Raw genomic sequence first — 144179 nt, 5'->3', positions numbered from 1 at the left:
GGTTGCTTGTGTTGCGATCGAAACGTCGTGATCTATAATTTTTTCTACCTACGTGACTTTACCTCGAGAACCAAAGAGTATGGATTCCTGCAGTCACGAAAGCTTCAAATCAAGATTCGTCGTTTCTACTTCACCAAAACGATGAGCCTTTATTTGTCATGCACTACGTACGCACGAAACCTATCCGAAATGCGACATCTCAATGTTTCGCTCGGGTCCTCCTATGGCGCAGGGTCACGTGCAATTACCGCCGGCTCGTGTTCGCCTTGCGTTTAGCCGTAAGTGAGTAAACCGGGCCACGGCAAAAACAGCACGTGTTAGACGTATCACGCAAACCAGGTGTCCGCCCCCCCCCCCCCGCCGTTTCCTCCCCCCCCTCCCCTCCTTGATGTGACGGATAATGTAATGCGGCACCCGGCCATCGTGCCCTTAGAACCGACTCTTCGGCGTGAACCCGCGCGTCGGGAGGTTGACCTTTACGGCCAATTGATCGCACCTCACACACCAGCATGGATCCTCGCAGCGTTCGTCCGTCCGGCCGTGCGGCTGGCCCTTGGCTGACCTCCGTGCTATGATTAGCCGAGTTGCAAACAAACAACGAGCATCAAAGGTGACCCCCAAAATCCTCGGGCGTGCGTCACTCCTTATGAGGCTGGGGTTAATGCACCACCGCTGGTCTCTCGTCCGTATCGATTTCGTTGTTGAACTGGTTGTGATGCGGGGCGACAGCAAGGGTGTCGGTGGTAGAATAACACCTGCGACTCGTGGCAAGAAGGGTCTTGGGTTCGATTCCCGACTCGGGTGCCTTTTTGCGTGGAGTTTGTAAGTTATCCCCCCCAGTGTACTGCAAGGATTTCCTCTGGGTCCTAAAGTCTAAAAATAACTATGGAAATGGTATTGGTCAATGATCCCGGGGGTTAAAAAATGACCTGCAACAACACTCAATTTGGATTACACACATCAGCAGCAACATCATCCCTCTACTGCGAAAACTTGTCAAGACCCTCCTAAAAAGAGACTTCAGACTCTATATTTTACCATGGCCCCACTGAGCTACATAGCTCATTTTCAGAAGCGACATTGGCCACACATTATAGCTCAACGAAGTGGCTTATCACATGGACATTTCTAGCAGCCAAAAACTCCAAAACGCGTGTTGATTTTAAATGTGGAGGGATAACCCGGAGTGCCCAGAGAGCGAATCCACTTGACCACGGGGAGAACATGCGTCGTCGAGGAGGAATGTCAAAGCCAGGAGTTTCCGATGTTTTTTTGTCTCGAACGAGGCGTTCATTATGGGCGTCCGCGTTGTTCCGCTCTGGACAAAAGACGATGACCATCTCGCGGTGGCCCACCTGTTACGCATTTCTTCGTGGGTCACCTGAAAAACAACTAATACCGTCACCTTGGTGAAATGGACGTTGTTACCTCGAATCCAGATGTGATCAGTAAGGTCAACAGTTTTTTCTTGCAGTGGTTGTCCCACCTGATGACGATTGCTTGTGTTGCGATCGAAACGTCGTGATCTATTATGTTTCTACCTACGTGACTTTACCGAAAGAACCAAAGAGTAAGGTCAGTAGTAATAAAGATCATGTGAAGATTTGATTGCACGAGAATAATGGATTGTGGTGAAGATGATGACGCGGCGCTGTTGTTTTTTGGCAGTGGTGCGCGAGGACACATAACAAGAACGAACTCAACACATTCGTCAACAACGCGGCGGCGTGATAACACGCGGGCTTTCGCGACCACTACTATCCACAACGAAGGTTGTTGGGTTAGATCACCCGACGAAGCTGTCTGTAATCATCAGCGAAACGTCGTACAAATGTTTGCGGGTTTACTCTCCAGCACACCGGTGCGCTGACTGGCACGGCTTGTTCACGTGACAAACCTTACCAGTTGGCCGTGTCGAGTGGAGGTGGGTTAACGACACCTTTGTTATGAACATATCTCAAAGCACGTGGTGTGAGGAAGGGTCATTGCCATAAACATTGCCTGTTGTATATAGTTTTTCCCTTTTAAGGCCACACAGTGTGATTGACGGATGAGTTCTTAGGATTGTCACGGATTGGTGGATATTGTGCTGTGAGCAGTACGTCAGCGATTCCTGCTCCAGGCAAAACCTCGCGGAATTCCAGAAAAACGCCGAGTGAGAAATCAAGCCCTGACGGGAAGGTTTACGATTTGGAAGCCCTATACCTTTCTGCTGTTAGGTTTCTCTTAAGGGTGGTTTCCCAATCAACGTGGCCGTTTCAAAACCTGGTCACCGTTGTGTCATGTGTCACACGTGATCTAAGACAACAGAGCGATCAATGCGCGCGCTTCGTTTTTTTCTAAATAAGCTGCCTCGTTAGCGGGTGTCTTAATTTGAGAGGTTCACGTTTCCCCCAGGAAATTAAAGAGTCGTTTTATTTTTTTACCCCCCCCCCCACTCTCGTTCTTCCAACGTGTGGGAAACGTCGGCAGGAACATGGATCTATCATTACGGCGTGGATTATACCGTGCTAACGAAGTCCCCCCCCCCGGATCACCCATGACGCGGCCACAAAACTAAATTGTCATCCTCTTAAACGACCCTTTTAATCAAAGCGTTTCATCGCCGACTCGATAGAGCAGATTGATTCCTTGCTAAAGTTATTTTCTCAATATGCGTGGCGCTTGAAGTCACAGAATACGGAAAAAGTCACGCTTCAAATCGGTATCTTGTGTTGTTTCCCGATGAATCGCAAAACGTCGTGTTTAGAGTTTTAAGTTGTAATCCAAACTATTCGCAATGTCCGCAAGCGTATTCTGAATAATACGTGCATGTGTTTAAAATCTGTAAATAGTGAAATGTAAGCTTCAGGGATTTCACACAAAAAACACTCTCCAAAACAGGGATCTGGCACTTCTCAGAGAACGAATGATTTAGTTTAAATAAAAGGTCGTGACGCCGTGTTCCGTGTCAAGTAGTCAACCGGCACTCACATCGGGTCAGGCTCGGCAAAGTGCGCAAACCCTTTAAGGTTTTTCTTTCTGTGCTTACCGGCCAGCCGGTGCTTTTAGCGCTGCCCTTAATGCGGCTGTGTGATTTTTAATGCCCCCAAAGGCAGGTTCTGTCCCATCTAACCAACCTCATCTAACTAACCCATCTAACCAACCTCATCTAACTAACCCATCTAGCCAACCTCATCTAACCAACCTCAGTTTTTGCTACTGATGTGGAGGTTAAAGAAGCGTAAACAACTTCTTGGTTCTTTCGGTAAAGTCACGTAGAAGGGAAATAATAAAATAATAAAAATAAAACATTATAAAATAATTCTCACGACGTTTCGGCCACAACGCAAGCAGCCGTCCTCAGGTGAAGAACAGGTCTGTCGGAAAGACAGCGTCTGAATGGGCATCACCAGGCTTGGCAGCGTATATTTAAGCTGGGTTGGAGGGGGGGAAGGGGCGCCTTGACAAAGGAATTTGCATATCAAGAGGAATTTAGCGTAAACAAAATAACAGGAGCAGAACGATCGTCTCAGAAACCGAATACAATTTGGCATCGCAGCTCTCGGTTTCGTGGTGCTGCCGGGGTTTTTCAATATTAATTCTTATTATTTATCTCCACTGAAAAAAATATGTTTTATTAACATTATGGGAAAATTGTGCCTCAATCTCGTGGCGTCGACAAAAGCAGCTGGTCTTTATTTCGTCCTGCGTCCCCTTTTGTTTGTGCGCGACTCTCTTCTGTTTTCTGTCCCACGTCTTTGTCCATGTTGCGGCGCGCACCCGCGTGCCAAATTCTGTTTTTTTCTTTCTTTCTACCGTTCTTCAAATGGCGCACCGCGTGCCCCCCACGTTTAGCCGTGGGGGGGGGGCACGGGGCCGAGACGTGAGGGACCCTTCCAGCTTGCAGACATCGTCATCGACGACCCCACATCAACATCCGTTAACCCCCCGTCACTAATTGTAAAAAAAAAATCTACAATTGGAAAAGCACGGATTTAAATATATTACGACGGCGTGGCTTTTGACCTTACTTTTCTCAAGGCGCAGGAATATTGAGGTTGTTGCTTTCGTTGAAGGTTGTTTGCGGCAATGGATTGATATGTCGATGGGTGTTACACAAATTAGGTGGTTTGTTATGTAAATAATAAACTAACTATAAAGTATTTTTATTTTGCCAGGTAGGGCCCACTGAGCCATATAACTCTTTTTCAGAAGCGACCTGGCCACAACTGCTAGCTCAGTGAAGTGGCTTTTCACGTGGAAATTTATAGCAGCCAAATACTTTAAACGCATGTTGATCCTAAAAGAGGAGGGACAAACCGCAGGACCCGGGGAAAAATCCATGGGGAGAACTTGCAAACAGCAAATATGCAGGCTTTAGGGTTGGGATCGAACCCAAGACCTACCCCCAGCAAGGGAGTTAATATTCTCGCCACCGCAGCCCTCCAGAATTATATTATTTCGCTTAGCCATAATTGGCAAACTCTTCTAAGCTCTGAAATGACAATTCATAATATTTACCCGTGAATGAGTACTTGCTTTTCATACTTGCTTTGTCCCATATGTGTAGTAAGGGGTTTACATGGGATTGCACGACAGCTGTGGTCGTGTGTAACACCACTTACATAGTCAGGGGCCACAGTGCCTTAAAATACAACTTTGATTTGGATCTCCTAGTATATACGATGAGACTAAACTCATATCATCGCTATGAATTGAGACTCAACGGGTGCGTAGCAAGGTGAATTTGATCAACCTGATTTCCAATAATAAGCCCTTGCTGCAAGACTGGAATCGCAAGAATTATTGCAAGTACAGTGGCCCCTCGATTAACGATCCGCCTCCCATATGGTCCCATTGTTTCTATTAACGATACATGTTCGATTAACGATGTTTTACGATATCACGTGGCTACCAATTTCGGCCAATCGGAGCGCTCCTACAAAGTGGACTCACCACACGCCCTTTCATGGGCTTTTTGACAGCAACTGGCTGCTCCTTTTTAACGTTTGATGGTGCGTTGCTTAAGGAAACAGCTCTCTTCAATTATTCGTGATTTTTACTTAAAAGTTAAACAAGATTAATAACAATGGCCCCTAAAATGAATGTGAAGAAAAATAATAAAGATAGGAAAACAATTAGTGTGCAAGTTAAGCGGGACATTTTAAGGAATAAATTAATCCTTTAACATGTACTTCCTATATTCGATTAACGATCATTTCAATCAACGATGGTTTTCGTGGAACCAATTAATATCGTTTACCGAGGTACCCACTGTAATAATTATTATGATCACCGTTATAATATGACCGGAATGCCCAGCTTAAGCGAAGAAACACGTGACCTTTGTCACGAATGTACACCGATGGTAACGGTCGGTCAACGATGCTAACGGCATAAACATCGCAATGTGCACTGCAGTCAAAGCAGACGTCCACCAACGATGCACACACACGTGGCATTCATCTGCAGGGGAGGGGGGGGCAGGGGGCTGGTGCTAGCATCTTCAAGGACTGTTGTAGTGAGAAATTGAAATGCTTAGATGGCGGAGAACGTCTGGCACTTCGATGATCCTTGCGGGACAATCCCTTCTACTCGTTCCACCTGCTGTTGCTATTCCAGTTTGGTTATGACCTGAACCAATCGGGGGTCTTGAATTGGATACCAGCAGTAACTTGCCTGCGAAGAAACGGTGTTGACTAACGGTAGCCGATGCTGCTGACGCGTTAAATTAAACTGCAACGCGAGGGTGACCTGCATCAGCATCGAAAAGCTCCCGGAAGGGCGTTACTGAATTATCCTTCACATCGCGGTCACACCTGACATCATGATTCCAAAGTGAACTCGAAAAATATTGGTGAATAACTATCGCCGAAGTTTAAAGAAAAGAGTAGGTGTTGCGTTTAAATGCAGGATAGAACAAAAACAGAACCAATGATATCACGACCGAAATATCCGCTCATCGTCATTATCGGCCACGTTCTATCCACTGCTGGATGAAGGCCTCCCCAAGCCATCGCTCATGGTCGCGTGATGCAACAATCCATCTAGCTCATGTACACGACCAGGCCTCATCGCTCCATCTCCTCGGTTGATGTCTCCTGTCTTCACGTTATGTGGCTGCCAATCCGTCGTTAATCTCGACCAGCGGACGCCATCCCTTCTTACTGGACATCTACTGGACATCTGTGAGAAAGAGGTTCAAAGGTCATCGGATTCCTCCAGCCTAAATAAATATTCTGATTATAGCGACGTATCCTGCCGGACCCATTCCCACTTCTTTCTTTGTCCGAACAGTCAATCAGATATCCAATAACTTGAATGAAAACAAATCGAATGAGGTCAGCGGAATCCTCCAAATGTGTCGTTGCTTGTCTCTCCGCGAGCCCGTACTGACCACCTATGATGCGGTAACGTGAGCTCACCAGTGGCTGCGAGCGCGTGGCACCGGACAGAGTTTATTGCCCGCGCTGAGTGTGCACAGCGATTGGCAGATATTGAGTGTCAGACAAATGGCACATTTTCATTCAATGAGAACCACCTCCAGAGCGAGCCCCACCTTGCGTATTAGAACGAATCTGCTGCTTTACCAAACAAAGACACCTTTTTTCTTCACAATTGCTGAGCAAAGGGGGAGGGAATTTGCAAAGTGGAGCATTTTGAGGGAAGAAGCAGAGAGAGGAGTGAGGTTATCTAACGTGTGGTGAGTGTTTGGGTGAGTGGTGTTGTTGTTATCTGCAGTGTGGTGAGTGTGTGGGTGAGTGGTGTTGTGACCTGAAGTGTGGTGGTTGAACACAGTACGCATGAGTCAAAAGAGTAAATCTGCTAAGCATTGAAGGCAGTCACTGCATCGTGTGCTTTCAGATGCGATTCTGTAGCCGTCTGGAATGCTCTTCCTTCCGATATTAGGAAGCCACTGGAGCTATGCACTTCTAAATCTAGATTGAAAACACCAATAAGATACCATTTGCAAGACATCAAGTCTGCATTAACCACACATACGTGTGGCAACTCGTTGCAAACAAAGATGCTCTGATAATTATATATGCATTGTCTTTCAAAGACAGCCTTCTTCATGGCATTGTCTCACCAGTGTTGGCAAAAGACGAACAGTACAAATACAATGCAAGTATGAGAGCATTTATAGCTCGGGTCGAGCCGCTATATCTATGGGACCTTTTTTTCCAGCAAGTTTGGCTACATGCGGTGTGAAAGAAGTTCAACATACATATCAGGCCAACTCCTCAACATGGGTGGCGGAAACAACGAGTGAAGTTTATGGGAAAATAATAACCATGGTAGTAGCAATAGAAGAATGATCAGGAGTCAACTGACCGCTGGTGACCAAGTGACTTTAGTGAAAATTGGTGAGTGCTTGACCATCGATCAACCGGAACGCATTACTCTGTGTTCTTAGGTAACAGGACATCCATGATGAATTGCGTTAAAAAACGCAACGCATTTGCCAGTGACAACTACCCTAAAGATTAGGAATCGTGTGACGGGGGCGACGTTTCGGGCAAAGGTCTTTCTTCATTGCAGAGTGGATTATCTTCATGCTGTGAATGACATTGCCGACATGCCGCGATCTCTCTGCTTTGCGAGAGGCTCGCTGCCCAAAACGTTGCCGATTGTCTAGCTAATCCTCTTGACGGGGAGTGTTGTTGAGTTTTTTGTTGTCCTTTGAGGTTTGTTTTTGTTAATCGTTCTCTGCGCACCGCTGCCCACGCATTATCCCAATGTTTTTTTTTCAAATAGTCCTGGGTTTTGTCCGAATTGAAAAACAAAGTGTGACGTTTCTCTGTGGGCTGTTACATAAGTGGCTATATTAAAATTCCCCAATGTTGCCAGTCATATGTTTTATCCAAATGTCTGAAATGATTGTAAGCATGTACTCAAAGCTCACTGTATAATTTTAAGACAGACTTTATGAGAAGTGACATATTCAGGCCATAAACCCCAGAAGGAATATCAGCAGGGCCTTTAGCAAATGGTTTCTGCAGCTGCGTCTTCAATCGCTGAACATTTTCAGATGGTATGAAATATTTGAGAACTTACGGCTAAGGATATGTTTAAAAAATACGATTTAGTTGTAAACATGTGATGAATTACAACATTTTTCTAAGGTTACCCTGGTTTCTACATGCCCTGCGTGACCAAGATGATGACCACCTCGGAGATAGAGCAATAAGATCGGTTCCCGTGCAGGAGCGAGACGGATCGTGGCATCGTACCACTGTCAGGGATCGTGACGGCAGACGGAGACCTACATCCAGCAGTGGACAGACAATGGCTGCTGACGACGACGACGACGATAATGATGATGTGATTGCCACAAAGACAAAGCAGTTGCTGGATTGACAGCTGTCAGCCGAAGCTCCGTGAGACCGTCCGCCGGGGTCGGGGTGCGTAGCGAGCAGGTTGCGCCACACTCTGCGCCCGGACTGCTCGGGGGTCGTTCTGGGATGCCGCCGGTGTTCGCGTGGAGCACGCAGGGCCACCCGACTCCGCGTCTAATTTCCCATGAGGGCAAAATCCAGGGGAAGGAATGTTCTGCGAGGAAACCAGAGCAGGGCGCGAGGGATCCGCTCGCTGCTCCCCACTGGCCGGGCCTCCCACACACAACCCCTCCTCCCACCGCCACCCTCCACCCACTCGTCGTCAGCTGTCAGACTTTATCTTCGATGTTTTGTGGTCTGGTTTATCGTTGCTTTTCACGCCTCCTCCAGTGGCCGTTTTTGTTTGGCGTCCCAATTCAGGACCCTGCACTCCCACTTAATGGTGTTTGGAGATGGTGTAAAGATTCCTTCTTATCTTGAAGACCCGGAGGAATTGCTTTGAGGTTTTAACTGGTGGTGCGTTTAAAGAAAAAGTGGGAAAAAACGCATTTATAGGCGAAATAATGAAGCAGTTCGATTGGTTCACCTCCATCCCGCCGTTCGCACCGATAGACACACCCAAATGCGATTATCGAATTCGATAATTTTGGCCGCTAGATTGTTTTTGGTTCCCGTCACAGGAGATAGACTCTCGTTGGCCAATCCGAGGCGCAAAGATAAGCTTCATCAAACATCACCATAATTTAAGGTTTGTGTAAATAAGAGATTACCACCAGCTGAAAAATACTTCGGCTAAAAGAAACTACATTTTGGTTTCACCGCAGTGACATGAGCTTCCCTGACGATGCAGTATTTAAATTAATTACGACTATATACTATTACATTTACAAACCATTTTCCTAGCATGCTTCGATTATTGGGCTCTTATTAGCGAAATACCAGCAAGTAACAAAGTCGATGCATTTTTCGTAATAACATATAATAGGTGGTATTTTTTTCTCTCTCCAAAATTACCTCCAAAAATTCGTATTTCCTCCCCTTGGCCAACAACATATGTATGAATTTATACATTTTTGGTGATGTGCGGCACTTTGAGTACCGTGTAGAATGGCGCTTTTTGAATGCGATTTATTGTAATTATTTCAGTCAGTGCTCGTTCTTCTGCTATCCCCCTCCTCTCTTCAGTACGTGCAGCGTTATTTGACGAGGGTGTCCCCAGCGTTTGTTATTTGTGTTCGCGCTCCGCTGCCAACGTAGCGGCGTCGGCGGCGTCACACTCAAAAAATATTTTGTTTCGCGTTCAAGCGCAGGAAATGCGACGCACGTTTTTAGGAAGCCGAAATTTGGCCGCCGCTTCAACGCCGCTCATCGTCAGCGTGTGTAAAATATCGAGAACCCTCGCTCCGCAGTAACAAAAAAAAACCCAGCGAAAAAGAGAAAAACGCGGCGTTTAAAGAACCAGACTTGGGCAAGCAGCCTCTTAGGAGGCAAAGCGCGCGTCTGCTCAGCGTCTGTCTGCCGAGGACGTCCACGTGCGCGTCGATGCGGACACGCGCATTTCGTCACCTCTCCATTAGGAAAAAAGATTGATCGCGTTCCTACAGCCGGTGGATTCCGTTTTTTTGCGCGCTTTTGTACCCCCCCTCCCCCCCCCGGTTCACCTGGATAGAATTACGTTCCGCGGTGCAGACGCCGCCGGTGAACGTGGAAAACTCGCTGGTGAAGTCGACCGATTTATATCGTGTTTTCACGGCCGGGTTGGGTCCTTTTCCTGCGCTGGTTTATCTCCGCGGCGCGCTGGCGAGCCGAGCTATTTTTCTAACCTGCGCAGGAAGCCGTCAAATTGCACCGGACCGCGGGAAGAGGGACCTGCTTCTCCAGTGTGCTCCAGCGGTTCTGCCACACCGTTTCTTCAATAATAGAGAGGGTTTTTTGGGTTAGATCGCGTAAAAATATAAATGTGTCGTTAAACCCGCCACCACCCGACACAGCCAACTAATTGTCTAAATTGACTTATGGTTGTTATTGTTCGACTTGCATCCCATGGGGATGTTTGCACACTGCGTTGATGCACGGTGCTTTTTTCTGGAAGATTTTTACTGGTTTTTCCTGGATGTTTCTGTTGCGAAACGTCACTTTAAGATGTTCTTTGTTCGTGATTTGTTTGTTGCGGTTGCACCCGAGTCAACAGCCTCATGACTCACAGGGCTACACCTAATACATGCAACTGAAACTAGTAAGGGTTGTCACGGAAACAGAACCCAAAAACCCCTCTATTATGGATGATATTGGTCGTGAAAGCCTGCTACGCATTAAACTGACCGATTCTTAGAGCCGCTCGAATGGACTGTCGACCGATTGAGTCGTCTGTAGACGTTTCGTCGTGGATGACCTTTGTCGTATTCACAGAGTGGAAACGGTGCATAGGTTGCGATAGTTCTTACAAACCTAAACCTTTATAAGTACGAGAGCGTTTGTTTGAAAAATAATCAAAGAAATTCCAGCCATTCTCAAACCACTGCTGGATGAAGGCCTCCCCATGCTCTGCCAGTTTTGAGAGGTTTTTGTTGTTTTCACTTCGGTTTGCCTTGCTCAGGGGTCGGAAAACCAACATAATAAGAAGAGACATTTTTTCGAATTCGGTCAAAAAAACTAAATAATTCCATAACCTCCGATGAGCGCCGTTGCCTACTTACGGTGCGCAATAAGTTCGAAATTAAAGTTCAACGCACATGGGGAATACGAGAAGGTCCTTAATAATAATAAAAATCTATAAGCCACGAAGCGGTCTTTAAAGAGCCGTACGGGGCTCCGGAGGTGCACGTTGCGACCCTGCCCATGCCGATGCGCGTGGCTTCATGAAATAGTTGCGAGCATGGGACGGGGAGGGGGGGAAGCCCAGGACTGGGTTCAAACATCAGTTAGCAGTGAGTAATATTAGCCGTGGTCAGGAATCAAACTCGGGATTTATAGTACAGAGCGTTAATTATTGCACTTCCCCATGTTAACTTTATTGTTGTGCAAAACGGCAAAAATTTAGACCCATTGTACTTTGCAATAACACCTTCAGGCCAAATCCACCCATACGCACCCTCAGCATGTACACTATAGGCAACGGGAATAGCCCACGATGGCATCATTATTCTAATGCAACATGAATACACCTTACACTATCCGGTACCCTTCAGTTACAAAGGTGGCCAAACAATGTTGATGATGTAAAGTTACGAGGATGCATGCGCCTACTCCTTTCAACCGAAATTCAAGGCCCTCGTTTCTATTATTTTAATTTGTGACTTTAGATGTGCGGTCCAGAGTGGTCCTCCCTGCTGTTGTCTGGGCAGAGAGAAACCAGGCCGTTCCTGCGTCACGTCTTCAGTCAGACATTGTGGATTGTTTAATGACAGTAACGCAAGTGTCCTTACCTTTAGTTTGCACATAGGTCCGGTTAAACATTAACTCAGCCCCCCCCCCCCCACTAATGATTTGCTTAAATCGTTAGGGGTGGTGGAGGGGTGAACATCTTGGCATCGCCACAATGGTGAGATGTTAACTCCCTCGCATGGTATACAGAAAGTCGTGGGTTCGATCCTGATCCCGACCCTGACGCCTGTTGTATATTTGGAGTTCGCGCGTCTCTCTCCGTGGTCGTGTAGATTTGTCTCCGGGCCCTCCAGTGTTTCGCTCCACATTTAGAAACACGCTTTCATAGTATTTGCCTGTTATGAATTTCTGCACGATAAGCCACTTCGTTGAGCTATATAGCTCAGTGGCCCATACATAGAAACAAAATATTGTTTGGTTTTTAGTTTAAGGAATGTTGTTTTTTTTACAAACTAAATATGCCAAATATTGACCTTCGTATTCATTCCTACAAGCTTCTTAACTGCTCAATAACTGCACGCAGAGCCTGGAGGATAATTGTGCGATGGAAACATCAACAATACAGTTGGGTAACATATATATATAATACAAATACAGTACACATGGTTCTTTCGGTAAAGTTACGTAGGTAGAAAAAATATAAATCACGACGTTTCGATCGCAACGCAAGCAATCTTCCACCTGATGACGATTGCTTGCGTTGTGATCAAAACATCGTGATCTATTATTAACAACATAATCCAGCTGGGTTAGGGGTTGGTTGACTCAGCCCATCATCGCTCCAGGGTTTATAAAATAGGTCCTGCTTTATGGTAAAGTCACAATGGTCTTGGCTATGGATAGACTCACCCCCGGCATAGTAATGGGCCATTTCCGCTCCTGCCTCAAGGCTGTACGCAGAAGATGAGTACCATCTTAGTGTGCATTTGAGCAGGAACTCACTTTGCCTCTGATTTTACAACACGATAAGTGACATTACCGTTTTGCTCGTTACTAACATACGTGTTTAGAATGAATGCGCTAATAAGTGTAATTGTAAATAACGAGTTAAATGAGAATAAAAACTGTATTTTTTTCTCTCTGTCACGGAGAGGAAAAGAAAACCACGACAGTTCCCCTGAGAGGTCTTCTTGAGGGACCAATTACAACATCGATGCACGGGAATTACCGAGTCAGGCTGAGGAGACCTTACAGGGCCACGTGCCAAAACGCTGTGGAATCAAATAAACCCTTTGGGGGGGGAGGGGGCTTGTGTCTTTTGTGCACGGTGTAAATTTCGAATCGCGAATGCAATGACGGAAGGAGCAGGAGCCATGCAATGACTCGCTCACGCTGCTGCTGCTGCTGCTGCTGGCAGAACGTCCTCCTCCACTAAGGATCTTGAGTCAATATGAATGATCACTAGTCCACTCACACCGTATGTTGACTGTAAAGTCATTACACTAGTACAGCACACCGGTGTGTTGGAGAGCAACGCTACGACATTTACAATGTGAGTACGACGTTTCGCCAGTAGCTAGAACTAGCTTCATCAGGCTTCAAGAGTCTCCATCGATCTTCTCCGACCTATCTCGCCGATCAGTGGCGTACCAGCTTCAGCGGACACCCAAATCGACCTCGACGACGATCCGCGGCTCGCGGCGGCCTGCTGCTGTGCACCTCACGCGTGCTACGACGAGCGCAGTGTGGGGGGACTCCGGCCCAAAGACCTGGAACACGCTACCAAGCTCATGTTCGGGATCCATCCCCGAGTCTAAGCCGGTCCTACAACAGACTTTCAACGGTGTTGTTGGTTCAGAGAACCTGACTTCAACGTGCGATCAATGCGCATTCGCGATGGACTGGACTCATCAGAGTGCGCAATAACAAATGTTCTTACTTGCTAGCTAGCTCCCAATCGAGGGTATTTGGCCAAATCTTCCACGCCGGCCAGACATCTTACTCACGCTTTGCGCCTGCCGGTCGACTAACTGCGGTGTCCACTGCTTGGTGAACGGAGGAGAGACGCGCAAGGAACTTGCACGCCGCGAGATGCATCCGGCGATTTCTCTGTACAGACAATAGCGCCGTGACTGCCGTAGAAATGCAGTGCGGTCATGCGGCTCGTGGAATGAAATGGGCCAGGTGCTCAACGCTACGGGGATGCCAATGTTGATTGCATTCTGGGACTCTGGTATCTGTTTGCTTTATCGACAACCTCTTCCCGAGTGTTTGTTTTTCCTTCCTGGGAGTGTGAAGGGGGTAAAGAAAGCGGGGGGGGGGGCGGGAGGGGGTGATGTTTTGTGACCTTGTTGCCACGGCAACCTGCTCAGGTCAGAATTTTTTTGTGTCTTTGGTTTAGCAACGCTGCGGTTTGTATTCTAGAGCCGGTGCAGCCATCATCTATCCTCTCCTGGATGAAGTAAGCTAATATTATGAACGTAACTATTTTTCATTATACCAAGGTAAGGCCCACTGAGGTAAACAGCTCTTTTTCCGGAGCAACCGGGCCACAAATGATTGCTGAGCGAGAACACGCAAACTCCAAATATACAGCAGCAGGCGTCAGGATCGGGATCGAATGCACGACCACCTGCATACCAGGCGAGGTTGTTAACATCTCCCGACTCTGCCGCTACCCCTCACCGTCGTGCCGCTGCCACTCATCTCACCCCCGCACATGATTCGCTCCATTTCGTCGCTCCATCTCCGTGGTGGATGTCCTCTTGGATGCGTTCTTTCCTCTGGCTGCTGCCCCATTACCAGTCACATCCATCGGCCATCAGCCTCTTCGCGCGACGCATCCTGCCCAAGCCCATTTTCTTTTCTTCAATGTCAATATGGAGTCTCTCCTTTGTGTTCCCTGATCCATGTGTTTCTCCTTTTGGTCTCTCTGTATTTTAAAGCGTGCATCTCTCTCGTGAGCAGTGGTGGATATGAGCCAGAACGCACCTGAATACCGTGGCGGGAGTGAACATTTGAACCAGACTGGAGGTTCCAGTGTGGTGAGATGTTCACTCCCTCTCCTGGTGTGCAGGAGGTCGTGGGTTCGATCCCGACCCTGACGTCTGCTTGTATATTTGGAGTCTGCGTGTTCTCCCCGTGTTCGCGTGGATTTTTCTCCGGGTCCTCCGTCAGAATTTTATTTCATGAGGTAATGCTGCCATCCGTCCACAGCCTCACTGTGCTCAGGCTCGCGTTGGATTACCCAGCTCGAGTAGGGGAAGGGGGTGTCAGGATCAAGGGGGGATGGGGGTTGGTACAGATCAAGGTGGAGGGGGGTTTGACCCGGATCGGGGGAGGGGGGGGGATGAGTCCCCCCTGTAATGTGTTCCCATTTCCAGCCCTTTCTCTGCACATTGTGCATAGAGAGGGCTGGAAATCAACTTCGTTTTTTACCGAAAAAGCACAACGCCATAAGGACAAATCATGAAGTTTCTTTTTTGTTTTCTTTAACGAAGCATTTAAATTTGAAACATTCTTCGAAGCACGTTTCATGAAGGCAATCATGTTCCATTAATAGCAGCAACATCAATAATATGTTCATACATCGGCTGCTTTTTTTAGGTATGTGACCAATGCTTAAATCATGTTTTTTTTTTACTTATGACGTCAAATCATATGTAGAGAAAATAGGTAATATAACAATAATGAGTGGCTGAGTGAGACAGAAGAAACAATGCAGCCATGCTGTGCGTACCCTGTTCTTAACCAAGGGTGGCAATTCCACATTCATGTGACAAGGCCTGGTATGTCTATTCCAACCACCATTCAAACCAAGCTCCAGTAGCTCCCAACATAACTACACATCTGTTGTCTTGTGCATAATATTTTGATACGTTCGATATTTTTCAACATATGAGCAGTGATTAGTCATGTGAGTGTTTTATACTTAAGTTTAAACGAATTTGAGGATGATTAACTATATAGTGTGGAGCATGATTAATTACTACTGGTTAGACATAAGGAATAAGAATGGCATGGTGTGTGTGTGCCTATCGTGTGCTGGAGTTGGCCTATCCTGCCAACCCACCAATTATGCCCTGTAATTGCCAAACTAAAATAAACTCCAGTGATTTCCCAACAATTTCAGACCCTATCTTGTCGAAACCGACACAGACGTTTATTTTAAGGAACGGCATTACGAACTGTAAAGATTTATTTAAAGTTCCAAAATTATGAACGTTTGCACGCAAAATAATAACGAAGGCCACGAATAAACACGGCACTTATTCTTCAAGGAGAGAAAAAAAACACGTTTTCAAACGATGATTGCTCACCGCTATTTCAATGTCACGGAAGAGTACCCGGGGTTTTAGCGCACATTTCACGATGGAATTTTCCTCCTTTTTAAAACTTTTCCTCCCCTTGGCTTTCATCATGCTTCGGCGACTGTGCTTCACTTGAAAATTCACTTTGAAGTGAACTGATGCTTTTCGAAGGCATGGCATTACGGGATTTGCTTGAAAGCATCTGAGAGGTAGTTCCGTGATATCCGCTTCTGCGGGCCGCTCACCAACACGGCAGCGTCGCACTGATTCTGCGGGACACGAAGGCCTCGTTATGCGACTCCCAGGCAGTGTTCTGGATACGATTTTCGAGTAAAGAATCGATAAAATGACGTCTTCAAAAAGGGATTTGGGTGAAAGATATCTACCATCAGTGTGTTTTCATAACGCACTCCGGGTCGATGCGCTACTCTTTATGCTTCTTTCATTGCACTGCTCAACATTTGAATTCCGTCCCTGTTGTTTTTGTTGTCGCACACGTTCATGTGACCTGGGCACAATTAAAGCTGCTATCTATCACGGGAGATAGTGCCGTTTGTTGCTGACCGCTTGGCATTCTGGGCCTTTGGTTAAGCGGCTATGGTAGATCACTATTTCCAATAATAATAATAATAACAACAACACTAATAAACTGGAGTTGTGTTGCATTTTGGGTTCATTTTTCACGTCTTTTTAGTCTCCCGCTTGTTTCAGTTAAATAACCAAGATGAGGATAATGTGTGACAAGTTCAAAGCTCAAAGGTCAAGAGGTTAAAGATTTGGTTTCCTGGGTTGGCGGCCCACGTGGGCATCATTATACCATCCGTCAAGACGTTTCAGTGGACCTTTCGGACGGAGCACTCAAGCGGCGTAGAGCAAGCATCTGGACAACAGGGTGGATAGCGTCCTCGCACGGAATTTAGGTCGAGAGCGTTCGACAATTTCGTCGAATCCTTTTTTTTTCCCCCGAGAAAGGAAAGTTACGGGGCAAAGCAGCGGTGGCAATAAACGAACGTGTGATTTTTTTTTCTGACACGCCAGCACAATTATTAATAATAATAATGATAAAAAAAACACAACAAATGTGTCGATAACACTGCCACAAAGAAAAATGTGTGTCTATGAGATGACATTTCAGGTAATGGGCACTGCTTCATCGTGGAGACATCAAGACAGCCTTGTTAGGGCTTATGAAGACATTGCAAGTGCAGGCCATTCCTCAGCAGTGCCATGCGAGTTCAACAGCATTTTAAAACTTATCGCAGTTATGAAACGATCTGAAAAATAAAAAAATAAGCATATGCTTGTTAACTGGCCAGGGAAATGGATGCTTCACAAGTATTCCCCAAACATCTAATGTATTAAATTGGCATACAGATAATGCAGGGTATGTACCGTACAATGTTAATGTACACACATGCTTTGCAGCAGTATCAATTGTGCAATAACTTACCAATACGATAATTAAGTCAACATTTCTCACAAAGATACAATAGGGAAAATAATCGATCTGGAAGTTGATAGTTTCAATTGATAACATAATTCCTATCACACAATGATGCAGCGGCTGGGATTATAGACCATTGGTGAGCAAGACGATTTGTGACTGATAACTTTTATTAATTATTAGACAACTGCACATACTGTTTCATCTCAGAGTGTCAAATGAAGTTACCATGATGGGAGGGTTTTGGGTTCATATTAATATTGTCTATTTACTCTTTAAATGTAATTGACGGGATTATTTTCCGTCGTTATTTTACTTAGTGGTATAGACTTTTATATGTTGAAAATAAGAAATTAATGACAATAACTATATTACTGCAGTGTTACACGTGGTTTCTTCTCCTCTGTGGAAATTAAAGCTGGCCAATTATGAAGACCCAACAGAGCAAACTAGAAGCATCTTATTTTAAGAAGGATTCTACAAATGTCATGGATAGAAAAAATGAGTAACACAGATGTATTACAGTAAGCAGATACAAAAATAAATTGAATAAGAGTAATTAGTGGAAGGCAATTCAGACTTCTTGGACATTTAATGAGAAAACAAGAGACTCAATATTAATGTTTTGACTGGGAAAATTATAGGTACGACAAGAAGCCGGGGATGACAGCAAATTAAGTGCATAGGAAATGTGAACAATTGGATGCAACTGGGAGGAGCATCTAATACAGAGTTCTTGAGTATCATGGACAGAGCAAAATGGAAGGAGGCCGTAATTGCTGACGCATTTGAGAAAGGACATACATGGCTCACAGAGAGATAGACTTTAATAGGACACATATTCCCATCTGTGACCATGACCATGACCAATCATTGCCGAGGGGGAGTAAAATAAGAACAATTCGTATTTTTAAACTCGAACAGAAGGTGGGAGTCGTCAAACGGCAGAAGACAGCGAATATTTCCCCCCCCCCCTGCACACTACGCAATTAGACACACGAAGACGGTCCGTGACATCGCAAACCGCAAGCTCAATGTGCGGGAAGATGTCCTCTCGAGTCCGATGCCAAAATCAGCCACGCCAAGGAGGAAAGCCACGTGCCCTGGAACTCCCTCCCAGCTGGGCCGAGTCTCTGGGCGCGCGATCTCCAAAGGAGGCAAAATCCTGTGGTCCCGTCCATCAGTGGCCCTGCGCCGTATCAGAAGGCCCCTGGCCTTCCACACGGCCGCTGACAGTGGTGACGAACGCCTGATTTGCCGCACGAGACAAAAGATGTGGCTCCGTGCCTTCGAAGATCGGTATGGAATTCGACAGCTGCTCGTCTTAGGCGAGCGACGTGCAGAGGCACTGGGGGATGCCGCAGCTGCCCGTACCGGACAGATTAAAGCGGCGGTAGACACGGGGCAACGACCGCTAGGCCGAGGGAGGCCTTCATCCAGCAGCGGGTTGATTTTGGCTGCTGCTGACGATGACGGTGAGAAAAGGGAACAGCCCTGTCTACGCTGTCGGCGAGCCGTCCCACCAATTAGCGCGGTTGGCTTCGTACGGTACGAAAGAAACGCAACACACGTCCACTGACATACATTGCCATGCAGATGAAGACCCTGCCAAGCCAAAACATTGTCCATCCAAAAGTATTTGCGGGCCTGAATGTTGATGGAAGCTCTTGGCTGCGAACTGCGTCAGGTTTTCGCAGTTGTTCCCTACAGCTCCGTGACGTGGCTTTCGGATCATACCGTGCGTTGGACAGCGCGATGCGCCACGCACGTATCGCAAGCACGTGTCGTTGGGAGCGTGGAACAAAACGTCGGACATCGTTCTCAACAAAACCATGGTACAAACCCGAAAAAAACGTCTAGCAAGATTTGTATCATGGTAACAACGTGCATAGGTGGCGGGTGACAATATGGTTTCGGAAGGGCTGACTTCATACAAAAACATTCAATTAAATGTTTTAATAACATTATACTTTTAATTCCATTCGAAAAACTAATTCCTAAAAACGAGAGAACGCAACTTTGTGAATAACAAGAACATGTATGCCAGTCGCCCACGTGCTCTGCGAGTGGGTAACCTACCACGCAACACGTCCAACTTTAAGAGGTTGTTTATCGAGTGGCCTTGTTTTGTGGCCTGCCACTGATGTTACCTGGGGCCAGAACTCGAACTCAGGTTGCCAGATTGATTAGTGCAGTTTGCTAACCGTTGAGGTACTGCTTCACAGATGTGGGTTTTCACCTGCACTTACATGAACGCTTAATCGCAATCTCTGCAAATGTTTTTGCACATTTAAAAGTAAGCCACGAAAACAGACTTAATTTAGTACGTGATATTTATTATAAACCAAACACAGCTTCGTACACAAAAGACAAACGGACACACGCGCGCACAAAAAAGTAACACTGTAAAGCAAAGGAGAGAATGATGGTGTGCATTTCATTCTGAAATGTTTTTTTTAAGTTCACTTTACAAAGTAACAAGACCGACCCATTGGTCTTGTCACCAAATCAAGCATGTGTGCGCCTCCGGCTATACGGGCTAAGGTTGAGGCTTTCAGTTTGATTGCGTGAGTAATCACAGATTCATCCTTTTTGGCAAATTAATTTATTTTTATTTCATTAATACCTGCTTCGTACCGCTCGCGGCAGTGATTTTGGCTAATTGGCCTAAATCAGGCTCTGCTTGGCACGCTATAGGCACCAGGGCTGATTCAGCCTGCCTCGCTGCAGCCGTTACTATCCCATTCACTTGTTCCTACAGCCCCTTCGTTATTTCTAGCTCCAAAATTATTATTTTTGCACGAGTTCTCTCTTACATTGTAAAAACCAAAACGGATTTATTTTGTTCCTTTCGACTTTAACAACATCATCACCTTTTCAGCTTATACAAATCCTAAAAAAGAGTCCGTGTTTTTTCGTCCAAAAACCCCGACTGTGGTGAGGCCGCTTAAGAAGGCGAAGTATGTCCATCATGCACTCACAAATCCTCAACACATTCGTCAACAACACTGCCCTAAACGGAAAATATAAAAACAAATATAACACAGGCGACGTTTAAAACATGTACAATTTCAATAACCCTGCATCACAGCAGAGAGGGGGCGTCAAATTCCAACGATGCACCAATTCACTACTCCTGGCACAATACTCTGGAGCACAACCACATCCGTGTAAAACGAGAGTCGTTGCTCTACGTTCACATGCGCCACACGAGAAAGACGCGCGCACGAGAGAGTTTGAGTTCAATAACCATCTCTCTGCTGTGCAGGAGGGCAATTGGCCAACACGGTGCTTATTTGTTTTTTGTTTCCCCTCTTCAGGGCCACAGTGTTATTGACAAATGTGTCGTTTGTGCATGTGCACCGCTGCCAATGCAGTAACATGCATTTGTTTTTAATTATCTAAGCGCATACTTCTTGCTTAGAACGATGCTCATAGAGCCTTCCCCCCACCACCACCCTCCCTTATTCAAGGAAGTTTCGTCGTCTTTGCTGGCCAGACAGGTCGGGAGATTTAAGGTTATCGAGTATCCACGCGTGCTGAAGTGCTTCCAATTTTCGCTACCGGGTGGATGGAGACTGCATCGCCCACCTTGACTGTGAATCTAACGTGGTTCCTCAGAGTGGTGAGTCCAGCCATGCTAACTCTTGCAACCGTCAACACGTCAATATAGATTCCCATTCAACGCAGCAACACAGCGGTGCTCATCTCCATTGGTGAGCCTGAGTAAGAGGTGGAAATTCCACATTCCCATGGCAGGGTCAGTTTATTTTAAAGATGATGGTTGATTTCTCATTCAGTGGGACTGATTTTACCACACCTGGAGGGATGATCAGCTGAGTTAGCCCCTGACTGAGATTGATTAGAAGCCATGCTCTCTGACCACAAGTGCCACGAGGCAAGAATGTTTAAATATTTACATCATCATCAACACCAGCCATTGTCGGTCATTTGCTGGATGAAGGCCTCCCCAATCCATCGCGATCCTTCGCAACAGACAATCTCCCTCTAGAAAATGAGCTGGTATTTTTTTTCTCCATCTCCAAGGTGACCGTCTTCTCGAGTATCTTCGATTCTTTAGCTGCAGTTCCAGTCCAAGTCTCGTCTATTGGCCAACATCCCTGCTTCGCGATGCATGCCACCCAAGCCCACTGACTTTCCTCAACGGTCAATACGAAGCCTCCAATTTCTGTTCCATTCCAAAATCTCTGTGTGTGTCCATCTTTCCGTCTCTCGGTGTAATTCCGAGTGCGCATCCTCTCCACGCTCCACGTATCTTTGCGCACTCAACTCTCGTTACATTTTCTCTGTCTGTATCTACCTTTCTGATCTAATACATCTCGCCCGGCAAATATGCACCATACTAAAAACTGTCCAAATTTTGACAAATTCGAAAAGTGCCCACAGATTACCTAATTGTGGGCATTCATTTATCTCAAATGGCAGATGAATGCCCCCATGCCACTCTTGCAAATGAGACTCATCCTGGTCCCTTGAGTTCTCAAATTGTGACAACCAAAATAAACATAACACCTTTCCCCATCTTCAGACACATTGGAATGCTTGTGTTTTATTGTAAAGTTCATCTCCCCAAAAAGCCCTCCATCCTGGTGGTTTCTAAATTCCGTCCAACAACACAGCAGGTGGAACAGGGGGGGGAGGGGAGGGGTAGCAGGTGTTCAAGTAAATTTAATTCATGGTCTCAACTCAAGTCATCAGCGCAAAAAATATATAACTTACGGAGCTCTATCAGTCCCCTCCTGGATGAGGGCCTCCCCCACATCATGCCAGTCATGGAGGTTGTATGACTATACTTCACCACGCTGGTCAGTGCACGTTCGTGAAAGTGAGTGCCAACATCGATTCTGACATCACTCGCCATTGATGTTAGGCTTGGCCTGGAATCGAACTCAGGTCGCTGGGTTCATCGCACAGTGCGCCAATACCTGCACCACCGTGCAAAATAGTACACTTGTTTTCTTTTCTTTTTCTGAAAAATAATGGCAATGGCGAAACTAGAAATATAATTGCATGTAAATTTAGTGACACTGCACGTGGACCACATGTGGGCACGCGTACCGCCATCCCTCATGCCAAGTGCAACAGAGACACAAAGACGCGTACGGGCAGTGGCATAGCTATCGGTTGACCATGCGGTGCAACTGGGGTTTGCCGGCTGTCCTGGTTTTCTGAGGAGGTAGCTTGTCCTGGGGAAACTCTAAGCCTTCCCGGGACTTTAAAAATCCTGGTTTTGGTCATTCGCATCATAAAATACCGCTCAAGACAATGCATTCACGTGGCGTTCTCCCTTCCGTTGCTGTTGTTTCTTCCCATGACATGTCATCTCAGAGGCGCCAATGCTTGGTGCAACCGCACCAGGGCCCACGGGGCAGGAGGTGCCCAGGTGTTGGGCCATGAAGAGGGAGGGAAGGCAGCGGGCAAGGGGTCCCATTTTATTCCTTGCACCAGGACACTCGAATGCCAGCTTGTTTGTGTTTCCATAGCACTACTCCACTTTGGAATTCCCTCCCATCTTCTCTTCTCTCGGTTTCTCAAAACCTTGCTCTCAGTTCAATAAACGCAATCACTCGTTGTCCATCAACACCTCCGACAGCGACGTTCATTTCGCGGCTGGCCGCTCGGCGATTTTTGGACCTTCGGCAATGTGCTCGGCAACCTCAACCCAACAACAAAACCCCCAAAAAACCAACGACGCCACCGAGTGCGGGGGCCACCACCGCCTCCCCGCGTTCAGTTTGACCCGGCGGACGTGCCGCAGTCCGCGTGTGCGGTCTCGCCCAATCAGCGCCGAGAGTGTGGGGGGAAGGGGGCGAGGGGGGGCGAGGGGTGGGCGACGATTGCGCACGGGGGCCCCCCCCCCCCCACCCCGCGGTCACTCCGTCTCCCCGTGCACGTTCTCCATGTGCACCTTCAGGTAGTCGTTGCGCGTGAACTTCTTGTGGCACAGGCGGCACTCGGCCATGGGCCGGTTGGGGTTGTGCGTGAGCTTGTGGCGGATGAGCATCTTCTTGAGGCTGAAGGACAGGTCGCACACCTGCACGCAGACACGGCAATGCACAAACGCGATCGCGATGTGAACGTGGGTTTACGGGACCGCGATGTCAATTCTGCCGCGTCGATGTTCGCAGTTTGTTTTAGGGCTGTGCCACATCTTGACTTGTTTTCTGTTCTCCCCGTGCCGGCTCACAGCTTCGTTGGCAACCGAAATGAAGAAGCTGCCAGCGCGTGGAGCGAAACGATGAATGTTCGATTCAGGCGCCTCTTGCCAGTATGTACTGCTGTGATCGGGATTCCGAATTGGGTCGCTGGGTTCATGGTTCAGTGTCTCTATCTCCCACTCTCTCCTCCTCGCCGACCAAGGACACGGGGAGGGGGGGGCAACTTAAAAGTGGATACACCGATCCATCCCGATTGGTATGTGGTGTCTAAATGCACCTACATCTTAAGGTGCTGAATATAGAAGAGCAGGGATATGTATTTTATAGAGGGAAAGTGGTGGTTAGAGAAAGAGAACCATAGGCAGAGGGGGAAAAAATGTTTGCGTGAGAAGAGGGCCAGGGAGTTTCAGCAGAGGAGAAGAAGCCACCTCCCCACTGGCGAAAATGAGTAGCGTGGGAAGAGGGGAGATGTAGGCACGGGCCAGTCAACGTAGAACTGTGAAGAGGGTGAGTGTGATCTTGAAATTGACCTGCGATTGCATTGCGAGCCAGTGGAGTAATTAAGAGTATTGGGGTATGTTTCATTGATGGAAACACGACCATGAATGATAAGAGAAACATTATTTTATCCTAGCGGGTGGATGGACGTGAAGCCAGTGGATAGCCAGATGTTGCCCCTGCAAACACTTTCAACGAGACGGAGCTGGGCCGCGTGAGGCCGCGGACGAGGGATTTACACGTGGACCAGGGGAGCTGTGGGAATCAGCCCAGCCTAGTTCAATCCCCTCGCCCCATTTGAATCCACGACCCCCGCAGAACAATGCACATTGCTCAAGAGCTCCCTCGCAGCGATCACAGCAACTGCCGTGGCGATGCATGGTCACGAACAGCAGGGTCCACCCTAGCAAAGCTCTAACTTGCAGGAACAACAGCTGCAGTTCGTGTTTGCTAACAAATGAACTTGCAAAGCGATGTTTACAGCTGAGGCGTATTTTAAAAACGACCAACGTTAAACTTGCGTAGTGCGTTTTCGTTGACCTTGCCCGTCCGCGGCCGACAGAAAGTTAGCCAAGTTGGTTTTTAATTCGTATAACCAGGTGAGAATTTTAAGAGAAACCAAGAAAGTACTTACTAAATTGGCCAGGGTGACCAAAATTGCAGAGAATAAAACTAAATGCTGCAAGGACAATAAACTAAAAACTTAAACTATTTTTTTTTATTTTACCATTTAAGGCTCACTGAGCTATATAGCTATTTTTCAGAAGTGCCCTGGCCACAAATGATAGCTCAACGAAGTGGCGTTTCACGTGGCAAATTTCTTGCAGCCAAACACTCTAAATGCACGTTTCTAAATGTGGAAGGAAAAATCGGAGGACCCAGAAAAAAATTATCCACGTGACCACGAGGAGAGAGAGACACGCAAACTCCAAATATACAGGCGCCAGGGTCGCGATTGAACCCACAACCTCCTCCATTCCTGGCGAGAGAGTTAACATCTCGCCACCGCAGCACCCCTCATCATAAAATAAAAGCAGAGCCAAGGATACAAGCACGATAAAGACGATGACAGCAGGGCTGTACACATGGTTGCGATGTTATCGTTCATAACGACACCTGCACAGTGCACTGCCTAGACGCAGGCTACGACCGTTGGTAGCCACGGAGGTCAAATTAATGAACAAAATTAACCAAAAAAAGGAAATCGAGCACAACTAAAGGATCTCGCGTTTCTTCGCCCGGAATTAAAATCAGGTGGCACTAAATCGCGGGTTTCTTCGATATAATGGATTAGCCCACTAACCAACCTAATAATACACATATTTTTTAATTGCTCAATTAAAACAATTATTGCGTTGTTGTTTTTTGGCGAGGGGGGGGGGTTACACGTGGTGGTTTTGATTAAAACCCGCGCCTTAATTGATTTCGTTTGCATTTGCGCAGCATTAGAAACGTCGCCGTAAGACGATCAGCTCCTGTCTCGAGAGCCACGCGGTTTTTTTTCGTTTTTACCAGATGGCTAACATTTTTTTGTTGCTGTTGTTATTAAGCCACAAATGTAACACGACAGCTAAAATAAATAGAAAAAGGCGCTTGCATATTTTTAATAACTCGGAGAGGAGCTGCGATCGATGCGCCGGCGGTGGCAAGTTCTGGGCAGCCGGTGGGCGACGGGGCGGACGGAGGAGGACGGAGGACGCCTGATCATTTGCAGTTGGGTTTTGATAATCAGCAGGCGTTGTAGGGGGTGTTGGGGGGCGCAGTCATCCAGGGCCAGATCCAACGCACGCCACGAGCTCGATAACAGCAGCCCAAGTGGCCCCCCAACCTCCTCCCGCCCGCAAACAATAAATATTATTTTTCCTTTACTTGCATGGCACCGGAACAATCGGAGGTATTAGCAACACATGTGGCTCGGCTTTTAAGTTGCCCCCCCCACCCCCCCGTGTCCTTGGTCGGAGAGGAGGAGGAGAGTGGGAGATAGTGCAAGGACTGCCTCCTCCCCTCCTGCCGCTTCGCTTCGGAACTCCCATTCCCATCGTCTCTTTCTCCCCGAGTTTCTCGCCGACGACCTCGCTCAAGCCAAGCAATGCGTGTCAGCGCCTGCCTGCCAACACCCTCCGCAGTGGTGCCGGTTGTTTGCTGACCGCTTGGCGCCTTTGATTCCTTAAAAATTGCACTCCTATCTCTTCCCCACGTTATAAATAGCCTTGCTCGATTGAATAAACCTATTGGCTCTTGTCTATTAATACTTTCAATGGTGCTGATTGTGGCAGGCAGCCTGACAGTTTGGAATTCCCTCCCATCATCTCTTCACCCATCTTCTTATAATAACATTTTTTTTTTCAATTTAAGAAACACTTTAGCGCGTATCTATTTAGAACTTTGATTGTTGCTCGCTGTTTGGCATTTTGGGCCTTTCAGCCTTTGGCTCAGCAACTGTGATTTAGAAATGTAAAAAATATCCTGTAAATGCGCACACTAACACATCATTTATGAGGGGGGGGGGGGGGAATGAAATTGTGATAAATATGGAGACGAATCAATCGCTGTTCTCAAACACAGGCCTTGCGTTTCCTCCATCAGAGTTCCTTTATGGCTACAGAGAGAAAAAACCACAGTGATATGTATTATCTGTATGCATTCCCCCAATTTCGCAGTGTACACCTGATCTTTGCCCCGCGACCAAAAACTCAATAACACCACCAATAGCATCACGCGGCCTGTGAAAGCCCCCTCACCCATACGCCCTTGTTTGCAATAGGTCACGGGTTGCAGGGAGCCCGCGGGAAATGCATACGAGGGTGTAATCCAATTAATGCTACAATCGATGATCGACCCGCAAACAAAGCGTTGCATGCACAGGTTGATGCCAATGTTGCCATCGAGCTGCACTCGCGAGCACACACACACACCCACACACCCACACACACACACACCCACACACCCACACACCCACACACACACACACCCACACACCCACACACCCACACACACACACACCCACACACCCACACACACACACACACCCACACACCCACACACCCACACACACACACACCCACACACCCACACACACACACACCCACACACCCACACACCCACACACACACACACCCACACACCCACACACACACACACCCACACACCCACACACCCACACACCCACACACACCCACACACACACACCCACACACCCACACACCCACACACCCACACACACACACACCCACACACCCACACACACACACACCCACACACCCACACACACGCACACCCACACACCCACACACACACACCCACACACACCCACACACCCAACAACAACAACCGCCATTCGCCACTAAGTGGCGGTGACGTCACCACGACGCTTGTGCCAGGCCAAGTGCACCTTGAGGCCATGTGAAGTGTCGAACGCCCGCTGGCAGGAGGTCACCCACACACACACACCCACACACACACAAAGACAAATCTCCTTTTGTAGCCATGACACTGTTGGGGCAAGTGCTGTTAGCGAGCACCTGTGAAGGGCTACACAGCAAATGTGCAGGTGGGTGGCCAACACCACGCCCGGTTTGCCTTTGATCAACCCAATGCTGGCATCCAAATGCTCATGCATTACACACCGCACCAGGTACTCATTTAAGGCTGAGTTGACCTAGGGGGTGCCCAGGGACTGTTCCCGATATTCGTCACCGATGTTGGTGGCCGCAGGGCGGCAATGGATCTGGGGTTGCCGGGTGCGTAAGCAGAGTGTGCTCCTGCTACACCGCGCAGACTCGCACACGCACACAGCCCTGCTACGCGACAGATCATCGATGTAAAACACTGGCAGTCTCCCTCACTCTCGCTTGCATCGCTATATACGCATTACTCCACGTGCAGGCAATACCAACCAACAGCTGTATAACCAAGCAAGCGATTAGTATTTATTTATTTTATGTGAGTATATGCGATATATGAATGAGCCATGCGACGAAAATTGATAACAATTAAAGAGGCGAATTGCTCTGGGATGTGCTTTCAGTTTGTAACCGGTGCGTCGTTCAAATGCAGCGCCTGCTATTACGCTCCCAGAGGTGCGTGGGGCGAAACGACGGACATCACGCCAGAGCAAGTTGCGGTTGTGCGGCGAGACCGTGAAAAACCCTGCGCAGTCGTAATTAAAGTGAACGATACCCCATACGGTTTGTTGTTGTTGTTACAATTTGGATGCAGTAACGCCATGAGAAAGACTAAATATACGCAACTTTGGAGCTGACTTTGATGAGGCAGTGAATATGGGAACGTTACATTTTTTGAGTGGGCAATGGCCAAATGTTTCAGGCACGTTACCAATGGGCCTGGAGTCAAGCGAACGTCTACTCAGGGTGGTTTTGCGGTCACTCTGCAGAGGAAAGAAAAAAGTGTGACTTTTGAAACGTGACCTCATCTTCGGGGGTCACGTACGTCGTGATGGAAATTGTCAAATTATAAATCCGAACGTATGAAAATTAATCCTCGTTATCGGGCGTCCTCCAGCGATTGCCACGAATCAAATAAAATTGACATTTTTGAAACGTGACCTCCTCTTGTTAAGGGGGTCAAACACTGGGTGATGCCATGATTGTTTCCGAAATTTCAACATTTCAACGGGGTTTCAGATGGGGATAGAATTACCGTGTTTTCTACTCCAGGGGTGTTTTTGGAGGGGGGGTGGGTGGGGGTTACCAAAAAAAATGATCGGTCAACCAAAGGACATTGCAATGTTGACAACATATTTAACCACAAATTGTCGGGTCTGTCTTCAATACGTTCCCATGTATTGTATGGGTCTCTCTTCAATAAGTCACCACACATTGTATGGGTCTCTCTTCAATAAGACACAAAACTGCAACACAGTTATCCAGGACTCGAGTGTCAGCAACTCTCTAAGAATGTAATTGTTCATACGAATCAGTCTAATCAGCATGCATTTGTGCATTTCTGCAGTTTTGTCTGTTACAGAATACCTACTGATGGCGCCAACTGTTCATATGCCAATGTATGACTGTTAATCGGTGTATAATACCATCTCCAACTTCTATCCACTTAATCTCTTTGGCCTCTATATCTCTCTGCTGTGTGTAAGGGCCATTACCCAAAATGTTGTGTATAATACGTGTTTATCCTTTTAAGAGAGAAGCGTTTTTGACGAATTTGTTGCGTTTTCCCACGTCAGTATACACGTCCGTTCATGACACAAAACAATATTATCCTCTGTTCGCTAAGCCTTGGACCGCATGGCGAACGTTGTAAGTCCGTGCATAACGTCGAGTTTCTTGGAAATCCCTTTTGGTGGCCTGAACGCAGCGGATGACGTCGTCCGTGGGAGCGTCGTCGTAAATGAGCCGTGCGCCGCGTAAATATACGTGGGATGGATGTTGTTGCACAAACACGTCTGCCCAATGTCAACACTTCTCTCTGACCAAACTGGGACATTTGCACTTGTGTACAGCGAGTGCCCCTCGTAGACACATAATGTAATTTAGGAAGTGTATTACGAGAGAAAGTGACAGCCTCACTTGTAAACTTTGCTGATTTACTGCTCGATGGTTGTTCAATTTCAGAAACCGTTCCACTACAAAATGTGCAGCCATGCAAAGCTACTTGCTCCCGCCGGTGGACAAGGCCTTCGTTAGACGGAGCTCTGGAGAGCTCCTCTCGGGCATATTTTGGCTTCCTCATCCGCGCTGGCCACACTGTCTTGGGAAGAGGTGGGAATGCGGCAAACAGAGGCAGCGAGCACTCACGTCGCACTGGAAGGGCTTCTCCCCCGTGTGGGTTCTCATGTGCTCGTCCAGCCCTCGCTTCTGGCTGAAGGCCTTGTTGCACTCGGAGCACTGATACGGCTTCTCCTGGGGAGACGGAGAGAGAGATTCGCACACAAGCATCAGCATCATCGGCATCATCAGCAGCAAATGAACCACAATACTTCTAGATTTGAAGCTTTCGTGACTGCAAGGATTCATATTCTTAGGTTTTTTCGGTAAAGTCACGTGACTTTACCGAAAAAACCTAAGAATATGAACCACAATACCTTGCGGATTTCATCAAAGAGCATAAACCATCACGCGAACTCCAGTCATCCTCGCAGCAGCGACTTTGGCCAACCATCGAACAACGCCGGTCACTGCATTGTGTGCTTTCAGATGTGCTTCTGCGGCCTTCTGGAACGCTCTTCCTTCTGATATGAGGAAGCCACTGGATCTATGCACTTATAAATCTACTAGATTGAAAACTAATTTATCGAGAACAGGTTTTTGTGTTTAGTCTGTTGTCCTTCATCCACACCTCCGATTAGCGCGGTTAGCTGCGTACAATATGAAAGTAGTTTGACATTCATACAGCAGTAACAACATCATCAGCACAAGCGTGACCGCACCGCAGGACAGCTGCGAGATTTTATCTCCCTCGCTCGGTATTCAGGAGGCTGTGGGTTGAATTCGGACCCTGATTTCTGTGTAATCGGAGTTTGCATGTTCTCTCTGTGGTCGCGTGGATTTTTCTCCGGGTCCTCCAGTATTTCCCTTTAACAGAATCAGTCAGAATATTTTATTTATACTGGAGGAATCCGATGAGCTATAAAGCTCGTTTTTCACAGCCACCTCATCGCCAAGGCGATGGCTTAGCCTCCAGGCTTCGCCCTCGGCCACAGTGCATGAACCGCATCGGCACCGTGGCGCAGTCTAACGCCTGTGCCTCACTGCGTTAGCCACTGAGGCAGTATGCTCACATTCTAAGTCCCCACGTGCAAATCTTACAAATGCGCACACTCCCAACATCGTAACTCATTCACACGCATTCACGCAGTATGTACACGACATCACAGCACATGACCACTCACGAGTGCCCCGCATTCACGTTCATCACAGACGCACAAACAAACCCAAAAAACGTTTGTGCGCATATTTGCGCTATATCCATACACGCGGACGATAAACACTCTAAACAACAAAACGCGCCAAACACGCATCACGTACAGACACAACCAACGCAAACACGCACACATCACGTTGTCAGCTATATCCATACACTAATCACACTGCAAGCCATTATGCACATACAGCCGTATGGATTATGCATATGCGTTATAAATACAAATACCCACGTGAGAGAAGCCATATTGCTCAAACCAATGTATAGAAATTGAAAAAAAATCACGATGCAGGGAGTTCCATACATTACGAAATTAGAATAATAAGTTCAGGCAGACAAATAAAATTGTCCAGTTTAGTCCTATAATGTAATGTTGCATAAGACAGGAGAACAATGGACGTAAAGTAACTTACAGCATTTTAGCCAATCAGCCACAGAAGCCATACGGGATCTAGAATACTCTCCCATCATTCAGCAATTCCATCTTATCAAAACCAATTCCAAGCCACACGTTGAATGCCAATAAAACGAAGTTGGCTCGGGCAGAACACGGCCGCTAGAAGGGATGATGGCCGGTGGTGGAGACCAACAAATTAGAGGCCATCCATCTGGAAGATGGAGCGGTGTGCTTTCTGCTCAGGGTTTCACGCATGCTGCCCCATGTGCCCGGCAGGCAGCCCCACGGCAAGGCCTATCACACCTCAGCTCATTCCCAGCTGCCCTGGCTGCAAAGATATCCAGCACGGTTCAGCGCAAAGCTCACCGCTATAGATGGTGCATGAACTCTGAACTCCGCATGGTGCAGCGCAGAGCTCACCGCTTATACACGGTGCACACATGTGGTTATTGGGCTCGCCTGTAGGAGTAGGGAGTGCTATGTCAGTGGTTGGCAATGCTAAGCTATCATCCCAGCGATTCGCATTTGAGTCCCACATCCCGTACAATGCAAACTTGTGGCTGAATTTAGCTTGGGCCCCCCGAAGGCCTCGCAAATATTAAACGGGTGCGCTGGGTACTCGCGCAGTGAACACATGAAGGCAGCCTCGTGTGATTCCGATTACTACAGCGGCCAGAGTTGACCCAACCTCGTCAGATTTCAGAAGCTGTACAAACACGTGACGTAGGCTGCTGCAAGGCCCTACGTTGTCAGAAGGGGGTTGTGCACGAAACATCCATTGTTGTACTGCACTACTCCAATGTCAATGATCCCTGCCTTCACCGACCAGCACTGGCCAAAGTCAAATAACCTCCATGACCCCCCCCCCCCCACACAGCATAGGGAGGCCCTCATCCAGCAGCAGATTGTAACATGTGTCACTCCAGCCCCACCATCCCCTCGTGGTACCCCACTGACCTTAATAGGTGCTCGCTGACAGCCCTTTTTCAAAGCAGCCTGTCCAGATTAGTCAGGGCGATCTCTGCCATTGCGCACAAAGAATTAGTAGTTGCTAATTGTTTCACTAATAAAGGACCTGCAACCTGAGCTGACATCTTTTTCTTCCTTTGATTAAAACTAGAATTATGTGAAGTTACTGCTGAAGAATGCAACTGCAATTAAATCTCTAAAACCCTTGACTAAGAATACACTGAAAAATGTAGTCCTGATTAAAATTACTTTTTAATGAGAGAGAAACGAACCACCATATTTTGGTTGTTGCTTGGGCCTACTGTTGATGTGAAAGCCTACCCAGCATTCAGTGGTGTGCGCCATTAAAGGACCCATTGCTAAACTCTTTATTCAGACTTAAAAGGCTTTACTCATCTGGCAACCCAGTAAATATGCAACGTTTAGCCAACGTTAGTACGTGGTGGGAATAAACGTTGGTTAAATGTTGGCCCAATATAAGGATGACCAGCCCAAAACACACTGGCCGGACCCATGATAGAATTGCCAATCCGGCTCACCAAGGAAATACAAATACATTATACAAAACATCATAAACTTGGGGATACTGCCATGGTACAATGTTTAGCACTCTGGAGTTTTAATTCAGAGGTGTCTCAGAAGAAAAATATTTATTCATAGCCAACAACAGAATAAAATGTAATCTTTGCTCAGATAGACCAAAATATATTTGCTGTACCACTTACCACCTGCAGACTGGCCTGTATATATATACACAGACAAAGATCCCCTGTAGAGCCTTAATGGTCTTTTGGGGCAAGTGCTGTTAGTGAGCACCTATGAAGGCTGGAAAGGCACACGAGGGGGTGGGTAGCCAGCACCACCCCCGGCCGCCTTTGTCTCCCCAGTGGCGATGTTTACAGACCACACCAGGTACTAATTTGAGGCTGAGTCGACCTAGGGGAGGCCTAGGACTGGTTCAGATATTCATCATGTTGGTCGTGAGCGGGAAAAAAACTCCACTACCACTCATCCTCCTGTATATATATGTAGACGATGGTTCTATATCTGTGTGATTCACCAACCCCTTGCACTAAATTATCAGTAAAGCGAGCGGCTCGCAATGAGAAGGCTGCAAATTTAAATCCTGGTTGGGGGGCAGGGGTGGTTGACTCAGCCCATCATCATCATCCCTCCAAGGGTCGACAAAACAAGCACCACTCTATGGGGGAAGTTAACAGCGGTTGTCCTACAGATGGACTCACTACTTGCCAAAGCACCTTGTTATTTCCCACCACTTGGTTCACGGCTGTGAACAGGAGAATAATCCCCAATACCTCCTTCAATGATCTCCTGAGCTGAAAATCACTTCTTCTTCTTTTCGTCGAGACAAACGCTTGGGCAAACAAGGGGGAGCAATCTTCATTCGTCTTCAAAGCAAAGTGAACTTGGGAAGGACATGACACTACAAAGGACAAAAGCCTCGGACGATGTGATGAATTGTCAGCTTAGCGAGGGTTCTTGCTGCTAATGTCAGGCAGGAGGGGGGGTAGCCAACAGGAGGAACCGGTCGAACGGGGACGATTCCCCCATCGGATCCAAAGCCTCTAACTATAAATGACACGTCATAACAATAACGAGTATCACACATCGCCGTGGAGAGCACACGTCACGTGTGTATTCTTTAATGTCGTTACTCCACGGTTGCGCGATAGCTCTGCATCGATCGAGGGCCCGCGTCTGATGGTGAAAGGTTTTCCCTGCCTTTAAACGTCCGGCGGTTTAGCGGCAGTTGGCTTAAGCAAAGCTCACTGCCGATGAGAGTCTGAATGTCGAAACCTGTCCGGAGCTTGGTTGCGTGAAAACCAATGCTGCTTAAAATATGTATATATTATTTATCTATATTTATTTTATCAGTTAAGGCCGACTGAGCTATGTAGCTCCTATTTCAGAAGCGACCTGGCGATCACGAATGATAGATATCTCGACCAAGTGGCTTACCACGTGGAAATTTAAAGCGGCCAAATACTCCAAACGCATATGTCTAAAGCGCTCCTAAGAGAGGAGGCCATGCTGTGGCTGGCTGATGGGATGCGTGCAAACAAAAATATATATTATTATTTTTACGCGGACAGACAAATATGGGACGGAGACACAGTGTCTGTTTATTTGTGCTGCAACTCGACATAATGTCATGAGAACGAGGCATTAGCGTGCTGAAAGACGGCTGCGGTCCGCCAGCGGAATCGGGGCGACACAAGCACAGATTGTGGTTTCGGGGCCCGGTCCAGCGCTGCTCTTCGTCGCTATGGGTGGCAGCTCGACCGCCGACGTCAGCGTGCCATGCGCGCGTTTGAACCGGGAGCCAAGAGCACAGACAGAAGGGCCCATCCCATTATTTTTAAGCGCCGCGTCGGCTTTGCGAAAAGATTAACCTTTAAACTGGGAGCGATTTTGCGCGAAACGCTCTCGACGGCGATGGAACTTTAAAGCAAAAGCGGATGAAATTGCAGCCGTCTGACATTGCCAATTCCAGAGTGGCAAAGTCGGGCTTGAAGATAAAAATGCGCGCGTGCCCTCAAAGGCAGGACATGCACAAGTGTTTATATATCTACGTTGTGTACGCGTTGCATGACCGTGAGAGAATAGCCGTCGCATGGCGAACACTTCAGCCAGCGGTAGATAGACAATAGCCGATGATGTTGAATAAATAGTCCAAGTGATTTCCTGCTGAATTGGGCATTGAGGCATTGCTCATGTTTCGTTTACAGCACTCACTGAGCCAATGGTGGAGATTCCACATTCCTATGGCGGGCCTGAGTCTGTCCTTAAGTCATCTACTGTTGACTTCCCTACAAAGAAAGTGGTGCTCACTCATTCTAAATGAACGCGTGCAATGTAAGTGATATTTTCTGTTACGTCCAAAAGTAAATGTTTACATTCAAAAGCGAGTTTACAAAATCATTCCTAAAAGCAGACATGTCTGCGGTCAGATTCATTGCGCGGCTCTGTGATATGTGTTTGTTTGGGTTGTACCGCGCGAACACTCATTCAGAGAAGCTACACAACACAAAAACCTATGCAACCATGTTCCCCGGATTGTGACGCACTTTGTTTGTTTCGCTGCGTCGTAGAGTAACAGTTGGAGGCGCGTTGTGATCCGGTAGCTGCGTGTGCGTTCGTGTGCTGGGACCAGATGAGTAGGAACTCGATTGACACCTTTGCTTTGTGAGAAAATGCTTTGTTTCCTCTTACCCGGGTGTGTGTTCGGATGTGCATCTTGAGCCCGTCGTTTTTGCTGAACGCCTTGTCGCAGTATTGGCACTGGTACGGACGCTCACCTGGGAAGAGGGCAGATGGGAGCGTCCGTCGGTACAACGACAATATCATCGCACAGATTACAACGGCGCCCCTAGGTCCCTGTGAGGTGCAACGTAAACAGTCATAAAGGACAAAACCGTGGCGGGCGGCAGTTCGAAAATGAGACTGATGGTAAAAAAAAAAGCAATTTCCTCTTTTCCCCCCCACAACAAAGCCACTTTGAGACCGGGAAGCAAAAGGCGACGTCTGAGTGTGTGTCTGTGTGTCTGTGTGTGTTTTATGTTTTATATCTACGATATATTTCTTTGTAGATGAGAACTAAACACTCAAAAAACTTCTTCTTTTTTTACTTTTGACGAGCATGAAAGAGAGAGTTTACCACGGCTGGCCTCCCTCAAGAAAAAATTACTTTCTAAAATGTAATCAAGGACTTTTGTAACTAAGTAAAGAAAATAAACTCACCTCACTGACTGTTATTGTATAAGTGCTGTTAGCAAGCACCGCTTGCATCTAGGTTGGTGCAACACACAAAGGGGTTGTAGGACAACACCATGCCTGAGATGCATTTGTATCCCCCGACTGCAAAGCACCGACCCATCCGTGCTCATTTTTGGCCGAGTTAACGTAAGGGAGGAGGGCGGTGCCAGGTCAGGTTCAATTGTCAAGTGCCATTTGGAGTGCGGCCCAGAATCAAACTCTGGTGGCTGGGATCAGCACATGCGATGAGCACGCCACATACGTAGGGGAAAAACGTTCAACATACATACCAGATTACAATCTATATAATTACAATACCCCCCTCCCCCTCTTTGCCTCGAATCACTGCACCAGATTGAATTAAATGATGACGTCACCCTGCTTCCGCTGCTGCTCTATTTAAGACTGGAAGCAACAGGAGAGCTTCACCATTCTTGCCCGATGAAGCTGATTGTATTTATCAGTGAAACGTCGTACTCAAATTTTTAAATGCTGTTGATTCTCTCTTCAGCACACCGGTGGACTAAAGAAGTTAATTATTTTGTCCTTTGAAAAACGTGACGCATTTTTTACTGTTTGGCAGTGTCGGGTGGTGGAGGGTTACGACACATTTATAAATAACGCGATCTGACCCAAAAGCCTATATTATGAATAATATTGGTCGCGAAAGCCTACGTGTTAAAATATACCAGACTAAGTCTTCAGCATGGATGGAGGAATCAATGAGTGAAGTTCACGGGGAAATAGTAACCACGGTAACAGCAATTGAAGAGTGATAAGGAGTCAACTGGCCACTGATGACCACGTGACTCGAGTGAATTGTGCCCCTAATTACTTGACCACCTCTCCCCACTCATGAATGCACATATTCACATTCACATGCAAAAAGCATATATCGCTGCGAAAGTTATCGTTACATTTTCACGTCTGCTTTGTCCATCCACTGTTGCACGAAGGCATGCCCCCACAGGCAGTCACGGGGGGTTGTTTGACCAAACTTCACAATGCTGTAGAAGGGCAGGACCGGGGCCCGGTAACAGATCTCTTTCGCCGCTGACGAAACTCAACGGCCGGGAATCGAACCCCGCTCGCCCGGGTTTCACGGCGCAAGTGCGCTCTAACCACCGCCGGTCACAGCTACGCATCAAATCCGTGTCGACCAAAAATCTGCGTGCTGCACAGTATCTATCACTTCATTATTTATTATTATTATTTTAAGAAGTAATACTGTAATTGCTTTCTAAACATAGATCCCCACGTCAATGGCGGGGTACAATTTTTTTTCTGTCCCCGGAGGTAATCGGAAGCAGACATTAGTTTGCTGGTGGTTGGGGGGAGGTGAGCAGGCGAGGGGTGCAGATGAGGAGCGGTGGTGCAGCGGTTAGCGCGCCGCGCTACGAACCCCGCAATCCGGGTTCGATTCCCGCTCACGGCACAACACCGGTGACGATTATCTGAATCGGTACTGGGCCTCCCCTCGGTCGACTCAGCCTCAAATGAGTACCTGGTAGTGCGGTGCGCAAAACATCGCCACGTGGTGCTGGCCGCCCACCCTTCACTAATGAATGCACGTACTTACATTCACACGCAACAGAAATATATCGCGAGCAGAACTTGTCTCAACAGTGTATTAAGGCTACACGGGGGAACTTTGTCTTTAAGGGGGGAGGAGAAGGAGGCGGCTAGCAGACGGAGGGGTGCACATGGGGTGGGTGCGGTGTGGCTGGAAGTGACTCAAAGTTCCCGTTTGATCCCACGCGCGCCTTGCGCCGTGAGGGCTCGTGCGCTCACAAAGCCTCTGTGACTGTCCGGGCTGATTTTTTTGTCGCGCCACGGAGCCCAACGTGGACGTCTCTGTGCCTGTGCGTCACCGCTGCCTCGTGCCTCGTCGTCGTCGTCATCATCACGGGCTGTAAACTCCGCGCCAGCGATTACCTAAACGGGCGCACGTCGTCGGCGTGCCCCTGCCGCCAGTCCTTATACGACGTTGTTGTTATTGTTGCTGCCTTTTCAGCAGCAGCAACAACAACAACAAATGAGTGCAGGGAAAAACGGAACCAGAGCACGCGACATCGAACGGCCGAGTAAATGCACGTCGCAATCGCTGCCCCGAGGTGCGATTCAGGACACGTGCTCACCAAGCATACAAGACGTCTCCTTTCCATTGCTGTCTCTCCGCATAGAAAACTAAAAGATGACACATCCCACCGGCCATGCAGCCTTCCGGGAGTGCATTTTCTTCAGCAGCATTCCCTCAATGCAAGCGAACTCTGGACCGGTCTCAGCATTCAGTTCTTTTTTTTATATTTGTCATTTTTAAAGTGACCCGGGCTACTCCTGTATATGAGAAGTACCCTGGGTCTCTTCACCTGGTTCAATGACAATTAAACTTAAACTCATCAGCAGGATTTAGGCCTGTCTAAAGCAATGCTGGTGAATTGCCAGGTGTTCAGAGGCAAGGAACCTCCCTCTCTGCCAGACATTGGTCCTAGGTTCGATGCAAAATTATTTTATACACAATACGTATATTCTCTACAACGACACAAACGATGAAGTCGTGAAACAGAGGGAAGAGAAATGCAAGATAATGGATATTGGGAAAGTGCCCTTGGTAAGTATGAATGCGTGCAGTGTTGTGTGGAAGCATAAAGACAAAGATTCCCTGCAGAGCCTCAATAGACTTTTGGGGCAAGTGCAGTTAGCGAGCACGTATGAAGGCCGGCACATGAGAGGGTGGGTGGCGAGTGGCGATGTTTACGCACTGCACCAGGCACTCATTTGTAGCTGAGTCGACCTAGGGGAGGCCCAGGACCGGTTCAAATAATGGTGTTGTTGGCCATGAGTCGAAATCAAACTCTGGTCGCCAGGTTCGTAACCCAGCACGCTAACCGTTACACCACCACTTCGTAGAAAAACACACGCACACACCACCACGGCGCCACAACGGTGACGAATGATTACCTCAACCTTCAACGTGCGTTTGTTTTTCCGAGAAACCGCAATGTTCACTAAAAATGATGTAATATCTCGGGCTGTGAAATTAAAGGGCATATTGCAAGTTAAGCAAACACTCAGGACGACCCTACGAATAGAGTTAGGCAACACACACGCCCGAAGGGCAACGCACGAGCTTATGCGAAAGGATAGAATTTTGTTTAATCAAGTTACCTGTTCGTCAGAAAAGTTGACATCGACAAAGGAAGCGGTTAAAATCGAAAAGCGTTGGACTAGAAGCGTGGAGACGCAAGCACACTTGGGATTAAGCTGAGAGACAGAGAGGGGCACGCGAGAACCAGCGAACACGCGCAAGAAGAATCAAGGAGGATGGTGGGGCATCGGGCAGGACACGTCCATTTCAGGGACGATGGGGGGGGGGGGGGCGGTTGAGATGCATGGTGGAGTGGAGGCCAAAGGAGAGGAACTCGCACCAAGGATTACGTCAACCGATGGTGACGGCTTGGGGAGTCCTTCATCCAGCAGTGGATTAATCATGGCTCATGATGATACCATGATGCAGGCAGACAGGCCAACAGGCCAGGCATTAGATACATTCTGGCATATAGGTGCGTACATTAGGATGGTATTTGAACGACGAGACGTTCAATTTTTACTACAAAAGGTAAAGGTGTAGCCCTGAAACCGCTTGCTCATGCCACCGCTGGTGGAAGTGCCTCCACGAGAAAGCTCTACGAGAGGTCCCTCGAGAGAGAGCGTTTTTGGCCTACTCTTCCACACTGCTCAGAAGTCTTGTAAGAGGTAGGAGAACCCACACTTTACCTTGCCGCACGCGACCTACCGAGCGACATTGGTGCATCCGTTTACGCCGCTGGCTGGACAAGCATTTGAGCAAACCTGACCCAAAATTTCAACTGCCGCGCCGGGCGATCAAATCGACCCGGCGACTTCTGCTTTATTACAAGCCGAGTGTGGTCAGCCCTTGACACCACGGCAGCTCCCCGTGTAAGCTGCTGCTATCAGGCTCGACGCATTCCCGCTGGCCTTGTTGGATATTTGCTGGGTCCTCAATTTGTGGGCCCTCAGTTGTGGAAATGGTTTCAGTGTTCGTGTCGCACCCCTCATCAGTACCCCCCCCCACCACCCCACCCAGGCAGCAAACTCTACGAGCTCCGACTTCACGAAACAATTTCAGGTCTCAGATTCACACAGAAAATAGGTAAATAGATGACGGTGGATTTAGAAAATTAAAACGCTCTTTCTCCAATGCGTGACTGGTGCTTCAAACACCGAACTTCGCACTGGCCCAAATATTAATTTGAAAGGAGTGGGCGGGTGAGTGAGTGAGTGTGTTAGTGGGTGACTGGCTGAGTAGGTGAGCGGGTGAGTGGATGAGTTGGTGATTGGATCGGTGGGTGGGTGGGTGGGTGAGTGACTGGGTGGGCAAGTATGCAAGTATGTATGGTGAACTTCTTTCGCACCGTATGTAGAGAGGTAACCGAGTGGGTGGGTAAATGGGTGAGTGCGTGGGTGTATCTGTACATTCACCAACTGAGTTTCTCAATTACTTAGAACTGCATCTCTCTCATGTTAGCGACAACTGCACTGGTGGGAGGGAATGAGTGGGAGGAAGACGTAGAGAATCATCTACAGCCGCACATGCGGGCATCAAAGATGTAAACATCTGGGCAGGGCAGGGAAATGCTGCACGATATATCAAGGGGGCAATTTTTCCATTGCATTTATATTCATTTCCACCCCAGTGTCCGGAGCAGGGGATGTGTATTCTCGGTGGGTGGGTGAGTGAGTGATTGGCTGAGTGGTTAGGTGAGTGAGTGGGTGATTGGCTGAGTGGGTGGGTGGGTGAGTGGGTGGGTGAGTATGGTGAACTTCTTTCACACCGTACATAGACAACCATGCAAATCAAAGGTTATCGTGGTTGCTAGGTGGTGGTGCAGTGGTTAGCGCACTGCACGATGAACCTGCACCATTGCCATTGTTTTGCATGTCAAAATAAATATATGAAAATAATGGGGGTTGGGGGGAGGCGTTTGCACGGTGCCGCAATGGTTAGGCGCACTATGAACCCTGTGACCCAAGTTTGATTCCCGACCGCGTCTAACATCGGTGGCGAGCGATAACTGGACTGGTCAGTGGGCATCCTTTCCTCCTTCACCAACCTGCACTGACAAGTGTGATCAAAGTATGTGCAAACCACCCCTGGTATCCTGTCATGGCATTCTCCTCAATCAGAAAGCTACCATGGCAACGTTGCTATCACAGATACTTGTGATCGTGAGATAAAATGATTGTAGAAAATCAACGTTCGTGTTTGACACCCTGTGTGGTCCCGAAGAGACATTTTTGGGCCCATGGCTCGTAAACGGCTCCTATACGGCAATGCCTGCGTTGAGCTCCCTTTACAACATTTGGATTCGAACTTTGAAAACCTTGCGTTCTAGCTCAACGGCAACCCCACTCTCCGCTAGTTTAATTAGCCACTTAGCAAGGATACGTAGCCACAGGAACAATTAATACGGGTATCAAGCTACGCTCAGAACACAAGCGTGGCACTGCTAAGCTGGGGTGAATGCGAGCCTCTGTGCGTGCACGTGTGTGTGTAGGGTGTTTGTTGAAGAGGTTGTCACAGTAAGGAAATTACGTTTGCTGCTACGGCATTTCATTTTGCTCACGCCGCACCAAGCGAGAGGTCCTGCCCGGGTCAAACTGATTTCCTGGTTCGATGCTTCCTGCTCCGCGAATAGGAAACGGCCATCAGGTAAAGTGGAAGGCCACCCACCTGTTGTGTGAGCGCGAGGCCATGGAACAGGTGTCCATTAGCGCCACTCGCTCCCGCGGGTCGCCGAGTGAGCGTGTGTGCATGCGCGCGTGTCAGCGCACGTGTCCGCTCGCGCTCAACGCCGGTGACGATTTATCTTAACCGGTCATTGGCCTCCCCTAGATCGACTCCGCCTCAAATGAGTACCTGGGGTGTGGTGTGTAAACAACACCACTGGGGAGACAAAGGCGGCCGGGAGTAGTGTTGGCCACCCACTGCCTCGTGTGCCATGCCGGCCTTCATAGGTGCTCGCTAACAGCACTTGCCGCAACAGTTTGCTCAGGCTACATGGGGGAACTTTGTCTTTGTTTGCGTCTGCAATCCCTGTCTTGGGGGAGCGGTAGTGTAGTGGTTAGCGTAACCGAGATATGAACCCGGCGTCCCAAGTTCGAATCCCGCTCATGGATCTGAATCGGTCCTGGGCCTCCCCTGGGTCGACTCAGCCTTTAAATGAGTACCTGGCACGGGGTGTAAACATCGGTGCTGGGGAGACAAAGGTGGGCGTGGTGCCACCTTCACTGTCCTTCCGGCTCGTTCACAGCACTTGCCTGTAAACAGTTACGTGGGGCTCTTTCTCGATGCTTGCCCCGTCGCGAGTTCCTTCTCACGGCTAGATATGTTCACTTTAAGCTCTTTGTTAATCCACTGCCGACTGAGGTTGTCCCTGTGCCGTGTAGTGCCGTGAGTTGCCTACCCGCACTTCACCAGTTCCATACCCAGAAGGTTGAAACTGGTCCAGAGTTTGCTTTCTCAACAACAACGAAATGATTTGGGATCATATTGGTCTGGGAAGTCAATAGGCTGACGGAAAAAAACACAATTGTTTTTATATGTGGATACACAAAACGAAATTCTGCTTGTGTAAAGGTTCCCCTTTGCTTTATGCGGGTTCGGATTTGTGCGATTTCGCACATACGTGGCCAGCCTATTTCTACCCAAAACTCGCTTCATGCGGTTTGAATTCACCCCATATGCGGTCGGGACATGTCACAACATTGTTTGTGCGTCCTGTGTGCGCCCTACTCGGTAGGCAGCAATCTCGTGCCGTTTAATTTTCTGCCCCATTTTTTTTCTCTTGGAAAGCATCTACCGCATAAAGCGAGGGAAACCCCGCAGTCGCTTTCGCCGGTGTTGGGCGGGTGAATCGGGGGAGGCCCAGGAGCGGGACAGATATCGCTCGCCACTGACGCTAGACGTGGCCGAGAAATCGAAGTTAGGTCAAAGGGTTCGTAGCGCAAGCACGGGAAACCACTGCGCCATGCACGGCACCATCGCCGCGCCTCTTCTGCTGGCGAGACTGAAACATGCGGGAGATTTGCGTCGACGGCGGTGCGCAAGCAGACGTAACAGAAGCTCGACACGCTCGTCAATAACATCGCCCCTAAAGGAAGAGTATAAAATGGGCTGCGCACCGTACAATGGCGCTTCTTCATGCATCACTCTGCTATGAGGAGGAGCCATTGCCCCATGGAGGAAGGGGCATTGCCTAAAAAGGTCGCCTTTTTTTTAGGGCCACAGAGTTATTGACGAATGTCTCGAGGTCTTGTTGAACGTGCGGCGTTTTCTGAAATACAACAAGAACCCCTCACAATAATGACAAGTTCCTCTGCGCTTGATCGATGGGATCGCTTGTTTACGATAACCTCTGTCATGGATTCTGGGAGAATCCCAACTTAGAGAATTTGAAACGATGCAATCCCAAAAATGTTGACTCTCGGCCGGAGACAGAAAGCACTTTTCACGATTGTCCTCTGTGTACGATTGTGCAGAGAAAAGGCCGTTGAGCTCGAGTTATGGGGAGACACGGGTGAGCTAGGATTGGACGGGGGTTACGAGGGTAAATGCTGTGAGCAGAGGATCAGTGTTGAGGCATTGAGAGGGGAAGACGTGGCTCGTGGTTAGGAAAGAGGTGAGGAGAGAAAGAATTCAGAAGTTCAGACGGGGGAGTGGGGGGGCAATGGCTGTGAGTGACGTTGAGAGGGAGTGATCGAGTGGTGAATGCTGCGTGAGAAGAGGCAATGCATTTGGGTAGTCGAGTAGCCATAGGTCGGCATGTAAGCATAATAGTAATAATAAACATGACAACTCACGGTCCCTTTATCAATCCATTACATTCATGCATAGACTGTGTTTATTACCACCAGGCATGTTCAATCCACTGTTGGTCGATGGCCTTCCCAAAATGCCCTTTGCCATCGCACCATGGTACCGTGACGCCACGCTCAATCTACCTCCCGCACACGAGATGATCACATCGCTGCATCTCATCGCTCCATCTCCGCTACGACCGTCATCCCGGGCGTGTTCCATGCATTTGCTGCTATATATATAGACAAAGATCCCCCGTATAGCTTCAACAGACTTTTGGGGCAAGTGGTTTAAACGAGCACCATCGCGTGGTCCTTATCTTAACGCTCAGAGGGAGCTCCGGAGAGCCACTCTAGGAGGGCATTAGGCCCGAAGACGCATGCCTGGGGCACTGAGAGGCAGAAAGAGAAACACGGGCGTTCGAGAATACGCGCTGGTTCGTGACGTCATTGAAACTGGTGCTAGAAGGGAGTGAAGCCTGGGCAGGGTGTGCCGCTTGAGGGACGGCAGGCGGGGACGAGAATGACGAAGGAGCCGCTAGCCAAGGAATGGAGGCACGTCTGTGAGCACGCTCGTCATGAAGCGGGAGCGCTGAAATCAGATAACGTGCAGGTGCCCGGCTGGATTGGCACGTCGGAGGATTGTGAGGGATGGCGGCGGTGGCAGTGGCTTGGGGAGGGCCTTCAATCCAGCAGTGTATAGTCCAGGCCAACGATGGCACGGACGACGTCCCCTAAGGCGACGGACGCCATCGTTGGAGCCGCGCTTTGAAAACAAGTCCACGTTATCGTCTGCCACAAGGGGCGGTGGTGCTGTTGCTGCTGTAGTTGCGTCTTCGTAGAGTGGCATGGGTGGGTGGGTGGGCGGGCGGGTGTTGGAGTGACCGCCGTGGGTGAGGATAAACGCGAGTGCTGTGTTCTAACCTTTACAAGCGAAAAGCTGCCAGAAAGCAGCTGCGTGTGTTGGCCATTTCTTTTCTTCCGCCCGTCTTAATTCCTTTATTTCTCTCTTTTCTTTTTACCCCCCCGCCCCCGCTTTTAAACATTTTAACGAGCGCTCACCAGAAACACGACGCACGAAAAACGACCGGCGCGGTTTCTTGAATAATCAAAGAAGGGGGGGGGGGGGTGAACGGCAATAAAAAAAAGAGAGAATAAGAAATGAACGCCCGCGTTGGACTCTTTCCAGATTGCACCACTGCGCCGAGGCCCTGGCCGGGACGCAGGGACACAGAAACACGAGACAAAAGAGCGAGTTCAACAATGGCACTGATACACAATGGCCGCGAGCTTTTATTTTTCTCGCCAGAGTTGCTCGCGCACGAATGGCATTAACTTGGCCGCGTCGAATAGTTCTGGGATTTTTTTCCTCCCCTTTCTGTGTTTGTCGCAAATTACCATCCGACAAGCTTCCGGTTTGCGATTATTTCGGGAGGTCCTGACATAATCGTTGGCGAGCAATCTCGACCCGTTTCAAATGCCAAATGTATTTCGCTTGAGTTCTGAAAAGTGTATTTTTTTTACATAACGGAGTTTGCCCTCTTGTTCTTTGTTTCACTTTCACAATGGAAGATGAATTATGAAGCATTATCAAAAAAAACGCACTGCAAAAAACATGTGTGTGCCGGCAATTTTGTGCTGAAGCTGACAGAATACATAGCCTGTGAAATTCCATCGGCTATGATTTCCAGTACTCTACTTACTCCCCTTTAAAACGCGGTGGAGTTAATCAAATCAAACCGTGACCTTTAAAGTCACCGTTACCTCTGCGCTGATTGTGAACGAGAGTGGGGAAAGAAAAAAAAGACTAATTTTGACACTAAATCCGTGCCGCGGTCACGCCAACATTCGCCAACATCCCCCAGCAACCCGCTCCCCCCCCCCCCCCCCCACTTCACCACACCTGTCGACTTTATGGTCAATTTCACGTTATGGGAGAGAGTACAACAACAACGGCAAAACATACTCCGTGGATGACGTTACACGCATGAAATGCGGAGCTCTAATGAGCGTGTCAAACCGTCACGGCATTTACATTCTGAGGTCTGCACACACAATGCAGTGGGTTGTTTGAGTTGTCAACTTTTCCTTCAAATGCGTACTTTAAAAAAAAAGTGTGCTCACACACGGTTGACATGCTTCTATTAGCGGCGTTGAGTGAACGTTGGGGTGAACGTATCAATCGGTGTGGAGTTTCCAATTTTTTGTTGTTTAATCGTTCCGACTCGCGCACGTACCAGAAACGTGGACATTCTTCGACGAAGAAAATGGGACACAAGCTGAAAAGTGCTCAAAGAAGCAAGCGGAAGATGAGCGCTTGAAATTACGCTGAGATAAGATGAGAGAACGTATGCGAGTGAGTGACATCACATTTGGCCGTCAAGAAGAGTAAGTGGGCAGGACACGTTGCTAGATCCATGAGTGGATGTTGAACTTTTTCGCACCGTACGTAGCCAACCGTGCTCATTGGAGGTGCGGGGGAAGGACAACAAACTAAACACACAAATAGCAGTTCTAAGGAAATTCGTTTTCAATCTAGATGATTGAAAAGTGTATAGCTCCAATGGCTTGCTAATATCGGAGGAAGAGCGTTCCAGACGGCCGCAGAAGCGCATCTGAAAGCGCACAATGTGGTGACCACCGTCTTTGTTAGATACTGCAAGGATGATCGGAGTTCGCGTGACGGTTTATGCTTCTTGACGAGATCCGCAAAGTGTTGTGGTTCATTTGTGGCAAGCACTTTGTGTGTAATGAGTGCGACCTTATAACGTTTTCATTCGGAAACCGGAAGCCAATGCAGCTCGGCGAAGGGATGATGGCCACTGCATGAAACTAACGGCGGAATAGCGGAATGGCGTTCTAAGAGGAGGGAGCGCACCGGAGAAAACGTCCACAGCGGAGACGGAGCAGTGAAAGCAGCTCGTGCGTAGGAGCGAGTTGAAATGTTTAGTTCTGCGGGCAAGCACTGAGCAGGTTATTATTACACGGCAGGGTTGCGACAGTAGCTGGCGACTTGGTGAGTCTTTCACCCAGCATTGGATAGATCATTGCTGATTACGATGGCGGCGGCGATGATAGTGATAGGCTACACGATGGCTCGCGTTTGAAAAATGGCAATTACACTTATCCTAATATTTGGTTCTTTCGGTAAAGTCACGTAGATAGAAAAATTATAATAATAAAGTGAATAAAAATAATAATAAAAATAATAAAAAATAATTTTTTTTTAAATAAAAACAAAACCCACGACGTTTCGATCACAACACAAGCGGTCGTCATCAGAAAAAAAATCCACTCATCCTTTAGCATCCACCACTTTCTGCGGGAATTCACCGTAGAAATTACCAGGCGAATTTTGGGGGGGCGGGGGGAGGGGGGCGGGCAAAAACGAAGCACCAAATCCAATCTCGCCGACCCCATTGGCAAGCGCACGCTCTCCCCTGTTTGGCTGGCCACGCACGTGTCCACTCACTCAAAAGGGTTAAAAATGTACTCGAAGCAGATATTTCTTCTACAATGCAGAGGAGAATTAAAAACACACATCGTGTTGGCTTGCTACCTCCCACCGATGTGCATGTGTTTTTTTTTCATTTCTTGTGAAAGGTCGGCTTTGTGAAAACCAAGAGGGGTTCTCTCCCCCCCCCCGCCCCTTCTTGTTAAAGAGAAAGAAAACATCGGGTTTAAAAATATATAAATATTGAAATCAATGTGTGATTGCAGGAGCATAAAAAAATGCAATGTTTACATACGTACCAACTCCACGTACTTAAATACCCAGCACATTTACGCAGCGCACATGGGCATCACTGTCTGTGCACCATCGTACACGCGTGTGTGTATATAAAAACAAAAACTGAACACATTTGCCAATAACACTCTGGTCTAAAAATAAAAATATATAATAGCTGACGTTTTGGGCAATGGTCCTTCTTCATGGCACGTAAATGGTCGAGAGGCTGAAGGGTGGTGGCGCAGTTGTCGCGTACTGCGCTAGCAACATCGACAACCTCGGTTCAATTCCCGGCCACGGCTAACATCATTGGCGGGTGATCTCTGAACTGGGCCTGGACTTTCTACCCATTACAAAGCTGCATTGACCTGCGTGGTGAAGTATGGTCAAACTACCGCCGTGACCAGCATGGCGCCAGCAGCCCTTCATCCAGCAGTGGATTGATTGTTAGTTAAGATAATAATTTTGACATCACAAATTTGCACTCTAAGCAAAAATTCCATTCTCACCTCACTTTAATTACACTGATGATAATTACGACCATTTCTATTGACCAGTAACACGGCAAACCAACGCAAAGGCAGTCGGATAAGTTGATTTATGGACGAAAAAAATCTCAAAACATTGGTCAAAAACGCTTGCTTTGAATTTAACAAGAATACAAATCGAGGCCCGGTTCAGCAATCACTTGCCACCGGTGTGAGCCCATGTGCCTGGAAATGAAACCAAGGTCACTGTTGCGAGCGCAGGGCGCCAACAACTGCACCACATCTCTCTGGCAACTCTCTGTGCGCGCGCCACGACAGAAGCGTCGTTTGGCCGAAACGTCACCTTTTAAAATATATTTCCCCACGAAGTCTGCAGCGCTGTGGATGAATGTGCCGGGTTTCTTTGGTGTCGTTCGTGTGCTTGCGCGCCGCAGCCAATGCAGCAGCGGCATCGCCAAATATTTCGCTTAATTGGCGGGCAAGAGCAGTTTTCATCTTGTTATTGTTATATATATATATAAAGTTACTTTTATTACGAATAGCATTTTGAATTTAGCAACAAAAAGAAATGCCCTTCTCCTGTAGTGGGTTTATGGTGAGTTTTGGCACCATGAGGAAGGCTCCCTTTGCTTCAGTATTATTACATGGTTCAATATTCTACTTTGTAATGAGCCAAAACAAAGGAGGCAAACAAAGGCCGCACACTTCCCCCGCGCGTTTTCATCAACGCAAAGCAGCGCACGGAGCAATGCCTACAATAAATATAAAAGCACAACGTTAAAACCCTGACCCTGACTCTGACACCGACACCGTAAAAACAACAGCTTGATGCACGCGCAGAGTGCAACTGCGTACAACAGCGGCGCTGCACGTGGTGCGTGCGTTTGTGTGCGACCTTCCAGCGTGCTCGCGCACGGACAAAGACAAAGATCCACCCGTACAGCCTCAACAGACTGTTGGGGCAAGTGCAGTTGGCCAGCAGCACCTATGGAGGCCTGTAAGACACACGAGGGGATGGGTGGCCAACACCACGCCCGGCCGCCTTTGTCTCCCTAGTGGCGATGTTTAACACGCCGCACCAGTTACTCATTTGAGGCCGAGTCGACCTAGCGGCGGCCCGGAACCGGTTCAGATAATCGTCACCGGCGTTGGCCGTGAGCGGCATTCGAACTCTGGTGACCGGGTTCGTGGTGTAGTGCGCTAACCGCTACACCACCGCTCGCGTGCGAACGCTCTCTCACACGCACGCAGACACACGTGCGCATACCAACGCAGGAGTTGTTTTAACATTTAAATCCAAGCACGCTATGCTCTCACCAGGGTGCCTGTCTCTATCCCTCTCTGCTTTCTCCTCTTCGTCGGGAATTTGTCGTTAACGAAGTGAATTTGGGATGAAACTTAAAAAAAAATTCTCCGACAAATACGAGCAGAGAACCCCGTTGATCTGCAATGGAAAATAAAACATGAGCTATAATTTTCATGCTCTTCTCAAAATCCTGTACTCAGAGCGCTAAGATGAATCTGTTTTTTATGTAATAATAGAATGCCAAGATAATACGCATCGTGAAGTTTTTTTTATATTCTGTAGGATTTGAAGAATGTCCTGGCGAAGGAATTACATTCACAGGAGAACAAAATGAAAAGTTAAAGTGATGTTAAACAAACCGTGTCAGTTTTCTGAATTCGTTTTTTCCACCTCTTCCGTGTCGCTATCCATCAAACGTCTTAAAAACTCCTTCCGCCGACTCAATTCAACTCAACGTTCATCTGTCCCGTGTTGGGGTGAAGAGGAGCCCAGCCAGCAGCCAGCCAGGAAACTCGAGGCGTAGATAATTTTGAATAAGCAGTGCGATATGACAGAATGTCAGACTGCTGCTCTGCTCTGTCATGAGGTTGTATCTGTGAAGGATGCCAGCCACCCACCGTGTGCGTCATCCACAAACGGGGTAGAGGAGCAGCCCCGCAATGTCTTGCTCACGCTGTCGACGGTGGAAGGGCCTCCACTAGAGGGCCCCTCGAGAGGAGATTATTGGCCTACTCTTCCACATTGGCCAAAGGTCTTGGAAGAGGTGGGAGTAGCCACATTGTATCCCACGGCACGCGACTAACTGTGGTGCAGTGGGCGGAGGTGGTGGGGGGGGTGTGAAGACACTTCCTCATTGTTTCAACATCGCGACCAGGCCAAAACACAGGTTTCAGGTAGATTTGGAAACAATTCCTCTTCTTGTCCATTAGGACATTGCCGGCAGGGGAGGTCTTCCCGTTGACCTATTCTACTCCAAGTATCCATGAATTATTCAGCTAACAGGTAGGAGCTAAAGTTCATGCATGATGGCCCATGTTGACTTAAACAAATTACCTGGTGATGCTGTTAATTAACAACAAACTCGACACTTTCATCAATGCCACTGCCTTAAAAAAAACATATATGTATAATAGGGTAATTGCCTGAAACGTCGCCCATTTTATATGTTTCTTTTAAAGCTCCACAACGTGGTTGGTGGTGTTGAGTTTTTTCATCTTCATTTATCAGGACCCCACACAACATGGGTCAAGGGAAGGAGTGTCATGGCTAAAGGGGATTCTACCATAAAAACTCATATCACATCCACTCTGATTCAGACCATGAAGATTATTCTAACCAGACGTAGTTCTGGAATAAGTTTCAGCTTTCAATTAAATTTAGTTTAACCAGGTGAAAATGTACGTGTGTGTTGAACTTCTTTTTCGCAACCGTACGTAGCCAACCGTGCTAATCGGAGGTGCGGGGAAATTAAAAAGTCTCATTAGCAAGAATGAGCTGGGTCAAACCAACCACAGGCACAGACAAAGAATCAAGGCTACCAAGGCAGGGTCAAGTACAGGAAAATGCAATATCAGGGACACGTGGCCAGGGTGGACGATGACGGGGTGGTGACCGTGTAGAGGTCACTGGAATATGCGAGGGCAAGATGAAGATCGGCAATCTGAGAGGTCGTCGAACGTCAAACGCTGGGCGGAGTGGAAGCTGTCTGAAGCTGGAAGACGCGGCGATGGACAGGGGGAGAAGTGTAGATTCAATGCAATGAGATATCAGTTCTGTTTTTGTCGTTGCCTATGGCAATATGTTCAGGAGCTAGGTCTGCCAACCACGAGATGTCTTCAGGAGAGAGGTCATGGCGTTATTCAATTCTTCCTTTGAAGGAGGAAACGTCAATCGCTAGACGAGATGTAAGCTACCTCAGTTGGAAGCTGCAGCCAGAGTAGTAGTAGTGGAGAGATGAAAAACAATATTTATTTTACCAGAAGCGACCTGGCCACAAATGATAGCTCAACGAAGCGGCTTATCACGTGGACATTAATTTCAGCCAATTACTCCAGAGGACCGGGAGAAAAATTCACGCGACCACGGGAAGAACATGCAAACTCCGAATATACAGCAGCAGGCGCAATTGTCAGGATTGAACCCACGACCTCCTGCATACCAAGCGAGGTATTTAACATCTCGCCACCAATGGCAATGAGATACCGGTGCAGGAAACGATCACGATTCATCATCGCAAAAAAAGCTAGAGGACTGAGAAAATAGGAAAACGGATTCAGGGGATTCTCATCTATCAAAACGTTCATTATTCCACAAAATCTATTAAAAAAAAAAACACGAGTTATTAACCGACCTTTACAATGAACAGTCACGTACGCATGTAAAAAATGCAGTCCAATTGCAGGAGCCACATGGGAGCAATCACCCGCTATCGGGAAACGAGCCTCAACTCCGCACGTGGCAGGGACACATGCGACTTGGGAGCAAACGCAACATATTTGCAGTCAGAAAAGGACGAAAATGTACGTTGGACAAAGGGAAGTTGGACGAAGAACCATGCTTGAAATACTCCAACTATGTGGTGGCCAAACATGCCGGTGTAGGATCACAGAGCTTGGGCAATTGTTGGCGCCGGTTCTGGCTGCCTTCCCACAAGAACTGTATCTTTCACTCTGAAAAAAAATAAACTGTGCACGTTACAAATATTCAAATTATTACCAGGCAAAAATTGGAAAGCTACACTGAACAGAGCAAGTTGAATATGAATCGTTGTTTTTTTTTCAAACCTGTAGACATCGTTGCCTCTGGGGTGCGTTCACACTCCCTGGCAGAAAAATTGGGATACCGCTGATTTGATTGGGGTCAATTATTCCTGTCTAATCTCATTAGATTCCATTACGAAAAGGCAGAAAGGAACGCGTGCCTTAGCGGGGAATTCTTTTGCGAGTAATTGACTTAATTGCCCTTCCAAATTCGGCGGTGCTGGTGATTAAGATTAAATTGTAATTGTGAAGGTCCCGTGACGCCTTTGGTCCACAGCATCCGATACGCTTAAATCTCATTTGGCCGCATTCTTTCAGAAATTAACTGCAATTGTGACATTGAAAATATTGTGCCTTTTTTACCATTTGGTTCTGACAGAGGCTATGTAGAGTACAGTCTTCTGGGACTGTGTACGACATTCCTGAAGGTCATTGCCTCCTCAATGGATACATTTTCCCCGATCTAAGTCAGTTTTTAGCGAGAATTTTTTTTTTCAAAATGCCCCCTGTCAGCATATTCATGTGGTCATGCAAATTGCAGTGAAATGACATTCAGCGCTGGAAAGTAAAAAAGTCAGCGTTTCAATTGAAACATTTTGGGAATAAAGATTAGTTATGAATCTTTACATCTATACACGTACTCAATGTAGCAAACCTACAACAACATCGACAGCTGCAGCAACCAAGGTCAATCGACTGCCGAATGAAAGCCTACCAGGCCGTTTGCAACCTCCGATGATCCCGCGATGCAACAATTCAGCCAACTGTTGATAGCTCAACGAAGTGGCTTATCACGTGGAAATTTAAAGCAGCCAAATATTCCAAACGCATCTTTCTAAAGTGCTCCTAGAGGCCGTGCTGTGGCTGGATAATGGGATGCTCGTGTTTATAAATGCCGAGGGAAACTCTGGAGGACACGGAGGAAAATCCAAGCAACAACGGGGAGAACAAGCAAATTGCAAATACACAGGCATCAGGGTCGAGATTGAACCCACGACCTCCTGCATACCAGGCAAGGTAGTAAACATATCGCCATTAACTTATTTCATCGCTCCATCTCCATGGCGGCGAACGTCTCGGACGCGTTGCGTTCCGTGGCTCCCACTCCATCGTTGTTCTTGACCGTCGGACCCAAGCCCCGCTCACTCCTCCTCAGTCCATGCAATGTCTGATCGCCGTTTCTTTCCAGATCTGCGTGTTTCCCTTTCAGTCTCTCCATGTAATTCCAAGCAATGTAACCCTCCCCAAAAAACATCCCTTCCAAAACCATTGCTCTTACTACACAGGGGAAAAAATAACGAGCGCAGTCAGCTCCGTTTATCCGCACGGCTTGGCATGCGATTGACGGCGCGCACTTGAGCAAAATATTCTGTCATCCATCCCTCGCGCTGGCAAACATTATGCGATGCCTGTGCTTAATGAGCACAGGCCCAAAGGGCCAACACGCCAAGTTACCAGACACAAACAGCACTCCTGTTGGAGGTATTGGTGGTGTACGGGATAGGCGACTAATAAGACGTTCCTGGAATTGAGCAACGTTACGTCAGGACTTGGGGAAATAGGCGATCGGAGGGAATTCCAAGATAGAGCAGTGCGAGGAAAGGAGTAGAAAGAGAAGCGTTGTGACCTGCAGTGTGGTGCAGTGAGTGGGTGAGTGAGTGGGTGGGTGAGTGAGTTGGTGGGTGAGTGAGAGTGAGTGTGTTGTGACCTGCAGTGTGGTGAAGTGAGTGGGTGAGTGAGTGGGTGGGTGAGTGAGTTTGTAGGTGAGTGAGAGTGAGTGCGTTGTTGTGACCTGCAGTGTGGTGAGTGAGTGAGTGGGTGAATGAGTTAGTTGGTGGGTGGGTGAGTGAGTGAGTGAGTGGGTGAGTGAGTTAGTGGGTGGGTGAGTGACTGAGAGTGTGTTGTTGTGACCTTGCAGTACGGTGGTTGAACACAGTGTGGATGCGGCGAAACATTCAGTCCGGTAGGCTGAGCCCACAACATCGGTGGGCGGAATCAGCGAGCGATGTGCAAGGGAACAGTAATAACCGTCATGGTAGTTGTGATCGCAGAGTGACAAGGAGGGTGACTGACTGGCGGTGAGCGAGCGAGCGCAGGACCGCTGATCAAAAAAGGATCGTTGGCACGCTTCGCTTTTGAGACAGAGCACGGACGACGACGTCGACGAACGTGCGTCATCGCACAAGTACGAACCGCGCAGAGAAGCCACGCCGCCCTCCCGACCTCCCCCCCCATCCTCCACTGCGCCGCAAACCTCGAGAGAGAGAGAGAGGAGGGGAGAGGGGGGGACGGCCGCCGTGGTGGAGCGCAAAAACGACCTTTGCGGCGCAGGCCGGAGAAGCGCCGCGTGGGCAGAGGCGGCGACGCGCAGCTGCAGGGAGTGAGCTCATCGCCATTGATCCGGAGACACGGAATCATTGCTGCTGAACCGAGCAAAATACGGGTAAACATGTTTACATAGAAGAGCCATTCCCCACCCACCCACTCCGCCCCCCTCTGGAAGCTGTGTTCGAGTAGCGGAGCGGTTAGCGTGGTGGTTAGCTCACTACGCTGACTTTGAAGCTGTGCACGCGAGTTCTGATACACGTTCGGAGTGCGGTATTCGTCAGTACCCACGTGGCCATTGTCAATGATAAGTGTCGCAGTGCGTCGTGCGGTTCTTGGTCGGAGTGGCGGTGGCGTCGTGGTCAGTGCGCTGCGCTTTGAACTGAACGGCTTCGTTCTGCTCACAAGCCCCCGTTGTACGTACGTGTGTATGTTAAACTCCTCTCGCGCCATATGTAGCCATCCGTGCTAATCGGAGGTTGACATCAGCGGCGAGTGATATCCGTAGCGAGAAAACGCGTCTGATCTCTTACCTATCACAACACAGTAAGTGCCGTTTGTTGCTGGCCGTTTGGCGTTTTGGGGCGTTAGCAACCGTGAGCAAGATAAAAAAAAACGAAAACGTCACGGAGTAAACAATGACGGTTAATTAAATTTAAAAAGACGTACATATATATATACAGTATATAGAACTTGCAACGATGCTCGAGGTGCTATCGTTGCAACGCCGAGAAGAGGTCAAGGGGTCGAACGGTCAGACGTGCGACCTTCCCCCCGCCCCCCTCCACCCTTCCCCGCGTGCTGCTGCCCGCGTCGCCATGCGAGCGTGCTTCAGATTCCTGCCGTGGTCACAGGTGCAGGACTCGGATGGTGCAGCTGTCACCAATCAGCGCTAACGAAGCTCGCCGCATGCAACGCAGGGGAAGGAGGGGGGGGCATTTCCTTTTCCCTCCTCCCCACAACGTTTTCTTCCCCCACCTCCTACCCCCCCCCCCCGACACCCACTTTGTTGGGGTTTTGGAGTGAAGCGAACCCACAACCGTCCCCCGAGGGAGCGAGGGGGGACCCCCAAACCAAACACGCGCGCCCCCAGGGCTCCCCCAGCAAGTGCCTCTGGGCTTTGTTAGCACCGCGACTGTTGCCAGACAAAATAAATGCGGCACCCGGATAGAAATAAAAACAACGGTAAATCTTGACTTAAAGCTTTCGTGACTGCAGGAATTCATACCCTCTCTTTGGGTCGTTCGGTAAAGTCACGTAGATGGAAAAATAATACGAAAAAAATCACGACGTTTCGATCGCAACACGAGCAATCGTCTTCAGGTGAAAAAGTACAGCAGGCGGACTGCTGAGGCAGGAAGAAATATAGCGATAGCTACTGCAGCCAGAAGTTATATAGGTTTGAGATGGGTACAACGGTAATTCATTTAAAATAAAAAGTCGAAAAATGCTACAAGGTGTCAAGAAAGCATGAATAATAATAGTTTAAAAGTCTAAATTGTTTCCTGGTGAAAAGAGCATTTTTACCACCCTGAGCCAGGGGTAAACATTTCACACTGCTATGAGGGTGGATGAGTCTCTCTCCGTGACACACAATGCGGACTCCCCCACGAAGTGGTAGTCATTTTAGGGACCCTCGGAGGGATGATTTGCAGAGTAGTCAACTGCCCCAGCAGGATTTGAACTCTGAACCTTGCAATTTGCGAGCCGCCCTCGCTCAACGGCTCAGCCACCTGACTAGTTGCAAGCTGGTGACCATGGCAACGATAGTAGGCCGTGTAAGCAGAGGGCGTTAGCGAGGGCCCTTCCTTACCAGTGTGGCTGCGGATGTGCACACGCAAAGTCCCGTTGCTCGCAAACTTCTGCCCGCAGTACGGACAAATCTTCTCCTTCTCTCCCGTGTGCGTCTGGGGGAAGGAAAAAAAACCCATCAGGAATGGTGTAACGTTCTGAGCGTAATAAAATTAAACATTGTTCTCGTTTAGGGCCCTAAGACAGCCGTGCTCACGCAAACTTCGGTCATCATCATCATCGCAGCGGCGGCTTTTGGCTTACCATCGAACAAAGATGGTCACCGCGTGAATTCATATGCGCTTCTGTGGCCGTCTGGAACACTCTTCCTTCTAATATTAGGAAGCGAATGGAGTTGTACGCTTTAAAATCTAGATTGACAACGAATTTATTTTGAACTGTTTTTGTGATAAGTTTATTTCTTTGACTACGTACGGTGCGAAAGAAGTTCAACATACATAATTAAAACAATCGGCTTCCTTTTAAGAACTCAACTATTTTTATTTTACCTTATAAAGCTAGATAGCTCTTTTTCAGAAACGACCTGGCCACAAATGATGGCAAAAAAAGTGGCTCATCACGTGGACATTTATAGCAGCCAAATGCTCTACAAACGATCAAGGCCAGTCTCTCCCTCCACAGGACACCCACTGCTGGGCTAAGTTGAGTTGACCCAGTAGTCACGTGCAGACGTTGAGGGTCTTTTGAATTTTTGCTGAAATTAAATGAACATTTGGTATTTCGTGCTGTATTTGTGGAGCGGACTAGTGGAACAGAGTGGATTTATTTTCCATGACAAAAAAGCCTCACATTGCTTAAGCACCAATGCTGAGCAGTCGCAGGGGATTGTTAAACTAGGGATTAAAGCTTTAGTTCAATCACCCATAGATTATTAACGAAAATGACTGATAATTAGTTCAATTCCTACAAGATTAGCATTACATGCACTATCAGGCTAATAACTCGTGATTCGTTCAATTTCCTTGTGTTTCACGATTAAGTAGCAGCTTGCTATGAAACAAAAAAAATAATTGTCTCTATTGCCACACCGCAGGTGTAGTCCAACACTTTGGCCATTGGAGAATAGTTCCAGCCATGCAAAGTTAATAGGAAAATGGCCGAGCTACAAAGGGATCTAACCGCCATTGACTTGGCGTCGATCCATTCGTGAATCTAAATCCTTTACACTTCACCAACTGTTCTCCAGCTCGCTCTTTAGCTCACTTTACCATCAATAATTTCTCTCGACTCGTATGTCACCGTTCATTGAATTAATGTGCAGTACATTCATCGTCATGCCATGCTCAACCCGCTGCTGGATGAAGGCCGCCGCCATCTCTCACAATCCTGCGATGGAACAATCCAACTAGCACCTGCACGCAAGCATATTTCATTGCTCCATCTCCTTCGGATTACATTCCACTCCCTGGCCGCCAATTGAATTATTTTCGACCAATCCGTAAAAGTCTTAAAAGTGTTGTTTTTGTCACTTTTGATCCACCGGCTGACTTTAAGCTCATTAACATTTTACAATGAGCTCACCAATTGTCCATCAACGCACACCGTTACCAAGCGTAGAAAATCGGTTCCACACTGACCCCGGCGCTGCAGACAGACCCCCGCGCAGTTTCTCACTTTGACAACTTTTTGCGAGTGAATCAAAGGCAAGGTTCATTGAGCGAGTTTCAATGACGAGAATGAACGACGCGCCATTTACATTCAAGTGATGCCAGCTGGCCAAAGCGGTGGAGCCGCGAGGATATTGGGCATGCATGAAAGGAACTTAGGGGCGGTGATTGATATATGTATAGTAATCAAAACCCAGTCTCCACCAATCCACAGCTCATTCTCTTCTCTCTCTTATCTATGCATCTTGCTCGTCCCTTCATTGCTGCACTGTGTATCCTACACCCATTCCAATTGCTGAGTGCGAGCGTCTGTGCCAATCGGTATATTGTTTCTTCCGCCAACTTTATTTCTGCGCGTCCATATCAGTCAACTGCCGAAGATGTCTGTCCAATTTAGGAATGCGGTGCAGCACAGTTTGACTCTGTGCAAGCGATTGCCCAGATAATGTTTTGTCTGTCTCTGGATTGAGTGTGTTTGTGTGTCAGCACAAGAACGCTGGCTGGATTCCAGGTGGACACCAACACACTTGATGATGTGCGTTTCCATGGGACAGTCATCATCATCAGCAGCAGCATTTATTATTTATCCCGCATCTCCCAAGCGGTGAAACTCAAGGGGCCAACTCGGCTTGGCTCGTGTTGGGCTGAGTTCGTCCGACTTGGCCAGAGTTCTCCCAGGATTCGAGTTGAAGGGCAAATGAAGTTGGATAAAAATAAAAGTGGCGTTTCCATGATTTGTCGAGCTATTCGCGTTTCCATGTTAGTTGGTCCCAATGTTGAAAAATTACACACAAATTGCAAAAAAAATGTTTTACTCCATTGGGAATTAGACGCACGGCCATCGCCCCCCTACTGTGTAAGCTTGGCAGGACCCTCCTGAAAGAGAGTCTTGAGACTCAGTGAGGCTTTTCTGGACAAACAAGTGTAGTAATAATAATAATAAAGGTCTCTCCGAGTTAGACCTTCCCAGAAATACTTGCGAGTAAACGGTCGAGAGCGCGCATTAGTGACAAAATTAAACATTAATTGTTGAATTAAATGTGATGATGAATGTTCCCGCTGCCTACGACATGTTTATTGTGACGGCCATTTGTTGTTGTTGCCCTGGCGACCAGGAGATCGATGATTGATCGGTGTTCGGTGTTCGGTCGCCATGTTGACAGCATTCATCGTGATTTTTCACTTAACAGAGTGGGCCACCTGAAGGCTGCCATCCATTAAAATGTAATATGTAAAACAACGCAACGCCCTAGCCGCAAATATGAAGGAGATATTGCAGCTATAGACACTCAGCTGCTCCCAGCGCAGTCATCTGGCTTGACCACCTGAATGCGAAGTTTTAGTTGTTGATCTGCATCTACATCAGCCATACGAAAGAAGAATATTGTGACGGGTATGCTGATGTATTCCTCTCAGTCTAAACATTAACACGGGGAACTCGAGGTGACAAAAAATATGGAAACTCACTCCAGGGACGGAATATCAACAGGCTGATGGGCACATCTCCGTCATGAATGGAAAATTAAAGACAAGCCAGAGCAGTGCGATTGTGGCCATGAAACCTAAACTATGGACTGTATAGTAATCATTGCGGTCTGCGCTCTTTCAACGGAGGAATAGTAAAACTCATCGGACTCTGTCCTGAAGCCCTCTCGTCCGGTCGTGCCTAGCAGCTGACCTCGACATTGGCTTTTAGCTCCAGGATTTATTGGCATCATACGCGAGAAAATAATGGGGCTCATTGATAATGATAACAATGAGTATTACAGCGGCGCTTGGTTAAGTACCTCACTTCACATATCCTCTCAACCAATGCATTGCCCTGCGGCAGTCTAGTCAAGGGGACCCCCGAAGGCAGCCGTCTCTGTTCAACACAAAGTGAAAACACAGCACTGTGACCATGGGGTGAAACGGTGGCGAGATGTTAACTACCTCTACTGATATACAGGAGGTCATGGGTTCGATCCCGACCCTGACGATGTCGGCATATTAGGCGTTTGCATGTTATGCCCGCAGATTTTTCTCACTGTTCCTCCGGTATTCTCTCCACATTTAGAAACGTGCGTTTAGAGTGTTTGGCTGCTATAAATTTCCACACGATAAGCCACTTTTTCAGTTATCCTTTGTGGCCAGGTCGCTTCTGAAAAAGCTATACAGCTCAATGGGTCTCACCTGGTATAATATTTTTTTATTTCATTTTAGTTCATTAGCCTGCTAGTAGTGGGCGCAATTGCTACGTGGCAATTTGAAAGACTTGCTTAACTGAGATTGCTAGATTGAAAACTAATTTCTATAGAACTGCTTTTTGTGTTTAGTTTGTTGTCCTTCCCCCGTACCTCCGATTAGCACGGTTGGCTACGTACGGTGCGAAAGAAGTTCAACATACATACAGACAGACATACATACAATCTGCGAGTTCAGAAACCCCTCAAATAGGGCGAATGTGGACCATGACTGCCGACACACGCAGTGGCCTACTCCTCTTTTCCGAATAACGCCCGCGGCATCTTTAACGTCCGTTACGAAGAGGAGGAGAGCCGCGGGCGGGGGAGGGGTGGGAGGAGGTGGGGGTTGTCCGTCGCCGCTGCGAGCGTGGGAACGGCACCTTCTTGTGGCTCTTGAGCACGGAGGGCGTGACGAAGGCCTTGTCGCACAAGTCGCACTTGTACTTCTTGTGGCCGTCGTGCACCACCTGGATGTGCACGTTGAGCGTGTCCTTGCGCTTGAACGTGGCGTCGCACTGCTCGCACTTGAACGTCCGTTCGTCTGCGGCGGGAGGACAAAGACAAAGGAAAAGATCCCCCGATCGCACGCGGCTGGTGTTGGGAGAACGAACCCGCAGCCCGAAACGATTGGATTGTCCTCAAAACTTACACGATCCGACCGAAAAATCAAATAACGAATCGCAATATTGGTCGCGAAAGTCGACGCGCTCAGTTTATTCGCCTAGGTGCAGAATGGTCAAAATGCATACGACGGCCTAATATGCTTCATGTGTTTTGTAAGAAAAAAAATATCACAGCGGAAAAACAATGACAAAGATCGCCCCCATCTTGCCATGCAGGTGACTTTAATAACATATCATTGACAGCAGTTTGTCTCAAGGAAAGCGCAGAGTTGGGAGTTCACTGCGGAGAAGCTGTGTTCTTGGTGGCCGGAGCAACGAAACGTGGAAATTCACAGGCGACGTTTCTGTGTTTAATTTCACTGCAGCCTTCGCACTCAGCCAAAACGCTTTAGCGAGCACATTTGTAACAGAAGCTTCGACATCGCGAGCCTCGCCATGCCCCGCAGGCATGCCTCCGATTAGCACGGTTGGCTCTGTACGGTGCGAAAGGAGTTCAACGTACGTGCGCGTCGAGACAACGCGAGCCCTGTGAGCGATCGACGTTGCGCCACGCGGCCGTCTGGCTCGCCATGCCCAAGCGGCGGCGAGCGACGTACGACCGCGCTTTCCCCATGACCCGATGGAGGGGGGCGGCGATGCTGCTAAGTTCGCAAATCATGCCGCGACATCATGGTGTCGCCCCTTTCAAGTCGGCCGAGACCGCGCGACCGCAGAAACAGCGGTTGCTTGGGACCGTCGCCCACAATTCTCCCCTTGGCGGCGGTGGGAATGAATCTCGGGACAATGCTGTAATGTGTCCCGCGTCGTATGTTTTGCCCGTGCGGTTATGTGCTTCATCTCTGAGTCATGCACTGAAGACCGGCACAGTCATAAAATGAAGACTTGCTTTTTAGATGAATTCCATTTTACATGTTTTATGTGAGGATCGTACGCAGCTCAATAAATACAATGTGGTTTTATGCATTGTGTCTCACGCGACGCCATCTCAAGATGCTGTCTAGAACCAGCGGGGATGTTCATTTCATACAGAGAGGAAAGCAGTCGGCCAGAGGCAGAGGAGAGAAGGAAGGCCTTGACGCGAAGAATATGGGCAGGGAGTCAACGGCACGGATGGTTTGGGGGAAGGGAATTCCAGACTACAGGGCCAGCATTGGAGAAGCAGTCATCTGTCATAATTTGTAGCTGCAAGGTTAGCATCAGGCAACCGGTGTTCTATAAATGTGTATGGGCACACAGGAAAGGCCGTGTGTCTGGTGGCACAAATCACGTCAAGTGATTTTTATTTCCCCCATTTACTTTTATGACTTTAGATGACAGACTCGGGGAAAACACCTCTCAGCGTGCGTGTTTGTGTGGAATCACCCAATGCGGCCTCATTCCAGCACGACAGGCACAAGCGCGCGAGTGTTCCACTTGGGACGCTTGGTTCAGAGCAGAGGGTGCCGAGTCACGGCTGTCGATGGGGAGGGGGACGCTGCCACCGCGGTGCGACGGTTGGCCGCCCGCCGGACTCGCAATCCGGGGGTCGCCGCTTCGGTTCGGTTCGATCTCCCGGCGCGGCAGTTGAAACGATCGGCAAGTTTCTCAAATCCCCCCGTCGCCACCTCCGTCCGCGCGGCAGCATAAATTGGCGTGACCGCAGTTAGTCCATCGGCAGGTTGCGTGTGGCGGGGTAAAGTGTGGGTACTTCCACCTCTTCGCAGGTGTCTGGCCAGAGTTGAAGAGTAGACCAAATACCCTCTAGAGAGGCTCACTAGAACGTGCTCCAGTGCTATCAGCACCTGGCAAGCCCTGGTGGTTTACCCACCGTGAAAAATGAAAGACGTGTTGTGCAATGTTTATGCCATAAAGTCGCGAGCAATATTGTCGACATCCTCCTTGCTCCGTTTCACAAAATGGAGTAACATTGACCGTGAGCAGCACACACTGTGATTGGCTGGAGAAGTCACATGTTCATCATTGTTTTTTAATCGATGCATGCAGCCGAGGTACCTGCATATAAAACATTCTACCGTGGTACTTCCACTTTAGAAATGGCTGCATGATGTTGTTTCTTTTTACAATTCAGCTTCGTGGCACTATGCGTCACGGCGTGCCCACCACTTGGCACCTTTTGGGCACATTTGTAGCGCATTGGTTCTCATCTGTGGCATTACTAAATAAATACATCGCTCGCTCACTTTGGGTTTAACAAGTAGCAGGCTTTCGCGACCAATATCATCCATAATAGAGGTTTTTGGGGTAGATCTCGTAAATATATAAATGTGTCGTTAAAACCCAGCACCAACCGACACAGCCAACTAGTAAGGGTTGTCACGTAAACAGAACAAGGTCAAAGAGCTCGCATAATGCACATGCATAATGTACGTTGACTCAGTAATCCCCCCCCCCACTTTGCGCAAGAGCGCAGAAGTGTGGTCACCACATCTATATAAGGAACGAAACAGATGGACTTCTCCACAAGTCTGGCTGTCGCCTGATGAAGCTGGTTGTAATTACTGGCGAAACGTCGTACTCAGATTGTAAATGTTTTGTGGCTTGGCTCTCCAACACACCGGTGTGCTGTACTAGTGACGAATTGGCCACGTTCTGTTTACATGACAACCCTTACTAGTTGGCTGTGTCAGGTGGTGGCGGGTTTTAACAACACATTTATATATTTACACGATCTAACCCAAAAAAAACTCTATTACGGATAACTTTGGGTGTTCCCAGTGTTCGCTGAACATTTTTTCAATAAAAAGCATTCACGTGGATGTGTTTTTGAAGAAAAAAATAGTTTTTGAACACTTTTAATTACTTCGTTATTTTATACATATAAACAAAGTTATTTTCACGCTTGTTTGCAGGTTTTTTTTCCCCCAATCTAAAATAAGGCACAATCAACGTTGGGTTATTTACCCGGGTGTTTGGACCCAGAAGCTATTATTGCAACAGTGGCTACAAGGGTTCCCTTCTATTAACTCTCTAAGAGGCCAGTTAATTTCACCGTAAACATCTCATTTGCCACCACGCACAAGAAACACCATTTATAATGCACTCGGCTGCGGCGATTCATTTGGCGACGCGATAATACCTTGGGAAGAAACGCGAGTTGTCGTGCGACTGTGGCATTGTACAATCTGTAACGCTTGGCAGGCACGCCCGCTAGGCCGTGGGCTGTAGCGCGTTCGCCGCTCGTTGCAGAAGTAAATTGATAACAAATAATTCAACTTCATAGAGCGCCCTTAAACAATCGTTCTCAGGGCGCTAAACTAAAAAAAAGTTCACGGTTCACAAATCCAGCAACCGCCCTGGTTATTACCGCAGCGTGCACTAACCACGGTAATACTACGCGCAGTCTGCTTCGCAACGGACACTAAAGATCCCCTTGATGGAATTCGCAAGAGTGGGCCATTTTGTGTGCAGGAGTCAGGATTCACATTTGCCCAAATTCGAAAATTACTCAATTGAGACTATACACACAGCAGCAATCATCAACTGCCCGCCCCCGAATGGAAGACTTGCAAATGAGGCTCGTCCTGGTCTCTTGAGTTCTCACCTGGTTAAACAAAATAAACTTTAAATACAGAAACTCCTTCATTGTTGTACCTCCCTACTCCCAAAGCAAGAGAGCAAATAAACACATCAATTTGTCAGTCTGGCAGCAAGAGGCAGCCGGCACACTGCTAAATGTTCCTTAGGTGACAAAGTAGGGCGTCACCTGCTATCCTGCAACCTCCAGGCTGCATCTGCAGCTGCCAGAGCTTGACGTAAAAAAAGACCCCAGAGGAGGTTAAAAGATAAATACATTTTTTTTTAAAGCAGAATGTTATAAATGATCTTCACTGGCGCGATGAAAACATCTCGTGCGTCGGCCGTCGATGGATCGCCGCATTGCAGGACCGTGAGAAGTGGCGACGGCTTCAGGGAGCGAGGCTTTCATCCAGCAGTGGATTGACCAAGGTTGATGACGACGACGATGATGATGAAAACCTCACGACCGTGGCGGCGGTGGTGGCGGTGGTGGCGGCGGATCACTTGCGGCGCGACGCGCACAAATTAGTCACCCGAGCCGAGCGACCGCCTCGTAAACATCCCCCTTCACTCAGGGAGCACTCGGCAGGGCTGGTGAGAAAGAGACCGGTCTGTTTCCCCGAATACTGAGGAACTCCATTGATGGGCGAATGTAAAAACGACGGTTGGCAAACGCACTTCGAGTGAAAAAATATCTGCTCTTGAGGCTAATTGCAACAAAAAAAGCGTTGAAATAATAAATCAATTTAAAGGATTATTGTGCATAAAATTGCCATGTTGACTCCTTGTTTGCTTGTTTGTCCTCTTCCAACAGTTTTCCGGTCAACATGTTCTCTAGAAATGAGGGCTTCACTTCAGCTGCTGTCTGTGGCTTGGACAAATATTTCCGCACCCAGCACACCACATCCAGTATCCCTCTCAGCACACCTCTCAGTATACCAATATATGGCGCTCATCATCTCCCGTTTCCAACCATGAGGCGGTGGTGGAAACTCTGCATCCCTTGTGACCGGGGTCGAGCCTCATCCATAGGGCAGTGATTCCTAACCTGGGGTGCACCCACCCCCTGTGGATGTGAGATGCCCTTTCTGGGGGTGCTAGACATGCCAGATTTTTCTAGAAGGAAAATCATCGAAACACAAGCTAGGCAGGAGCGCGTAAGTACAACTACATTGTTACATCGAGCCTCTATGTTTGATCAAATGATATATTGTTTAAACGATTCAGTGGTCAAGGTCAATAACCACTTCCCCACTGTGGTATGCGCACCTCAAATTATCACAGATGGCCGACATACGGTGTGAGAAAAGTTCAAACATACATACGTGCATATGCACCGAATTGACTTCCGAAGGGATGATGGGACTGAGGCGACACCCAACCAGGAGTTGAACTCGCAACCTTCCGACTACGAGCCGTTTCGCTCTGCCGCAGGAGCCACATGGCTGGTTAAAGCCTCGGTCGTAACAGACGTATACGCATGATAAGCTAACGTAACATTTTTATTTATGTTTACTTGTGGAGCTTTGTTTTTTTATCCAGCATCAAGGAGCCCTTAGACACGGGGAGGGAGAGAGAGAAAGTGATGGTGGCTGATGCCAGGGAGACGCTGAGTTAAGCGTCAGTCGTGGAGCATTTGTAACACAATATTGCAGCTGTACATGATTTCACCCGGGGGACGGAGGGGAAGAGACACATCGGGAAGAAACGGCTGCCAAGAATATCTGATTTGGCTGCAGAGTTATAGGTTAATTGCGTTTATAAAGGCAAGACCCAGAGAAGGGCACGGGGATGGGTGTCGGTAAATCCCTGCAGATGCTACTCCACAACCACATGGACCTACCGTGATTAACGAGAGAACGGCGAACATCATTAGAATTCCGTTGCTGCGGGCAATTTACAGTCACTCGTACTGAGCTTATTACCCAGCGTTGCAGGATATTATTCGATCCAGAATAACTTTGTCAGGAAGCGACTGATTAAGCCGAACTTTTACACTGACGCTGCAGGTTAATTTTGAAAAAAAGTGTTGGGGGGGGGGTGGCGATGGTTGCCCTTAAGGTAAGATAAATTATGTCAGTCAGATGAAAGGCATCACCTTGATGTTATTACGTCCTCCAAGAAAGCTAAGCCTCAAACACTGCGCAGGAATGTGGAGAAAGTGTACGCAAGGATACGAGGAGCAGCGGCTATTTTTGACTCAGGATTTTATTGAAGTCTTGGGAGGATATGGAATCGGAGTAACCGGAGGAATCGCATGCACAGGAGGAGGTGACACCCAACACTGCAATTTCCTGATCACCTACGACACCCGGCAAGCCCTCGTGATTCACCCGCCCAAGTGCTATCCAGGCTAAAACCTGCTTAGCGTCTCAGATCCCACGCGATTGGGTACGTTGAGCGTGATTTGCTATAAGATACGCATGGGACCACGAGCATAGCTTTGGTCATCAATCATATGTATGGGTGGCGAGGAATGACAAAAATGCGATTGTGTGCCAGAGATGTCATTTAAATTTAAGTGGATGGTATTGCGTTCGCAACAGTGGGACAGAGTTCCAGGCAATCAGTGCAGCTGCAGATAAACGCCACTCAGCCAGGACGTGATTTTGTGCGATGTCCTTTTACATACAGGCCACATCGAATAAATTCTCGAACATCCATCCCTCTTTCGGATGCTCGAAATAGTTGGGCATATGCGAGACACCACCATAAACTATGTTTATATGAACACAAACATGCCCCTACACAAGCAACTACACTAATAAGGCATGCAACTATTAAAAAAAGTGCTTTGAAGTCAAATTTTTCTTTGAAGTGAAGGTCGCTTTGAAGTCAATGTATCAAGAGTTTTCAGTGCATTCACTCAACGTTATTAAGTGAATGTATCAAAGCATTTTGAGTTAATCCGTGTGGACACAATGCCTTACAGTGCTGTGTATAATGGTCATTGCTCACGAGAATGGGCACTCATACATTCCACTATCACAGAGGCAATGAAAACGCACGGGCTCTGCAATATTGACACTCCATCATTGCTAAGGCATTCTTTATGTGTGCACAAACTGACTATAACATGTTTTTTTATTTTACCAGGTAAGGCCCACTGGAGCCATATGTAGCTTTTTTTCAGAAGCGACCTGGCCACAAATGATAGCTAAACGAGGTTGGTCATCATGTGGAAATGTATAGCAGCCAAATATTCTAAACACATGTTAATTGTAAATGTGGAGGGAAAAAACGGAGGACTTGGAGAAAAATCCACTCAACCATAACCATGGGGAAAAAGAGCCATGCAAACTCCAAATATACAGGTGTCAGGGTCGGGATCGAACCCACAACCTCCTGTATACCAGGCGAGCGAGTTAATGACAGCTCTGGCCACATGACTGCACCTTCACTTTGTAAAGCCGGTCACTGCTGTAACCATGGTCCACATCAGAACATCAACAGGCCGATAAGCGCATCTCCTTCATAAATGGAAAAAATAAAGACACAAGCCACAGTTCGATTGTAGCCATTCAACCCAAACTATGAACCATATAGAAAACACACTGTAGCCTGCGCTCCTTCAACGGAGAAGGAGGAATAGCAAAACAACACGGACTCTTTCCTGAAGCCCTCTCGTCGTGACTAACAGACCTCGACATTGGGCATTTAGCTGCTCATCAGTTTGACATACAGAAGAATAGAATAGCCGGGCATAAGCTCCGAATGCCCTGCTGCTGGGCAGCGATGCATGTGTGTCTGTTGGGAGTGCGGCAGCGATCTCACTGTTGTGGATGAGAAGATGCCGCTGCAGAGAGAAGGGCGTGCGGAAGAGGGCCTTGCATTCCTCGCACTGGAAGGGCCGCTCCTCCGAATGCGTCTTGCCGGGAACGTGGAGAGGTAAATAAAAAAAAACATCGGACAAAAAAAACATTTTGTAAAATAACAGTCGGAACAAATGGCGTGGTCACGTCCGTATGTATATTGAAATAATTTCGCACCGTACGTAGCCTACCGTGCTAATTGGAGGTACAGCGGTCGAAACGACGTTCAGCCGTGCACGCGTGCAAGGAATGCAATAGTGGTTGTCAGTTGCGGTCGCCATCAAATATGAGCCTTGCTGACTGAGTGTATTGGCAATTATAGATGCCACCGGTATTTACTGGGAAAGCTGTTCAACATATATACGTGCTCAATAGAATTTTCGGTAAAAGCAACACGATATTTAATTCATGAAAAACACTGAAATATATACTTTGTAAAATGAAATGTTACTACCGAAAAACCGCGAAGAGCTTTGCATAATTGTTCTTGGTTTTTATCATTGCGGTGCCATGGTGGCGAGACGTTAACTACCTCGCCTGGTATATAGGTAATGGGTTTGATCCCGATCCCGACCCTGATGACTGTATATTTGGAGTTTGCAAGTTCTCTGTGGTTTTATGGGTTTTTCTCCGTTTTTTCCCTCCACATTTAGAAACACGCGTTTAGAGTACTTGGCTGCTATAAATGTCGACATGATAAGCCACTTCGCTGAGCGATCAGTTGTGGCCATGTCGCTTCTGAAAAAGAGCCATATAGCTCAGTGGGCCTTACCTGGTAAGATAAAAAATAGTTTAACGTTTTTTTTCTTTTCAACATAGTTGCACTCAAGTAAAAAAAACTGGTCCAGTGTTCGCCCCGCATAATTAAATCATCATCAATCCACTGCTGGATGAAGGCCCTCCCCAGGCACTTAGGGCCACGCATCGTAACAATCCACGCAGCACCTGCGCACAAACTGATTTCATCGCTCCACATTCCAATCCTTCTAGCCATGACATGTCCTGCTTCTCTTAACATATTGAATGATGTCATGAAACCTGCACATGTTCTCTCACCCACGTCATCACACGTGGTCTGGCAGAGCTCTGCAGTTAACTGACCAATTGTTCGTTTGTTTTGTCGATGAAACGGAGCCCTTAGTTGTATTTGTTGATGCTACATTAGCCAGATAGAACGTTTCCTGCACTCACCAATGTTCTGGGTTAGACTTTAGTTTCACTTTTGTGAAGCAAGAGAGGGGGGGGGGGTGAGCACTGATGGAGTGGTTAGTGCACTTCGCTTTTCAACCCAGCGTCATGAGTTGGATTCCCGGCCATGGCTCAAATCAGTAGCGAGTAATATCTGAACAGATTCTGAGCACCCTCATCACGAACGCACATACTGACCAGCGTGGTGAAGTATGGTGGAACAAGACTCATGATCGACAAGGTGTGGGAGGAAATTCATCTAGCAGTGGACTGATAAACGACTGAGTATTATTAGTGTAATTATTCAAACCAATAATAAAAATGATTTACATTTATACTGGCGATTGCTTAACCGATTCCCATTCCAATGACATATGTGTACGTCAATATTGTTCATACGATTCCGTTCCTCCAAAGAAAAACTCTGACGTACACGCACGTCATCAGAACGGATTCGGAAGAAAAAATAAAAGAAAATAACTTTAATGATACCGAGGCTCCCAAAAAGGACATGCGGGAGGGTGTGTGGCACAGTTTGGCACCAGCTATCATAGGGAGCGGTCGTGTCGCTACAGCTCTCTGCGGTTGAGTGAAATGTATTTAAAAGCAACGGCGCTACTATGCCTCCCTAAATAAAATTAGCGGTGAACGGGAAATCCACCCTGCAACTTGCAGACGTCTCGGAACGACGGGAAAGGGTTAATTGCGGTTCCTGCAACAGCGAGGGGCTGCATCCTCTCCACGGCGGAGAGATAATGATGAGACGCGGCTCGCCCCTCGCGACGGGACCCCTTGAGAAGATCCCTCCCTCCAACGCAACGACGTCGTACTCCAGACGGGAGCGCCGCGTTGGTTTCCCCGCGCGGATTTGGTCTCAACTTCCACGTTGAGTGAAGTTAACCAGACATGCCCCTTCCTCCTCCTTTCCTCGTCTCTTTCCTCTCCTGCTATCATCACGTGGTATCTTTCTCCCTCCCCACGACCCCATTCATCGCGCCAGCTCTTCTCTAATTTTCTCATCGCAAAATAATCGCACTGCGTACCGTGTTGGGTTTTTTGTCGTCGAACTCACCAGGAGCCATGTCTAACAGAGAGGGCCGTTGCCGATGAGCGTCCGGCAGTTCATCGCCAATGGCTCTGCTGATGAAGACGCTGAATGTCGAATCCGGTGCTTGTGTTTTAAGCCTGATGCTCGCCGAAATGATGCACTCTCAATAGGTCCTGTGGCTGATGGGACGAGTAAAATATATACACCCTTTTTTTTTCCTGGATACAAATATTGGAAGGAGGTGTAATTGTGCGCTGATTGATCCTCATCATTTTTATACCATAGATGTTGAATGCAGTGGGTTGTGTTGATATAATCGCTGTCTCCCCACTTGCTGTATACTATGGTCGCTGTGCTGTTGCTGAAAAGGATGAACAAAATGGGACGTGGCATCTGCAGCCCCAGAGAAACCCCTCCTCCCTGCACTGGTAAACAACGGCCTCTCGAACACATAACACTCGCAGATTTTAAATCCCAAGCAATGTTGTCCGCACAATTCAAGGTTTTAGGGGCAAGTCAGCTGCTCTGACGGTTGTCTTAAATCCCTGCAGAGTCTGGTTTACATTGCTGTAAAGATAATGTGGCTGCTTGAATGCCCTTTGTGTGACTACTTTAGTTTGTGGCTTTAAATTAACCACATAGCCAGGGTAACCATATGGTTTTGCTGTTCCAACTAAGACACATACAAAAAAAAACGGCGGTTTGCATTCAAGCTGTGTTTGCTTTGCACAAATTGTATCGAGGCATTTGTGAAATTCCTGCCACTTGACCAAAGGCACGTGGCACAACAGGAGGGCTTCACGTGGCTGACCAGGACATCGAGACAGCAGAGTTCCCTGGCTAAGCCATGCTCTACAGACACACTAAATGGCCTTCACACCAGAAACTCTCCCTCTTTAATAACATGGCAAAGCAGAGACTGACCAAACGAGTCGACAAAACTGCTCACCAATACGTAGAACCTGCGACTTTTTACGTAAATTACACATCGCTAAACTACATAAAGTATTCCAACAACAACAAATTTGAACAACGTGATCATTACACCTTACTCGGTTCTTACCTCGAGGAACGGCGACACGTAACGGCGCAATGCCACATTAACGACTCGCTGGAGACTGTGGAATATGCGGCTACGTGAAGAGGTTGGATTTGTGAACATCTGAAGACAATGACGGTTAAACTGACTGCACAAATGCCAAGTGTGTGTTTGCGAGGAAGACCCGAGCAACCAGTCACGTATGGGCAAGAGGCCACATATCATCAATCATCATCATCATCATTCTCCGCGAACTATCCATTGCTGAATGAAGACCTCCCAAAGTCATACACCATCTCGCCACTGTCTCCTGATGCAACGGTCCATATTGGTGTTGTACCCGAGCTGATTAAGCTGATTTGGCCACAAAGACAAAGACCCCACCCCTATAGCCTCAACAGACTGTTGGGGCAAGTGCTGTTAGCAAGCCCCTATGAAGGCTGGCACGGCACACGAGGGGGTGGGTGGCCAAAACCACGCCTGGCCACTTTTGTCTCCCAAGTGACGATGTTTAGACACCACACCAGGTGCTCATTTGAGGCTGAGTCGACCTAGGTAAGGCTCAGGACTGGATCAGATAATCGTCACCGGTGTTGGCCGTGAGCAGGAATCGAACTCGAGTTGCCGAATTCGTAGCGCAGTGTGCTAACTGCTACCCCACCGCTCCCCACGCACGCTCACAATGCAAGACCAAGATGCCATCAGGGGCCTAAAGCCACCACCGCACCTCACCAACGTTGTCTACTCTCTGCCAGATGCCGCAGCTGCTGCTGCTGCAGGTAGACACGCAGCGACCGCCACGCCCTGCCCCGACAGTCTCCCACCGTCCGCTCTGAGCTCTTTCCCTCGGTCGCCACACTCGTGGACACAATAAGAACATGGCTTCACAATATCGCTGTGGGTGGTTTTCAAACATGACGCAGCGCACAATGACCACGCTTGCGAGCTTTTGACGCGGATTTAATTTTTGCCACCAATGTTACGATTAGTAATTGGAAATCCACGCAAACCATGTATCATCTTAAACTTTTGGTACTCAATTAGCTCCAAAAGTTTTTCCTCCACATCGCCAACGTTTTGTCTGTGTACTTTGTGGTGTACAGCGCCTTGAGCACCTTGTAGAAATACGTTTTATGAATATAATGGGATTCATAATATTACGAATAAATATGTCACGTGAACAAACTTGCCAATGTATGACTGCAAACGATTCCATTGGGGTCTTCTTTTCTGTCCCCTTTACAGCCTCCGCTGAGCTTTTCCGTATTTTTCCCATGGTAAATTGGCGAGCGGGCGAGGCTAGCGAACCATCCACCCCATTAATACTGAGCTTTGTAGCAAGTGCGGTGACAGAGGCAGCACTTTGTATGAATATTGCGTCTGAATACAACGACAACGCCTCGCTCTATGCGGCCGAGGACATTGCACGAAAGGGGAAATAATATGAACTATAAATTGAGCTGTAAACTATTTTTATGATTATTACCAGGTAAGGTTTTCGCAGAAAATAAGTTTGGAAGTCGGTAGCGTCCGAGACGGCGTTTTGCGACAGTTTGATTGCAATATTCTTTTTTACAAATTAAGCTTTTGAAATGGTTAACAGATGCCACAGGTATATGGGTGGTAAGCAGCAGAAAAGTTTTACCTTCATGCTGTCACAATTACACAGATGACATGAGTGCTATTACGTATAAAAAAAAACGCAGGCATCTAATTTGCCAACGTTTTTTGCTCATTGAAAGAGAATCCACATATAATCAAAATATTGTAATTGAGGCCAGAATACAAATTAACCGTTAATTGGATAATTACTTCCAAAAGAAATTAAAACTACCTTGAACAATTAATCAACTTTCATGAAGATCAGATGGCCAGATGGCGTAAAAAAATCATTGATTATTCACGTGCGGTTGAAAAATATCTGTTGACAGCCAGAATTGATGAGGCTGGTTGTAATTACCGGCACAACGTCAAATTCGAATCGTAAATGTCGTGGGATTACTCTCCAACACACCGGTGTGCTGAACTAGTGACTAATTGGCATGTTTTGTTCACGTGACAAACCTTACTAATTGGCTGTGTCTGGTGGTGGCGGGTTTAACGACGCGTTTATGTTTACGCGATCTCACCCAAAAACCTCTATTATGGATAATATCGGTCGCGTAAGCCTACGTGTTTAAATGCACAACAAACCGAGTCACTACAAACACAACTGCAAGCCACCGGGAAGTTACAAGACATTGATTCCTGCAGTCACGAAAGCTTCAAATGAAGAAGACATTGGGAAGTTCACCAGCAATTGTTTGAGCAGAGATAACTCTGCTGATGATACACCTGAATGCCGAAACAGTTCCTTGGTTTATTTTTAATCAAGGCAATGCTGCTGACAAAAAATACATTTAAAACCATTTTTTTTATTTTACCAGGTTAGGCCCACTGAGCTACATGACTCTTTATTCTGAAGCGACTTGGTCAGAAGTGATAGGTCAACAAAGTGGCTCATCACGTGGACATTTATAGCAGCCAAATATTCTAAACACATGTCGCTTCTAAATGTGGAGTGGAAAACCGGAGGACCCGGAGATAAAAATAAATAAAAAGACGCACTCCCAGAGGGCCGTGCGGCCAATGGGCTGCAGCCGTATTGTCTGCTTATTTTATTTTGTTACAAGACAATGTGGTTTTATAAATCCAGAAACTGTGACGTTTTACATTCCGCCTTTTAGCGAGGGACCATACGATAATTTTCAAAGGCTATTTCAAATTTCGTGCCGTGAGATAAGATAGCTTGAGATAGATAGCAATAGCACAAGAAATAAACAGAATAGAATTTAAAGCAAGCAGATGTGTTCCTTCGAAGACGGGAGGAATAGACTGGCAACACTATCGCAGAGGTCAAGCAGAGTGGATCGCGAGGAGAGAGGACATCTGGAGAGAAGGGCGGATGAAAAAAACTCATTTGGCAGCGGTGTCTTAGAGAGACGGTGAAAAGGAGTATACGTCAAAGGGAGAGGACAAAACACGAGGTTGCCTCTCAGAAGCAGACCTTGAATGTGAAGAAGATCCAGCCAGAAAAAATATACTATCAAGTTTCTTCATCCATCTTGGCGATGTGCGTACGCGGAGATAATTATAAGGATAATAAATCGAGCACGAATGTTTGTGCCCGGCACAAATAGACTGCTCCTGATAGAGTGCAGCTTCACAGCCAGCCTTGAGTTATCTTGTCTCACGATTCAATGAGATGGGTGACTTATGGTTCCAGCTCCTGCTGTGTGTGGAGTGTATCGCTCACAGATAAGCTCTGAACGAAGAGTGGTGCGCTAATCCGGGGTTCAATCATTTATTTCCAAACTAATGCTCGTGAACCATTCATCTGCCAGTTTTAGAGTCTGGGTCAATAGTTCCTCGAGTCGATTATTCGGCTGTGAAACTGGCTCGGTGACACAGAAGTTGACCTTTAAAACTATTTTCAAAGTTTTTCAAGGTTTAAGAATCTTTCCCCAATGTTTCAACTGCCGCACCAGGAGATCGAATGGAACCGGTGACCTCTGGATTGCACATCCACCGTGCTACCCGTAACACCACCGTATGACACTGGCATCACACAACATCTGAATCTGGTTCTGGAGCAAGCGGGGCTAATGACGTCAGGGGGCACCATGGTGGTGAGATGTTCACAACATCGACTGGTATGCAGGAGAGCATGGGTTCGATCCCGACCCTCACACCGCATATTTGGAGTTTGCGTGTCTTTCTCCCCATGGTCTTGTGTATTTTTCTCGGGGTCCTCCGATTTTTCCCTCTAGATTTAGAATCAACCTGCGTTTATAGAGTATTTGGCTACTGTAGATTTCCACGTGATAAGCCACTTCATTGAGCTATAATTTTTGATAGTCAGGTCACTTCTGAAAAAGAGCTACAGTATATAGTTCAGTAGGCATTACCTGGTAAAATAAAAACAAAAGTTCAGTCGATAGTCAATTACATCTGTCCCTTGCGCTATGACGTAAGCAGCATAACCATGTCACGGCACGACTTCTACAGCCAAAAGAACAACCCTGGCTCCTTCTGAGCCATGCCCGGCACGGCTCGGTTTTGCCAGTGGAAAGGAAGTAACAGAGAGAGGCTGGGATCACCCCCACGGCTTTGACGAGAACAAATTTCCCAGCATCATTAGCTCCAGCATGATGGATTCTGGGCTTGGTGCGGTTTGTGTTCACAGCTGTTAACCTCGTCAACCTCGCCAGCCTCTCAGACCTTCACGGGGAACTCCAACCGTGGCCGCGTGAGTACGGGCTGCTCAGAGTGAAACTACGCGAGCTGCGGAACGGTAGCACAGAAGTTCCGGGCCGCGGTTCTCTGTCGGCAACCTCAAACAACTCGGCTAACCAGTGGGGGCTTTGGATGGAGAGTTCTGCTCGCTGTGTTGATGGTCCAGGATTGACCGAAACGGAGAGAAGTTCTTTAAACGAGGATGAGTCGTCCCCTTGTTCACTCTCGACGCGTTCCGTTGGGTGACGACAGTTAAACATTTTAAATGAAAATAAAACTTGGTGATGCTGCCAGTGGTGTAATTAAAATATATATTATACCACGTAAGGCCCACTGAGCTATATAGATATTTTGCAGAAGCGACCTGGCCACAAATGACAGCTCAATGAAGTGACTTATCACGTGGGACTGTGCAGCAGCCAAATACTCGATACGTGCGTTTCTAGATGTGGAGGGAAAAACCGGAGGACCCGGAGAAAAATCCACGCGCCCATGGGGAGAAGATGCAAAATCCAAAATATACAGCAGCAGGCGTCAGGGTCACGATTGAATCCACGACCTCCTGCATACCAGGCGAGGGAGTTAACATCTCGCCATCTCGGCACCACGGCACCGTAATAGTTGGCATGCTACTGTAATTGCAATCCAGACGTCGGTCGCTGGTTCGATCTCCCGGAGGGGCGGTTGACGTAATGTGCAAGATTATTAAAACCCCACCACCCCTGATGAGCCACAAAGCTCTGTTTCACAGGTGTCCGGCGGGTGTCCAGCAAAGCGGACATCGTGATGGTGCGGCGACGTCACGACGGGCCAGCAGTCTCTCGGAATCGGCGATTCCGTTGAGCGAGGAAGCCACAGGGAAGGCATCGTTCGGGGGGGACCCGAGCAACGCCACCCGAAGCTGCTACTCTGCAAGTCCCAAGACTGCACGTGTTGCTGGGGGTAACGCGCGCCTACTGAAGGTCACCCCCCACGATGAGATCGGTCGCGGGGACATGCACGTATCCGTGTGTCGGACCTCTTTCAGCCAACCGTGCGGGGGAAGGGCATCAAAACTAAACGCAAAAAGCATTTATAAAGAAATGAGTTTTCAATTGAAATTAATAGTGCACAGCTTCGGTGGTTTCCTTCATATTGAAAGAGGGTTCCAGATGGCCGCAGAAGCGCATCTGAAAGCGCACGATGCCCTACTCGTCTTTACTCGATGGTTAGAAGTAGTAAAAGTCGTTCCACACTCGCTAGACGTTTTGGAAGGGGTTGGAGTACCCACACTTTACCCCACCTCACACGACCCAGTCGATCAACTCACTGCGGTGTAACAATTATACCACTGGATCGAAAAAGGTGGGGGATGGGAGTTAATAAACTTGCACCGTTATGTTAATTGCCGCGCCGAGAAATAAACTCCAACCGGCGACCTCTGAATGCTGTGCGCTCAGTTATTGTGCCACGGCGGCATTCCACACCACATAGCCATGCAATATAGCGTTCATTGTCACGGGCAGGCACTTCAGGCAAAGTGGATTGTTCACACATTGTGAGGGCCATCATTTTCGGAAATAAGACATTTTTATCTTCCAAGCCAAGCTTTTGTACCTTCTGTGTACATTGTTGAAAGAGTGAGCACCTTGCAGCAAACAGCGCGGGCAGCGATGATATCTCCTTTCGACCAATGACATTGTGGCAGAGTTAACCTCGACAAAACGGGCTTTGATAATTAAAAATAAAACCTGCGTCGGTGCTCCGTGAAGATCGTACAAATCTCGCCGTCGACAGGAAGATTAGACAGCGGCTTCAGGACCTCTCCCCGCCTCCCGGTAACTCGAGCGATGCGGCTGGCTTCGGAACAAGGTCGAGAAACTTCACTGTGTAGGTGAGCCTGCCGCCCTGGAACTATTTTTGCTTGCTTCAGTGGCGCCCCCCCCCCCCCCGTAGCACGTGGGCCCAGAGATGTGAAGTGGACACGGGGAAAATAAGTCTCCAGTAAAGAAAAAAAACAGCCTTCTCTTGCGCACGTATTATTTATTCAAACTGTTGTGCAGATGTACGCTTCGCTGGATTTCGAGACTTGGCTGAAGTGAACACCCACTGGGGTCTATGATTCTCCGATGTGCAATGCAGATGGGGAGAATGAATGTACGAGACTCACAAACACATAGGAGACTCGCAGACAGAGGGACAGACAAAGGGGTGAGAGAGAGAGAGAGGAACAAATTAAGATGCAGCTGAGAAACATGTGCAGGACAAGAGCGGCTTAGTGTGAGACAGTATCGTTCATTGTTGCGGATTATTTAGGAGGTAAAATAAAAACGGACAGCAAATGTTCAAAATGCTTCTTCTGAAATCTTTATTAAATGCGCTCGCAGCATCTGGCCGGTTGGCTCAGCGGTTGAGCGAGCGGCTTCACAATCGTAAAGTTGCGAGTTAAAAATCCTGGCTAAGGGGGGGTGGGGGGGGGTCAACTCAGCCTATAATCCTTGCGAGGGTTGATAAAATTAGGATCACATCGTGGGGAAGTCCAACGGTAAATTACAAATCTAAACTATTTTTATTTTTACCAGGTAAGGCCCATTGAGCCCTGTAGCTCTTATTCAGAAGCAATCTGGCAACAAAAGATTGCTCAACGAAGTCGCTTGTCGCGTGAAAACGAATAGCAGTCAAAATAATATGAGCGTACCTTTCTGAATGTGGAGGGAAAAACGGGAGGGCTTGGAAAAAAATCCACGCGACCACGGGGAGAACACGCAAACTCCCAAAATACAGGCATCAGGATCGGGATCGGGATGGAACCCGCGACCTCCTGCATACCAGGCGAGGGAGTTAACATCTCGCCAACCCGGTGCCCCAGTGGTTGTCCTACGCATAAATTTACCTCGAGCCATCGGGACTGGGGGCAGTAAAACAGGAGGTGACCACCGACTGAATCAATGCTCATTTGTGAAATAAGTCACTTTGGGGATGCCCAGATGTTCCTGATGCCAGTCAGGCTGGTGAGGACAGCGAAGGCAACTTGTTATTCTTCGTTGGATGCCACGACTCTCGTCTCTCTCCACCTTCGTCTGTCCCCGGGGACGGATCTTCGTAGCGGTGTGAAAATTTTGAATAAACATCAAACAAACTCACAAGAAGGAGGACCTGCGGTGCCCCCCCCCCCCCATGCCCCGTACCTTCTTGTGGTTCTTGTAGACGTTGCGGTGCGCGAACCCCTTGCCACAGAGCTTGCAGGTGTAGGGCTTGTCGACGCTGTGGATCACCTTGTGCGACGCCACCTGGTCCAGCCGCTTGAACGACTTGCCGCACACCTCGCAGCTGAACGGCCGCTTCTCTGTCCACCACACGGGATCGCGCAACTCACGGTTAACGCGGTCGCGCGAGCCTCGCGGTTAACGCGTTCACGAGAGCGCCGTGCTCACGCGACCGTGGTTAATAACAGCCGCGCGGGTAACGTGGACAATATATCGACATTCACACGGAGCAAATGGCAGTCGTATCCAATCACGCTCATTTGTTGCCGTAGAGTTAAACTTGTGCTTGTACCTACAAACAACACTGTGAGACTACCCAGTAAACAGCCAAAGTTGGGCCAATGTTGGCGAGCGGTTGTGACCGTTGGACCAACGTTGACCCCAACGTTCCATGTTTACTGGGTATATGGTTTCATAGTCTAAAAAGTCAAAGTAATTTCCCTGCTCGCCTCCCACTTAAAGCTCTGCAAGAGCCAGCGGTGGAGATTCCACGTTCATCTGGTGAGGGGGGCGAGTCTCTCCGTAGGACAACCACTGTCGACTCCCCCTCACAGTGGTGCCTCACTTCAACAACACCAGAGGGATGATGGGCCGACTCAACTCCCGACCAGAATTGTAACTGGAAAACCCCACGAGTGGCGCCCCGCTTGCTCTACCTACCTACCTACCCAAGTTAAGCGGTGGCAGGTGACTCCTGAAACTCGGGTCTGCTGGGGTTTAAGTGGGGCGAGCGAGTCGACCACTGGCGGCACAGCACCCACCCTCTACGAGACCCCTCGGCGAGTTCCAAATATAGAACGTGACGGATCGTTCGAAAACGCGTGCTCGGTGCTTGCGAGTAACGCGTGCGGTCGTTGAAAAGGTGAAAAAAAATAAACCCACCCACCCTGACGCAGACATACACAAAACTGTCGAGCACTAAGGGGCCGTTTAACCCACCGTTCCATTTGTTGCCAGAGCAATCAGGGGGAATCTAAAGCACCGCTGATGAAGCATCGTAAAACATGTCACGTGTGCAGGGGAAGAGGGTCGGGATTTAGTCCTGTTAAACATCTGCATTCGAAGAGCCCGGCCAGGGCAGAGAGCAATGTCTGAGGAAAACACAAGGCGATGGTGGTGACTCGGATAAAAAAAGTCACCTTTGGTTTGATCGTTTACAAAAAACAGAGGTAATAAAAACGGCAAGGAAATTATTTTGTTGATGCACAATCACAATCAAGAACAAAAACCCAACTCCATTCGTCAATAACGCCGTGCTGCCTTAAAAGGAATATAGAAATAAAATAGACAAAGTTCCAGGCAATGACCCTCTTTTTAAAAGCACCTTCTTCAGGTGCTATGCCGAAAAGTCACTGATTTGATAGATTGTATTTCCTGTGAAGGCACCACAGTGTTGTCATTGACGATTGTGTGCTGAGTTTGTGTGGAACGTGGTGAAGGTGGAGCCCTGCAAATCGCCTTCTCGCGCCACTGCTGGCAGCAGAAGGGCCTCCACCACAGAGACCTCCAACAGAGCCCTTCTGGAAGAGGAGGGGGAGTACCTCCACACTTTACCCCACCGCACGCAGGCACTCAACTTGCCGATCAGCTAACTGTGGTGGAACTCATTCACACTGCTGGGTGGAAATGGGTGGTGGTGGTGGTGATGGGAGAGTGGGGATTTTAGGAACTTGCTCCAATGTTTCAACTGCACGTGTCGGGAGATGGAATCGAACCGGCTGGATGGCAAGTCCGGTGTGTTGACTATCACACCACTGTGGGAGCGTGCGATGATTGAATGCATGTGTAGATGTTGAACTTCTTTCGCACCGTACGTAGCCAATCGTGCTCATCGGAGGTGTGCGGGGGGAAGGACAACAAACTAAGCGCATACGTAGACAAAGGCACACACACACATAGACACATAGACACACATACACAGACTCACAGTGTTTATCTAAATCCTAAAATATGCTCTAAAAAGTAGGTTCTTGACAAACTGCAGAAACATCGCAAAGTAAGCAAATCACGCACCTGTTATAGCAACGCAACGGTACAGATGACACAAAAACAGCCCGAAATATTACATCTGTGAAAATGTTAACGTGGTTTAAAATCTAAGAGGAACCATCAAACTCAAGGAGGTGAATGACCTCACGACCTTTTGGTTCCACGCTGCGTTGCCCTTTGACAACAACAATAACAAAACAAACATCAAGACCGTTTTGAGGGGGGGGGGGTCGGCCCTCACAACCAGGGCTGGCTCTGTGCAGAAAAAAACAAAAGATGAAGAAACGTGGGCCCAGCGGGCCGGCCTGTTTGTGACGCTGCGGGTTCACGTGGGGCAAGGTTACGCCGACGCACGCCGTCCTGCTAACGAGCTCGAGAAAAGGAGGTTTTTTGAAATATATTTATTTTTTACTAAGGCCCACCGAGCTGTGTAGCTCTTTTTCAAAAGCGACCTGGCTATCACAAATGAGAGCTCAACGAAGTGGCTCATCACGTGGACATTTATAGCGGCCAAATGCTCTAAACGCGTGATGTTGACTCTAAATGTGAAGGGAAAACCCGGAGGACCCAGAAAAATAATCCACGTGACTACGGGGAGAGAGAGAGACACGCAAACTCCAAATATACAGCAGGCGACAGGGTCAGGGTCGAACCCACATCCTCCTGTATACCGGGCGAGTTAGTCAACATCTCACTGCCACGGCGCCCCCAGGCAAAGGAGCAGCCCCGCAATCACTTGCTCACGCCAATCTGGCGATCAACTTCACTGTGGAGTGCTTCCAGCTTGTAGAGCTATCTCTGAGCTACTCCAAATCGCTCATTGAGAAGAAAACTCTAGTTAACATCACGTTAATATTACTCTGGTGAAACAACGTGCAGACTCCATTCAGATGCCACCCCGGATGCCGTGGAATGGCTCAACCTTAAACGTACACATTTTGAACGCCATACGAATGAAGAAGGGGTAAAACAAAACTCCAATAGCAGTACTGGATTTATACAGGAGCAGCCTGGACAGGTGTGTGACTATCAGCTGTTGTGTATAGCAAAGAGGAAGCTCAATTTGTGGCTAAATATATTAATAATGTAAACTTAGCTGACACAGATGGAGCACGTCAGTCTGTATACAAGCCTACATGCCACGTGCAAGCTCGGCCATCTGTGTGTACACATCGTGAATTGTGGCTGTTGCAACTGCACATGTGTTTATGTATTTCTATTTGGATGCGTGTGTGTGTACACACTTGTGTGTGTGTGTACACGCTTGTGTGTGTGTGTACACGGGAACAGTAGCGTAGCAACTTGCGCGCTGCACTACGATCCTGGCGACCCGAGTTCGATTCCCGCTCATGGCCAATATCGGTGATGATTATCTGAACCAGTCCTGGGCCTTCCCTACGTCGACTCAGCCTCAAATGAGTACCTGGTCCGGTGTGTAAACATCGCCATTCGGAGAGACAAAGGCGACCAGGCGTGGTGCTGGTCACCCACCCTCGCATGTGCTGTGCAGGCTTCATAGGTGCTACTCGCTAACAGCCCTTTCCCCAACAAGGGACCTTCGTGCAATACACATGTGCTTGCATGCAAAACGAATAAATGACTAATACCCTAATAGATGTTTTTGGCACGTGCATGTGCATGACAGCTGTGGTATAAATGCGGGGAGTGTCGCTGCTTGTAAATATTTTCTAAGTAAATATTTAGGTTTGTTTTTTACATTTCGCATATGGCCCCATGTGCCTTGCGTGCCATGCGAGCGAGGATGTGACCCCCGTCTCATCTCATCGCACGCCACAATCGCGACCGCTTCCAATAGAGCATCGCAAATGATGAAGCCACGTGTCACGCATCGTGACAGCCACTCAAATGGCGCATAGCATCATATTGAGCGATGCTATTACTGCTGCTGAGTTGGCATTGCTGCACAAGCAAAATTAACAACAACAACAAACTTAACACAATCAATAACAACACGAGAAGCCAGCCAGAGAGCTCATCTCTGGCCTCTCCCTGTGTTATGAACAAGGCCACTGCCTGAAACGTCACCGGCTATGCACCTTTTTTTTCTTTTTAAAGCCATTGACAAATGTGTTTTTGGTCATGAGCGGGAATTGGACTCGGGTCTACGGTTTCGTAGCACAGCGTGCTAACCACAGTACGGCCGCTCTCCTAGTACGAAAACAAAGACAAAGATCCCCCGTATAGCCTTAACATACTGTTGGGGCAAGTGCTGTTAGCAAGCACCTATGAAGGCTGGAACGGGAGGGGGTGGGTGGCCAGCACCACGCCCGACCGCCTTTGTCTCCTCAGTGGCGATGTTTACACACCGCACCAGGTACTCATTTGAGGCTGAGTCGACCTAGGGGAGGAGGCCCAGGACAAGTTCAGATAATCTTCACTGGTGTTGGCCGTGAGCGGGAATCGAACTTGGGTCACCAGGTTCATAACGAAACGCGCTAATCGCTCCACTACCACTCCCCTAATACACATACACACACACGCGTTTCAGAACCATCTGGAAACATAATAACTGTCAGATGATGAAATGCCAATGAAAACCATAACATTAATTTACAGTTCTCTGTTAATCCACTGCCGTATGAAGGCCTCCCCACTTTATCAGAATGGCCATGATTTAAGCTTTGCTTCACTTAGAACTCTGAAGTCACGCAAGAAAAATAATTGCTTCACGTAAAGCTGCAGCGTGGCGTCCACTCAATAGGATTTGCGGAGGGTTGCGTGAGTTATAGATTTGCAAGCACACAAAAAGTAAGGGATCGGTATAGGCAGGCACTAGGGTTGCCAGATGTCCTGGTTTTTCCTAGGATCGTCCTCTTGTTGACGTAGCTGCCCTGGGAAAACTGAAGGTCTTCTCAGGACATACAAAAATATATATTCCCGGTTTTTGTCAAATGTCAGGTTCGTACGTTTTTTGTTATCCAATGCAATGTTTGCACCTAGATGGGCAGTAACAATAATAATTGTAACAATGAACACAATTTATACCGCTTGCGTATTTCACGGATCGGGTACAACGTTTGGTCGAGAACTCGGAGGCTGCTGAATGAAAACTCATTTCTTTAAAACTCCTTTTTGTTTTTAGTTTGTTGTCCTTCCCCAGCACATCCGAGAACCCGGGTTGGCTACGTACAGTGCGCAAGAAGTTCAACATACACACATACAAATATACATGAATAATAATAACAATACACCACTCAAGACAACGCGCTCAGTTGTAGCTCTCTCCACTTTCCATGATCTGTTGTTGTTCTACGTTGTTAAAGGTGACATCCCCGGCAAGGTAACCACGTATGAGAAACCACTCCTAGGCTGGCTGCACTGGGACGATGCCTTTGCAATGGGGGGTGGGGGCGAGGCTTAAGGCACAGAAAACGCTCACTGCTCACATAGCTCACTTTAAAAGGTGGCCCAGCATTGAGCAGGCAAGGAGGTTGAAGATGGAGAGATACGCTGCCCTCAATGAACCTGAGGGCCACGAGGGGGGGGGGAAATTGAGAGAAAGAGTTCCTTTTAAAACGCTTTCCACTCCTCCAAGTGTCGTCTGCACGCTCTCAGCTATTGAGTTACCCAGCGTTCAAGAATTGCTTTAAAAAAAATACTTCACACGAAGCACGACTTCCATTCGGCCCTCTAGAATTCTTACCGCCCAGTCTAAGCTAACTGATCCGGACTGGGTAACCTTTAAATACACTAAAGATGTTATACTTAGTTCCACGATGTCAGGTCAAATGAAGCCAAACGCTCATGAAATATACAAAAATTACTCTAAATTACCTTCATAAACCCTCAGCACAAATATTAAACAATGGAGAGAGAGAGAACACGGCATTAGATTGTGCATTATTATTTTTTTCCCCGAGTCTGACAGGGCTAAACATTGACAAAAATTACTGTTACCTTGCCCCAGGAATTTGGCACCATTACTTTCACGTGGTGTGAAGTCTGAACCTGTGCCGTTGAATTGTTTTGTTTGGTCAACGCCAATTTGACGTGAACCGTACTTAGAACTCTGCAAACAGGCGACGCTTTCAGTGCGAAAATCCAAAGAAAACACGAAATTCCCCCCACCCAAAAAAAAGTACACCTTTGTAAGTGCACGGGTTTCAAAAGGTCTAAATGCTTCTTCCGAGGCATTTTAGTTTGAAGTCGGCCCAACAGAGGCTCTGTCACATACCTGAGTGCGTGATCATGTGCCGACGCAGTTGATTGGCCGAAATGAACTTTTTGTCGCAATCTTGGCAGTCGAAAATCTCATGGACCTAAAAAGTTAGCAACGGGGAGACGGGGGGGGGGGGGGGAGGAGAAGAACAAAATGAATTGGCGAATAAATATTCAAGAAGGAAGAAAAAACCAAACAGATGCAAGATCATTTTGTCGGTGACTTGTGTTTAGAATTCCAACGTGTCAAACCCAGAGAAGAGGCTCAACAGACGTGACCAGAGCAGATACTGTGACTTCTCGGGATGGAACCTGACAAGTGGAAAATGTTCCTGGAATTTCCACTCATTTTCACGTCGGCAAAATTATCCCTGCATAAATACTGAGCTCACGTAATTTAAACTATTAAACTATTTGTTCTTTTTCCAGGTACGGCCCACTAAGCTGTATAGTTCTTTTTTTCTGGCCACAAATGATAAGCTCAACGAAGTGGCTTATCGTCGCGTGGACATTTTCGGAGCCAAATACCCTGAAGGCATGTCGATTCTAAATGTGGAGGGAAAAACCGGAGGACTCAGGGAAAAATCCACGTGACCACGGGGAGAGAGAGACATGCAAACTCCAAATATACAGCAGGCATCAGGGTCAGCATCGAACCCACAACCTCCTGTATACCATGCGAGATAGTTAACATCTCGCCGCCATGCCGCGCCAAGAGGTTGAATCGAATCGACGACCTCTGAATTGCAAGTCCAGCATGCAAACCATTACACCACTGTGGCAGCATCCGCTGTATTGAGGTGCATTCCCATAAATCAACACTGGGGCAACACACACGACGTATATATGTCAAATGAATCCATTACCTTCCTGTGCTCCATAAGAATGTCTGCAGAGGAAAACTTCTTGTTGCAGATGTTGCAGGCCGGTCTCTTGCGAGAGCTCCCTGCGGAAACAACACAGCGCACAATCGGTCACCAGCATGTGCCCACCTCTCCCCAACCAGTATTCATACTACGTGGGGCATGCATGCGTGTACGTACAGACATGCCCCACGCCTCCAATTCCCCGGATCATTCGTTCTTCACGAGATGTCTTGAAGGAGGGGCCGTCAGATATGCACCCATCCTATGAGCGCCTGTAAATGCCAGCTCGGCCCAAAAGAAACGGATTGATACGTTGGGCCGGGGGGCTCGCGCTCAGATGGGGCTCTCAGAAGTTGAAAATCCTTTCCGTGCCACATGACGGCCCCCGATGGCTCGGGAGAATACTTCACAACAATTCCGAAGCCCGTCTGTTTTCAGTTTTTTGTTGTTGTTCCTCCTCCTCCTCCTTGTTTTCCCTTTATTATTTTATTGGCTGAAATGGTTGGGCGAGCAATTTGCGCGTCGGAAAGCGTTAACGGCCAAGCGCGGGCCCCGCGTCCCCGCGCGTTACAAACCCACATCGCACGTGCCCCCTCCCCTCCCCCCGGTCCCCCCCCCCCGTCCCTCCCAGACCCCCCCCCGCAAAGTCTGCCAAGTACCACGCCCCCCCCCCCACTTCACTCTCGGAGTAAAATCAAAAACAGGTGGCGTCGGCATAAATAATTTGGCACACATATAGAATAATTGGGCGGTTAATAAATGAGCGACATAAACATTTCTGAAGCACGCCCTTGTTCGTGAAATGAACCCGGCTTTAATGTTTGTTAATAATGAGTTTGATCGCGCGAGTTAGGCCCTTCTGCGATATGAAAGGAACAGAATGGTTACACGCCGTGTAAGTGCCATCGCTGGTGCGCGCGCTGACCTGTGTAGAAGTCGCGCTTGTACCGGATGCAAGCGCCGCTATCGCACCATCGCGGCGTTGCGAGCGAACGCGCAGGAACGATGCGCTGAGAGCACAGCTCAGCGGCTGAGCGAGCCGCTCGCAACCGGAGGATGATGAGTTCAAATACTGATTCGGGGGGTTGGCTGAGCACATCATCATTATCATCATTGTCCCTCCGGGGTTGATAAAAGAAACGACCACTTTGTGGGGAAGTCAACAATGGTTGCCCTATAGATAAACTCACCACCCCTTCATAGGGATGCGGAATGTCCACCACTGGCTCAGGGCTGTAACCGGGAGATGAGTACCGATGGCTCAATGCCGAATTGAATTCACTCTGACCTTTGACAATTCCTGGCTGCCTCTTACATTTCCCTTCACCTGCTGATTCAGGAGCTTTCAAACTCATCCACCTTCATTTTAACATATCAGGAGACCTCCCATGCTCTAATTATACCAATGGTCTAATGATTTTGAATGTTCAACAGTGATTTGGCATGACAGTGGTTGCTTATTGGCAGCTCTATTAATACATCTATTTATTTATTCAGCTGTGTTTGAACAGAAATAGCGGTCTGACAAAATCTAAAGGTACATTTTCGTGTAAGTTCATCCTTAACTTTCCTTTTAAAACCCTTTACCACCGGCATCACTTAAATGAAACGAAACAAAAGCACATTCTTTGGTAAGCGGTGAGCACTTTCCCCTGGAGGAGAGGTCCTCAACCCTTTGGCGAGGACACGGCTGGACGGATGTCTGTAACGATGGACCTCAAAAGGGAATGATCAAGCGCTTGCGTTTTCGGCAATGAAAGTCAGCAGAGGCAGCAGATTGGAAAATAAAATTACGTCGCATTTGCGGTTGATGCGAGGCCCTGTACCCGCTCTGCTTCTCGTTAAGCCGCGTCACACTGATGTGGGGCGCCGTGGTATGTATGTGTACGTATGTATGGGATAAGGATGTGTGTAGGTTTGTTGAACTTCTTTCGCAATGACTTCTCACGCCACTGCTGGTAGAAGGGCCTCCACAACAGGGAGCTCCAACAGAGACCTTCTGGACACCTTCAACCACCTCTTCTTACACGATGGCCGGACGTCTTGGAAGAGGTGGGGGAGCAGCCACCATTTACCTCACCGCACGCACACAACTTGATGATCAGCTAACTGTGGTGGAATCCGTTTACACCGTTGGGTGGAAATGGGTGGTGGTGGTGGTGGTGGTGGCGGGAGGTTGGGTGGAGGGATTTTAGAAATTTGCCTCAATGTTTCAACGGCCGAACAGGGATATGGGAATCGAACCGGCTGGATAGCAAGTCCCGTGTGTTGACTATTACACCACTGTGGCTGCGTGCGATGTTTGTATGTTGAACTTCTTTGGTACCGTACGTTGCCAAAGGTGTGAGATGTTACCTCCCTCACCTGGTATACAGGCGGTTGGAGGTTCGATCCCGAGCCAGATGCCTGTATATTGCGAGTTTGCATGTCTCTCTTCCCGTGGTCGTGTGGATTTTTCTCCGGGTCCTCTGTTTTTTCCCTCCACATTTGGAATGAACACGCCTTAAGAGTATTTGGCTGCTATAAATTTCCACGCGATAAGCCACTTCGTTGGGCTATCATTTATGATAGCCAGGTCACTTTGAAAAAGAGCTATATAGGTCAGTGGGCACTACCAGGTAAAATAATAAATAGTTTAGTTTAGATTAGGCAAGCGGAGAGGAACGTACGCGACCGTGTAGGTTCTCGCGATCGTGGTATATATCTTCCTGACGTGCTTTTCTGGAGATTCCGTTTGACGTTTTCGCTCCACGTGCTGAGAAGATTCCGTCAGGCGGAGAGAAATGTCGAGGCTTGGTGCCCAAAGGCACACGCACATATAATGACAATAACCCCAATACCAATGCTTTATGATTCTAAGAGCAGGATTTTTTTTCGCGGCACATTAAGCGCAGAACCAAAATTAATGTGATCAGGGTTTTTTTTTGGTTTTGTAACCGGGGCTGACAACATCAACTCACTGCACCCGCGAAGCCGCTTGAATCACCAGTAGCTGCCTGGATCCGACCCGAGGACATCAGTGGTACATGCTCTGACCTCTAACCTCTGACCTCTGAGTCACCTAGCCACCTCTTGGCGATGTGTTTTCCTATTTAATAATTGTGGGTGAGTAAAGAAATGAAGTCTATTACTTTTCTAAACACCTTCAATGCACTGGAGAAAACACAAAAATATTCCAAATAGATGCCATCTGACTAAATCCCTGACTTATCCTCATCCTGTCATCCCTATATAAGGATTACCGTGTCCTTTTAAAAACCTTTCCATGAACAATAAAATGTTGGCGACCCCCCAGAAAAAAATCCTATTTAATCCCACTTATCTCGTGCTCCGCTGATCTCAACCTTTATCTGTCTGAAACCCGCTTAGCAAATATCACACTCTATCTGAATCACATTTTCATCACAATTCTCGTTTATACAACTGCCTAAACAGATTTAGCGCTAAAACTCTGATACAAATGGGTTATTATGATTAAACCTCAATTAAATTTACTAAAACGGCCAGTAGCGCTGTACGTATGGAAACATTATATTCATTTCAGCATCTATCATTTTCTTTTCTGAACTAAAGAATGTGCATAGCAACATACGCCCTTTGCAAAACCCCCAAAAACTCATTCGATACTAGACCAGGATGCTGCCGCAGTGGTGTGTCTGTCGGCACACTGGACTCGCAATACAGAAGTCGCCGGTTCGATTCAATTTGGGGCACCGCTGCGGCAAGATGTTAGCGACGTCGCCTGGTATACAGGAGGTCGTGGGTTTGATCCCGACCCTGACGCCTGCTGCTGTATACTTGGAGTTTGTTTGTTCTCTCTCCCCGTGGCCGTGGGCATTTTTCTCCAGGTCCTCCCGTTTTTCCCTCCACATTTAGAAAGGCACGGTGCTGTGCAGTGAGGTGCTGTGCGGTGAAGTGCAGTGCGGTGCGATGCAGAGCAGCACGGTGCAATGTGACGATGCGACGCCTCACCCAGGTGCACGTTCTGCTTGTGCTTCTTGAGCGCGTCCTTGCTTTTGAAGCGCTTCCCGCAGCGCTCGGCCTTACATACGAAGCGCGCATCCCTCCGGCACGCCTCCCTGTGCTGCTCCAAGCTGTATGGGGTGGGGGGTGGGAGAGAGGGGGGTGGTGGACAGGCAGAGAAGCGATTAAAATGTATTCAGACTTAGCGCAACGCTGCTAACAGCTATGGGGAGGTCTTTGTAAATATAATTTCTTGTTGTCTTTACGCAAACACATTTCAAGATTCATACAACATGAAACAAAACAAAAAAACGCGTTCTGGGCTGCACTTCTGCCTGAGTTCCTGCCTGGATTCCTGGCTGGCATGCGCCCAAGTGCCATTGCGCTGCGGTGACGTCGCCACGTACATCTGAGTGATGACATCATCCCGCAACCCACTGTCATGCATTCCCCTCCCCCCAAGCAAATACAATGGAGGAAAGAGATAGAGCAGAGAGGTGAGGGGAGGGAGATAGCGGAGGAAGATTGAGGAGGGAGGAAGAGACGGAAAGGAATGGGGCGGGGAGAGAGTGGAAGGACGTGAAATGGAGAGGGGAGAGAGAGGAAAGTGACAGACAGTGGGAGGGACGATAAGGGAGATGCAAGAGAGATTGAGGTGAGAAAGGGAGAGGTGGGAATGAGGAGAGCGAGCGTGGGAAATGAGAGAGAAACAGGGATGGAGATCGGAGAGAAGTGAGAGAGATACGGTGGAGGCAAGAGAGGATTATAGAGGGATGGAGAGGTCGCAGAGGCGACAGAGGAAGAGATAAACAGCTGGTAACAGAGACAACGTGAGAAATCGAGATAAATTGGTATTTACAGCGCAGAGAAGGCAAGGGAAAGGTGGAGAGAGAGGGCTCTAGAAGTTTTCCTGGCTGGCTGGCTGGCTGAGAGGGACGGACGGATGGTGACATCCCAAGGACGTGCAGGATGTTCGTCTGTCATTAAAATTGTTTTAGAGTTTGTGTAATTGTTGCATCTGTGTCATTGTTAGACCTTCGGATTAACACGGTTGGCTACGTATGGTGCAAAAGAAGTTCAACATACATACATATCTACATAGGGTAATCTCCTATATAATAAAGAGAATATGGCATCTAATTGTTACGCTATTCATGTTTGTCTGAACAACTTCTGCTCGACTAATCTGCCAATTTCAAAGATCGCAGGCACTTGCGAACGTGTGATGTCTTTTGACCGGATCTTCTTATTTCGTATGGTATTTTTAAAAAAGCCACAAGCTACAATTGCCTTGTTCATGTTATGAGCCATTCCATGGCATCCGGAGTAGCTGAGTGGAGTCTGCTTGTTTCACCAGAGCACGTGTGTTGTATTGGGGCAGCAGAGTGGAGACCGCTCGTACCACCAGAGCACGTGTGTTGTATTGGGGTAGCTGAGTGGAGACCGCTCGTACCACCAGAGCACGTGTGTTGTATTGGGGCAGCAGAGTGGAGACCGCTCGTACCACCAGAGCACGTGCGTTGTATTGGGGTAGCTGAGTGGAGACCGCTGGTTCCACCAGAGCACGTGTGTTGTATTGGGGTAGCTGAGTGGAGACCGCTCGTACCACCAGAGCACGTGTGTTGTATTGGGGTAGCTGAGTGGAGACCGCTGGTTCCACCAGAGCACGTGTGTTGTATTGGGGTAGCTGAGTGGAGACCGCTCGTTCCACCAGAGCACGTGCGTTGTATTGGGGTAGCTGAGTGGAGACCGCTCGTACCACCAGAGCACGTGTGTTGTATTGGGGTAGCTGAGTGGAGACCGCTCGCTCCACCAGAGCACGTGCGTTGTATTGGGGTAGCTGAGTGGAGACCGCTCGTTCCACCAGAGCACGTGCGTTGTATTGGGGTAGCTGAGTGGAGACCGCTCGTACCACCAGAGCACGTGTGTTGTATTGGGGTAGCTGAGTGGAGACCGCTCGTACCACCAGAGCACGTGTGTTGTATTGGGGTAGCTGAGTGGAGACCGCTCGTTCCACCAGAGCACGCGCGTTGTATTGGGGTAGCTGAGTGGAGACCGCTCGTTCCACCAGAGCACGTGCGTTGTATTGGGGTAGCTGAGTGGAGACCGCTCGTACCACCAGAGCACGTGTGTTGTATTGGGGTAGCTGAGTGGAGACCGCTCGTACCACCAGAGCACGTGTGTTGTATTGGGGTAGCTGAGTGGAGACCGCTCGTTCCACCAGAGCACGCGCGTTGTATTGGGGTAGCTGAGTGGAGACCGCTCGTTCCACCAGAGCACGCGCGTTGTATTGGGGTAGCTGAGTGGAGACCGCTCGTTCCACCAGAGCACGCGCGTTGTATTGGGGTAGCTGAGTGGAGACCGCTCGTACCACCAGAGCACGTGCGTTGTATTGGGGTAGCTGAGTGGAGACCGCTCGTTCCACCAGAGCACGTGTGTTGTATTGGGGTAGCTGAGTGGAGACCGCTCGTTCCACCAGAGCACGTGTGTTGTATTGGGGTAGCTGAGTGGAGACCGCTCGTTCCACCAGAGCACGCGCGTTGTATTGGGGTAGCTGAGTGGAGACCGCTCGTTCCACCAGAGCACGCGCGTTGTATTGGGTAGTCATCGGTGATAAACGCCTGAAGGTTTGCGCCTCACTTCGTTCGCAGTTTGGCGAGTCCATGATCATTCCATTTATGGATGAAATATCCCACGCACTTTCTTCCTGCACGTGTTGTGGTTGTTGTTGGGACGTGGTTGAGAGTGGTCGTCACTTTCATCAGGGCTGCAGAGAGAACCGAGGGCTGTTGTTTCACTGCCTCTTCAGCGCCGTTCTTGTTTGGGACAACATCTTGTGCCCACTGGGTGACGAGGGCCCTTCTCAGAGAACCCAATACATAAATATATAATTTGCCAATATCTGCCAAAATGCCACTCATCCAGTCCACCATTTGCAATATCCCCGCGTGTGACGTGAGCTCTGTTTGAATTTCGCGTAGTGGATAGGTGAACAGGGACGTGCGTGTGGGCTGCTGGTGGGAGCAAGCCGCCTCAGGTGAGTCGAGGTGAGTGGATCTTCTCTATCTGGGGGGGCAGGTGTTCGCTTTGTCCCTCACATTATGAATAGCGCGTGCATATCTTAATTGTAAACTACTGAAAATACTTATTCTTGGTTCTTTCGGTAAAGTCACGTAGAAGGGAAATAATAAAATAATACAAAATAATAAAACAATAAAATGTTTTTTTTTATTACTTCATTATTTCCCTTCTACGTGACTTTACCGAAAGAACCAAGAATATGAATCCCTGCAGTCACGAAAGCTTTAAATCAAAATACTGAAAATACATTAATAAAGGTGTCCAGTTTGGGAGGGTAATTGCCCCCCCCCCCCGCAACTCTGCCCATGCTGCCACTGCTCCAAGTTATTTATTGCTCATCATGAATCTCATCGGCCTTCTCACCAGCGTCATATAATCAGCCTGATCCACCCTCATGCACGCCATTTCATAACGGCATCGGTTGCAAATAATGGATCGCCCGTAAAAATAAAAACGATGCAATCCGTAACGTGCTCAATATTTCACAGACATAAATGACCGTGACTCAATAATCGCTCGATAGGCAGGCGAGAGAGGAGGCTGGGGGGGGTTATCAAAGTGTCTCTTCAAGTCGGTGTGGATTTAACGCTGCTGCTTCTGCTGCTGTGAATGTGCAGCGGAGATGATGGCCCCATTCCAGACGATGGGGGCTTCCACGGAGAAAACAACGCCCGGGCAGTGATGGTTGGTGGCCCTTGGTGTAGAGATGAGGAGGAGGGAGGTTGTGAGTGACGCTGCGGAGAGCTCCAATTGATTGGAGGCAATGCAGTCGCGTGCTTGGCAGTGATGGGCACTACTGCTGCCCAAATGCACGTGAACAGAGACAGTTTTTGTTCTCAACTGAATCTCTCCCCGAGTTGGGAAGAGCTCAGCGCCTTTTGGGTTGTTCCTTATCGTGCTTCACGACCGCTGACTCTGAACCAATCTCTGCATCTACTCGCTCACCGGCAGTGGACATTGAAACGTTGGAAACTTTCATTTCGCATTCATTCGCACACGTTCTCTACCCGTCAGTGGCCAATTTGATAGCCATGAATAAATAAATGTAACTCTTCTGCAGGCTGCAAATGTACGATAATATTTCTGTAAATTGGCTCAAACGAGGGAGTGATGCGCGCAGTCACGGCGATGTCATCTCCACGTGCACAGCACGCTCCGCGATGGCGAGATGTTAACTACCTCGCCTGGTATGCAGGAGGTCGTGGGTTGGATCCCAACCCTGACGCCTGCTGTATAATAGGAGTTTGTGTGTTCTTCCCGTGGTCGTGTGGATTTTTCTCCAGGTCCTCCGGTTTTTCCCTCCACGTTATAAACGTGCGTTTAGAGTGTTTTGCTGCTAGAAATGTCGACGTGATGCTCCACTTCATTGGAATATTATTTATCATGGCCAGGTGACTTCTGAAAAAGAGCTATATAGCTCGCTGGGCCATACCTTTCCAAAATTCGTTCGTGGCAAAAGACGTGTGGGGCCAGCCTATTCAGACGCACGTGGAACTGCGCGCACGCGATTGGTGGTACAAAGGGGGGCCCCTTCTCGCGGCTTCCAATGCATTCACAAATATGTGGGGTGGCCGTGTGGGTCAGGAGGCTAATGCTTGCGCCCTTACGCTGAGAGGTTCCGCCGAGTCCCAGGTGCTCGCCAGAGGTAAACAGCTAGTCAGACGGAACAAGTGAGATTAACTTTGCTCGTACAGCCCCTTTTGTCCATTTCACTGCGGGATGAGGGCATCTCTGCACGCCGTGCGGGTCATGGGAGGTTGCTTGACCATACTTCACCGCGTTGGGCAGTGTGGGTTTGTTCAGGCGCGGAAGCGTAGACGCAGAATCACAGGAGTGCAGTGCAATGGTGATGTTTTTGCTGCTCTCTACTCCTGATTACTGCTTCTTTGAGAACTGCTTGTTGTGTTTAGTTTGTTGTCCTTCCCTCGTACCTCCGATTAGCACGGTTGACTACGTATGGTGCGAAACAAGTTCCACATAATGGGGAATTTCCACCATTGGCTCAGGGCTGCAAAGAGGAGATCAGCACCGCCTCAATGCTCAGGACGCCATGGTGGCGAGATGTTAACTACCCTACCTACTATACAGGAGTTCGTGGGTTCCATTTCGACCCTGACGTTTGTACATTTTGAGTTTGCATGTTCTCCCCGTGGTCATGTGGATTTTTCTCCGGGTCCTCCGGTTATTCCCTCCACATTTATAAACATGCGTTTGGATTATTTGGATGTGATTAAATGTCCACGTGATAAGCTATTTCGTTGAGCTATCATTGTGGCCAGGTCGCTTCTGGACAAAAGCCACATAGCTCATTGGGCCTTACCTGGTAAATAACATAGTTTCTCAGTTTATTTGGACTATGGATCAGAGATTGAATCAAATAATGGACTAAAGGATAAACAACCAAGCAATGCTGTTTCACCCAACCCTAGCACGACTCTGGTCACCCAGAACAGAGCCATGGAACATTGAGTTGCTCAATGTCCTCCTTCACAAATACGAAGGAGGCAGCACAGGAGCGATGCACCACCATGCTACTCCTGATCCAATTATCTGGCTCAACCACCAGAATGTTAAACTACAGGCATAGGAAGACGAAAAAGAATGAGCCGAGATTCAGTGACACGAGTTTGTTACTCTTTCAAAGCACGCGTGACGTTACAATTTGCGGGCCCGGGAGATTTTCTAAGTGAGCTGCAGAGGCCTTTGTGCGAAATGTCTCGGAGCGACATCTGAGATCACCTGCAGGCTGCAGAGGTGTCTCCTCAACCTCAGCCATCCATCACCCCCAGTCAGGGCAGAGAGGCAGGGCCGTCCGTGGCTCAGCGCTTCTCAGCTCGACCGTGTCGGAGCCCATTGTGCAGCATCGCGCAGTGCAGAAGCAAGGTGGGCACGCCGCTCACCCTCCCCCCGGCACGGCCACTCGGTGTTCGCCAACGTCGATCAACGGCGACGCCACGAGACCGACCGCTCCTTGTTCTGAAAACACTCCGGGGCCTCGACTCGCGACACTCGGTGAGGCGCCATGACGTCGTTGTACGCGGAGGGGCGGCAGTCCCACCATTGACTTGGTCCAAGCCTCTGATGCCAGAAGGGCATCCTGGGAGAGGGGAGCTCTTGGGGAGGGACCTCTTCCTGAGCGCATTTTCTCCTCCTCTTGTTACGCTGGTCGGACGTCTTCGGCAGTGGTGCAGGATTTTGTGAACTTCAAACAACGTCGAGGAATATTCCCTGATAGCACCGTTGGAGGGATGCGCCTGAACATTTGCGTAGGAGGTACAGGTGCAGTTGTGAAATTGCTCCCTGCCGCTGGCAGAAGTGACTCTACTCGAAGGAGCGGAAGAGAGGAAAAAACCCGACACTCTTCGAAGGTGCACAGATGTCTTGTAACAGGTGGAAGCACCCACACTTTACCCCAACAAAAGCGACCTGCCGATCGTTTCAACTGCCGCGCTGGGAGATCGAACCGAACCGAAGCGGCGACCCCCGGATTGCGAGTCCGGCGCGCGGCCAACCGTCGCACCGCGGTGGCAGCGTCCCCCTCCCCATCGACAGCCGTGACTCGGCACCCTCTGCTCTGAACCAAGCGTCCCAAGTGGAACACTCGCGCGCTTGTGCCCGTCGTGCTGGAATGAGGCCGCATTGGGTGATTCCACACAAACACGCACGCTGAGAGGTGTTTCCCCCGAGTCTGTCATCTAAAGTCATAAAAGTAAATGGGGGAAATAAAAATCACTTGACGTGATATGTACAACCAGCCACACGGCCTTTCCTGTGTGCCCATACACATTTATAGAACACCGGTTGCCTGATGCTAACCTTGCAACTACCACGGCAGCATCCCAACACATTTCCAGAGTTAAGTAATTATCTTAACGCGTAGGTCGCTGCAGCCAATGCTACGATTCATTACCGTATTTTTGGGCGAGGCCACGTAATGGTCTGGCCGAATTTGTGTCGATGAGAACCCTCCAGCAGCCGACACAATCAAACGAATGACTTGGCCACGTGCACAAGCGTTCAACGACGCGTCAGTTACGATTGTTTCAGCTCGCTCAACGGGAAGGCAAAGAACGATTTTCGCAACCGAAGTTTGGCGATTGAGGTCACGGATGTTTCGTTTGAACACAACACATTCTCCAGAAGTCAGGACAAGGTCCAGGAAATTAGAAGTTAGAAAGTAAATCTCATTGATCCGAATGAAGAAGCGGAAAATGCAAGACTCTTTCTCCTGTGGGCCACTACCCCAAATGTACATTTGAAGGTGGTGGGTGAATTGTGCTTGAGTGGATGAGTGAGTGGGTGGGTAAGTGGATGAGTAGGTGGATAAGTGGGTGAGAAAGTGGGTGGGTAAGTGGGTGGGTGTAGTGAGTGGGCGGGTGAGTGGGTGACTGTGTGAGTGGGTCAGTGGGTGGGTGTAGTGAGTGGGCGGGTGAGTGGGTGACTGTGTGAGTGGGTCAGTGGGTGGGTGGGAGTATATCTACACATTCACCCACACCCTCAGACAAAGCAACTGAATGGCTCAATCACGACAGAACTGAATCTCCAACATTCATTGGCCATAAGAAATCATCATCGTTGCCCCAAATTGGGTGCAGCAGCTCAGGAGCACTCACCTGCACTCGGAGACAAAGGAGGCACTGCACACTCCGCACTGGAAGCCTCCCGGCTGCTCCCCGGGCAGAACGGCTTTCTCCATGCACTGCAGCACACTGCCACGATACACAGCAGCCATGCACCGTGTTAGTCATGCTCATGCGCTCCCCCCCCCACCCCCGAGACATTTGGATACATCTGAAAACAAAATACAGGCCTGCGTATGAATATTGCACTGGTCAACAAAAAAAAATATTTCTGGCCTGGACTTTTGCAGCTGTTTTAGACTAATTTCAAGGTGCTGATTCCAAATCTGATCTCAGATTTGCTCTATCACATCATTTTTATGCTATCGGCATACCCCATTTTCATTGATTTTACCCGAAATTAACTCTGTCACTTATGATTGCAAGTTGTTGCGAGTCAGTGACTGCTTTAGTGATAAAATATGTTCCTGTTTTTTTAGGATAGTGTGTTTATAATATCATTTTATGTAGACATTTATTTAATATTTTTCTTCTGCAGTTTTTATTGAAAATGCAATATTTGATATCTCAAAAACCTGATGTGATAGACAAAAACTGATGACAGATTTGGAATCAGCACTCCAAAATGACCTTAAACCGTTGGAATACCTCATGCCAGAAAAAGTGTGTTGACCTACAGTGTTGTAGGACGATCGCAAATAAATGTTTTGTTTTGGAGCGATCCGGAATCATTCAGAGGAAAGGTCACAGTTCACGACGTCGCGCCCGTGCTGTTCCCAGCAAAAGGTGACCGCCGTGTGACATCGGGTGGACGTCGTTTTGGTCATCACGAAGACATGCTGAATAAGTACATCGTCATCACGTAATGTAAATTATCTGAAAATCCCCTAAACAACCTGGCTGAACGTCACAGAAATATTGCATGCGTTCAATCTTCACGTGCATGCCGTCACATTTATTTCAGTGGTCTGGTGATGCTACGAAGCACAGGAGCTTCTAATACCAGAATCAAGCGCTCCGTCGTGTATACCCGGGGCTTATTATCTCACTGGGTAGTTTCCGGAGACGCCGCTCGGCTGGCTTGGAGAAGGGACGATAGGCGTAAGGCACTCCCACTCCTTTAGATAGTCATACTTTATTATTATTTAACCCTCAACCTTGATTTGAAGCTTTCGTGACTGCAGGAATACATACTCTTTGGTTCTTTTGGTAAAGTTACGTAGGTAGAAAAAATAATAATAGGTCATTTAACCCTATTTTCATTTCTATAATCCGATGGCAAAACAAGGCAGGATGGAACGATGTTCCGGACCGCTGTGGCTGAAACCGAGCGCTTCGTGTGTGCACACAGGCAGCTCGAATGTGTGGTCGCTGGAGGGTGTTTAAGGAGGCAGGGGGAAAGAAAAGAGCCCAGGCCTGGTTCTGACATCGCTCGCCACTGATGTTCGACTTGGCCGGGAATTGAACTCGGGTCCGCCGGGTTCACAACACAACGCGCTCACTGCAAGCCGCTCCACCCCAATGCGCACGTCTGTCCGTTCGTTTGATTTATTTCACCAGGCGAGATCTCCGGAGACCAGGATCGTCTCATTGGCAAGAGAGACGTGGGTATCTGTTCTTTAATAATTTAATCACAACACAACACTTTACACGCGGGTTGCATTCTATTCATGCACCCCTGCATTTTGCTTGCGGGCTTTATTTGAGCGTACTTTTTGATTATAGGCAATTTCCCATTTTTCTAAATTGAGTTACGTTTTTTTTTATTTGCTCTAAATGTTTTCCATTATTTACCGACAAAGGTTTGGCGGGGGTCAGGCTTTCCCCTCGTCCGTAATGTCGCCATTTCTCAAAAGGGAAACATGTCAGCCCTAATTTGCCGTTAAATTCTGAGACGGCAGTTAGTACAATTTAGCAAAAAGCTGCGTGGCTGATTTGATTTTCTCTTCCTCCGGGCAGCATTAGTGATCCATCTTCCGAGAGTAACGGACGAAAAAAAAGAGATGAATTCTTAAAACCGATTGTGCTGGTTTTTCCTGAAAAGTGGGGCCTGTTTGCCGTCACAATTAGATGGTCTTTTTATTCTCCCTCTTGTATGCTTTACCTTACTTAATGGCGCTGAGCCTTAGCCCTTGTAAAACGAGAGCACTTGTCTTTTCAAGCAAAACTCAAGTTCTGTTTTATGGCATGCAACCAATGATTCATCGCAGGATCGTGATTCGTGGCGACGTCATGGGAAGGCCTTCATCATAAGTGGATTCTATTCCATTCTTGCGAATGATGTCAATACGTTCAGGCGCTAAATGCCAGGTCTGCGAGCCACTGCAAGAGGGCTTCAGGAGCGAGTTCGTGTAGTTGTATTATTCCTCCGTTGAAGTAGCGCACACTCCAGTAGTTTACTATGTGGTCCATCGGAGTGGATTGACCAAAGCTGATGATTATGCTAGCAAATAAACAAATAACTTCGTACTAAACATACATGCATGCATACCTAACGCATAATCACTCCAATAGCTCATAATGCAATGTTCTTTAATTGGCCATTTCAAATCATGTTGAGGTTAAACAATGATTAAAGGGTTTAACACGGACAATGTTGAAACCATTATTCACGGGACTGTAGGTTTTTCGTGGTTGTGAGATGCGGACCCTCCAATGTGTTTTCGGGTTGCACCGCGTATTTTCCGGCACGAAGTCTGACGTTTCACTCCAAGTGCTGGGAGCTTTATCAGTAACTAAGCATTCTGCTCCTTGGAGAAGCTCCCAGCGTGTGGAGCAAAACAAATGGATATCATGCCAAACAACACACAGCTGACTCCACAAATACATCGGAATATTGCATTCACGGGCGCAGCTTTTCTTCACCGAGGTTCCATTTGTTGACAATATGCCAGTGATGCACTTATCATCAAAACGAGATGATTAATCAGTTCGGAAACATTTTAAGATAATAATCAGCAATACGTGATAAGTATCAGAGACCACTTTACAAGTCTCCTGTGAGTCAGACTCACCGAGAAAGAGAGGACTTCCCTCAGGGCAGTCCCACAAATTCCTCGCATACATTTCGGAAACTAAAAAAGGTTGCGAGTAATCAGGAGTGTAAGTCATTAAGTGGACTTTTTGCTTGAGCACAGTACATCAACCAATTAGGAGTTCTGTAGTTCAAACTAAAATCATTAATCCGCCTTTTAGCTTGGGCATAGTACGTCAACCAATTAAGAGTTCTGTAATTCATACAGAAATCATTAATACACCATTCCTTCATGAGGTGAGAAATGCTGATGAAATGCCGGGAGTGGGGCCTATTTAGATAAACCCACCTCTCTCTCATCCACACGGGGACGGCAATTGTGCATTCATGTTCATGTATGTGTCAGAAAGTTGACTTATTCCATAAATAAGGCATATTTTCCAAAATTACACTTAATTACCTTCTAAATTACACCCCACATGTATTATTAGGATCATTTAGAAAATGTCACTGTGAAATTACCTAATTTGTTCAACTACCCCAGAGTGCCCTTTTGCACATGCACACAAAGACAAAGACCCCCCGTGTAGCCTTCACAGACTTTTGGGGCAAGTGCTGTGAGCGACCACCTATGAAGTCCTGCACGGCACACCACGCCCGACCACCTTTGTCTCCCTAGTGATGATGTTTATACATCACACGAAGTACAGATGAGGAGGCTGAGTCGACCTAGGGGAGGCCCAGGACCAGTTCAGATAATCGTCACCGGTGTTGGCCGTGAGCAGGAATCGAACTCGAGTTGCCGAATTCGTAGCGCAGTGTGCTAACTGCTACCCCACCGCTCCCCACGCACGCTCACAATGCAAGACCAAGATGCCATCAGGGGCCTAAAGCCACCACCGCACCTCACCAACGTTGTCTACTCTCTGCCAGATGCCGCAGCTGCTGCTGCTGCAGGTAGACACGCAGCGACCGCCACGCCCTGCCCCGACAGTCTCCCACCGTCCGCTCTGAGCTCTTTCCCTCGGTCGCCACACTCGTGGACACGATAAGAACATGGCTTCGCAATATCGCTGTGGGTGGCTTTCAAACGTGGGATTAAGGTTATGACGCAGCGCACAATGACCACGATAATCGTCACCGGTGTGGGGACTGAGCGGGAATCGAACTCGGGTCGCCGGCGTTCATTGCGCAGCGTGCTAACCGCGACACTACCGCTTACACACATGCGCACAGGCGAATATCGCTGGTTGCAGAACAGCTCGGCATTGCGGATAACTCTGGTCACGCGAAGAAGCACCCCGAGGTTCAGAGCTCTCTGCAGAAGTCTGCCAAAACCCTTGATCGCGCGAGCATTTGTGTCGAGGCAAAATCTTTCACTGATCCGAACGATGGCCTGCAGAATCTGACAATTACTAGTTTGACCTGGGAGTGCACGGCACTGATGGGATTTCATGCTGGCCGCGGTCCAAGGGGGGAGGGAGAGAGAAATGAGGTGGGGCGGGAGCACGGGGCAGGCGGGGGGGGGCTTGGGAGCAGAGAAGGCGGCGCTCTCAACTGAGTGTGGCGAATGTTTGTGCAATGCAAGACTGGAAGAAAAGGGGCTTTTTGGAGGCTTGGGAATAGAGCTGAGCGGCGAGCCTTAGGCCAGCAGGGAAGGAGAGGCTCATGCAATGGGGGGGGGGGGTTGCGGGTGGATGAGGAGAATGAAATAAATAAAAGAACAAAAACAAAACTTGTCAGCTATAAAAAGCAGACGCTTTCCTGCAATAAATTTCCATTCTCCCGTTGCAACGCTCCGACGGGAACCGTGGTATTTTGCGGGGGGTTGCTCCGTTCTCTCACCAAATGTACTCACGAAACAAGATATCCCACGTGGACACAGCCACACTATTGGCGGCTGCCTCAGCCACTATTTGTATGGATATGAAATTATTTCCCGTGTTCATTTTTCATTTTCGACCCTCTCAATTTCATTTCTCACTCTAACCTTCTTTCCCTTGTCCCCGTCTCTCTCTCTCTCTCTAAAAAACAACGGCCACACGCATGCCCTTATACTAAGAGAATGGGGGAAATATAGAAGACTTCCACAGTTCCTACATTTGTCTTCGTGTCACGCTGCTATGCCTCAGGTGCTGGGCGGTTTGTTGCGTTGAAGGATCGTAAGAGGCTACAGCCTGGCGGTAGCTTAGGGAGACCTTAATCCAGCAGTGGATTGAGCATGGCTGATGAGGATAATGATATACTTCACGTCGTACAGACCGCCTTCGCTTATGACGATGAAATCAATGCAAAACAAAAGAGGGATTTCGTCTCCGTACTTTACACAGCGTCTGCTCAGTTACTGGACATCTGTGGAAAAATTACTTTATAGCTCATCGGATTCCTCCGGTATGAATAAAGAATCTGATTCTGATTACTCTCGGTCAGAACAGAAACAATGTGTTGTGGGACAGTGCAATATTCCTGACACCACTGGATTGGCCACGCAATGCAAACCACTCCACAAGTGGCTGGATCGTTTCATGAATATACATTGTTGTTGGTGCGGGCGAGATGCCAAGCATACACGAGGTTTTAAATCCTCTGCAGCCGTCTCCTGCCAGCTCGTGCCAGCTCCTGTCAGCCGGCGATGACCTGGCCCCAACCCCGGCAGTTTCGTTAGCAATCTCGTCGACTTTCACCGTGAGGTCGAACAGCAGGGGTGGCCTGCGAAACGTGAGAGAGAGACCAGGGGCAATGATCGATGCCCTCATTGGCACAGGCTCCAGGTTCAAGGTTCAAGGTGGGGGGGGGGGAACGGAAATAATCAGAAGCATTCGCACTTTTTGGCCGAGAAATGTGCTCACTTCTGGCCGCTCTTCCAATTGCTGCGAGTTTCTTTTCCATGGAATTCTCAACCAAAAGCGGGTTGCACAGCCAGCACCTGAAGGATTGCTGGGCTTTCAAATCAGCTGTTACTGCATTACATTGCACCGTTTGTGCGAAACCAAGTACAAACCTCCTCGCCAACACATTTCCGCCTAACACTGGAGGCCCCCACAGTCAATCCGCCATCGGATGTCGGGTCGGTCACTGGGGGTTGTTTGACCATACTTCACCACGCCGGTCAATGCGTGTTGGTGAAGGGAGCAGGGAGGTGAGCGGGGGGAGGAGGAGGTGGACGGGATGCGTTCAGATGTCAATCATCATCACCGGTGCTCGTCATGGCCGGGAATCGAACCCGGTGTCGCCGAAATTATAACGCGGTCTGCTAACCACTGTGCCACCACTCCTTCCCTCATGCTCAACCCAAATTCCTTAAAAGGGAAAACAAATTTAATTACTTCGTGGTAAAGTAGCACATTTTCCAGAGTACGGTGCCTTATGGGTAAACGGTTAAATGCACGTAAAAACATTACCCGATTCATTAATCAAAGAGAACGTTTTGTGACTTGAACGCTGGTAAATGTCGGTATTGTAAAACAATTACTCCAGAACAACCAAAAATCAATCACAATGATGTCAGTGCTGCTGCTGCTGCACGTAAATTGATCATTAGCGATCAGTGTGCCTTTAAACGGAGGGTGGGGTATTTCATTACCTGTGCGTGCTGTATCACCCTCAAAGAGAGTGGTTTCGTTCCCAAGGGAGCACCGAGGCATTGGAGATCATCTGCTGCAAAGCCAGTGGTGGAAATTCCACATTCCTATGACTTCCCCACAAAGTGAGAGTCACTTTATCGACCCCCAAATAGATAATTGGCCGAGTCAACCCCCCAACAACCAGGACTTGAACCCGCGACCTTCCTCTCAGCGAGCCGCTGCACGCTCTCCCGACGAGGCACCTGCGGCGTTAAATATAAATACAAATAAATTAACTCTTCATCAGTTTAACAAGTAGCAGGCTTCCACGACCAATATCATCCACAATTGAGGCTTTTGGATTAGATCGCGTAAACCCTTCATTGCCGGGTGATCTTGCCGGTTACGTCCGTCGTAGCTGAAGTTTACGTTTCCAAACGCGGCGTTTGCGAAAAGGCAGCGGGGGCTTCGGTCAACGGCAAATGCCGAAGGTTTCTAGGTGCGGCGGCGGCGTCGCCGAGTGGGTGGTCAGAAATGCCGAGGCCACGGGGCGAACAAAAAAAAGCCACACAACACGCTGCCCTCGAGCGCCAGCCGCAGCCACCTTCGCTGCTTCAGCTGCCGGCCTCCCATCAATCCACCACCTCCGACCGCCGCCTCGCCCCCCCGCCCGGGCCGATGGAGGCCGACAGCGCTCTCGCCCGAGGAACGTTCGCTCCGAGTGTAGAAGCCGAAGGAGAGAATTGCCAAGAAAGCGCGGCGAGACCTGAGCGGAATCCGGACCACCCCCCGCACCGCCCCACCGCCGCGTGGCCGATCGGATCGCACGGAAGAGCCTCAAGCGGAGCAGCTGAGACGGACGGCAACGCTGCGACGCGAGGCGGACGGGACGGACGCACGGGTCCGTCCCTGTGCGAGCTGCTCACCCCGCTAGACTCGCGCTCGGGCCCAGCTCTCGTCAAGCCGGGCGCAGGTGGAAGGAATTACAGGGCTGTCGCCTGATTGCAAAGGAAGGCCGGCAACAGCAGCGGCAGCAACAGCAGTGGCAGCAGCAACAGCAGCGGCAGCAATAGCTGCACCTGCACAAGCTCTTGGGGGCCATCCATTGAGTACGTAGCGCAAAAATCTGTCAAAACTTGACCCCTCCCCCCTCCCTGTGGGCACGCGTACTTTTTACACCCCCCCCCCTCCACCTGCGAACGTACGCTTAATGCACACCCCCCCCCCCCCCCCGAATCCTATAGAACGGCCGATATTTAATCCACGCAGAAACGATCAAGGATTCATAATTTTAACGTGTTTAAGCAAACAGATAGTCCACCACCGGCTACATTAAATAATTAAATCGTGTACCTTGGCCACATATTTTGCTGAGCTGCGTGATAGCTGCAGTCAGGGGTACGGTGGCATACGAGTGGCATCTTTCCCAGAGTCCCACCTCTCCCGGTAGTACTCGTCTGACAGCTGAAGAAACTGAACTGTGGCTCATTTGAAGACCAATGTAGACAAATTATTATAGAGGCTTCACCCGCCCCCCCCCCGTTTGCTATGCATACGTGCATTGTCAGTAGAGCCCCCATACGCAAGCGTACGCATGTGGGTTAACCCCCCCTCCCCCCTCCATGCGTACGTACTCATTTGATGGCCCCTTGCTGCACCTAAGCGGTCACGTGCGCGAGAAGCCGCGTCGCAGTGAGATCCCTGGACATTGATGCGCTGACGATTTTTTTTGCGTGCCAAATCCTGTTTCCGAAGGCCGGTGGCTAACTGTAACACCAGCCATCGAGTGGAGCTGGGATGGTCCGTTGCTTGAGTCTATTAGCAATGGACCCGACGCCTTAATCGACTGACTTTTTGACGGTAGATTTTTCAGGCCATCGCCTCCCATCCAGCGGCAGCGCCTGGAAACAGAGGTGAGACTCTTTCCAACTATTTTCTTGTTATACGATTAGTCGAGCAATCGAAGCTATAATAATTACGACTAATCGGTTACTCAAATAATCGGTTACCCATGGCAAAAGCATGAGCCAACAGAAAACCATACTTGCTGGCAGACACCCTGTAAAAGAAGAAACATCTTCATCATCATCATTATCAGCCAGGGTCAACCCACTTGGGTGAAGTCCTCTCCAAGTCGTGGCCAATTCTCAAGATGTTAAAAAAATCACCAGTGGATCTCATCTCAATTGTGTTCCCTTCCCTGGCTGCCACTCCCGTTGATTATTCTTGACCTTTTGCCATCAACCCTTCCTAGGCCATGAAGTATCCTGCCCTCAAGTCCGCTGACATTTCTTAACAGGTCGGAATTATAATCCCCCCCCCGCCACGTCACGGTTTGTGTTCCGTACTGGGCTCCTACTGAAATATAATAAATAACATTAAAAAAACTGTTGGGAATTATGTGTTTAACCTGCATTACGTTCTGGAATCCACGTGCTGCTCTTTCTGTCAGTCAATGTAAAAAAATCCAAGCATTAAAATAATAACTGGACGCATTTAAACGCGTGGAACGCTCGTAAGTTGGCGATTAAAATGTTTTTACTGAAATAAGAAATGGTCACTCGAGAGAGATTATTCTTTGCAATGTGCTCCACTCCGCACGCTTTCTTGGAAAATACCTCCGCAAGAATAATTCCAAATCATATTTCTTATTATTAAACACATAATTACGGGTATTATTTTACAATAATAATAATTTTAAAATGACCGTTATGCAATCGGATACTTTTTCTGTGCTTGACACAGCTTCCGATTCGTTTGACATTTTAATTTACCAGCAATTAATTTGGATTTTTTTTTTACTGCATTTGTCCACATCGATACATCACATGGCCTAATTAGTCCCACTGAAAAACACAAGCTTCGCCAGAGCACCATGCCCTTTTTTCTCTGTGAATAAGAGGCGTGTGCAGTCTCAATAAATTAGTCAGTAGTTTTTTTTTACATGCACAAATATAGAATGGGCTTTCATTGACGCTTTTTCTGTTACCTATACTTCCAAATGTGAAAGAAAAGCTTAGGCAATAACTCCACGAGAATGTGACTGAAAGTTTCCACACTGTTTTGCTATCAACTGTCGATTTGAAAGGGCTGTCCTAAATCGCCATCATTATCATCATCGCCATCATCCATAGTGAATACACTGCTGGATGAACGCCTCCTATAATAACCATAGATCTAAATTAGCAGCTATGGCTTAGTATTACTAACTAAAACTTTATTTTATACAGCGCCATTCACACAAGGCCTCACAGCGCTTTACATAAAAAATCCAAACCCTTAACGAAACCTTAACTAATAACACTGAATAAGCATATCATGAATTAAATAGCGCACAAGCATTTGCATCTGATATACTAGAACAACACCGAGTAACTCCGAATTAAAATGAAGCCATTGTCCCCATGCTCAAATGAGGTGAGCACGAATTTTTTGTTTACTATTTGACTATTTTTTATGTGACCAGGTAAGGCCCACTAAGCTATGTAGCTCTTTTACAGAAGCGACCTGGCCACAGATGATAGCTCGATGAAATGGCTCATCACGTGAAAATGTATAGCAGCTCACCATGGCGCCCTCCCATTAATAATCCCCATTGGCTGCCAAAGGTTTGTGGTGGAAATTCCATATTCCTTTGCCAAGAATTTCCGGTGAATGAGCGCTAAACATGTTACAATGAATCCCCTCCTCACTCAGCCAGACCAAGGCTAAGTTAAAAACAACCACGTTATGATGTATTTGCTGTAACTCTCTGTATGTTTTTTTTCACTAAAGCCCTTCTGATGATCGTTCTTGTAAAAGAGCTTCCGGCTCAACATTTCTTAGTAGTGTCAACGAATGAAATCCGTTGACGGAATAAAATCCATTGACGGATTTTATTCAACACGTGGGCTCCCACTCGGGTTGAGTTTCAGATCTTTTGTGGAATTAGGATTTCGTATTTTTTAAGGGTAATATCGGATCATTTTCAGATTTTTTTGAAATAATTTTGCATTATGTACAGATTTGAAATGTCATCATGGTCACAACTGAAATATTACTTCTGGTGGTAAAACAGCAGAAATGAAGTCATAGGAGTGACGACAAAAAATTCGGATCGGCTCAAATTTTGTGTCTAGACCCAATTTTCCTTTATGCGATTATTTTGAAAATTTGGAGCACATCCCTAGCTCATGTATACGCATATTTGCCTTGTGCTGATTCTGTATCACAGTCAATTGCGCTTACCACTTTCCGACCACTCTACCCAGCTGTTTATTAAATTAGTAGGTACATGTAAATATGTATTTAAATCATGATTTCTCTGAATGTTCCAAACATGGCAATTACAACGCGAATAATAACACTATGAATGTAAACTTAAAGACAAGCCACAATGCAATTGTGGCCATGCAACTCACGCTATGGACCAAAATAGTAAACCACTCCAATCCGCACTCCTAAAACGGAGGAGGAATGGCAAAACTACACGAATTCTCTCTCCTGCACCATCTCGTCTAGCCATATGTAATATGAAAATAACACCGATTAAGCCCACCCCTCCCCCCCCCCATTGGATCTGCTGTCCACAATTTTCACAATTGAGTATTGTGAAAACAAAAACACCACCGAGGAGCCGACGGTGGAAGTTTCCAGGATTCTCTCTCTCTTCTCACGGCGGCCGGGGACCACGCTGAACCGCGCTCGAACGCGGCACGGGAGAGATGCATCGTCGTCGCTGTGCCACGTTGTTCCATCAACGGACAATCAAAGAATCGCCAAACTGCGACCGTGGTGAAGCCCCCAAACCATCGAACGCATCGACCGACGATTGCCGCCATCATCTGCACGCACACACCCTAGTCCGTGCGGCGTCTACCGCCGCCTTGGATTGGTCGAAGGACCTTTACATTCAACTATGACTTGAACTATACAAACTGTGACTTGATCTATCCAAACTGTTGGCTTTCCCGCCGCCAGCCCCCGCCCACCTCCACCGTGTCATACGAAAGAAAACAACGGGATATGAAAGGGGATACGGGAGAGTTTTTGCCGTGGAATTTATCGTGTAGTTATTCATATGGAGAGTAATGCAAGCTGCACTTCATGTGTAGCCTCGACTAGATCCCACATTTAGTTTCAATCAGATTTCATCAATTACTCGTCAGCCAAGAAGGTGAATATTTAAATGAATAATCAAGGCGATTCAAGAATCGTGTTGACTCGTTATCAATTAAAACTTTGATACAGTGCTGTCTGTTGCTGGCCACTTGATGTTTTGGGAATTTGGAACTGTGCCTAGCAACTGAGTTTCAACAACAACAAAGAACACATTTGCAGGTGCTGAATTTTAAATACGCATTAAATCAAATGACGTTTCGATTGAAATGTATAGCATAGGGTGCCACTCAAAAATCAAGTTCAATATTTTCAAGATCGTGCCTGTAGATTGTATTATTTCGCCTGTTAAATTGCAGCCCCTGCGAGTTTAACGACGATCGCTCGATATGTACCCGTTGCTCAACAGAGTTGAAGGATGAATCGCAGCCAATACACACAAGTCATGGAGTAGAGGCACAGATGTCCCGTTCTCGCGGAGCTGCATTCATTGGCTTCCCGTTGCCAAACTAAAACATTCAAAGGTCGCACTCGTCACACACAAAGTGCTTGCCACAAATGAACCACAATACCTCGCCGATCTCTTCAATGAGTATAAACCATCACGCGAACTCCGGTCACCCTCACAGCGGCGCCTTTTGGGCTCGCCATCAAACACAATTTGTCACCGCATCGCGAACTTTCAGAGGCACTTCTGTGGTGGCCGTCTGGAGCGCTCTTCCTTCCAATATTAGGAAGCCACTGGAGCTACGTACTTTAAAATCTCTGCACGCCGTGCGGATCATGGGAGTTTGCTTGACCATACTTCACGACGCTGGGCAGTGTGGGTTTGTTCAGGCATGGCAGCGTAGACGCAGGATCACAGGAGTACAGTGCAATGGTAAATGTTTTGCTGCTCTCTACTGCTGATTACTGCTTGTTTGAGAACTGCTTTTTGTGTTTAGTTTGTTGTCCTTCCCTCCACACCTCTGATTAGTGCGGTTGACTACGTACGGTGCGAAAGAAGTTCGACATACATATTTACATGCAGGCAGAGCTAATAGGAGGAGGGTAGGGGGAGGGCAACCTGAGCTACCTGTGACCATGAACAGAGTGGAGTGAGATGCTCGGCTGTTGACTTTTACACCACGAGTAACAAGCTGAGAGGGAAGAGTGATCCAAGAAACTGAAACTTCAATTTTTCCATTTGCATATTGAGTGGCACCCTAGTGCAGCTGTTCTAACAAGGCATTGATGTTTGCCCTTGCCAATATTTTCATTTCCTGGGTTGCAGGAGTTGTTATTACATTTAACTGCGCTATTTTCTGCACGCGCAATTACTTAACGTTACATGCTTTTGTTCCCATTGCCTTTCGGTTCCGTGCAATGGAAACCCTTTCGATGGAATCGCACTCGCTCCGAACGGACCTCTCGGTGTTCACGTTGACTTGTCTCTGTGGAGCACGCACGAGCGGTGGAGCGGCTGCTCAGCGGCCAGTGCACAAGTTACGTGCCTGGACCACCCGAGTTCAAGTCCCGGTCCTGGGCATTCGCGTTCATCAACCTGCACTGACCAGCGTGGTGAAGTATGGCCGAACAACCTATGTGACTGAGACACGGCATGGGGTCGGAGGCCTTCATCCAGCAGTGGATTGGCAAAAGGATTGTAGATTACTACTTTTGTCTTACTGTCAAAGCCTTTGTGTGTGGAGCGCTGGCAAGGTGCTAACCATTACTGCGCTGTGAACCCAGATACCTAAGTTCGACTCCTGGCCACAGCCGACATCAGCAGCAAACACAACCAGTCAAACAACCCCCGTAAACGACAGAGCATCATCCGGCAGTGGATACTTGACAAAAAGGGCTCTAAATTATAATTTGTCATTATCAAAGCCCTGCTTTATAGGATCTAGTTATGCGATTGAAAAAAAAAACACTTGCAAAGCACCATCTGGAAACAATTGACTAGAGCGACGAAATTAATTTGTGAAAATTTAATTCATCAAATTAGAACAGTGTGCTATTTTATTCATGGTCATGAATCGCTGATAATGCACAAACCACAGGAGCAGCAGCAGCAAAAGCCTGCAGCCTGCTGCAATTAGCCCAGCTGCACGGGTCGTATGCTGGTGGTCAGGTGTTCTGCTGTGGTGGCACAACGACTGGCAGTGATAGGTTTTTTTCCCCTTCACCAAGCAGTTCTACGCGCTCATTGCACGATGAATAAACTGCAGCTGGATGTCAGCGAAATAACGATTTACCTGACAGCCCGGCGTTACTGTAAATGTACTTTCGGTAAACGAGATGCATTGAGTGTACCAATTTATTAGAGCGACTGTTCCATTATAGAGTGGAAAACATTAATGGGCCTTCCATTCAATGGGAATGGTTGGCTTTCAATTAAATGTACCAACTGCAGGTTTTATTGCACCTATACACCTAAACAACTGAATATGTCTTTATATACCTTGCATGGACGCACTGTGCTAAATGGAGTGGTTCTGCGTTATAGGGCCCAGTAATTGAATGGGTGAATGGTTCAATGCACTCCGCACAACATGACATCTGAAGAGCTGGTTTCCAAAACATAATAATCCTAGAAATATTCCCATACTAAAGAGCGAACAGGACAAGTCTTGTTCAATCATCACCATCAATCATTATCATCAGCCATGCTCTATCCGCTGCTGGACAAAGGCCTCCCGACGCTGTCACCGCCCCACGTGATCCCACCACGGCACAATGCAACCTCCTCGCGAATGTGTTCCCTCCTTTGGCTGCCATTCTGTCACCAGTCTCGTCCGTTGGTCATGACACCTCCGAGCGAAGCCCGATTACTCTTCTAAATGGTCAAGATGGTTTCCCCAATTAGCGGTTGTTCTCTGACCCATTTGCTCTTCCCGTTTCCCGTGGGTGTTATTTCTAAGCATGCACACTTTGGGCACTATTCAGCGTTTGTTCCTTTACCTTTGTTAGGGTGCCACGGTGGCTAGGAGATGTTAACTACCTCGCCTGGTATACAGGAGGTTGTGGGTTAGATCCCAACCCTGATGCCTGCTGTATATTTGGAGTTTGCATGTTCTCTCTGTGGTCATGTGGATTTTTATCCGCGTCCTCTGGTTTTTCCCTTTACATCGTGCGTTTTAGATTCATTGGCTGCTGCTATAAATGTCCACATGACAAGCCACTTGGTTGAGCCATCACTTGTGGCTGGGTCACTGCTGACAAAGAGCTGCATAGCTCACCGGCCCTTTCCTGGTAAAATAAAATAATTGCTGAGTTTAGTTTCAGTATCCAGCATTCTGACACGTGTCACAGCTAGCAATATGTACAGATTCACATTTTAGACTCAATACATTTATCAATAAACACTGTGTGGCTTTAAATGAAAAACGTTATGCAGTAATAGGCGACGTTTCGGACAATGGCCCGGTAATGGATATCCACTGTAATTTATATGCGTAGAAACATCACCCCGCCCTTCCCCTCTGGTCTATGCACCTGATTGGCTCGCAAGTGACGACGTCACATTTGTTCCTCTAATGAAGACCAAAACAACAGGAGGAGGATTTATCCACACCTCTGGCTGTCCCCTGATGATGCTCATTGTAATTACGGGCGAAACGTCGTACTCGATTTGTAAATGTTGTGCGTTTACTCTCCAACACACCGGTGTGCTGTACTAGTAACGAATTGGCACGTTCTGTTCACGTGACAAACCCCTTACTAATTGGCTGTTTCGGGTTATGGCGGGTTTAACAACACATTCATATATTTGCACAGTGATCCTTTACGGACATAAAGGATCACGGCCCAAAACGTTGCCTATGAAATACTTTTCCTTTCCAGGCAGTGTCCTTGACGAATGCGTTGAGTGTTTTGTAATTTGCACCCGTGTGCCACTGCCAGCAGCGGTTTCGCCGAAGAGGTTGTCCAATTAAAGCTTCGGCCGGTTACCTACTGTAGGTGGGCGATGAAATGTGATCTGAAATCAAAGTGATGAAATGAGGAGGCAGACAAGGCAGGTCGGAGTGCTCTGGGGAATCTGAAATGGTTCACGAAAGCAACGTCCCAATGTGCCTCGGGAAGAACCTTTGAAATATCTGTTAAGTGGACGTCACAAATAAAAGCTCCAACATGTGCATCTCCCAACGACCATTGACACAGTTGTGCAGAAAATAAACAAGTTACGCATTGCATGACTTTGCATCAAATGAGGACCCCGCATTGTGAAGAGAGGGGCATTGCCCGAGTGATCGGCAGTCCACCAGCATTGATTGAAGCGAGACTGACTGCCGATGAGACACTGATACGTTGACACTGGTCCAGTTTCTTTGTATTTGAATCGATGCTTGTTGAATTAATGAACTCCCAGAAGGCCGTGCGGCTGATGGAATGTGCAAGAAATACTATGCAGAGACAGGCATGTGAAGAAGACATACTGTGTGCTCATTTAATTACCCAACGCACGCTAGTGATCAACTTGCAATAAATAACAAGCGTTCACATGCTACAACAACAAAAAGAACACGCCTAGGATAAGGATAAACACTTCGAAACCACTTAATGGTGCATCAACTAAAAGCGGCTCAATGTAACACACCTCCTCATTTCAATCTTTCCAATGCCCTGCCCCAATCTATCCCAGGGGACCCCCCCCCCAGCGACAGCTGCCCCTGTGCTGCATAAGGTGAATGCAGCACTTGGCCTGCGAGCCAGCACGAGTTTGCCAGTGGGGGGTGGGGGGAGGGTGATGCCGCTGCGTGGTTTTTCCCAATTACGTAAATTTCGCGAAATTCATCAAATTCGGCAAAACACGAAGGTGTGATGACCGTAAAAACTCACTGCAAGAGAATATAAACCCCGTGTGAGAATAGATGCTTTATTTACCGGAGTGTGTTCCTTCCCTCCAAGCAAGTGCTGTGGTACTCGAGAAGCACCGGACAGGCATCATGTATAAGGATATCCACCAAGGAGATTGGGCGATGAAATTTGCTCGTCTTGTTATTGGGGACAAGTTTTCCAAACTTGCTTGTGACGGCAAGCTGTTAGGACATTGGTGAGCCGATATTAAAATCACGATGAACTTTCATGTCAGCCAGTGGTGGTTCGTGGTGAACTAATTGGTGACTTTTGATAGATTGGTCAAATAATAATAACACGTGCAGTTTAACGCATAAATCCGAACTGTTAAAAAAAGTCGATGGGCTTGAAGGTCAAGAATAATCACTCACAGAGTGGCAGCCAAGAAACGGAACGCATCCTAGAGAGAGCTCCGGCGCCAGGGAGGAGATGGAGCGATGAAATAATAATCGTCAGTTGCGCGCTAGTTGGATTATTAAATCGCAGGATCGTGGCTGCAGTGGCTTTGGGAAACCTTCATCCAGCAGTGGATCGACCTTGGCTGATGGCAATGAATCATTCACAAACCCAGTGACTTTCAAGACGCCGTCGACTATTGTTTAGAAGTAGCTCGGGAGGATCCCCCGTTTATTTGTAGCATAAAATACGAGATGCCATCACATTGTGACCAAATGCAATTAGCTCAGCGTCTAATCAGCGTTAAGTGTCTCACATTAAAACGGACCGAAATAGCATCGCTTGTTTACGAGGCGTTTTACTGAAACACGCCTTTATTTGCAAAACAAAATCAGGTGTGGGTTTGTTGCAGGAGGATCAGCTTAACTTCCAGTAGTATTTATAAAACTGTTGTGTGACAAAACGGGGCCGTTGTTTAATATCAAACAGGATGTTTGGATAACAAAGTTTCAAACATATGGAAATTGCATCAAAGCTATTTTGGGGTTTGCAGGACCTGCTCGCCTGAGAATCTGTTAAGGTCACCACGACCGGTGAAAGAGAACCCTGTGCGCTCACTTCAATTCATGAGCATGAGCAATGCTCAATCCACTGCTGGATTGAGGCATCGCAAAGCCACTGCCTACATTCGTGATCCTACGATGTGCTGATCCAACTGCAGCAACCGCACGCGAGTCGATTTCATCGCTCCGTCTCCTGGGCGGAGCGAACGCACTCGGACGCGCGACGCTCTCCCACGCGTTCCATTCCTTGGCTGCCAATCCGGCGTGATTCTTGACCCTTGGCCATCGCCCCTTCGAGCGACGCATCCTGCCCCAAGTCTCGCTTACTTTTATTAACGGTCGAAACGATGTCTCTAACCTGTGTGACGCGCGCTCACCGCATTGCGCTGCACTTTCAGATGCGCTTCCGCAGCCCGTCTGGAAGGCTCTTCCTTCTGGTATTAGGAAGCCACTGAGAAGCTATCCACTTTTAAATCACCTGGATTGAAAACTAATTTCTTAAGAACTGCTTGTTTGTGTTTTTACGTTTGTTGTCCTTCCCCCCACACCTCCTATTAGCACGGTTAGCTACGTACGGTGCGAAAGAAGTTCAACATATGTACATACCTGTGTGCGCCCTCTGATCCACACGTTCCTCTATCCCAGCATAAATCACGGTGGAAGTCCGACGCATCCCCCAGACACAAACGGGGGCCGAGCGTGAACGCCCCGAGACACCCAGGGAGCAACAGGAACATGTTACATGCCAACAGCGTCAGCACATCAATCTTGACTCTAAAAAATAACCAACAGTGGACACAACGCGAGCTCCGGGGGGGGCCATAACGCCGACGCAACTTGCGTCGGGATCTAAAGGGAGCCAGCCGCGACCCAAAGACACAACAGGATAGGTTTCAAACTCTAGCAATTAATATCTCCCCCCCCTGCCCCACCCCGCCTTGCCCCCTCAACCTCACAGCGTTTCCTCTACAAGTAACATTTATTGTGGTCTCACGTGTGCGGTTTGAAAAAAATTATAAAAGCTAAAAAATCGTCTGCCACCGGCCACCCAGCCTCAACGCCTGTCAAAATATTTTGTCTGGGGTCCAGGGCCTCGAGCTTCAGAAAGCCCCACGGCCGGGGTCGTTGGCCCTGCGGGGGTCAGACCACGTTCAGGAAGGGCTGTCTGAAACCAGGAGCTGACGAAATGTCGCGGGGTTTCTCTCGGGCTGCCGCTGATAAACAATATGGGACGCCGTCTTGAAAGTGACGGGTTCGTTAATCATTGTCATCAGCATCGAAGGCAGCCTCAGGGCAACTTTGCCCTTAAGATATGTTCTGCAAACGGCCACAGACCTGTAATGAGATACCAACCTAGGCTCTACTCAATATTAGTAAGTACGTAAGTCTGAAAGCCTGTTATCACGCACTCTTATAAGTCCAGCACATCACGAATGCGCCGCGCTGATCACACACAGCGTAAGCTATTTGTAATAATAGCAACACTCATTTTAAGTCCGTCGCAAAACAGTCTCCCACTCAAGAATGGATCCTGAGCATCTTCCGTGAACTGGTTCCTGCTCTTCGGGCCGGAGACCCCGGTTAAACTGGACTGGCCGTGTCGTACACGGTTTGCACATGGGTAACCGCAGCAGATCACCATGGGCTGTGGATCGTAAATGGTATCGACTGTGGTCCGCTTAGGCCGCTGGTACTACACAACTGCTCGCTGAGATGGGACGGAGCGGATTGATGCAGGCTGCTGTTGAGGTTCGGTAGCCAATGCAACTCGTCTCGTATCATGGTCCTGATATTCGGGCTTACACACTAGTAACTTTTGAGTTGCAGAGCATAGAGATGCAACCGTTCCCTAGTTGGATAATTTTGCGTCCAATTGTGCAGCTACAGTGCCAACTTCGAGCTTTAATATCATAACGTAGACTTTCACGACTAATGTTATGATTCATATTCGGTTTATTGGTTGGGTTAGATTGTGCAGCTATGTCAGTCTGAGCTCTGCATTCTCCAATGCCTGACACAGCCAAACCAAGTAAAGTTGTCGCGTGGGCAAATGTGCCCCAATCTTTTTTGTTTTTCAGCAAAACTGGCTTTTATTTGGCTGTGTCGGGTGGTGGAGGGTTAACCCTTTCCTGTTCCGATGACGTACGTGCACATCATCGAAACCGCAAAAAAAACTAAACTAAAATAATTTTATCGGCAGTGAGGCTCCCACAAGGCCATGCGGGAGGGCATGTGGCACAGTTTGACGCCAGCTATCATAGAGCGCAGTCGTGTCGTTTCGGTTCTCAACGGCGCTACGCCTCTCTAAATTAAATTAACGTTGAGCTGCTTGCGCGTTCTGAGATGTAGAGGTGAGCGGGACCCACCCCCTGCAACTTGCAGACATCTCAGAACGGGAAAGGGTTAAATGCAAGTGCGGGTCTCTCGACGCCGTACAAAAAAGCGGGACGTGTACATTTTCTCGGGGGGGGATGAACCAGGAGCACACACCATGCGTGACCGAGCGTTTCAAAATACTGCGGCTTCGTGGTGGTGGAGTCAGTTATGTTTAAACAGCATTCTAGCGGCAGTGTTTGAGGGAGCATGCTTCCAATTCTTGAAGGGATACTACACATTAGCCAGAACGTTCCAACAACAATCTTGACATGGAAAATCGACTTAAGTTGGTCATGCAACTCGGGCCACTTTGGGTCAAGAGCCAAGTCAAAGCCACGTTAATTGTCAGCTCGTAAATTTATTGCATCGCTCTACATTCTTTATTTGGCGGAGCGTTGGCGCAGTGGTTAGTGCACTATGCTACGAACTCCGTGACCTGAATTCGGTATCCCGGCCATGGCTAACATCAGTGGGGAGTGATACGTGAACCGGTCCTGCCCCACCCCCCACCATCACCAACTAACACGACCAGCGTGGTGAAGTATGGCCAAACAACCCCAATGATTGACATGGCACAGTGGGGGTGGGGGGGAGGGGAGACCTTAATCCAGCAGTGGCTTGACAAAGTGCTGAAATATCCACCCAAGTATTTTTACTTTGTTATGAAACAGCAACGGGTTAGACGGCACTTTGCGTGCGCCGTACCGACAATCGGCAGCGCTTCTAAAGAAGCAGTTGGTTGAATTGTGGGCATCACGAAGACAGGCGGAGCTAATATAACGCTCGGAGCGCCGCGAGACCTCGATTGCCAGCGGCGAAGTGTAATTGACAGCAGAGACTTAACCCGGGGGGGGGGGGGAGGGGGTCTGAGCCGTGAACTTCAGCAGGTGAACTTCTCGTCGTCTTAAGACACGGTCGTGCGCGCACGCACACACGCTGCCTCTGGGAATCCATGTCTCCATTATCTACAAAATCTAAACATTTGAAAGCAATACCACGAGGGGTTTCTGTTGGCCCGGCTTGAATTGAACAAGCTACAAGCATTCCTTTCCTTCTCCGCGGACTGAACTTAAAGTGCTTTTGTCAGGATATCCTGTGTACGCCGGAAAAAAAAATTGCACGTGTTAAATCTCTGACCTGCGTTGCACTGGGAGATCTGCTTAGCTGCCGGCCTCCGCACGTGACAAACCAAAGCTTGAGCCGAGCGGTGCACATTTCCGGCAATGATGAACGCACATCGTATGCCCATAGCCCTGTTTTCCGTACACTGCTCCGTGAAAAACTCGCCCCCCCTCCCCCCAATGATGCGTCGGTCACCACGGGAGGGGGTGGGGGGGGGAAGTTGTTTGACCATACTTCACCACGACGGTCAGTGTGTGATGGTGATAACACGCTGGAGATGTCGACCTCGGGCCGCCAAGTTTGCAGCGCAGTGCACCCAACCGCTCTGCCACCACTCCACCCCAACAGATGTCAAAAAAATTGTCCATCTCTCTCGCAAGATAATGAATCGGGCGATGCATCTTCCTTCACATATCCGTCCATCGACGTAAAACATAAAAAAACATATTTCCTGCACAGCCCGTCAGCCACACGGCATGATGGGAGTGCAAACTTTCATCAGCATTTTTTCAAGACAAGCAAACTCCGGATGGGTTTTTGATAATACAATGTCTAAATCAGCAGAGCACTATTACAGAATAGAGGACTTTTCGCCGTGTGATCAGACTTGCATTTACTGCTCACCATAACCCCGGCCAAGTACGAGCGGCTGACAGTATTTACCTCGTGCAAATGCACGAGGTGAGGTGGGGATATCTGCATTTATAATTATAATTTTTTAGTAATGGGTCTAAATTATAATGTAGTGCTGCATTCGTTTTACATGATACAGCCTGGGGTGCGATGTCGTGTATTTTACACGTTCTCAGTGTTGGCCACCCACGTGTTCATCGCGTGTCACGTAATGTGCCCCGAGATGCCTCTATCTGATGCGAAGTGCGCAATATGAAGAAACAAAACACCATCGGTGATGCCGCTGCTGCTGCATTGACAGCGGTGCGTGAGCACAAATCCCAACCACGACCCAGCACGTGCGTCAATAACACTGTGGCTTCCCGAACAAGAACCGGACTGAAGACCCAGCGAAGAAGCAGCCCTGGGTCCTCTCTGCAGAGCCAGTGACAGTTGGGACCACTCCCAACCGCGCCCCGACAACGTAGACAACCACGCGAGGAGGATGAAGGGGTGTGGGATATTTCCTCCATTGATGAAAAGGGTGCATACCATCAGGCGTTTATCACCAAAGACTGCCCCAATACAACGCACGTACTTTGCATGTGAGGGGTTGTGTGAGAGGCTGTTGTTGTGTGAGGGATTTGTATGTAATGGGTTGTTGTGTGAGGGTTGTTGTTATGAGGGATTTGTATTTAATGGGTTGTTGTGTGAGGGTTGTTGTTATGAGGGATTTGTATTTAATGGGTTGTTGTGTGAGGGTTGTTGTTATGAGGGATTTGCATGTAATGGGTTGTTGTGTGAGGGATTGTTGTTGCGACAAGCGAGGTGGGCCGGGAGAGGTGCGTGGTGGGTGATGAGTATCGAGAATGGGGGTGTGTGTGGTGGGGGGCTCTTACTGCCGCTGGAGCGCTTGCTTGACGGGGAAGCGCTTGCCGCAGCTGCGGCATCGGAAGTCCTTCTCCTCGGGGCCGCGCTGGTGCAGCGTCTGCACGTGCTCGGCCAGGACGCTGGCGCTGGGGAAGCTGCTCTCGCACTGCGGGCACGCGTGGCAGCCTGGGCCTACGAGAGACGCAGCATCGGCAAGCGGCCCCGTCGTGATCCTCCTCATCGTACACAACCGCACGAGATGGGCGGAACTCGTGGAGTCTGCGTTCGACGTCGCTTCGAGCGTTGAACGGCGTTCTAACGGAGTGGTCTTTGCCGATAGCATCGGGCAACCCAGCGGCATTTGTATCACACGCTTGGCTGACGAAACGCAGAAGGTTGTAAAACGGTCCACACTTTGCTTGCTGAAAACAAATTATGCTGGGTAAAAAATATCGGTCTGTAGAGCCAATAGGCCCGATGGACTAAACACTCTTGCGGAGGCGAGGGTTGGTGAATCACACAAATGTTGTTAAACTCCCCTCCCGTGGCTTGCTCGGATAAGTCGATACAGAAAAGTGTGTACTGATATCATCTGTCCCATCCGTATAGGAATAGAGTGTTGCTCTCTCGCACGCTTGGGTTTTTCTCCGATTGATCCGGTAACCTCCCACATGGTAAGACTCATTAATTGGCCGTGAACCACTTTACATATAGTGGACCACAGAGGTTGGACAATGATCGTCGCTGGATCACCGCGTGGCTGCCTTCCTGTTTGGTTTTTCCTCGCGCCTCTTCGAGAGGGAGGGATACCGGTGCAAGTTGAAATTAGTATAGTACAATAATGCTCATGGCGAACAGCGGTTCCCAAACTCTGGTGGTGGTAACAAAAGAAAAAGCTGGCAGTTAGGCTTGTTGAAAACTTGTTCGTGAGTAGGTTTTCCGTATGCACAATAGAGACCCGATGCACATAACTATTCAAACCAACTAAAGTACATCCCAGCCACTGTCAATCCACTGGTAGATGTAAGCCTGCCCACGCCATGTTTGTGAGGGATTTTACTTTTGACTCTACTTCACCACGCTGGTGACAGAGGGCCAACGGTGGCAATGCTTGAAAAGAGCGGAAAGTGCAAATAGCAGATCCACGGCAATCAATAAACGCCCGTTCAAAAAGCGACAGTGCAAACGATTCACTCATATTGATTTTAAAAAAATAACAACCCTCAACACGTTTGTCAATAATTGTGCTTCGTGCACCGCCGCCAATGCAGCAGCAGGAGCACCACCAACTAATTTGTCTCACTTTGATTTTGCAGGAGGTGCGGCCGTGTTCATTGTTTGAAAACTTCCTGAACACAAAAAAATTACTCCAAAATTGAGCACTACAGAATGTAAACATTGGGAATGATTACACTGACGGTAGCTCGCTATCAGCCATTTTTTTATATCGCTATCAGCCCTTCAGGAATTGCTGATAGCGATATGCAAACTGTGGCAGAGTCCGATAAGCACGGTGGGCTATACACGGTGCGAAATAATACACACACGCATCCTGTACGAGCTCCACGGGTTGTCTAAAAGCGGGCCGTAAATTAACCCCGTCACGACCTCGTGACTTTTGGAACAAACTTCGCAGACCAGCAGGAAGACGTGTGCACCACGGACCATCTCTTGCTCATATGAATAGCCACGTGTTTACACCAAGGAGGGGATTGTTTGAATAATACACACGCACAATGCCCATAAATAGCCTTTGGGTTCCACAGCGTGATCTGTTTATAGATGCCCCGCGAAAATAATAGGGCATTACGTAATACTATGATCGTCGAATTAACACAATGCAAACGCAAACGATATGCCTCTTTCACATGACTGCCTCCACATACAGCATTAACATGTTTGTTTACACATCCCTATCGATCACAGGGCAATTCTGGGAGTGCAAGATATATTTAATCCATCAGTCTATTGGCATTTTCGACCAATATTACACAGCAGCATTGGTTCAACACAAGCAAACTCCAGGATGGTTTCGAGGTTACACGGTGTCTCATCAGCAGTGTCAGGCTTGCTTGAACCCTGCTGTGTGAACTGTCAAATGTCCACATCTGGCAGTTCACACCCGTGTGTTGGAGGCCAAACCTACAGCGTTTACAATTGACACATTTTGTTCACGTGACAAACCTTACTAATTGGCTGTGTCGGGTGGTGGTGAGTTTATGACACATTCATATTTACGTGATCTAACCCCAAAACGCTATCAAACCAAACAAAACGTTTTATTTTACCACGCAAGGCCCACTGAGTTGTGTAGCTCTTTAATCAGAAGCGACCTGGACACAAACGATATCTCAATGAAGTGGATTATCATATCGAAATTTATATTAATTTTGGATTTTCATATCGAAATGTAAAGCAGCCAAATTCTCCAATTGCATAAATGTGAAGGGAAAAACCGGAGGACCCAGAGAAAAAGCCACGTGACCACGGGGAGAACGTACAAACTCCAAACATACAGAGGGTCGGAATCGAACCCACGTCCTCTTGCATACCAGGCGAGGTCGTTAACATCTCGCCAAATTTGGGTTGCCAAATGTTGCCAACAATTGCACGAGGGCAGAACAATTCTTGGTCCCAACCAGGTGCCAGCGCGTGTGCCCAATTTGTGAGGATGGTGATATCTCAACTATAATCATTTAAGCTTGTAAAAACACCACACGGCATTCGCTCGCTCTCGAAGACGGAGAACGACTCGGAGGCACAATGAACATCACGCCACCACCGCGCCCCATTCATTGCTACTCACGACAGCATTCAACGTTACGCCGATCTGTTTGGACGCAGAGGGCACGCACCCAACGGGGATTGTTCCTTTCAGCGAGGCGCTACATGTTCTTTGTTTTAAAAGTAAACAAACACGAAAATAACCGAGAGGAAAATATCATCGGCGTGCCCCCCCCCCATCCCGTGCTCCGTTCATCTTCCGCTGCTCGTCGCAAGCTACACCGCCCCCACCCACCCACCCCCGCCTCCACTGGGCTCTCATCCACAAACTCACTCCACGTTCACGACTGCGCAGCCTCAAACCTTTCCCGTTGACGAGCGGCGCTCAGCCTGCGCAGTTCCCCCAAGTTTAACACGTCGACAAATCCGTCCCTTCGTCATCATCACGTCGGGATTGTGGTCTGGGATGTGACCGAATTGACTCATTTCTTTGTTTGTGATAATCTGTTTTGTTGTTTGTGTTTTTTTCTTCTTTTGGTGCCATTTTTTTATTAGTTTATTTACTTACTTGGGTTTTCATTTCGTGTGCGTATTGGGCTTCTTTCGTGCCGTGCGTAGACAATCGAGTATACGGGATTTGGTCCTTATATGTAATTCATGTACAGCGCTTTTGGATGCTGTTGGCATGAATTAAGCAATATAAAATTAATGTATTATTCGCAGCGATGTAAAAAATACATCCAGCCCCTGCTGCACGAGTCGATTTCGACGCTCCATCTGACTTGCCGAATGTCCCCTCGGACGTGTTCCGTTCCCCGGCTGCCACTCCGTGACAAGCGTGTGGCACGTTAAACAAATGCCGCCTTCATGGGAGCCTCTCAATGACGCAGGGAAAAATGAGGCAGATCACGTGGCAAACTTTGCGAGTGGCAGCCGAGGAATTGGAATGCGTCCGAGAGTGCCGCCACTAAGGTGACTCAACGATGAAATCAGCTCGTGTCTGTCGGTGTCAAGCAGAATGTGAGACACTCATATATTGGCTGAAAACATCTTAATATATAGGGCGTTGTCGACCTTGGGAAATTGTTGGCACCGTCTCAACCACCGCCTGGCTGCTTAGTTCCCATTTGTGTGTGGTTCCTCACACCTCCGAGTCATTTTATCTCTCTCTTGAGATAGAGGCAGAGCGGCACAGCAAGTAAATACCGTGCCTCTAACAACTTTTCAATTATTATATTCCTACATCACAGTACCGCAAGAGATTATATTACATAGCGACAGCTTGGGGGAGGCCTTCATTCAGTTCATCCAGCAGAGGATTGGCCATGGCCAACGGCTGGTGATCGAGGAGATTTTTTTTCTATGACGGGAAGGGGGAGAGGGGGGGGGCGACTTCTCACGCTTTTCCGCGTTTCCGAGAGCCTTGGCAGAAGACGCACTCCGTGGACGACAGCGCAGGGGGAGTTTCTGGGGAAGTGGCCGCACGCAGGAGACACGCTTTCTGTTGTGATTGAAAGCAGGGCCCGGCTCTTCCGGCTCTTCCGGCTCTTTTGGCGGCAGTCGCACGCGGACTCGCGGGCCACGCCACCGCTGCAGCGGCATCGGCGGCATCGCCACATCGGCGGAGCGGTGGATGTGGATTTTCAACAAAAGTTTGTTTCCTGCGCATAATTAGCCTGGAACTCGGCCAGGAGGCTATCTTTCCTTTTTTTGCTCGTTATCGCGGATAAAAATCTGAATGGATTCGAAGCAGGCGTGGCGCACGTGCACATCAAAGCGACGGACGTAACGGGAGCCCCGGCGTTGGTCTGATAATTCCAAATAAATAAAAACCAAAACCAAAGTTTGACAGATTTTCAACAAAGACAAGGCAGACACCGCGAGCCGGGTTTGCGGATATTTCTCTCGGGAGGACACATTCGTAACTACGGTCATTCCCACGTCGGTGTACGCATCGTGCCGAGCGACACCGCCGCGTGGGTTGTCGCGGTCGCACTGCCATGCAGCTTTCTGCCGCTGCGCTTTCCCGGTTATGCCGCACGTCGCTCCGTGCGGGGGCGTCAGACGTTTCGCTCCACGTGCCCCGGCAGCTTCTTGACTCGAAACGAAACGTCGGACACCGCGCCCAACAGCGTGCGGTACAACCCCCCGAAAACATGCCAGAGGACCGCCATGGCGAGTGTCCGACGACGTTCTACGGTGACATCGCGTGCCGGTGTCTCTGTGTCAACCGCTGCGCTCTCGTGCGTCAGACTTTGTGTTGCTCATGTGCCGGAAGGCACGCGGCAGATTTTGACTTCACAAATTCACGACAACGCAATTTGTGCGCACACTGTCAATTATGTCGCTCACATGTCAAGCTATTCAACGGCTTTGTTCAGCCACTCCAAAGGGTTCCTTATTGAATTGTAATTTTGGTGACGTTTAATTTACGTGAAATGTGGGGGGGGGGGGAGCACTGTGACGAGATGTTAACGGCCTCGCCTGGTATACAGGATGTCGTGGGTTCAATCCCGATCCTGGCACCTGTATATTTGGAGTGTGCCTGTTCTCTCTGTGGTCATGTGGAGTTTCTCCAGATCCTCCGGTTTTTACATCCACACTTAGAAACATGCTGCTATAAATGTCAACACGATGAGCCACTTCGTTGAAATATCATTTGATAGTCAGGTCGCTTCTGAAGAAGAGCAATGTAGCTAAGTGGGCCTTACCTGGTAAAATAGAAAAATAAAATTGTACTTAAACTGTTTCCACAGAAATCAAGATCCTGAAATAGACGGCCGCGCTTATCATTGAAATCAGGATCAAGACGTCATCGTGGTCAAAGCTGTTGATACCACAACCGCACCCCGCCAATCGTTTGCTACCCTCCACCAGATTTTCACCAGATTCCAGGCAGATCCAAGACCTGCCCTGATTAGTTTCCCACCATCTGCTCTTCGGTTTGCCGTACATCAGCGTGTATATCAAAACAGTGCGGTATACGTTGGCGAACGGTAGCAGTTTCCTTCCTCTGAAGGAAACGAAATACGTTTTTTTTATTTGAATGAGGTCCAATTAGCATTTTAACCATGCAGCAAACTTCCACAGAGATTCATCGTAAAAATTAACTGGAGTGCCGCTTACAGTTTCAGCTCAGTTTCTGTTTCCTTCTAGATTAGAAGTTATTTGCAGATAAAGAACTAAACATAAATAAACAATCATGTGCACGCACGACTTCTGTAACGCTTCCCAACGTGCGTCTCGTCCTCGGGAGCATTTCATTCAGCGGTGGTGATTAAATGTAAATGTTGTGGGTTTACTCTCCAACACACCGGTGTGCTGTACTAGTAACGGATTGGCACGTTTTGTTACATTACAAACCTTTGTAATTGGCCGTGTCGGGTGGTGGTAGGTTTTACGGCACATTTATATTTACACAATCATAACCTAAAACACCTATATTACGGTTAATTGTGATTCTTAAATGTTGTTAGTTTTAATGTTAGGTTATAAACACTTAGTATGTGCCGGGTGAAATGTGGGCTAAGTTTTGCCCAATCCTGGCCCAGGTGGCTGAAATATTAAGTGAAATCAACTATACCAAAGATGCTATAAAATGTATGTATGTTGAACTTATTTTGCACTGTACATAGCCAACCGTGCTAATCGGAGGTGCGGGGGAAGGACAACAAACTAAACACAAAAATAAATTCTAAATAAATTAGTTTTCAATCTAGATTTCAAAGTGCATCTCTTCGCTCCAGTGGCTTCCTAATATTGGAAGGAACAGCGTTAGAGGCGTCCGCAGAAGCGCAGATGAAAGAGCGCGATGCAGTGACCGTCTTTGTCCGATGGCGAGCCAAAAGCCGGCAAAAGCCACTGCGAGGATGTTTTATGAAGGTTTCGTGAAAGTTGTTGGATCGAAGGTCGTTGGGCTAAAGCGGTCTTTACGATTCTGCTTGGCGGGGAATGTGGCCGGTTTTCTCGACGGCAAGTTTCCAAATAGCATCACGGCTTCACGCTGACGTTTTGTTCATCCTAGATCATCTTTGTGAGAGTCACCGTGCCCACCGTTCAGAAGAGGACACCGATAATTCTTTCAACCCGAGTTGGACAGCAGTAAAACGAAGTAGCCGTTACATTTAAACAAAAAATCTTAAATACCAAACTAGAAAATCACAGCATTATGCATTGGGATCTTAGGATGGAATGGGCATTATAAATTTGAATAATTCATACGCCGAATTTTCTGTATTTTCGTTATTAAATTTCCCCACGATGCACCAGACTCTCAGACAAAGCGACGTTTACAGGAAAGGCTCCCTACTAATCTGCAAGCAGAGGGCAGGCCCTGTGCGAGGCCCAGGGATTTACTCCAGCTCTTTCAAACTCCCATGCCAGCACGGAACAACACGGATAATTTGAGGGTGGCTGCACAGGAGGTTGCTTAAATGAAATCCACACTTTTAGCGAAGATCAAAGACGCAAATTATAAGGGGGACAAAAGCGCCCCGACGCTAAATAAACGTGGGCTCGAGCTCCAAATCCACGCGAATCCATAATCAAGGCTCAACGCATACCTCTCTCCAAAGGCTCTTTGAGCCGTTCCTCTTCCTCTCTCCTGATTGGCTCTTCGTCGCGCAGCTCCTCCCCCTCCTCAGTGTCGCTGTCCAGGTAGCCAATCAGAAGCTCCTCGTCGGTCTCTATTTCATCCACAGCCAAGTAGAAAATGTTCTCTCCCTCCTAGGAAATTATCACATCTCAGCGAGCGCAGTGGCGGACACACAGACCAAAGAGGGAAGAACAACAATTAACATTTTAGTACATTTGGGTGGCGCAGTACCTCACAAGTAAGAAGCTCCTGGGTTTGATTCCCGACTCGAGCTCTTTTCTGCGTGGTCTTTGTACGCTATTCTGCATGGGATTTCTCCAGGTTCTTCGGTTTCCTCCCATAGCTAATTTTTAAAAAAAACCCATGCAATGTTACCGTTATTGGCCAAACATCCAAATGTTGAAAATTTACCTGAAAAATTGCCTCATTTGGCGAGCCAGGGCTATAGCACCTCGACGCCCATGGGAATCGAGTTTCGCAGCGTCTGCACGATGCACCAACCCTCGACTCCACCGTGCTGGTATTACAGGGCGTGCATGGCCACCACCACCAGGCGCTCAATAACTGCACTCAATTGTCAAGATCAAAGCCACATAACCATCGGGAAATTAAAGAGAGGGTACTTTTTGGTTTTAAACGTGGCCCCCTGGGCATGCTGACCTCGACTGAGTCACTCACAGACACTGGCAGCTTCTCCCAACCGTGAGTCATTTCCTGATCGTTTGTCAAAAAAAAACCCACGGACGGTGCTTGACATTTGATCTATTCGTTACGATTTGTATCCCTGACGGAGAAACATTTCACGCAAGGATTATTTTCAATGGGGCATTGTGAGAAGACTCGAAAGGATCGCGACAAATGCCACTGGAAAATATCGTTCCCGGAAGACTCGTCGTAAGCTGGTGGAGTAAACACGATAACATTGATTTAATTTGTTCGTGGAGGGACCGACTATGTGTTAATGCTGCTGCCTGTGGTTAGTGCACATTAACCACAGGCAGCAGCAGCAGCAGCAGCCAAGAATAATGCAATGACCCATATCTGGGTGCTAAGCTATCCAACTGCCCACTCCCGCACTCATACATTCCCAATGGCAACGATTGCGAGCGCAGGTGAACGGAGACGGAGAGTGGGACACCGGTGCTCCCACGTGAACTCAATAAAGCCACACCTCGATTGGGCAGCGAACGGTAACGCCGAGGTTGAGCCACGCCGGTGACTTTGAAGAAAGAAGCGTGTGTGTAAAAGCATCGCTCGCTCGCTCGCTCCACCGCAACAACGCGCCTGGCCCGCCGCCATTCAAGCACCGGGGGGATAACTTTACGAAGCGGCTCGGGGGGGAGTGGGGGGCTGCGTCCCATTGAAGGTGCTGCGTCTCATTATGCAGCAGCCTCTCTGCAAAGTGCAACAGCACATTCACGCCGCCGTGAAGCAGGACGACACGTTCACACACACACGACCAAAAACAGAGCCAGCGGTTGTTTCCATTGTGCATATCGCCAGCCGACCCAACCCCCAACACCCCCCCGCCCGCCGCCCCACACTTCCATGGAATGGAAAGCCGTAGCGGGGGAACACCCGACGAACAGTAGACAGCAATATTCGTGGGTCTTTCGTGAAAAGTCACGTCGATAGGTTCAAAGAAAATAACAAAGAATAACCGATCCACGTGACTTTACCGAAAGACCCAAGAATATGAATTCCTGCAGTCACGAAAGCTTTAAGTCAAGTACACAGCAATAACTCAAACTATGAACCATTATTTTATATTTTACCAGGTAAGGCCCACTGAGCTATAAAACGATTTTCAGAAGCCACCTGGCCACAAGTGATGAGCTCAACGAAGTGGCTTATCACGTGCAAATGATTTTTTTTTTATAGCATAAAGCCCACGACCGCAGGTCTGGCTCAAGAGCGAGTCCGCTGATGGATTACTGCTCTGGCAAAACGTAGAAAGTGTAAGCAGCGGTACTACATTACCGCGGTAAAAATGAATGCGCGTGGCAGAATATTGCGAGCACCTGTGACCGCTTTGCACGTGCACGCGCGCGTGTGCACGTGCATGCGTCCGTGCGCGCGCGTGAGTTACGGGAGAGCATTGGCGTTCTCTCAAACCGGCCGCGTGAACGTTCGTGCAGTTACAGAAGCGCCCCCGGTTGCGCTTCGTATAGACTGAGCTGCATAAGTGTTCTGCAAGTCCATCATGAACGTAAGTATGTATAAAGCAATAATTTGCACTTGTTAGAAACCATATAGATAATAGCAAACACAAACTACCGAGTTGAACAAAGCATATTGTAAAACAGCTGAAACTAAATTATATCCAAGAGGCTGACTTCCAAAGGTTGGGAGTTCCACAACCAGGGGTCCCTGCAGAGAGTTCCACAACCAGGGTACCAGCAGAGAGTTCCACAACCAGGGTACCAGCAGAGAGTTCCACAACCAGAGGTCCCAGCAGAGAGTTCTACAACCAGAGGTCCCAGCAGAGAGTTCTACAACCAGCGGTACCAGCAGAGAGTTCCACAACCAGGGGTCCCAGTGGAGAGTTCCACAACCAGAGGTCCCAGCAGAGAGTTCTACAACCAGAGGTCCCAGCAGAGAGTTCCACAACCAGAGGTATCAGTGGAGAGATCTACAACCAGCAGTACCAGCAGAGAGTTCTACAACCAGGGTACCAGCAGAGAGTTCCACAACCAGAGGTCCCAGCAGAGAGTTCTACAACCAGCAGTACCAGCAGAGAGTTCTACAACCAGAGGTCCCAGCAGAGAGTTCCACAACCAGGGGTCCCAGTGGAGAGTTCCACAACCAGAGGTCCCAGCAGAGAGTTCTACAACCAGCAGTACCAGCAGAGAGTTCCACAACCAGGGTACCAGCAGAGAGTTCCACAACCAGGGTCCCAGCAGAGAGTTCCACAACCAGGGTACCAGCAGAGAGTTCCACAACCAGGGTACCAGCAGAGAGTTCCACAACCAGAGGTACCAGTGGAGAAATCTACAACCTGGGAGGCCACCACAGTAAACGCCGATCACCACAAGAACGTGACCACCATCGAGGTTCTCGTAGGAGGGCACCATCGTCAGGTATGAAACACCTTTAAAGGGACGTGACATTGCATCGGCTGCGGGATATTAGGTGGAGCTCGCCCCCGTAAAGCCTTAAATACAAGCAGCAGGGTCTCTCACGTTCCGCACATCGAGAAACAACACAGGGAACCAGTGCAACGATGCAAGAATAGGAGAGGTTAAGTGCAGTGCAGTGTCGTGTATCCGATTAACACGGTTGGCCACGTACTGTGCGAAAGACGTTCAACATACATACAAGGTATAGGCGGATATGTGAAAAGGTCGGATATCTGAACTTCGATACAATCTACTCTCACGCCGCCGTGCACAAATGCCGCAGTGAATTGGTTAAGGCGGATATGTGAGGATTGGATGGATGCGACGTTGTACTATATTTATAAATAAATTAATAAAGTATAGTACCTCTTCTTTGTCGATTACTGAAAATATTGTAGACATTCTTCGAATCAACTCAAGATTACTGAGGCTCAGTGTGTAGAATGTCAAGCTCAAGACTTGAAAATCCATAGCAATGTGAGGTGAAATGCATGCGCATATAATAAGTGTACAAGGCACATATTTGAAATACTGGAAGAAAAAACAAAATCATCCTTAGCGTCGGTGTCGAGAATGTAAGTAACAAAATAAATATATAAATATTACATACACCTCCTGTCCCTCCATATAAAATAAAATAAAAACATTAATAACTCATCCAATCAGCCATACGGCCTTCTGGAAGTACATTAATACCCCAATTTATGTGGGGGATGCGTTCCTGAAAGGCAAATATCGAAACGACGTCAATCAAAGCGATTCACAGGCGAGTAGGTGGTGGAGGCGAAGGCTGAGCGGCGACGGATAACGAGAGAGGACGCACGATGCCGTCAGCGACGTGAGTTGTGGGTTGAGGTGACGCACATCGGGCAGTGGCGTTTACAAAGTGACGCAAATCGGGGTATTGCGTAATATAATTTCAGCAACATTGGTTCAACGCGAGCAAACTGTGGACCGGCTTCGACATACATTATCCGACACTCCCAGAAGGCTGTGCAGCTGATGGGATGCGTAAAAACACACATCTGTGAAGGAGGGAAGGATGCTGCATGCTAATTAAAACTATAGACTATTGTTATTTTACCATGTTAGGTCAAATTAGCTATATAGCTCATTTTCAGAAGTGACCTGGCCACAAATGATAGCTCAACGAAGTGACTAATCACGTGGAAGTTTATAGCAGCCAAATACTCTGAAAGCAGGTTTCTGAATGTGAAGGGAAAAACAGGAGGACCCGGAGAAAACTCCACACGACCACAGGGCGAATACGCAAACTCCAAATATACAGCAGGCGTCAGAGTCGGGATCGACCACGACCTCCCGTATACTGGGCGAGGCAGTTAACATCTCGCCACTGACAAAATCTCGCGACGAGTAGGTCCTCCACGTCACGATCACTGCAATTGCGGGCACGCGTGGGATTTCCCGATGCACCGTCATGAGCGGCAGTGGGCGCGTATCGTGAGCAGCGTTGTACCTGAATGGCAGCAAGGTTCTTCTGGTCCTGTGTCGGGGCCTGATGCACGAAGCGCAGCCAGTTCGCGTGACGGGGGTTGCTGGCATCGAGCACGAACAGAGTCTCCCCATCCACACTCCTCACCTGAACCCAACCAGACACACACAGAGAACAGGGTCTACCCATCCACACTCAACACCTGAACCCAACCAGACACACACAGAGAACAGGGTCTACCCATCCACACTCATCACCTGAACCCAACCAGACACACACAGAGAACAGGGTCTACCCATCCACACTTCTCACCTGAACCCAACCAGACACACACAGAGAACAGGGTCTACCCATCCACACTCATCACCTGAACCCAACCAGACACACACAGAGAACAGGGTCTACCCATCCACACTCATCACCTGAACCCAACCAGACACACACAGAGAACAGGGTCTACCCATCCACACTCATCACCTGAACCCAACCAGACACACACAGAGAACAGGGTCTACCCATCCACACTCATCACCTGAACCCAACCAGACACACACAGAGAACAGAGTCTCCCCATCCACACTCCTCACCTGAACCCAACCAGACACACACAGAGAACAGGGTCTACCCATCCACACTCATCACCTGAACCCAACCAGACACACACAGAGAACAGGGTCTACCCATCCACACTTCTCACCTGAACCCACTCAGACGCACACAGAGAACAAGGTCTACCCATCCAGGCTCCTCACCTGAACCCACCCAGACACACACAGAGAACAGGGTCTACCCATCCACACTCTCACCTGAACCCACCCAGACACACACAGAGAACAGGGTCTACCCATCCAGGCTCTCACCTGAACCCACCCAGACGCACACAGAGAACAGGGTCTACCCATCCAGGCTCCTCACCTGAACCCACCCAGACACACACAGAGAACAGGGTCTACCCATCCAGGCTCTCACCTGAACCCAGCCAGACGCACACAGAGAACAGGGTCTACCCATCCAGGCTCTCACCTGAACCCACCCAGACACACACAGAGAACAGGGTCTACCCATCCAGGCTCTCACCTGAACCCACCCAGACACACACAGAGAACAGGGTCTACCCATCCAGGCTCCTCACCTGAACCCACCCAGACGCACACAGAGAACAGGGTCTATACATCCACGCTCTTGCCTGAACCCACCCAGACACACACAGAGAACAGGGTCTACCCATCCACGCTCTTGCCTGAACCCACCCAGACACACACAGAGAACAGGGTCTACCCATCCACGCTCTTGCCTGAACCCACCCAGACACACACAGAGAACAGGGTCTACCCATCCACGCTCTCACCTGAACCCACCCAGACACACACAGAGAACAGGGTCTACCCATCCACACTCTCACTTGAACCCACCCAGACACACACAGAGAACAGGGTCTACCCATCCACACTCATCACCTGAACCCACCCAGACACACACAGAGAACAGGGTCTACCCATCCACACTCTCACCTGAACCCACCCAGACACACACAGAGAACAGGGTCTACCCATCCACACTCATCACCTGAACCCACCCAGACACACACAGAGAACAGGGTCTATCCATCCACACTCATCACCTGAACCCACCCAGACACACACAGAACAGGGTCTTCCCATCCAGGCTTTCACCTGAACCTACCCAGACACACACACAGAACAGGGTCTACCCATCCACACTCATCACCTGAACCCACACAGACACACACAGAGAACAGAGTCTACCCATCCAGGTTCCTCACCTGAACCCACCCAGACACACACAGAGAACAGGGTCTACACATCCAGGCTCATCACCTGAACCCACCCAGACACACACAGAGAACAGGGTCTACACATCCAGGCTCCTCACCTGAACCCACCCAGACACACACAGAGAACAGAGTCTACCCATCCAGGTTCCTCACCGAACCCACCCAGACACACGCAGAGAACAGGGTCTACCCATCCACACTGATCACCTGAACCCACCCAGACACAAACAGAGAACAGGGTCTACCCATCCAGGTTCCTCACCTGAACCCACCCAGACACACACAGAGAACAGGGTCTACCCATCCACACTCATCACCTGAACCCACTCAGACACACACAGAGAACAGGGTCTACCCATCCAGGTTCCTTACCTGAACCCACCCAGACACACACAGAGAACAGGGTCTACCCATCCACGCTCCTTACTTGAACCCACCCATACACACACAGAACAGGGTCTACCCATCCAGGCTCTCACCTGAACCCACCCAAACACACACAGAGAACAGGGTCTCCCCATCCACGCTCTCACCTGAACCCACCCAGACACACACAGAGAACAGGGTCTACCTATCCACGCTCTCACCTGAACCCACCCAGACACACACAGAGAACAGGGTCTACCCATCCACACTCATCACCTGAACCCACCCAGACACACACAGAGAACAGGGTCTATCCATCCACACTCATCACCTGAACCCACCCAGACACACACAGAACAGGGTCTTCCCATCCAGGCTTTCACCTGAACCTACCCAGACACACACACAGAACAGGGTCTACCCATCCACACTCATCACCTGAACCCACACAGACACACACAGAGAACAGAGTCTACCCATCCAGGTTCCTCACCTGAACCCACCCAGACACACACAGAGAACGGTGTCTACACATCCAGGCTCATCACCTGAACCCACCCAGACACACACAGAGAACAGGGTCTACACATCCAGGCTCCTCACCTGAACCCACCCAGACACACACAGAGAACAGAGTCTACCCATCCAGGTTCCTCACCGAACCCACCCAGACACACGCAGAGAACAGGGTCTACCCATCCACACTGATCACCTGAACCCACCCAGACACAAACAGAGAACAGGGTCTACCCATCCAGGCTCTCACCTGAACCCACCCAGACACACACAGAGAACAGGGTCTACCCATCCACACTCATCACCTGAACCCACTCAGACACACACAGAGAACAGGGTCTACCCATCCAGGTTCCTTACCTGAACCCACCCAGACACACACAGAGAACAGGGTCTACCCATCCACGCTCCTTACTTGAACCCACCCATACACACACAGAACAGGGTCTACCCATCCAGGCTCTCACCTGAACCCACCCAAACACACACAGAGAACAGGGTCTCCCCATCCACGCTCTCACCTGAACCCACCCAGACACACACAGAGAACAGGGTCTACCTATCCAGGCTCTCACCTGAACCCACCCAGACACACACAGAGAACAGGGTCTACCCATCCACACCGGCAAAGCAGAACAGTTCGTATAAACTTCAAACTAAACATTTCCCCCATTTAATTACAACATATACCATACAGTCTCAAACATTTGGACGCACTTATACATGCATATATGGCGAGATTCAACCCATCAGCCTCGGCATTATCGGGAAGTTATGGAAACTAATTGCAGCCAATCAAAACAACAACGAATGGATTGCGAGTCGAGTGGTGCGATGTTATCTCTCTCTCCAGGTACGCAGGAGGTCGTGTGTTCGATCCCGACCCTGACGCCTGTATATTTTGAGTTTGCACGTTCTCCCCTTGGTCACGTGGATTTTTACTCTGGATTCTCTGGGGTTTCCCCTTCACATTTAGAAAAATGCCTTTAGATTATCTGGCTGCTATAAATTCCCACGTGATAAGCCACTTAGTTAGCTATCGTTTGTGGCCAGGTTGCGCCTGAAAAACAGCTGCATAGCTCAGTGGGCTTCACTTGGTAAAATAAAGAATAATACAAATTAGCATTTTACTGACATAATCAACACATATGATCATACGTGCTGAATATGTTCTTTCACATGACTAATGTTGGAACTGGGACACATTTGCAGATACTAAAACACGTTCTCCTACAAAGACTTTGAACGCGTATTTCAAGGATGTGAATGGTTTACATTTCGGGCCTATAGGAAGGGGAGGTCTTGTCGAGTGCTTTCCTGTAGTTGTAAGGTAATTTCCTGAAGTGCTGAAGCAGCTGCTGTGATATTTGTAGAAGCCCTTAGAGTGGCCATCTACTGTGGCCACCTCCTACATCCTTCCATGTGTTCTGAAACCACTGAGAACAATATCCCTTGCTGGCTAGGCAACAACAAGAACAGCAAAAAATTAAAGTTGGCCGTCCATGTTTGTAGCACGTATGTATGTGGCTGTGTTGATGTTGGGAGTGCGAGCTTGCATTATTGCATGAGCCACAGAGACAGCTGCTGACAATGTGGGGCTTGCTGTGGGCATGGTGACAAGAAGAAACCCCACGGGCATTGACAACAGTCACGGAACAGAATCTGACGAGCGGGCAAAAAACATCCCGGAGATGGGCATGCTTGGAATTACAGTGAGAGACACAAAAAAAGGATTAAAAGCACATATGCAGTTAAAAAAGCCAACATATTGACTGTTAACAAAAGTACTTAGTGGATTTGGGCAGGAGACAGCATTGGAAGGGATGTGAGCAGGTGGTCGAGGCTGACGATGGAATGACAATAAAACGGAGGGAACGCGCTCAGAAATATGTTCACGGTGGAGACGAAGCAATGATGTGAGCTATGGTGAGGCAGACAGACGGGCAACGCTGCGTTGTGAGACCGTGAGAGATGAGGACGGGAAAAGCTCGTCGGGGGGGAGGCCTTCATCCAGCAGTGAATAGATGTAGACTGATGATGTATGCATGTATGTTGAACTTGTGATTCTTAAATATGGTATTGTTAGTTTTAATGTCGGGTTAGTTTTAATGTTACGTTTGCCTGAGTGAAATGTGTGGCGAAGTTTTGCCCAATCCTGGCCCAGATGGCTCAAAAACGAAACCAATGTTATTTAAATGTATGTTGAACTTCTTTCGCACCGCACGTAGCCAATCGTGCTAATCAGAAAGTGCGGGAGGACGAAAAACTAAACACAAAAAGCAGTTAGAAAGAGATGAATTTTCAATCTAGATGATTTAAAAGTGCATAGCTCAATTGGCTATCTAATATTGAAAGATTGAGCGTTCCAGACGGCCGCAGAAGCGCATCTGAAAGCACCCAGTGCGGTGTTTGTTCGACGGTTCGCCAAAATAACGCGAAGTTCGGGTGACCGGACTTCGCGTGATGGTTTCAAGCTCCGTGACGAGATCAGCAAGCACAGTCGACCACCACTCTAGGATCTTCTCCATGATGATGATGACGACGATCTGGTCTCACCTCCCACATGAGCCGAGGGTCCTTGCTGTCATCCATCTCGTTCGGCAGCCGCTTCTCGCCGGCAAACGGACCAAATTTCTCCCCCTTTGCAACGAAAATTCACACGAAACAAAAACAACAGGTTACAGAGGCGTTCAGGCATCGTAACTGAATGCACTCGAATGCCGCACACGATACAGTCGTCAAGTCCGTGCTGCGTCTAGACGTGTGACTTGCGTATTAAGGTCACAAGCGGCGCAAGGTTTAGTTTGTTGTCCATACCCCGCACCTCTGAATAGAGCACGGTTGGCTACGTACGGTGCGGAAGAAGTTCAACAAACGTGTATGGAAAGCACGTGGAATTGCGTGATTTTATTTTGAAGAAAAATAAGTTAAAACGCGCGGCACTTTTGTCATTCTACTGCTGAATGAAGCCCCCTCCCCCACCACGCCTTGATGGCCATGGGTGCTGTCCAACCATACTTCACCACGCTGGCGAGTGATGTTTGGTGCGGAGAATGCCCTAAGACCAGTGTCAGTATTATTTGCTAAAGATATTGGGCATGGCCAGGTATAATTCTCACGTCGCAGTCTGTTATTTTTCATAAAATGTTACTTGTAGTTTTAGAGTATTTGTACTTTGATTTAGAACCTTACGTGGAATGACCTGCGAAAGTTCTTACGTGAGTTGAGATCTTTTTTTTATTCCATTAAGAAAAGGCAATAATGGTTATCACCAGGGGAAAAAAAGACTTCGCAGGACCCCAGAAAATAAATGTGGAATTTCCACCACTGGCTCATGACTTGCAACGAAGAGCAATGCTCTAAGTCGTTTGCACAGACAAACATTATTGCCGAAAGGATGGACTTATCCACTAATATCACATTCTGAAAACAGTCCAACGCTCACTATTTCCTTCATTGCTATGCGTACGTTCGTTTTATTTGTATTTTAATTTTGTCATCACGGTGATGACCCACGTCACTCTTGTGAACGAGACTCATCCTGGTCTCTTGCGAGTTCTCACCTGCTTAAACAACATCGACTTAACTTGACAAGCTTCACAGTTTATAGCAGCCAAACATAATAACGCGCGTGTTTTTACTGGTAGGGGCATACAAAAAAGAGACGTTGTCTTAGCCACTGCGAGTCCTCTGGTCGATCGTGTCTAACTTTGTGTAACACTCGACACGAGTTCCGGAGTTCAACAGAACAGAAACTGGAAGTGCCACGCAGCCAACAATCCCACGCCAATTGGCAGAACAAAGACCACAGGGAGGGAGTAGAGCGGACAGATTCGATCTCACGCTTCTCCTCGTCACCGCTGGACATCGGCGTCAAATTTCTCATTAAAAGTCACAGCGATGCTTTTGTCAGTGAATGTTTCACTTTCCCGACGTGCGGACGTCAACACGGCGCCGCGTAAACAGAACGCACGTGGCTCGTCCAAAGCAAACAGTGGCCACATTTGCAAAGAGCACAAGTGTATGCGGCGAGGTTTGTTCAAGAGTGAGTGTCTCCTCGCTCACAACTCCACTTGACTCGAGGCCATTGTGCAGGCCAGCGATTGCTTGCTGCACCCCACTGCTCGAGAGATACTCTCTCTAGTCTAGGGGGTACTTGGCCTCTTATAATAAGAAGAATGCAATTTGTAACGAGCACAATATTTCCCCAACACCAATGACTCTGTGTCGCTGAGTTACGGAGCCCAGCTCGGTGTCAATCAAAGCCAGGCGAAAGGAGGTTGAGGACTTTGAGAAAGATGTTGAGGCCTCAGAGGTCAGTGCAGATCGAACGCTGCTGCTGCTGCTGCGAATGTGCAGCGATGATGATGATAGCCGCACTCCAGACCGAGGGGACGGCTACGGAGAAACGAAGTCCAGCAGTGACGACCCTGGTCCTTGGTGAAGAGGGGAGGATGGAGGTTGTGAGTCTCGCTACGGGGAGTTCAGTGCGGGGTTGGTGGGAGCCGACAGAGAGTTTCACCGGGAGATTTGGGCTCTGGCTTCAGGTCACGTGCTTACTCGGGTCTACATGTGAGAAATTAAATCATATCGCTAATCCCTTTACTGTAACAACAATAACCCTCTCACTCCTAACGCTCACCCTTCCTCTGAAAGACTTTCTCTAACCCAATACCAAACTAGGCGGAACCCCGATACAAGCCCTGAAACGTACCATTTACACTGAGTAGTGAGCACGAAACACTTCACATAACTCTGATGTGGGCATTTCACGGCGGCATGGTCGATTCATAATTTCGCCCTGGTTTCACGGGTCACCACAATGGACTTGCACTCCAGAGATCGCCAATTTTATCTCCCTCGGCAGCCGCTGAAACAGTGGACCGGTGTGGATGAGTCGGGTACATCGCCTCTGAAGGAAGCTCACGAGAGCCCTCTGACATCCATTGGCAGTGACATGAACAGGCACTTGCAGGGGCTGCGCTGATGTGTCCTTCGGCTGGCGAATGGTTAGACCATCCGTTAAATCGCTCGCAAAGTATCTGAAGCGAAGCAGCTTTTGAGGCTGGATAGTACCGATATGACAGGGTTGTTATAGGATGCTGCGAGACTACGCTCGGGGAAGCAGAGGGCAGGAGCTGTAACAGCCACCGTTGTACGGTGCGTCTATGTTCCCACGTCTTTGCTCACTGCCCTTCAACCCGCACTGACAAAGCGTGTGGTCGGTCCCCCTGCGGTGACGAAGTTTAATAAGTTTAATAAGTCCTTAATAATAATTATTGTCATCATCATCAACACGCTTCGCCAGCGTGATGAAGTATGGTCAAATAGCCACCGCGATGGCCTTGCGTGGGGGAGAGCCACACTAGTCCAGCAGTGGATTGGCAATAATAGGGCCGTGCACATGTAACACACCTTTTGAAAACGACATTTTTGACAAACTGATTTGCGCGTGTGTGTTTAGTCTGTTGTCCATCCCCCCGCACCTCCGATTAGCAAGGTCCCCCCGTGTAGCCTTAACAGACTGCTGGGGCAAGTGCTGTTAGCGAGCACCTATGAAGGCCGGCACGGCACACGAGGGGGTGGGTGACCAGCACCACGCCCGGCCTTTTTGGTTCCCACCCGTGGCGATATTAACAGACCGCAAAGGTACTCATTTGAGGCTGAGTCGACCTAGGCGAGGTCCAGATAATCGTCACCGGCGTTGACCGCGAGCGGGAATCGAACTCGGGTCGCCGGGTTCGTAGCGCGGCGCGCTGACCGCTGCACCACCGCTCCCATACGACATACCACACACACACAGACACGCGTGTTACATGCGACACGCGTGTAACACGCGACACGCGTGTTTGGACTCGAGTGTGGTTGGTTGGGAGAGGCGAGAGACTGCCGTGACTCGCCCTCACTGTACCAAGCAGCGCCCCGTTTGCCGACGTGGCTGGCGCATTCCGCGCATACTTTCACTCTCGACTCTCACTCTCTCGACTCTCTCACTCTCAACTCTCACTCAACTCTCACTCTCAACTCTCACTCACTCGACTCTCTCACTCTCAACTCTCACTCACTCGACTCTCTCACTCTCAACTCTCACTCAACTCTCACTCTCAACTCTCACTCTCGACTCTCACTCACTCGACTCTCTCACTCTCAACTCTCACTCAACTCTCACTCTCAACTCTCACTCACTCGACTCTCTCACTCTCAACTCTCACTCTCGACTCTCAACTCTCTCTCACTCTCAACTCTCACTCACTCTCAACTCTCACTCAACTCTCACTCTCAACTCTCACTCTCGACTCTCAACTCTCTCTCACTCTCAACTCTCATTCACTCTCAACTCTCACTCACTCTCATTCACTCACTCGACTCTCACTCAACTCTCACTCACTCTCATTCACTCACTCGACTCTCACTCAACTCTCACTCACTTGACTCTCACTCTCAACTCTCACTCAACTCTCACTCTCAACTCACTCTCACTCTCAACTCTCACTCGACTCTCACTCCCAGCACAACCACCAAACGAGCAGCCACCCGTCGACATGATCAGAGCTGTTGGTTGTGCTATTGGTTGTGCTGTTGGTTGTGCTACTGGTTGTGCTGTTGGTTGTGCTATTGGTTGTGCTGTTGGTTGTGCTGTTGGTTGCAGCAGTGTCGCAATGAACACACGCGACCGGCATTTGAACGAGCATCTGTCCTGTATGAATGTGGGCATCATGAACCATGAAGTATCATCATCATCATCACAGCTATGATGATCATCATCCGTTACTCTCCCACACCCTTTCACTCTTCTTAAACGTCATCACCACCAACAACCCCACAGCGGCAATAGCGAATCCGGACGGTTGTCAGTGCAACAGTGAACACGACGAGTTCCTGCGTCGGGACATCACTGGCATCATCGTGAAACTTGCATCGTCGTCGTCATCATCAGACACTCTCACCGTGGCCTCACTCGCACTGCATCACCACGATCATCACCAAGACAACAACAACAACAACTATTATAGTGTAACAGTCAATCCGAGTGCCGACATTCAAACATCACTGCCACCATCATCATAACCACCGCCGTCATCATCACCTAATTCACACTGCCTCACCAAAGCCATCACCAACTCATCAAGCCAAAGGGATTCCCTGCACAAATGAGCGGAGAGGCGGTGCCGATCTCCCGTTTACAGTCAACATTCCTATGGCGGGGGTGAGTCCATCCATGAATACGAACCGTCCGCTCAAAACCCGCAGCAAACCAATAAACGACTTGTCGTGGACATCTGTCTGTCGTGACTACTACCACATTCATCATCATCACCATCACCACCATCATCACCGTCATCTCCATCATGTACCTTGGTGACCCGGCGAGCCGTGTACAAGCCTATGCCTTGCTGCACGTGTGACGGCTTGAGCGAGAATCGCTCAGGAACGTACATCCCCAACATTCTCCTGCCAGCAGCAGCAGCAGCGACTCCCACTAACAGCAACCACCAGCGGCTAACCGCTCACAACCACAGCAACAACCACCACGGCAACGAAGAACTCGAGCAGCAGCGGCAAGTTCGTCGCAAGTTTAGGCGAGAGGCCGTCTCCATCCCCCGCAGGCTCTCCCGATCATCATCATCCTCAGTACCGCGTTCCTGAGCTCACGCAATACGCACGGAGGAATCGCGGCTCTGCCATTGGGCGCAGAGAGTTTGGCCGGTGTACGCCCACTGCTGCTCGCAGGAGTTAAGAGGAAGCGGGGATCTTGGGAGACGCTGCCACGTTAACGTAGCGGGGTCTCCCACATGGGCATGTCTGAGAAAAGCGTTGTTAGCCACGAACCCCTGCACGCGCGCGCGCTTCCAGATGATGCGCTTTCTGCGGCCGTCTGGAACGCTCTTCGGCCACTGAGCTCTCAGGAGTCAGCCGAAGCGGGGATCTTGGGAGACGCTGCCACGTTACGTTGCCCCCCCCCTCCCCCCCATGGGTGCGATGCGTCTAAGCAAAGCGTTGTTAGAGATGAACCCCAGCGCGCGCTTTCAGATGCGCTTCCTGCGGCCGTCTGGAACGCTCTTTGCACAGAGAGCTCTTAGGGGTTAAGAGGACGCGGAGATCCTGCGAGACGCTTCGCTGCCACGATAACGTGGGTCCCCGGGTGCGATGCGCTTGCAGATGCACTTTTAAATCATCATCTAGATTGAAAACTGATTTCTTGAAAACTTGCTTTTTGTGTGTGTTTTTGTTGTCGCCCGCACCTCCGATTAGCACGGTTGGCAACGTACGGCGCGAAAGAAGTTCAGCAGTACGTACATACAACTCGCCACCACCACCACCACTAGCCCCTCAACCTCTCCCTTGCCCCGGCTGACTCCAGGGGTTTTACATTTAGCTCTATATGGCCGATGTGTTGTTATTCTGCAGCAGGTGATTGTTGACTCCATCCGTTATCATCGCTCCTATCTCATAACAGGGTTGTTATAGGATGCTGCGGTGGATGGGATGGGGACAAGCAGAGGAGCAGGGCAACGTCAATTGTTGTACTGTATACGTCTATGGCTCCCACGTCTATGCTCTCTCTGTCTTCAACAAGCGTCGTGGTCTTTTGTTTCGTGCGTATGGCGAAGAGTCGACAACTTGCTTCGCCAGCGTTGTGTGGCCAGAAAAGCACAGCGATGGATTGCGTGGGGCATGGCCTTATCCAGTGGTGGCTTGACTAATAGGGGCAAAACAAAGATCCCCCCCTCCCGCCGTGTAGCCTTTAGGGGCCGTCCATAAATGACGTCACGCGATTTTGGACGATTTTTGACCCCCCCCTCGTCACACGGCGTCACAAAAAGTCAGACCCCCCTCAAATATGACGTCACAAAGCTCCGCCCCCCCCCAAAACCATATTTCCATTTTGAAAATTAAACATGCTTCAAATCGCTTTGCAATATTGTCATCGTAGTGCGTATTTAATGTGGCGCTGCACTCTGATGTTGTAGGAGAAACCATTTATTAAAACGTCTATTTAATTAAGTAGAACGTGTTGTCTATATTTATTTATAGTTGCGCATTTTGATGTGACCTCACATTTCTCAACCCCCCCCCTCGTCACACATCGTCACACCCCCCCCCCCCCCAGGTGCGTGACGTCATTTATGGACGGTCCCTTAACAGACTTCTGGGGCAAGTGCTGCTAGCGAGTAGCACCTATGAAGGCTGGCACGGCACACGATGAGGTGGTTGAACAGCACGACGCCCGGTCGCCTTTGTCTCCCTATTGGAAATTTTTACACATAGCACTAGGTACTAATTTGAGGCTGAGTCGACCTAGGGGAGGCCCAGGATCCGTTCAGATGAATACTGGTGTCGGCCGCGAGCGGGTATCGAGCTGGGTGCCGGTTCATAGCGCCGCGGTCTACGCTGGTTGTTTATTTTACTAGGTAAGGCTCACTGAGCTGTGCAACTCTTCTTCAGAAGCGGCCTGGCCACAAACGATCGCTCAACGAAGTGACTTATCACGTGGACATTTATAGCAGCCTAATACTCTAAACGCGTGGGCAAGCACATGCAC

General features: G+C 48.5%; 1 protein-coding gene across 1 annotated transcript; it reads right to left on the bottom strand.

The window, feature by feature from the left end:
* Positions 1 to 23236: 23236 nt before the first annotated feature.
* On the bottom strand, positions 23237 to 142255 carry PRDM5 (PR/SET domain 5). The gene is made up of 16 exons (XM_078613282.1): positions 141991 to 142255; positions 137192 to 137275; positions 131983 to 132105; positions 127355 to 127517; positions 120098 to 120260; positions 97687 to 97782; positions 90002 to 90123; positions 86030 to 86109; positions 85180 to 85264; positions 78918 to 79075; positions 68163 to 68256; positions 60630 to 60790; positions 56419 to 56512; positions 35574 to 35659; positions 29848 to 29952; positions 23237 to 23454 (listed from the first exon to the last, which is right to left on the bottom strand). Exons 1-16 carry the CDS (start codon positions 142081 to 142083, stop codon positions 23293 to 23295), a joined length of 1869 nt encoding a protein of 622 aa, XP_078469408.1. The 5' UTR covers positions 142084 to 142255; the 3' UTR covers positions 23237 to 23292.
* Between the last annotated feature and the right edge of the window lie 1924 nt (positions 142256 to 144179).

The sequence above is a fragment of the Lampetra planeri genome, chromosome 41, assembly GCF_965212315.1.
Source record: "Lampetra planeri chromosome 41, kcLamPlan1.2.h2, whole genome shotgun sequence".
NCBI classification, from domain to species: domain Eukaryota; kingdom Metazoa; phylum Chordata; class Hyperoartia; order Petromyzontiformes; family Petromyzontidae; genus Lampetra; species Lampetra planeri.
Note: the sequence above shows the minus strand (reverse complement) of the source record. Positions and strands in the feature narration are given on the sequence as shown.

What these genes read in the sequence shown, in the direction of transcription:
- PRDM5 (XM_078613282.1), bottom strand. Translation starts at nt 142,083, where the DNA reads ATGTTGGGGATGTACGTTCCTGAGCGATTCTCGCTCAAGCCGTCACAC. An exon ending in GCACATCCGCAGCCACACTG is followed by an intron (nt 35,660 to 56,418) that starts GTAAGGAAGGGC and finishes CCCTCTTCCCAG; the next exon opens with GTGAGCGTCCGTACCAGTGC. An exon ending in AGAAGCCCTTCCAGTGCGAC is followed by an intron (nt 23,455 to 29,847) that starts GTGAGTGCTCGC and finishes GTCTGCGTGCAG; the next exon opens with GTGTGCGACCTGTCCTTCAG.